General features: G+C 43.5%; 1 long non-coding RNA gene across 2 annotated transcripts; it reads left to right on the top strand.

The window, feature by feature from the left end:
* Positions 1 to 46,078: 46,078 nt before the first annotated feature.
* LOC137518749 (uncharacterized) lies at positions 46,079 to 116,176 on the top strand. 2 transcript variants are annotated; one of them, XR_011020892.1, is made up of 3 exons: positions 46,079 to 46,334; positions 115,224 to 115,311; positions 116,091 to 116,176. It is a non-coding gene; the product is annotated as an uncharacterized lncRNA (long non-coding RNA). The 2 variants fall into 2 exon arrangements; XR_011020893.1 differs by lacking the exon at positions 46,079 to 46,334 and adding an exon at positions 69,678 to 69,775.
* Positions 116,177 to 144,179: the final 28,003 nt, after the last annotated feature.

Genomic DNA, 144,179 nt, shown 5'->3' with positions numbered 1-144,179 from the left:
GCAACATGCAAACCTAAACAATGGTCAAAAAGCTGCCTGCCTGCACAGGCAGCTAAGCGGATTCTCACAGTATGCCTTCAGGAGTGAGATATTGGTCAATTGCAACAAAAACTTTGAGGCATAGGAGGCGCTTCTTATGTTGGGCGGTAGCTATGCTCAATGCACAACCACGCTTCAGCTGCTAGGACTTGAAAGCATTACAGCATACATCTGAAAAAAAGTACTTCTCACTCTATTTATTACCACTTTAACTTATACACTGTCCTTGACTTGTAATATCTGCACTGCGTGTCCTTGTATTGTTTTGTCTGTGTCTGTTAAGCAACTGCCAAGTCAAATTCCTTGAAAGTGTAAACTTATTTGGCCAAATAAAATTGATTCTGAAATTTAATACCAGTACATGGCTGGGTTATAAGGTTCCTCTTAATTATCAATCTAGATCCTTATTCAGGCATGCAGTCCGGTTGGCCAGGAAAGGGATGGCAGAGAACATGCAGCCCCCTCTTCTTCTTAACCTTTCAGTGCCCCAAAAAGTAAATAAGGGTAACAGTAGTCAGGGGAATAACTACAAATCATGGGGTCACACAGCAAAACTTTTGATGCCCTCCAATCTCCACACCCCTTCCTTTGTTGACCCTTAAAGCCAGGGGGGCCTTCTTGCAAGGGTCATATAACAAACAAGACCATCATGAGCTTCATACCCATTTCAAGTTTAGCCCAAAAATACCAGATCAGGAGGATGCATGGCTGTATCAGAGGGAAAAAAGGCCAGTAGTTGGGGGAGCCCCGCAATTTTGGGACCTTTTCTATAGTTACACCCCTGACAATCTTACGGGTAGGACTCATGGTGGAATCTGTTTACTCTGATAAATAGTTGAACAAGTATCTGCTCCCTCCAAGGCAATAGATGCGTGGGTAAGTACGTCTGTATCCCACCTCCATTGCCACAAGAGGCAAATGCAAACAAGTATTTGTGCAGAGGGAAATGGAACGCCAATGAACAGCACTAACTGTATCTGTAGGAAGGTCTGTGTATTTTATTTAAACGTTTTTGTACACTTTAGGTTTCCTTTAACTTATTTTTCCCTGGCAGTTAATGGAAGGTTACACCTCTTTACTGCAAGCTAAACTTTTATTAAAAAATGTTGACACTATTAAAATGCATCACTAGAACGGTCCAGGGACCCGTTAGTGATGTGTAATGTCTCTGCCATGGAGACAGCGGCAATTAGGACTGGTAGTCATTCCCTCCTCAGCTTCCTTTGGGCAACAGAAAATGAATCCACTTTATTTTCTCTTGCAGAGGTTAAAGCCTCTGAATGGTGGTCTTTCATCTTGTTAACAGCAAAACCGCTGACTGGCCAGGAAATATCCCAAAATTGAAAAGTTACAAAAGTGCCAGTGGCAGCTGGAAGAAAGGGACTGCTGTAGTGCGCCAGCTGCCTGAAGCCTTGCAATGATCCCTCCACTTCAGACACATTGCATAACAATCACATGACTTGAGCACAGACAATCATTTCTTCAGTAGTCAGCTATCAGTAAAGAAGGCAGTGAGTTATGTCAGTGTGCAGTGTTCTTACCACCTGCAGATTTTGCACAACAAGGGGGAAGGCAGCTGCACAAAAAGGGAAGAGACCTTGGAAGCAGAACATCATAATGGCATAATGTTTTTCAGGGATGGACAGTCCATGGGATGGCTATATAGTTGATACAGTTCTGCACATCCTTATGGAGGGGTCACCGCTGGTAAATGGAAATCTGCATGTAAAGGTACACAGCACTGTTTTTGGGGTAGCCTTGGAGGAGATGGGAAATGTTCCTCGCAGGGAAAATTCTAAGCACTACTTAACACCTTGGTGCAATTTTGCCATATGCTTGACTGTCCCTTCCCCTGAATCTATATACCTCTCCCTAACCCTGATACCTACCCTAACTACAGGAAAGGAATAGAAGCAATCTCCATTGACAATAATTAGAAGAAAATTCCAAAGCGTGGCACACCAGCTGTTATTTCTATGGAGCCATGGATACAGGGATTTATCCAATACTGATCTATAATATCAGGAAAACTGAATTTGAGATGAATTATCAAGGTCAACACTTGGAATATTGTTATTACAATTACAACTCTACAGACAAGGAAGTTCTGAAGTTACATCAGAAAAAAGCCCCACGTGGAGGTTCAGGGGCTCATTTACTACAGATCTGTAAATACACACACAAAAATGTTAGGGGGGAAATGTATGGTACATAGTTCTTAGAAGCATTTCACAAGCACGTCATAATATATTTATCTGTTGCAAGCTGATTACAAGAAAGTTTGCAGCCATTTTTCCTTATATCGTTCACTGAACAATATCACTATATCTCTTTTTGATCTGCTACTGAGATCTCTTGGCTATCATAGCAGAGCGTCTGCGTTAAGCAGCAGATTGCTCGTACTCCAGCCTTTGCTGTGCTCTTCTTGGAATTCCCTTGTAATGTCACTGGTTACGTCACATGATGCAGAATAATAGGGAGTGAAGAGCAAACACATTACACAGGGCAATCTTAGGATTGGACCACAGTTGCCCTGAGAAATCTAATGAGGTGAAGTCACTGGGAAGGCTTGAGCACCTCTCATACATCATTTATTTGTCCACTTATCTGAAGCTTATTGTTTTATATCTTTTACATAAAATGCAAGTAATGTTATTTAAGGGCAAACCCATAGGCCTATATGTTATCAAGCAGCAGTTGTCATAGAGACAGGTTGTCAGAAGCTTATTCACAGCTCTGCTGTCATGCCTTCGGCAGCAGTGTGACCATCTGAACTATCCAGACAATGTCATGTAAGGTCATACAAATCATGACCAAGAGAAGAGTTATATGAACATGAACTTGTTTCACACCTAATGGTAAGGCTTGGGGCCCACTAAAGGGCGGCTTCGCGATTTTGGAAAGCGCTTGTGATTTGCAAATGGCAAAGTACAGCAATTTTTAATGCAAATTCCTGGAGCGATCATAATTTGGCATTGCAACCATTGAATCCGAATGCTCCAGGATCACTCATAAATGCTGCATGTAGCGTTTTCCAATGGCTCCATGATCACAGCGCTGCAAGCCCCACTGCCATAGGATTGCTCTGTTGCAGCACATTGCTGATCACAGGCGATCAGAAAGCACTACAGGAAGTGCTGTATTGGGCTCAAGCTTTACTCAAGCATTATCTAGCCTACTGTAATATTCCAGTGTTATGTTTTCATGCAACAGGGTCAATTTAATAAAAAACAAAGTAACCCATGTCTATATTTGTACTTCAAACTGTACCTTTCCACCAATTTTTACTTTCAAGTATCTCACGCATTTTGGATTATACTGTATTGTAACGATTAACCAGAGTGAGCTCTAACAGAACAGTAGTCAGTACTTTAATCAGAGTGTGATTACACGTGTTATAGTGCACAGTAATATCAGGAGTACTCCTAAAGTGATAGCCCTTGGTGACTGGGGCTATCACTAGACAGAGAGTGGTCGTACAAGCAAGGTCGGTAACGGGTCGGTCAGCAGCAGTACAGAATCGTAAGGCAATACCGTATTCAAATAACAGGCCAAGGTCGGCAGCAGATCAGATTGGCAAAGTACATAATCAGGAGGCAGAAATCAGGGTCGGTAATCAGGCAGAGAATCGGCAACAGATCAGATAGGTACAGTACAGAATCAGGAGGCAGAGAGCGGAGTCAGAGGTTTAAGCAAAAGGTCATACACAGAAATATCAAATACAGTAATAGTATTAAACACACCAGGATCTGACTAAGGTCTGAGAGCTATCACAATGAAGTATTCACAACAACAGACGAAGAGCAAATGACAGGCAGATCCTCAAATACTGTGGAGCTCTCAAACGGTGCCGCCCAGAAGCCCAGCCAATCAGGAAGCAAGCAGCTGTCAGCTGACCACCAGGTCAGCTGACACGCTTTCTCAGAGAATAAGTGCGGCGGCAGTCCGCACGCACGCGAGCCTGATGCTCGCCCACATTGACAATCAGACTGGACCTCCCTGATGCCGGCGGGAGGCCCGGAGACACCACGGCGGGAGACGCCGTGATGCTAGATGCGGAAGCGGCGGCTGCACCGCTATCCGCATCTTTAGCCGTTATGACATGTATACAGTAGAGTCCTTCTTATCCGGATTTCAACTAACCAGCAGTCTCAAACAACCAGCACAAATCGTCGGCAATACCCACAGTGGTAATGGCCAACTTCTTAGGCTGTTTGTATATGAGGTAAATATAGCACTGCAGCTTTATTACCTGGGGCTTCATCTACCCGCGCATGTACAGAACCATGCGGCCACTACAGAGGGGACAGCAGAACTGCGGCAAGGGACACAAAGACTTCCAGGGGCTGGAGGAAGCCACAGATAAGTAAAGCATCAGTTCTTTAATTCGTCTTATGTATCCTTTAAAGAGAATCTGTAAAAAATAAAAAACAGCCCCTGGGGGTACTTACCTCGGGCCTCTGGATCCTAACGAGGCCTCCCCCATCCTCTTCATGCTCGGGGATCCAGCGCTGGCAGCCCCCAAATAGTGGCAATGTAAATATTTACTTTCCCGGCTCCAGCGCAGGCCTGCCCAGTAGATCGGACCCCATCGGGCTCAGCTATTTCTATTGGAACCCATCAGAAAGCTGCTACTGCTCCTGCGCTGGAGCTGGGAAGGTAATTATTTCAGGTGCCACTGTGCCTGCACCACAGCCAACAGGCTTGCTTGTCGGCTGTGTTTTCGGTGCTGCCAGCACTGGACCTGGAGGGTGAAGAGGGTGGATAAGCCTCACTAAGATCCAGGGGAGGGGGGTTTCTTTTTTGTTACAGAGTCTCTTTAAAGAATGGGTTCCATGGCTCCCCCAAGATTAACATAGTTTCAGTGTATTTTAGCATTTGATACAGAGTTCTTGGTACGTACATAGAGTGGGTAGAGTACTGTATTGCTAGAGAACAGAGGCGCCAGCAGGATAAAAAATATCTAAAAACTTTAAAAATGCTTGGGAGGCAGTGGTGGAGTTACCTCCAAAAAGCAGACACGATAACTGTCAGTTCAAACAAATTTATTGTATATTCCCCAAAGGATGCAACGTGTTTTGCAGGCACAGCCCGCTTCATCAGGCAATAAATAGGGGACAAACAGTAGCTCGTAGGTAACACGAATAGCGCCTCTTCTCTAGTACCTACACTGTATCCAACCCTGGTGGAGGGGTGACCTACCCCTTTCTTACTGATTCACAGAGAGCGACTCCTTAATCCTGAGTGAGGACAGGTCTAATCTCCTCACCTGCATATACAGTGGTTGCCTGAAGGTAACCCTTGTTTGTGAGTATCTTATTCTCACACTTTAAATTTTCAACATATTTCAATACATACTACACTATATTGGGCTCTCGGTGTTCTCGTTTTTATAGAGCACTGTATTAGTTAGGCCTATTTTTAACAGTGAGTTTCAAGCAACCAGAAAAAACACTTCTCAGGCAGCCTCAGCTGCTCCCCATTGGTGCGGGGTAACCACGACTCTACTGTACTAGTAACTATGCCATAGTAAGTGATACTGTACCAGTGATCTGTATAACAATAAATACTGAATTATTTCTTCTTCTTTATCACAGTATTCAAGGTAATACACACATAGTTTCTATTAGCTGACAATATGACTGGAATAAGAGTAGTAAAAACCACTTAACCCCCTTAATCTCTCTGTGCAGGTGGCTACTTTACGTTATATAAACATTATGTCATGCCTAGTGCATTACACAAATGTGGAACAAGTTCAACTGAGATTCCGAGCCAACTACAAACATAAAGTCTCTAATACTAAAGCAGCAGAAATAAATGATATGAAGTGCACCAGGGAAATACTACAGCACTTTCATCATAGGCCGTATAATGACCATGATTTATAGAGCAAACACACATGAATATTTAGTTACTGGCAAAACACTGCTGGTCCAGTTCAAATTCAAACATCAAAGGCAGCCAGTCTACCTTAAGGGCAGCCTCTGGGGAGCAACACACAGAGCCCGTGTTTAAATATGGGTGATGAAATGAGCACACATGAAGAATGTTAATGGGTCATCCTTTTAACATTGATTAAATCCACAGATCTTTCAGCTCAACTGATCTACCAAAGTTTTTTTTTCCATCAGCAGGACAGCTGAAAATCACATTCTATCAACAGACTACACAGAGCTTCTCCCAGGCAGTAAAACACGGCTACCAAAATGCCAAACTGACACTGATTACATCTTCAGCTCAATCCTTCATACATGTGTATTTATCTTCTGCAAGTCCAGTTTCACAACCAGCGCTTACAAAATATTCTATAAATAGCATATAAGAGCCTGTTGCTACATTCACACTTATTAACGTGTAAACACACTTATTGACTCGTGTGTTTACATGTTTTCACATGTGCAGTTTCCAACATACACATTTGTATTCATACATTATACGTCCACATAAATTACACTGGATGCAAAAACACATACAGTCCCTGGAAACCAGCAACATGCTGTCAGTTTTAAGATGCAAACACGGAAATGCTTTCAAAATGAATGGGTCCATTGACTAACATGGACTGTCAGTGCTACTAAGTTTCTACACTGCAGAACAATGCAAGAAAAGCACATAGTATATTATGGAGGCCATAGTTGTCTGCTTTGTCCATAGCTCTAGAACAGGATCATCCACCAGGCAACCTAGCCAGGCACCTAGGGCCTAGTGCGTGTCAAAGGGCCCACTTGCCACCGTCTCTAACCTCTCTCTCCAATCCAGCTTAAAAAATGGACCAAGGGAGCACCAAGCCCACGGCCTTGCCTAGGGCCCCATTACATTTTAATCCATCTCTGCATAGCCCCTTAAAGAAAAGGTGCCCATACACCATACAATTCCATCAATGTAATGGAAGAAGTTTGATTTCAAAATGTTAAATTGCACCAAATCAGTCCTCCGACAACATGATGTTTTACAGATACAAAAAAGTTCAGATCTGCAAACTGCTGATCGCCCAAAATAAAATATACACAATAAAACAATGAATTACTCAGCCTCTGGCTAACTGATCGGAATCTGATTAGACCATGCAAAGTTTCTTTTCTAGGTTTCTAGCTCCTGCACTCTGCACTCAGCAAAAGAAACAAGAGGACAGAGTGGAAGTCCCACAGGGGCGGGAAGTCTTGGTACTTCTGCCTAGGGCCAGCAAAATATTCTACACCACTAGAGGTGGAGATACCAAAGTTTTCTCTGTGCAAAATATTGTAGGCTTCTTCCCTCTAGGTTGGGGGAGGTTGTGGCCAGTGCCCCAGGGTGTTGAGAGGACTTGAGACCATGCCCATGCTGTACCCCTTCCCTTTTTTATGGTTAGCCTGCTCCCAGGTCACATTTGCAAGCATGTTCTGAAATCTTTGGGTCATTTTTAACTTAAGTTTGGGTGGGGACCTGAGAGAAGCCTACACAAGGCTTCCCTGCTAACGTGCATTGCAATGCATGGAACTAATGTCTCTCTTAAACACTAGAAGGTGAGGTCCCCTTTAATAAGCTGTAGTAGTGAGAGGTTCTTTAATTTTTAGCACCTATTTCAGCTGTAATGAGCACAGTTGTGCCTTTAAGAGGCTTTTTAGTCTTTTTCAGCCAGTATCAGTCAGGTGCAGCTTGGTCTAAGAGAGCCTCCTCCCCCCCCCCCCCAATAGCCAGATGTGCCCCCAGAAAAGGCAGCCTCTCCCACATGCAGAGTAAGCAGTGAGCAGAGGGAGCTGGACTACTTACCTGCCTCAGCATTGTCAGAATTCATTTACACCCTGTCACACAGTAGCAATGTCCTCCTCTGACTACTCTAGTGGTGCACATAATGAGAGGGACCACTAGAGAGCATCATAGAGAGGAGACACTGCAGCTGTGTGACAGGGTGAAAAGGGATCCTGGCAGGGCCAAGACCAGTAACTATTTCAGCTCGCGCTACTTGCACTGCATACTCTGCATACGGCCGAACAGGGGGAGGAATTTGAGGGGGACAGGTGCGACCTCAAGGCTGTGCGCCCAGAGGCTACTGCCTCTCAAGCCTCTGCCTCGGTCTGGCCCTGCTTCTGCCTACCCGAGTGCACCATGACATCATCACGCACAGAAGCGATATGATATAATAGAAGGAGGGGGCACAGATGGAAGTTATGGGCTGCAGTAAGGTTGCTGCTATGCTGCCTTCCCATACAGGCAATTATTTTTGTTATACTTCACATTCTTCCCTTCCCTCTGGGCTTCATGAGTCTCCCCAATCACAGAGACAAGTAAGAGTCTCTCAGGAGTCAATAATGGTGTTTTCACAGGTTTGTACACAGCAGAAGGAGACAAAATGGAGTTCCAAGCTAGAGACTTAAATGTTTCCATTCAGTTGCCAAAGATTGCAGAGGCACTTAGGCACACAGGAAAGGGTTAAAAATATAGACAACTTAGTAGCAGTGTCAGTATATCAAGTTTAAAAAAACGACACAGCCTCACATTAAGGTCTCTTAATAGTAAATGTATTTTCTGCTGAGGTGGGCCATAATGCACCCGGATGTCGGTCTGTTCTAGTTAAATTCTGCCATTTATGTGCACTGTCATAAAACAAATTCCCACTGCTTACCATCACTATGTTATGTTGTCCAAGTACTTGGCAGCTGACCGAGAAACAGAAGTTGGAAAGTACCAAAAGGCTTCAGAGGGATAAAGGTACTACTCTACGATTTCCATTCCATACATGTTAACTTTATTTGGTCCACATAAGGCATCCCATCAAGCAGTGGAAAATTCATTGTCACTGTTCAAATGATGCAGTCTATGCCTATATTGTTGAGTATCATGTCTCATGTATCATGTCTCATGGGGTTGCTTAGCAACATCTACTGTCAATGCACAGACACTCCCTAAATTTATAAATTCTGTACAAAACTTATAGAAGAATGAATCAACGATAATGTGTACTTAAAACTCAATGTATTCCTTATAATAAGCCCATCCACACTGCTGGGAAGCTAACAAGTCATATAAGCCCGCTTAACAGATGTTTCTATAAATCTACAAAGTCCATGTATATCCCACTTGAGAACTCATAATGTACACCGTAATGCTTTATTGATTCAAACAACACAACAGAGAACAGTATTAAAAGTTGGTTTACCTTAAACTATTTTTCCAATTTCATTTTTAAATCAATTTGTTTCAAGTTAATACAAAGTAGCGTTTTTGTTTGTTGTTGGTGGAGTGTCTGTCTATAATTAGTGATGAGAGAAGATTCCTGTATCACAACAACCATGAACATTGATTGGTCTGCTAACGCTTCCTCTATAATTCTATTGTTCTTTTATTTTCCTTTAGCAATGTTTACCTTTCCCCCAGCGTTGTCATCACTCATCAGGCATTTGGGATGGAGTCACAAGGGCTAGAAAGCATGAATTTACCTGCTATTTTGATACCTACCTTCTACACTACACAACTGACTGAAATGGAAACCCCAATTAACATTTTACTTCTCATATTGAAAAAGAGTGGGAAAGGCAGCCTTTTGCGATTGAGATGTTTTGCCGATTTTTTGACAACTGCATTTTGCGATTGTCCTTCCAGTGAGAATCGAAATGCAATCTCCAGGATAATGCTACATGCAGCACGTTTGCATTTGTCGGAAGACGCAAACATGCTGCAATGGGGGTAATCACATAGGATTACTTGTATATCAGCGCTTTGCTGATCGCTGACGATCAGCAAAGCACGAATCACGGACAAAAAGTGTGTACTTTTATTTAAAAGTAAGGATTTTATTTAAACGTGCAACTACATTTTTAGTTTATCTCATCTATCACTAGGGGGAGTACGTGAGCTCTTGTTTTACACATTATCCTAGCAACTGCAGCAACCCCCTCTTAATGCTATTTAACCAGCAGCAACATTTCCCACCTATAGTGCAATTATTATTATTGATTTATACACTGTCTTCAATGTTGTCTGCGTTGTACAATGTAAGAATCATATACAGTACGTACATACAGTCATTTTCGACAATAAAGACTTCACAACAGTGGCCATCCTTATGGATGTACGATTCTCATTTAGGGGAACTGCTACTTATCACTAAGGTGTCTCTAATATAACTATACTACTAAGAAAGTATTAGAGAGGTCCAAAAACCCATTAGTGAAGTATAAATATAAACTCATAATTTTTATGCCTGGTTGAAGCAGTCAGAGAGAGACCACTGTAATAGGGGATTTTTTAAGTTCAATCTTGCAGCGAATTGGCCTGTTTTTGCTTATTGAACTTTGTAATGGAATTACAGCATATTTCACAATAAAATTTGCATTTCACATTTTGGCAGATGATCAGTTAATAGCCCCCCGATGCTAGGTGTAAGGGTACCCATTTCCACAGAGGGTTAAAGTTAAAATTAAAATGTAACAACTACAAAAATAAACCCTTTATTGTTCAAATTAACCACTAACCTTTAATTCATGATCACATTCCAATATCCTCTGGATGCTGATTGAAGATCCCTACCACATATCCATGCACACATCGAAACTCACCCCCGCTGGCACTTGCTATGCTAACGTATAGCACGCTTGTGTGCCGCCAGGGCTACAGACCAATGGGAATCCATTGAGAATTACAGACCAATGGGAATCCTCCCTACACTTAAGTATAAATTGGAGGGATCCCATTTGTTAGTCTAATAATTAATCACCGACAAAGCATCTTTAAAAGTGCTACCAGGGCTTCCCATTGGTCCCTTAACACACCAATGGCAATCCACCTCGGGTAGGATTGCCATTAGTCTGTTAAAGTATCAAGGGGTAGACCCGGCAGCACATTCAAAGATGGGCCTGCCTGCTCTATATTAGTAATAACAAGTGCCGGTGGGGCGCAGCATGTGTGTGGATTTGTGAAGGGAGCTTCAATCAACATCCAGAGGATATTGACGTGGCATCATTTACGAGGATATTGGTGTTGGATCAATAATTAAAGGTAATTACTAATGAAATGAAACTATAAAAACATTTGTGCAGCACGGTTATGTTTATAGAAAGTAGAATTTAACTTTATTTTTAGTCACAGTCACCCCATTTCTCTAATCCTTTCCTGTATTATTGTCCCAAGCTTTGCGTAGTGACCACTATTTCAGACATATGGCCCTCACAAATAAAATAACATCCATCTTCATAAACATTTGGGGTATGGGAAATGTACTGCATGTTTAAGCTGGAAAACACTGTCACAAAATGTACATCCTCAACTCCAGTAGCCAAAAATAAACGGGTTTTCTATTAAAAGATCCCATTGTAGTGCTGAAGGACACAAGGCTTTTCCTTAGCGCTGTTGTCCTGGTTTAACTGCTGTTTAATGATAAACTGCTCCTGTTATCCACACATAAATACCTAAGGCTGTGAGTCATCCTCTGTGCTGCAGCTGCCTTGCAGTATCACAGAGAGACTCACGAAAGTCCTGTCTCTGCCCTCTGCTGTTTATTCACAAAAGAGTAGAGTATGTGTGGGCACACTTGCATTTCACAGAGTGGAAGTAGGGAATCATCCCACATCCAGTTAAATCTTAACATATCACTTTAATACCAGTTGGACTGTCATGTATAAAAGATCATCCACCATGGGGATAGCAGCACTCAGAGATGCAACTATCCCAAGCATTCTACAGTAATGAGATTTTTACTAGCTGACTTCCTGTATCATCTGCCTTTTACAACATGAAACACATGCCAAAACTAAGACTATAAACTGCATGATCTATTTCAGAATAAAGGCCTGGACACCCAGATCTTAGGAGGTTTATCGGGGGCTTTCCTACTAAGGTTCACTGTGGAGACTTTACACATTCCACTGTTTACTGTGCTTTGATATAAGCCTCAGTAAAGCTACAAAAGTCTATTGTGCACTAATTTTATATCCCTTTTAAGATGAGACACTTTACAGGCGCAGTGGTAAGAGAGTATGTTATAGCTCGCTTCCAATGGGGGGTGACATCAGTCATGCAAAGTATTCCATTGCAGCATTTGATGTCACAGAGGCTGCTTCAGCAAATGTGGCAGTTATCTAACGTGGCAGATTGTAGCTTAAAACATTTATGTAACAATAGACATCTCACTGATGAGAAGGTCCATTAGAAAGAATCCATACAATGGTATACTGTGTTTAAATGACTACGGGCATGTGGGATGCATAAATACTGGAATAAAGAATGCATCGATGTAATATAGTAATGTATAACTCATTAAGGAACAGCATTTATGGAGTAACTTCTTGCTAGTAATAAATACATAGATAAACCGCTATACACAAATAGGATATCAGTGCTACACAAGGCATTTTGTAACTTACAGCCAATGTAAATCGAAAAATAAACAAACATAAGGAGAGGGAAGGCTCTGGGTCCTATAGAGCCTTCCTGTTCCTCTTGCAGTTCCCCCGTTCCTGCACCATCACTGCCATTCAAATCTGCTGCCGAGTGCACGAGAGAGAGCATGCTCACGCAGGTGCAGTATGGAGCCGCCCGTCTTCGGTAGCTCTTCAGCCTCCAAAAACTTCCGATGCCTCCTGCTGTGGCACAGATCACTAGTATTCGATCGATCAGTCGATACTGCTACCGGAGGTGACAGCACTGGAACAAGGGGACTGTGAGTGGAGCAGGAAGGCTTTATAGAACCCAGAGCCTTCCCTCTCCATAGGTAAGTATCTGGGATTTTTTATATTTAGGTTTACATACACTTTAATGCTTTTAAAATTAATTTCCATTTTAATTTCTTGATATGGCTAAAATTGCCAGAATGTTCAGATGTTACCTTTTAGCAACCATGGCAACAGAATCCATTGTGTTGTCTTCTGTGGGGTACCACAGGCCCCCAAACTCTCTTCTTCCTACACAAGTCATATGCTGCACAGTGCAGAAAACCTTGTTATTTATTTGCACACCTGCCAAGTGATTACAGCACGTTAACACTCCCACTGGGCATTTTCTGTTACGGACACTTTGCAAAGACCAGCCTTTGTACTTTCACTTGAAAAGGTAACAAGCTGAAAAAACATCTGTTAAAATCTGTGCAGTATTTAGAACTGACCGGGAGGATTGCTTTATTCTCAACAAAGGTGGAATTTCACATTAAATTAAAACTCTTTTTATATCTTCCTGTCTGTAGTTGTCAGAAGTGCCAAAGGACATGTGTCTAATTCATGTACTTATTTTTGCGCACATAGGTGTACAAACCTGTTTTCTCTGTGTCTTCTTTCCTGAAGCATGCATGTCTAATACAGTAAATGAGGTGACTCTTACTCCAGGCTTGCTGCTAAAAGTCTTAACTGAAAATATTAACATAGTACAAGAACTTCAAAGCCTTAACTTAGAAACAGATGAGGACTGCAGTGCTCAGACTCTTATCAGTAAGGGCCATGTCACATGAAAGATGTAGCTGCTGCTCGCCACAGTTATTAAGATTCTAAGCAGTTGCAAATGTTATCCAATGCAGCTTCTAACAACTCTGTGTACACTACAGGCGGATCAATTTGTTTCAGCGCGGCTGATCTGGGTGTCGGCGTTCAGCTCCGGCAAAGCTGATGCTGGCACTCTATCGACCACCATGGTTGCTGCAGTTAGGATTGTTCATTTGGACATTGGCATTCTTCTGCTGTGCAATTAAAGAAATAGTAATGTCCCTGAATGTTTGGATTAGGTGCTGGGGGTGTAATCAAGCCATTGGTCATCATCAATTAGGGTTAAGTATCATTACAGAGAGTGAGTTTTAGTAATAGTATAGAAATGCAAACTTTACAGGCAAAAGTTAAGTGTCAAAAAGAAGGTATCACCAGAAAAAGGGTTATCATGGAAGGTAAGTAATCTAGTACTGAACAATCTGCATGCAAACTGTTTTTGGAAGCTGACGTTCTCCATTTGCTGCATCTGTTTTGAATGCAAGTTGTGTAATTTGCCCGTGTATTGGGCTCTGCACATCTATGCAGCTGGTCAATTTGTGTGCAGCCTGTATTTCTACGCGCTGCCATTTCCTCCAGTTTTACAAACATGTAAGTTAACTTGTGGTTAGCTGCATTCATGTGTATCAGTTTGCATTCAATATATCTAGTTTAGGGTTTAGTGCATCGCTTGAATCTGATTTGTATTCAAGGTGTGTATGTAAGTCTCTGGGAGGCGCTGCACAGCTCTGTTGGTTTCATTTCAGTTACAGCCTCAAGCTCACTCCAACCTGAATTATAGCAAATTCTTTCTGTTTTAACAAAGCAAACTCTTGTTTTCCTTAGTATTTTAGTAAGGGGACTTTTAAGACCATTGTAGCCCCTCACACACTCCATTGAGTTCTGGTTCACCATGAGCTTGCTGGTTAGTCTGTACCTCTATGTGAAATCAAAAACACTTGTTTTGCAGTCATTTTTGATGCATCTAATAGTGTATTTTTCCTCTTGCTGAAAGGGGAGACTATTAAAACCACCAAACGCACAAACCATGTAAGAAAAAGCACAAATGCAAAATGCAAACACATTCTAAAACACAACTTAAAAAATGCAGACAGAGAAATGCACGTGGCAGAAAAGTGTGCTTCCAAGTGGGAGGTTAGGGTTAGGCACCAGGAGGTGGTTAACGGTACAGTGTGTGAGTGTGTGTGTGTGTGTGTGGGGGGGGGGGGGGTTAGCCATTAAGAAGTGGTTATTGTTTATAGAAGAGATTAGGGTTAGGTTTCAGAAGTATGCCGCTGGACAGCACAGTGAAGCGTGAGCGAGGAGGAGCTGAACTCTGTGGAGTCAGGACGGGACCAGGACAAGTGGCAGGCGGGCAATGAAGTGGCAGGCAAACCTGATGTGTACCAACTGGCCAACAGAAAAGAACCGCCAGTGGTACGCGTACCACAAGTTGAAAAGCCCTGCTCTGAAGACATCATGGATTGGCATGGAGCAAGCGAGGTGAGAAGAATGCCCTCGGCCTGCACTCTGCTGAGCTGATCCGCTAGGCTAGATGCCTGGCCACTTCCGACAAGAACCATTTATAAGTTTGTGTACAAGACTTCAGTCAGCTGGCCAGCAAACTGTGGAAAGCAGGGGGCTGTAGTCTAGAGTGACTCAAAAATAATTTTCTGGCCAAAATCGTACTTGAAATGCAGGCAGTAGACAAACTGCTAACATCGCTACCGCCACCACCAACGCCGCCACCTCTAATAATGTTCATTAAAGTTCCTGGCTTCACATGCATGTCTATTCCAGAGCTGTAACTCAGCTCCATAGATGTGCATATTTGCATGGAGGCTAATAAATTTCCAAGCGACATCTTATTTAGGAGCAGAAATCAATGTACAAAGGACTGTAAACCAAGCAACTTACAAGAGATCATCTTTCATCGATATGACACGACACCCGTAAATGGAAAAATCTCCTTAGTTGCCAGTAGTAAGTACAATTCAACACACTCTTTATAGCATTACATCTTATGAAGTCATGAGCTGCGTTTGTGTCCTTTTAAGTGTTAACAAAGTAACATTACTGCAGTGGGAAAAAAAAAGCATGAAGAGAGCAGCTTTACCTTACTGCTGTCTATGCACTTCTCAGAAATGCCTGAATCAATACCTTCTATGAGAGGAGTACTTATGACCTGAATGGATCGAGTAACCGCATACAAGAACTCGGAAACCATATCTAAGGAATGAAAACTTGGCAAGGTCTGCTGGTATATTTCAGTATGAAGCGAGTTGTTTCCCTGGCTTATCTACAACACAACTATTTCCTGACAGGCAGCATGGCTGTAATATTTTGGCATGGTCATGAATGCAGGCACCATGACAGTTGTAGTGTGATTGGAGTGGTATCCAGCGCATGCCAATACTCAGCAATGTTCAGCTTTATGGCAGGGATTTCACAGTCTCACAGGCTGCCTTAGTTGTTCAGCTTGATAAATCACGCACTGACAGGATAATTTAATAAGCACAAAATAGTGTCAATTAGTTTTCAAACAACTGCGATGATCTCATGACATGCTCTTGTGTGCTCCGAAATATGACAGCGAAGATAATATCATTTCTAGCATAAAAACAGGAACTGGTCACAAGAAAAAGCAGGCTTTTTGTTAGTTCTAATTCTTCCTTGTGCCCGTAACCAATAAATGGTTAACAAATGGGCCGCTGGCAGAGTTAGGAGAAACAGTGATCTTATCCAGGCACAGCAAGGTGGAAGGTGTGTAAGAAGACTTCATGCCAGGCTCTCTGTGAAATCTGGGCAGGAAACTGAAAGTCAGTCTTTACTAGTGTTAAATGAACAGTTACAAAACTGCCCCACTTGCTTAGTATTCTGTTGTAGGAAAGATGATTTTTCTTTCCATGTAATTTTTTTTAAAATATACCGTATAGATAGATATAGAGGTGAAAATAAACTAATGAAATAAACAATTGTATCTATCCTCCTTCTCCTAAAAATGACTTTTGAAGATAGTCCATACTTTTATTTTATATGTAAATCTACTTTTTAAGTTTTTACTGTTTTATTCTTTTTCCTCAATGACACATTCATTGAAGTATGACAGAGCTAAAATCCATGAACTATTGACCATTTCCATCTCTTGCCAGCTCTCAGAAGCCATTTTCTGCTATGAAAGTGTTTTATAGTTGTAATTTCTTATCAGTGAGGGCCATACTGTAGTCTGATCCAGTCCTGACTCATCCAGTAACAGCCACTTGCATACCTGAGTTTTAACTCTTTCAGTCAGAGAAAGAAAAAAAGGAACACAGCATGGTTATTTGTGTGCTAGGCACTGTACATACCTATGTCTATCTCATCAAGTCACATGTCACCTCGGGTATCTTTTAACCACTTCACAACTGAGGGTTTTTACCCCGAAACACCACAGCAATTTTCACCTTTCAGCGCTCCTTCCATTCGTTCGTCTATAACTTTATCATTATTTATCACAATGAAATGAACTATATCTTGTTTTTTTTGCCACCAATTAGGCTTTCTTTAGGTGGGACATTATGCCAAGAATTATTTTATTCTAAAGGTGTTTTAATGGTAAAATAGGAAAACATGTGGGGAAAAAATTCATTATGTTTCAGTTTTTGGCCATTATAGTTTTTAAATAATGCATGTTACTGTAATTAAAACCCATGCAATTTATTTGCCCATTTGTCCCAGTTATAAAACTGTTTATATTATGTCCCTATCACAATGTTTGGCGCCAATATTTTATTTGGAAATGAAGGTGCATTTTTTCCAATTTTGCGTCCATCCCTAATTACAAGCCCATAGTTTATAAAGTAACAGTGTTATACCCTCTTGACATAAATATTTAAAAAGTTCAATCCCTAAGGTAACTATTTATGTATTGTATTGTAATTTGGGGAGTGTGGGAGGTAATGAGTTAGTTTATAGTGTAAAACTAATGTATTTGTATATGAAAAATGCTGTAGGGTGTAGTTTTACTATTTGGCCACAAGATGGCCACAGTAACTTTTTGCTCATGCGACCTGTAAGCATCGGAAGGACGCTTACAGGAACAGCAATGAGGCTGGGAAACTTTTTTTTTCCACAATGATCGCGCTGCTTCTCATAGAAGCAGCCGATCATTGCGGGGGGCTTAGATCAACGAACGGCAACAGTTTTTCCCATTCATTGACCTCTGGGCGAGCAGCCGGCGGCATGCACCAGCGCGGGTGCGCACGCACGAGCGAGCGGGAGCGCGGACAGCGGCGGTAGCGGCGGGAGGTGCAGATATCTCCATCCCTGGTGTTGACAGGGTGGAAAAAGGGGCGGAGATATCCACACCTGTGGGGGTAAAGTGGTGAAATTGTATAACTAAAATTCCATTATTATTTTTATTTACATACTGTACAGTTGTAAAATATTTTCTATAAGTATAGTTAGACATATAATAAGGAAAATGCAAATAGCTGAACTGAACACCTCGTAATTTTTGTATACAGGCGAAATAACATATATGAGTACAAACTACTGGAATACTATTAGAGACAGCCTGGTCTACATGTGTTTTCAATCTGAGGGCCCTTTCCCACTAGCTAATGTGTGCATGAACTCGACTTCGTGAACACGTTGCAACGTATGGCATGCCTGTCACTTGACACAAGAAGTAACAGGAAGCACTTACTGATCGGAACCTCTGGCGCGATGGAGGTATGTATTCAGCCTGCCACCGCCTGCCCGCTGCCACTAATCATTGCAGGAGGGGGAGCGCTGAGAGGAGAGCCTGAGGTGAGGGAGGGGGGGGGGGTAATGTCTCCCCTCCCCGCTGATATACCACACTCTCTTCTTATGTTGCGACCCCTCCTGCCCCCCAAAAAGGCCCCGGGCCCCCCCACCCACCCCCACGTGGAGGCAGGGGTCGCTTCCCCTATTGTTACACCGCTGGTTATAATTTATAAAATGGCAGATCTCTCAGACTTTCAAAGAGGCCAAATTGTTGGTGCTGCTCATATGGCAGGCGCTACTGTAACAGAAACTGCCCGAATGCTTGGCATTTCAAGAGGTACTGTCTCAAAAGTAATGACTGCCTTTGAAAGAGAAGGAAAAATGTCCTCGGCAAAGCACAGTTATGGCCGAAAGTCGAAGTTGTTTGAGAGAGACCGTCAGACTCTAAATCGAATCGTTAGAAAAGCTTGCAAGACCACGGCTCCTAAAATCACTGCAGAGCTGAATGAACACCTACAGAACCCAGTTTCCACAAAAACTGTTCGTCTGGAGCTGCACAAATCTGGATTCCACGGAAGAACTGCAATTAGAAAACCTCTGCTCTCAAAGACAAATGTTTCAAAGCGTTTAGAGTGGTGTCGAAACCACCAGAATTGGTCCCTCGAGCAGTGGAAAAATGTGATTTGCTCTGACGAATCATCATTTACCTTATTTCCGACCTCTGGACGAGTGTACATTTGGAGACAGCCGAAAGAAGCTCTTCATCCAGACTGCCTTTTCCCAACTGTAAAACATGGCGGGGGTTCTGTGATGATCTGGGGTGCTATTTCTTGGAAATCCGCCAGGCCAATGATTTCCCTTCATGGAAGAATCAAGAGCCAAGACTATTTAGGAATTTTGGGCGACCAAGTTCATCCTATTATTTAAGAACCATTTCTGGAGGGGATTGCCATCTTTCAAGATGATAATGCCTCAATCCATACAGCTAGAATTGTGAAAGAATGGCATGAGGAACATTCTAATGAAGTTGAGCATCTCATCTGGCCACCACAATCCCCAGACCTCAACAGTATTGAGCATTTATGGTAGTTATAAGAGATTCAAGTAAGAAGTCAATTTCCGCCACCATCGTCTCGGGTGGTTTAACTGAAGAATGGGTAACTATGGTAACTATGGACGTAGAAAGCCTCTACACCTCCATTCCTCATGTGTAGAGGCAGTGAGATACATGCTGGAGACAGCATCAGATTTCACTTATGAACAGATCAAGTTTATTTGTGTCCTGTTAGATGTGATTTTGAGAAATAATTACTTCCGCTTTGGAGAACAGTTTTTTGTACAACTGAGGTGGACGGCAATGGGGTCAAATGTGGCCCCGTCCGATGCAAATATATATATGGGCGTATATGAAGAAATGTTCATCTACACTAATTCTTTGTTTAAACAACATGCTCGACAATGGCTAAGATATATAGATGACATATTTTATTTGGGCGGGGCCACATTCGACCCTTGAGACCTTTGTATCTGAGCTTGTGTCTTGTTGTCCATTTATTAGACTCACTATTCATAGTGACAGAGAAAGAATATCATTTTTAGATACTATGGTTAATAGGGTGAATGATATATTGACCACTGATCTATATGTCAAACCCACTGATGTCAATTCATTATTGCATTATGGAAGTTTCCATCCACAGGTCGACAAAAAAGGCAATTCCTATTAGCCAGTTTAAGAGAATACAAATGATCGTGTCGGATGATGCACAGAGGAATGTTAGACCTAATGATATCAAAGATACATTTTTACAGCGAGGCTATCCCAAAGATATAATTGATGAGACAGATATAAGGTTACAAGATGGTCTCATGGGACGACAGAGTAGGAATGTCTGGGGCCTATCCCGTTTGTGTCAAGATTTAATATAGAAAGCACTAATATTGCGAAAATTATAAAAAAAACATTGGCACTTACTATCGGATACTTTCCCTGACATTCAGGAATTTAAAAATATACCATTGTTCTCTTATAAAAAAAGCTCCAACACTGAGAGATGCTGATATTGGTGGAGCTGGATCTGCCAGACGTGGATTGGCCCGCAGGGGCACTTTCCGGTGCCTTAATTGTGTACATTACAGATAGGTGATTAAGGGGGATGAAATATGTCATCCTTACAGAGGAACAAAATTTAAAATTAGAGGATGTCACACATGTGACTCCTCATATGTTGTATATGCATTGAAGTGTCCTTGCGGGCTGATCTACGTCGGGCAGACCACGCATAAGATCAAGCTACGCCTCTCTTCTCACAAACATGCTATTAGAGAAAAATCGGTGGAACAGTCGGTTCCATCTCATTTTGTACAAGCGGGCCACAGTGTGAGCCAACTTAGGGATGGTTCAGACGGATGTTTGTGCAGCGTTTACTGCCAGCATTCGGGGCTTGGCGTTAAACGCTCCCATTCAAGTGAATTGGAGCGTTTGTACCAAGCTTTCACGCATGTTTACACGAACGCGGTGTTCGGGTCCCGATTTTCACTGGCGTTCAAAGAGCCCCTGGAAGCTACATGTTGCTTCCAGGGGCGGGTAACCGCAATGTTCCCCTAGGGGAAGAAAAAACGCGACCGCATCCAAACGCAATGTGAACGCTGCTGAAAGCCCGAACGCATTGCCGCCGTGACGCCAACGAACGCGACGCCTCCAAACGTCCGTCTGAACCAGCCCTAAAGTATCAGGTGTTAGAACAAGTTCTCCCACTTAGGAGAGGAGTGTAACGATTGGTGTCAGCAGCACACAGAGAGAATCTGATTATTGGTGATCTGCAGTATCACCAAGAATACAGATATATACCTGATTATTGATGATCTGCAGAATCACCAATAATACAAGTATGACTAACCTCTGGACACCTAGTAATGTGTAAGTGTTTTGGTGCAACAGTAGGCTATCTCCCGTGGGGCGGGAGACGCAGAAACTATGAGCATGGACCACCTGAGGAGCAGGTGGCCCTTTGCTGTGTGGGAACTATCTCCTAGGAGATGGGATAGAGATAACCTGGGAGCCATTGATTCCCTGCTATACTGGGAATCAGACTATACTGCAGCCAGAGGACTCCTAAGGGGTAGAGCCCTTGGCTGTACTGCAGAGAGGACTCTCTGAGGAGCAGGAGGTCCCTGCAGCTAATTGACACTTGGTAGAATAGTGTCACAGATAGTACAGAGAGACTGGACACTCCAGGGATGAGTGACAGTCAGAAGGGTCGGCCAGGTCAGGTCGGCAACACACGAGCAGATAAGGTACAGAGACAGAAGGCTGATTCGGTAACCAGGTACAGGCAGGGTTTGACAACAGGTAGACAGATATGCAGAGGTACCGAATCAGAAAGCGAGGGAGAGGTCGACAGAGCAAATGGTCATAACAGATATAGAACAAGATTCTAATCTAGGGTGTGAGATCCGTGGTCTCAACACCCAGGAACTGAGATCCGTGGTCTCAACACCCAGGAACTGGTCTAAAGAATAACACAGCAATGACACAGTATCCCTAAACTTGGGTGTGAGGTCCTTGGTCACAACACCCCGGAACTGGTCTAAAGTATAACACAGCAATGACACAGTATTCCTAAGCTTGGGTGTGAGGTCCTTGGTCACAACACCCTGGAACTGGTCTAAAGTATAACACAGCAATGACACAGTATTCCTAAGCTTGGGTGTGAGGTGCTTGGTCACAACACCCCGGAACTGGTCTAAAGTATAACACAGCAATGACACAGTATTCTTAAGCTTGGGTGTGAGGTCCTTGGTCACAACACCCCGGAACTGGTCTAAAGTATAACACAAGCGTAATCTGGCTAGGTGTGAATTCCCAGGTCCACCTGGTTCTAACACACTGTAGGATCTGACTATGGTCTGAGTGCTCACACGTATGTATTTGCAACGGCAGACAACCCGAGACTCACCAGCGAGATCTATATATAGTGCAGTGCTCCTTAGTGCCACCCAGCGCCACTCAGCCAATGACAGTCTGCGCTGGGATCAGCTGACCAACCTGATCAGCTGATCCTTCTCCTCCTGGCATAAAGGTCCTGCCTCCCAGCGCGCGCGCCTAGCTCTCCACCTGTGTGCACTAGAAGGCTCAGACAAACCAGACGCATGCTGCTGTGCGGAAACCGCCGGTCTGAATGCGGAGACAGCCGCCCCGCCACCAGACCGCGCGCCGGCATCTCCGCAATCCCTTACAAGGAGGGAATCGGTTAAAAAAACTTTTATTTCGAGAGGCGTGGTGGATTAAAAAGTTAGATACAATAGAACCTAGGGGATTAAACAGGGAATTAGATCTTGTCCCATTTATATGAATCGCTGTTATGTTCTGAACACATATCCCTATGTGACATCAGATGTGTATGTTTTTGTGATTTTTTTTTTTTTATTTTTTTGTTTTTGTTGTCTTTTTTTATTTAATTTAGATTTATTTTTATTTTTTATTGTCATTTCATTTTTGTTTTGTTATGTTTTTATTATTTTTTATTATCATTATATTATTTTTGTATTTCTATTTTTTAATTTATTGATTGATTTTTTTATTATTTTTATTATTCTGTAATTATTATATTTTGTTGTCTTAGATTTGTATATACAATAATGCATATCATATGTTTGCTCTTGCTTCCCGGGCCTTAGTAGGTTTCCTCGATGGATAGCTAACAAATCATAGATGTAAACAGCGGCATTATGCGGTGGAGACGTTGCTCGTCTCCCTGGTAACGCCATGATGCAGGGAGACGGGACACTTCCGCAAACACCGTCATCATGGGAGGCGGTGAGCGTGGTGTACGTCATCTCCGCATTGGTCGCACAGACGGCGGTGGGTGGATGGCCCCCTCCAGCGTCCGTCACCACAGTTCCCCATCAGGTCCGCCTGAGAGGCGGAGAGGGGTGGAGAGGTGACAGGATGTTTGTGCGTATATGCCAGGGGGACGCGCACAGAACCTACACGCATCCCTCCGCACGTTGAGGGGAGGGGGGACATTTTTTAATTTGGCGACCAATGAACACTGGGCATTGTAGTTCCCCATCAGGTCCGGTAAGTCACGGACCACTAGCATTGGCTGTGAGATTACTCAGCCATGATTGGTTCACTGTTAATTATGTCATTATAAAAGCACACAGTATAACGTGTATTTGGCAGTCTGTATGCTGCTGAGCTTGAGAAAGGGTGTATTTTCCGAAACGTCGCTGTATTTAGCAGCACATGACTTCTGAATAAAAATACAAAGAGTTTATAAATACAGATGGTGCCAGCTTCCTACTTTGTTGCAGAAGATAGCCTGTAGTGCTGACGGGCTGCCCAGGCACATCGTACAGACAAGCAAGAGGGGTGCTTCTCTATATCTCTTTTGAACTGAAGAATGGGCTAAAATATCTTTGGAAACAATTCACAACTTGTATGAATCAATACCTTGGAGAATTGAGGCTGTAATTGCCGCAAAAGGTGGACCTACACCATATTAAAATATATTTTGTTGATTTTCAAGATGTATCCATTATTTTGTCCAACTCCTGTATGTTCCTAATGACATACACAAAACAACAATGACAAGTAAATAATATTAATTACATGCAATAAATGTGAATGAAAGGCAGACAGTGATACGTAGACATTCAGATAGTGATAGGTTCTGATAACAGGCAGGTAGTAGAAGATAGATAGGTGGGCAGCACGGTGACATAGTGGTTAGTGCTCTCGCCTTGCAGCACTGGTTTTGAAGCCCAGCCAGGTCAACATCTGCAAGAAGTTTGTATGTTCTCCCCGTGTCTGCGCGGGTTTCCTCTGGGCACTTCGGTTTCCTCCCTATCCCAAAAACATACAGATGAGTTAATTGGCTCTCTTTTATCACCTTATACTTTGAATCAACCCCAAAGTCACTTTAGAAGCCAATTTTGCGGCAGATTCACAAACCCTAACTTATACCACTCTTCTAAATCATTTGGTGCCTTTTTAAACAGCACCCTCTGAAACACTCTTCACAAGTTTAAGTCCCCACAGCACCTTAACAGGAAAAGCATCAGGGTAATCACAATAGTCTTCAAATAGGCCTCTATGGTCTAGCACCGAACAACACTTTCTTAACCCCATCACTCTATTGAAATGACATTGTTCCCTCTTCTGTAACCTACCTTGTGTTGCACGGGGCTTTTCCAGCCTTCCTATGTGTCTCTCATGTTGCAGTGCTTGTTTCCAGACCATGTGCTTCCCCCCCAGTAATCTTAAGAGTTTCTTCCAACTATGGCTACAGGGAACAGATGCTGCTCAGTAGCCTAGCTATTAGATGGAAAATTCCCTTGACGTATTAATCAGTGGAATAGGTCCTCAGGCCTAGTAATTATTTATAAATGGCACAGGTGCCCAGGAATTGGTCCCTTGATCTAGTAATTAAAGAGAACCCGAGGTGGGTTTGAAAATTATTATCTGCATACAGAGGCTGGATCTGCCTATACAGCCCAGCCTCTGTTGCTATCCCAAACCCCCCTAAGGTCCCCCTGCACTCTGCAATCCCTCATAAATCACAGCCACGCTGCTGACAAACAGCTTGTCAGAGCTGGCTATGTTTATCTCTATAGTGTCAGTCTGCTGCTCTCCCCGCCTCCTGCAGAACTCCAGTCCCCGCCTGCATCCCTTCCCTCCCTGCTGATTGGAGGGAAGGGACGGGGGCAGGGACCGGAGCTATGCAGGAGGCGGAGGAGCAGCTGAGACTGACACTACAGATGTAAACACAGCCTCACAGCACGGCTGTGATTTATGAAGGATTGCAGAGTGCAGGGGGACCTTAGGGGGGTTTGGGATAGCAACAGAGGTTGGGCTGTGTAGGCAGATCCAGCCTCTGTATGCAGATAACATTCTTTAAACACACCTCGGGTTCTCTTTAACAAGAAATAGGGAAGGTACTCAGGCCTAGTACTATAACTAGCAATAAATTAGACAGGTACTCAGGCCAAGTAACTAGCAACAAACTATTTGTTTCTAGTAATCTAGTAATCATCAATAAATGAAACAGCTCAAGGCTGGGCCGAGGCAGAGGCGAGAGAGGCTCCAGCCTCAGGGCGCAGTGTAGGAGGGGTGCAAAACTCACTCAGCTATCATTCCCCTTTTAAGTTTGAAGCAGAGAGAAATAAATGGGGATACATGGCAGTGACTGCAAGCCAGATAACTAGAGATTAAAGTGTGGGAGGGGTTGGGTGCCCTGGGATGCCTCTTAAGGTGGCCACACACCATACAATTTTTTAAATGTCTGTTCAATTTAAGAATTGCAATCAATTTTTCAGATTAATTGTAACATTTCAAAAATATGACCAATGTACCACACAGCTATGCTCAATTTTTCCCCAATTATCATAAAAATGATTGGAAACTCTGAGAAAATTGCTTGGGTGTGTATATTAATAAACTGACAATCTAACATACACCATACAATCTTTAGAGAAATTGAAGAAATATATCTGGCATTCCGAATAGATAAAAATTGAAAAAACAGGAAATCCGATCGGATTTTTCAGTCGAATGAAAAAAAAGCTTTCGATTTTTTTCGGGAGATCCGATCGTTTTTATCGAATTGCCGTAAAATCGGATCATTTTATTGTATCGTGTGTCTTAACCTGTGTGTGTGTGTCTTGTGACCTTAAGTCTAATAGCAATCAGTGTGTGACGGCTGGGGTGGGAGGGATGGAGGGGCGCACTTTGGTGTCTTAGCCTTGGGTGCTGGAGGACCTTGTCCTGGCTCTGAAACAGGTACCCAAGCTTAGTACTCAGAAATATGTAACACAGGTTCTAGGTCTTCGTAATTAAATAACAATTAAGAACTAGAGTTGGGCCAAACGGTTCGCCTGCGAACGGTTCCATGCGAACTTCCGTGGTTCGCGTTCGCGTCCCGCAGGCGAACATTTGCGGAAGTTCGGTTCGCCCCATAATGCACCATGGAGGGTCAACTTTGACCCTCTACATCACAGTCAGCAGGCCCAGTGTAGCCAATTAGGCTACACTAGCCCCTGGAGCCCCACCCCCCTTATATAAGGCAGGCAGCGGCGGCCATTACGGTCACTCGTGTGCCTGCATTAGTGAGAGTAGGGCGAGCTGCTGCAGACTGTGTCTCATAGGGAAAGATTAGTTAGGCTTAGCTTGTTCCTGGCTGCATACCTGTTCTGTGAACCCACCACTGCATACCTGTTCATTGAACCCGCCACTGCATACCTGTTCATTGAACCCGCCACTGCATACCTGTTCTGTGAACCCACCACTGCATACCTGTTCAGTGAACCTGCCAGGCTGCCACTGCATACCAGTTCTGTGAACCCACCACTGCATACCTGTTCAGTGAACCTGCCAGGCTGCCACTGCATACCTGTTCAGTGAACCCACCACTGCATACCTGTTGTGTTCAGTGAACCCGCCACTGCATACCTGTTCTGTTCAGTGGACCCGCCACTGTATACCTGTTCAGTGAACCCGCCACTGCATACTTGTTGTGTTCAGTGAACCTGCCACTGCATACCTGTTCTGTGAACATACCACTGCATACCTGTTGTGTGAACCCACCACTGCATACCTGTTCAGTGAACCACCACTGCATACCTGTTGTGTTCAGTGAACCCGCCACTGCATACCTGTTCTGTTCAGTGGACCCGCCACTGTATACCTGTTCAGTGAACCCGCCACTGCATACCTGTTGTGTTCAGTGAACCTGCCACTGCATACCTGTTCTGTGAACCCGCCACTGCATACCTGTTCTGTGAACCCACCACTGCATACCTGTACTGTGAACCCACCACTGCATACCTGTTCAGTGAACCCACCACTGCATACCTGTTCAGTGAACCCACCACTGCATACTGGTTCAGTGAACCTGCCACTGCATACCTGTTCTGTGAACCCACCACTGCATACCTGTTCTGTGAACCCACCACTGCATACCTGTTCAGTGAACCCACCACTGCATACCTGTTGTGTTCAGTGAACCCGCCACTGCATACCTGTTCTGTTCAGTGGACCCGCCACTGTATACCTGTTCAGTGAACCCGCCACTGCATACCTGTTGTGTTCAGTGAACCTGCCACTGCATACCTGTTCTGTTCAGTGGACCCGCCACTGTATACCTGTTCAGTGAACCCGCCACTGCATACCTGTTGTGTTCAGTGAACCTGCCACTGCATACCTGTTCTGTGAACCCGCCACTGCATATCTGTTGTGTTCAGTGAACCCGCCACTGTATACCTGTTCTGTTCAGTGAACCCGCCACTGCATACCTGTTGTGTTCAGTGAACCCGCCACTGTATACCTGTACTGTTCAGTGAACCCGCCACTGTATACCTGTTCTGTTCAGTGAACCCGCCACTGCATACCTGTTGTGTTCAGTGAACCTGCCACTGCATACCTGTTCTGTGAACCCGCCACTGCATACCTGTTCTGTGAACCCACCACTGCATACCTGTACTGTGAACCCACCACTGCATACCTGTTCAGTGAACCCACCACTGCATACCTGTTCAGTGAACCTGCCACTGCATACCTGTTCTGTGAACCCACCACTGCATACCTGTTCTGTGAACCCACCACTGCATACCTGTTCAGTGAACCCACCACTGCATACCTGTTGTGTTCAGTGAACCCGCCACTGCATACCTGTTCTGTTCAGTGGACCCGCCACTGTATACCTGTTCAGTGAACCTGCCACTGCATACCTGTTGTGTTCAGTGAACCTGCCACTGCATACCTGTTCTGTTCAGTGGACCCGCCACTGTATACCTGTTCAGTGAACCCGCCACTGCATACCTGCTGTGTTCAGTGAACCTGCCACTGCATACCTGTTCTGTGAACCCGCCACTGCATACCTGTTGTGTTCAGTGAACCCGCCACTGTATGCCTGTTCTGTTCAGTGAACCCGACACTGTATACCTGTTCAGTGAACCCGCCACTGCATACCTGTTGTGTTCAGTGAACCCACCACTGTATACCTGTTCTGTTCAGTGAACCCGCCACTGTATACCTGTTCAGTGAACCCGCCACTGCATACCTGTTGTGTTCAGTGAACCTGCCACTGCATACCTGTTCTGTTCAGTGAACCCGCCACTGCATACCTGTTGTGTTCAGTGAACCTGCCACTGCATACCTGTTCTGTGAACCCGCCACTGCATACCTGTTGTGTTCAGTGAACCCGCCACTGTATACCTGTTCTGTTCAGTGAACCCGCCACTGTATACCTGTTCAGTGAACCCGCCACTGCATACCTGTTGTGTTCAGTGAACCTGCCACTGCATACCTGTTCTGTGAACCCGCCACTGCATACCTGTTGTGTTCAGTGAACCCGCCACTGTATACCTGTTCTGTTCAGTGAACCCACCACTGTATACCTGCTCAGTGAACCCGCCACTGCATACCTGTTGTGTTCAGTGAACCCGCCACTGTATACCTGTTCTGTTCAGTGAACCCGCCACTGCATACCTGTTGTGTTCAGTGAACCCACCACTGTATACCTGTACTGTTCAGTGAACCCGCCACTGTATACCTGTTCTGTTCAGTGAACTCGCCACTGCATACCTGTTGTGTTCAGTGAACCTGCCAGTGCACACCTGTTCTGTTCAGTGGACCCGCCACTGTACACCTGTTCAGTGAACCCGCCACTGCACACCTGTTGTGTTCAGTGAACCTGCCACTGCATACCTGTTCTGTGAACCCGCCACTGCATACCTGTTCTGTTCAGTGAACCCGCCACTGTATACCTGTTCTGTTCAGTGAACCCGCCACTGCATACCTGTTGTGTTCAGTGAACCTGCCACTGCATACCTGTTCTGTGAACCCGCCACTGCATACCTGTTCTGTTCAGTGAACCCGCCACTGTATACCTGTTCTGTTCAGTGAACCCGCCACTGCATACCTGTTGTGTTCAGTGAACCCACCACTGTATACCTGTACTGTTCAGTGAACCCGCCACTGTATACCTGTTCTGTTCAGTGAACCCACCGCATCAGTGCGCATACCTGTGCAGTTAAGTGAACCCACCTACCTACGTGAGTGCACGCAGTGTGATATACCACTCCGTGCATACCCGATATGGGCAAAACAGGTAGAGGAAGAGGTAGTGCCAGAGCCAGAGGAAGGCCACCTGGCAGGTCTGCGCGAGGTCGTGTAAATGTAATTTCGTGTGGACCTGGCCCACAGTACAGTGCTCGGAAGAAGGCACGTCCCATCACCTCCCAAGATTGTCAGGACGTGGTTGAGTATTTAGCGACACAGAACACCTCATCTTGCTCAGCCACCAGCGCTACTACTAGCACCACTTCCGCTGCATTTGACACTTCGCAAGAATTATTTAGTGTTGAAATCACTGATGCACAGCCATTGTTACAGCCAGATGAATTTTCACCAGCTCATATGTCTGAGTTACGCGGCAACACTATGGATGTAACGTGTAAGGAGGATGAAGGACCTACTGATGGTGCATGTTTGGATTTTTCTGAGGCAAGCGAAGCTGGGCAGGATGATTACGATGATGACGATGATAGGGATCCTCTGTATGTTCCCAATAGAGGAGATGAAGAGGGGGACAGTTCAAAGGGGGAGTCAGAGAGTAGTAGGAGGAGAGAAGTTGCTGAAAGAAGCTGGGGCAGCTCTTCGTCAGAAACAGCTGGTGGCAGTGTCCGGCACCATGTATCGCCACCTATGTACAGCCAGCCAACTTGCCCTTCAGCATCAGCTGCTGAGGTCCCCATAGTGCCCACATCCCAGGGTGGCTCAGCGGTGTGGAAATTTTTTAATGTGTGTGCCTCAGATCGGACCAAAGCCATCTGTTCGCTCTGCCAACAAAAATTGAGCCGTGGAAAGGCCAACACTCACGTAGGGACAAGTGCCTTACGAAGGCACCTGGAGAAAAGGCACAAACAGCAATGGGATGGCCACCTGAGCAAAAGCAGCAGCAGCACACAAAAGAAAAGTCACCCTCCTTCTCCTCTTCCTCCTTCAGGTGCATCATCTGCTTCTGCCGCTTTCTCCCTTCCACCTTCACAGGCACCCTCCTCTACTCCGCCTCTGCCCTTGAGCGCTTCCTGCTCCTCTGCCCACAGCAGCAGTCAGGTGTCCGTGAAGGAAATGTTTGAGCGGAAGAAGCCAATTTCGGCCAGTCACCCCCTTGCCCGGCGTCTGACAGCTGGCGTGGCGGAACTGTTAGCTCGCCAGCTGTTACCATACCGGCTGGTGGACTCTGAGGCCTTCCGTAAATTTGTGGCCATCGGAACACCGCAGTGGAAAATGCCAGGCCGCACTTATTTTTCGAGAAAGGCCATACCCCAACTGCACCGTGAAGTTGAGAGGCAAGTGGTGTCATCTCTTGCGAAGAGCGTTGGGTCAAGGGTCCACCTGACCACGGATGCCTGGTCTGCCAAGCACGGGCAGGGCCGCTACATTACGTACACAGCCCATTGGGTCAACCTGGTGGTGAACGATGGCAAGCAGGGCGCAGCGGACCAAATTGTGACACCTCCACGGCTTGCAGGCAGGCCTCCTGCCACCTCCTCTCCTCCTGCTACATGCTCTTTGCTGTCCTCCTCCTCCTTGGCTGAGTGACAGTTCTCCTCTCCAGCTACACAGCCCCAGCTCCGCAGGGCCTATGCTACATGCCAGGTACGACGGTGTCACGCCATCTTAGTCATGTCTTGTCTCAAAGCGGAGAGTCACACTGGAGCAGCTCTCCTGGCTGCTCTTAAGAAACAGGTGGATGAGTGGCTGACCCCACACCACCTGGAGATAGGCAACGTGGTGTGCGACAACGGCAGCAATCTGCTTGCCGCTTTGCATATGGGGAAGCTGACACACATACCCTGCATGGCACATGTCATGAATCTAGTTGTTCAAAGATTTGTGGCAAAGTACCCTGGCTTAGCGGATGTCCTGAAGCAGGCCAGGAAGTTCTGTGGGCATTTGAGGTGGTCTTACACAGCCATAGCACGCGTTGCAGAAATTCAGCGGAAAAACAACATGCCGGTGAGACGCCTGATTTGCGATAGCCCGACTCGCTGGAATTCGACCCTGCTCATGTTCTCCCGCCTGCTAGAACAGAAGAAAGCCGTCACCCAGTACCTCTACAACTACAGTAGAATGAAACAGTCTGGGAAGATGGGGATGTTCTGGCCCGACAACTGGACACTGATGAAAAATGCATGCAGGCTCATGCGGCCGTTTGAGGAGGTGACCAACCTGGTGAGCCGCAGTGAGGGCACCATCAGCGACTTAATTCCCTATGCTTACTTCTTGGAGCGTGCTGTGCGTAGAGTGGCGGATGAAGCTGCGAATGAGCGTGACCAGGAACCGTTACGGCAGGAACAGGCATGGGACCAATTTTCATCAGACCCAGCTGTTTCCTCAACACCTGCGGCAGCACAGAGGGGGGAGGAGGAGGAAGAAGAGAAGTCGTGTGCAGAAGACGAGTCAGACTCAGAGGATGATGAGCAAGGTGTTTCTTTGGGGGAGGAGGAGGAGGAGGGGACGGCGGCAGGAGAACAACCGCAGCAGGCGTCGCAGGGGGCTTGTGCTGCTCAACCTTCCTGTGGTATTGTTCGCGGCTGGGGGGAGGAGGTTGACTTACGTGACGTCACTGAGGAAGAGCAAGAGGAGATGGAGGGTACTGGATCCGACTTTGTGCAGATGTCGTCTTTTATGCTGTCCTGCCTGTTGAGGGACCCCCGTATAAAAAACCTCAAGGGGAATGAGCTGTACTGGGTGGCCACACTACTAGACCCTCGGTACAGGCACAAAGTGGCGGACCTGTTACCAACTCACCTGAAGGTGGAAAGGATGCAGCACATGCAGAACAAGCTGTCAACTATGCTTTACAATGCCTTTAAGGGTGATGTGACAGCACAACGCCAGCAAGGTACCACTGCCACTAATCCTCCTCCCGTGTCCACGCAGTCAAAGACAGGACGCTCCAGCGATCTCATGGTGATGTCGGACATGCGGACGTTCTTTAGTCCAACGCCTCGCCGTAGCCCTTCCGGATCCACCCTCCACCAAGGCCTGGAACGGCAGGTAGCCGACTACCTGGCCTTAAGTGTGGATGTAGACACTGCTGTGAACAGCGATGAGGAACCCTTGAACTACTGGGTGCGCAGGCTTGACCTGTGGCCAGAGCTGTCCCAATTTGCCATCCAACTTCTCTCCTGCCCTGCCGCAAGCGTCCTGTCAGAAAGGACCTTCAGCGCAGCTGGAGGCATTGTCACTGAGAAGAGAAGTCGCCTAAGTCACAAAAGTGTTAAGTACCTCACCTTTATCAAAATGAATGAGGCATGGATCCCGGAGGGCTGCTGCCCGCCCCAAGACTAAGTCAGTCCCCGCACACACAGCATCTCTGCCTGCACGCCGTGTGACTGGCTACCTGGCCTGCCCCAAGAAGACTAAGTCGCTCCAAGTCCCTCCACACAGATTGTCTGCCTGCAGGCCGCTTGACTACCTTCTACGCCACCACCAACAGGGTCCTGGACTCCAGGCAGATTGCTGAATTTTTTAGGCCGCTGCTATCAGCGGCCGCTGTAATAATTTTTCTGGTGCGTGTACATGACTGCCTAATTTTTCTGGCTGCACTGTGGGCAGCTGCAACAACAAAAGAAAAGGCATGTACATGCGCCCATTCCCCTTCGTGATCATTACCTTGCCGTGGTGAAGGGGCTTGCGTATCACAATGAAGCAATGACCGGCGCCTAGATGAGTGTCTCGGGGGCACACAAAAGATAATAAGGTCGTTGCTTCATTGTGGTCAGACCAAATTTGATCAGCTGGACAGTCACTGTTCTGTCATTCAGCTACATCAGCCAGGCGACCATATGGGCTGTAAAGCCACCAAAACCTGCACTCTCGCCATGGTGCGCACCAGTCCAGGACGGCTGTCACTACACAAACAGCTGTTTGCGGTGCGTTACACGGTGAGTTTGGTGTGTCAGTGTGAAGCAGTACCTTAATTACACTACCTGATTGATGTATACACATGCAAGATGTTTTAAAGCACTTTAGGCCTGTCATTTAGCATTCAATGTGATTTCTGCCCTTAAAACGCTGCTTTGCGTCAAATCCAGATTTTTCCCGGGGACTTTTGGCGTGTATCCCACTCCGCCATGCCCCCCTCCAGGTGTTAGACCCCTTGAAACATCTTTTCCATCACTTTTGTGGCCAGCATAAATTTTTTTTTTCAAAGTTCGCATCCCCATTGAAGTCTATTGCGGTTCGCGAACTTTAACGCGAACCGAACCTTCCGCGGAAGTTCGCGAACCCGGTTCGCGAACCTAAAATCGGAGGTTCGGCCCAACTCTATTAAGAACTAGAGGCGAAAGTTGAAGAATATTCTATGCGCAGGAGTGATAGAAGGAAACTGGCATGGGTGTTAGCTTAGTGGAGGTTGCGTTTAGGATGGTGTATAGAAAAAGAAGATATGTATAGGGAGCCAGACTACAGACAGCTTGGACTGTAAACAATGGTTGGATTGATAGAGAGAAGAAGCATTTGAGGAAGAGTTAGACCAGAGGGTGATGAATCAAGCAGCAGAGTTCAGGATGAACTAGAGTGGTGCCAAATGGTTCTCAAGTAGGCCTTAGGATGTTACCGTAGTCAAAGCAGGTTTATGTGTATTTCTTATAACTTCAGCCATTGTTTTCCATTGCATTGTATTTAATGGGAAATAAATGACACAACTTCTGCTTGGTTGCCAGCACTGCAGTTACAGCTCGGTCTCATAATGGTAAGATTCTGCTGAGTTGCAGAGCTGGCTGCAAAAAGTTCATCTTTTAAGAGCAGAATGTGAGAGTTGATCCCTAGCCTGGAATGACAGCTTCATGCTTGCTGGAGGATCTCTGGGTCACATGACTAGTCACATGACTATTGCATAAAATTGAAAAATGTGTAGGTGTTAAAACAGTACCCTGTTCAGCTTTGCTAACAATGAAAAATCTAGGATGGTGTACCAGGGCTTCAAAGTCATCATAGTTTTTAAACATTAAAGGTAGCCACACACTGGAAGATTTGCCATCAGATCGACCAACAGATAGATGCCTCTCTGATCGAACCTGATCAGAGAGGGATCGTATGGCTGCCTTTACTGCAAACAGATTGTGAATCGATTTCAGCATGAAACCGATCACAATCTGTGAAGCTACCGCTCCGTCCGGCGCGACTCCCCCGGTCTCCGCTGTCTTCTTCTCCGTGCTCGGCTCCGGGTTCCGGCTGGCTTCACTGAACTTCCTGCCAGGGGAAGTTTAAACAGTAGAGGGCGCTCTACTGTTTACACTTCCTGCTGGGACAGGAAGTTCAGTGAAGCCAAGCCAGCCGGACCCCGAGCCGAGTGCGGAGAAGACGACAGCGGAGACAGGGGAGTCGCGCCGGCCGGAGCAGGTAATGTATTGCCGCTAGCTTCCGTCGTCGGGCATTCGAACACCGCTATCGACGCACTCCCGACCCGCCGGCGATCGAGCAAAATCTTCCGCACGGACGGATCGATGGGAACGATTGATTTAGGATGGAAATCGATCGTTCTGTCAGCGTTTGCATAACGATTTCACAGCAGATTCGATCACAGTGATCGAATCTGCTGTATATCGGCGAGAAAAACGTTAGGTGTATGGGCCCCTTAAGACATAACTTACAGTATGTGACTAGAGGGAGGGGGAGAGAGGGATTAGTGTAATAAAATACAAAGGGGGGCAAGTGGTTTAATAGTTTAAATCTAGTTGAATGCTGCGCCAGTTTTGCTCCAATTTTTTGTACACTTCTCTTAACAAATCAGATCAGCAGATTAATTCAGTCAGCTAAATAAAAGATCTAGTGTGCATAGTGTGCATGTGAATGATCTAGTTTTGTTTTCTTACTCCCTAGTCCCTACTACTTCTTTTCTAGTGTGGTGAACAAGAAGATCACCTGATCAGTGCCGGCGTATTATCTGATCTAGATATAATCCATAAACATGTGCAGAAAGAAGCTTTGGCCTGATAAACCAGCAGATTGTATGGCTTAAGAAGAGATGTGTTTTGTGACTCAAACCGCTTAAGTGTGACTTAAGTAATAAATGATGGAACTTCTCATATGTGAAATGACACGGCTGCATGCCGTGTGCCTGCTGCTGAGTACACGTGGTGTCACTGCAGTACAATAAAGCACAGTATTTCATAACTGTGACAAGAGCTGCTTATAATACCAGTAATGCATGCCTCCATATAATCCTTTTATCATACTTTGTAAATCTCATGTTGCCTAATATAAAAGTTGCTTAATGCAGCAGCAAAAATGTTTTTATTTCAGAGATGGGGCAGAATGGGGAAGTTCTGGAAATTCAGAATTGTGATGCTCTCCAGGTTTGGGTACATTTCATGTAATTTTTAAAGTACTTGTTCTTAAGGGTAACTTCAAAAATGATCAATCAAGAAAAGTTTCTGAGTACAAATTTATGAAAATGTTCAAGACATTAACAGAAGGTTTAAATTGTGGAACAGGATTCATGACACCTTATGTAACATGATTGATTTGGCTTCATGATCTTCAGAAACCTGCTGGATTTCATGTATGGTTGCACTAACTCACTGGCTCCAGCCTGCTGATCACCTGACACCTAACGGATAAACAGTAACCAACACAACTGTCATCTTCGTGTTTACCATTTATCTGCATCAGTGTTTTACTTCAGCTTACATCTGGAAATATGCCTGAAGAAGGGGACTAGATCCCAGAAAGCTTGCATCATTTAACTCTATTAGTTAGCCATTAAAAGGTATTATTTCTTACAAAACGTTGTTTTTTTTCTACCTATATAATATGTAATTTCACAGATAGTGATTTTTTTTTTTTTACCGTTAAAGACTCAAACAGCAATTCAAGTATTTTAATAATATCTTTTTAGTAGTGTGGGAAAAATTAGACCATTTTTTGCTGTCTATGCCCCCAAATAAGATGCACCACACTCCTGGACTTCCTGTGCTGCTAAAAGGTCACAATGAACAGGATGCAAGGAGAGACTTCATCAATGGGGATGCAAACAGAGATAAAAACTGGAAGCAGGAAAATTGGGCTGCATAAGTTTTCATTGGATGGGGGTGGATACGGTTAGGCATTGGCAAGGATGGTGGCTAGGGTTAGATATGCCAATGCCTAACCCTAACCCCCCCCCCCCCTCCAATGTCTAACAACCCCTGATATCTATGCCTAACCAACCCCCCTGTCGATGCATAACCCCAGCCATCTCCCGTTTGATGCCTAACCTTAACCACCCCCCTAATATCTAACCCTAACCACTCCCCTGCTGATGCCTAACATTAACCACCCCCCGATATCTAACCCTAACCAACCGCCTGCCAATGCCTAACCCTAACCACCCCCCAATATCTAACCCTAACCAACTCTCTGCCAATGCCTAACTTAGGCATCAGGGTTAGGCATCAGCTGGGGGGTTGGTTAGGGTTAGATATCAGGGGGATGGACATTGAAGGGGTGGTGGTTAGGGTTAGGCATTGGCAGGGGTGGTGGTTAAGGTAAGATATCAGGGAGTGGTTAGGGTTAGGCATTGGCAGGGGGTTGGTTAGGGTTAGATATTGGGGGGTGGTTAGGGTTAGGCATTGGCAGGCGGTTGGTTAGGGTTAGATATTGGGGGGTGGTTAATGTTAGGCATCAGCAGGGGAGTGGTTAGGGTTAGATATTAGGGGGGTGGTTAAGGTTAGGCATCAAACGGGAGATGGCTGGGGTTATGCATCGACAGGGGGGTTGGTTAGGCATAGATATCAGGGGTTGTTAGACATTGGAGGGGGGGGTTAGGGTTAGGCATTGGCAGTGAGCTTAGTTAGGGTTAGATATCAGCGGAGGGTTAGTTAGGGTTAGGCATCGGAGCTAGGGTTGCTTAGGGTTAGTTATCACTGGATTGGTTAGGGTTAGGTATCGGAGTGGGTGGTTAGGGTTAGGCATCAGCAGGGGGGGTGGTTAGGGTTAGGCATCGGAGCAAGGGTTGGTTAGGGTTAGATATCACTGGGTTGGTTAGGGTTAGGCATCAGCAGGGAGGATGGTTAGGGTTAGGCATCAGAGCGAGGATTGGTTAAGGTTAGATATCATAGGGGTGGTTAGGGTTAGGTACCGGAGTGGGTGGTTAGGGTTAGGTATCAGCAGGGGGGATGGTAAGGGTTAGGCATCGGAGCAAGGCTTGGTTAGGGTTAGATATTATGGGGGTGGTTAGGGTTAGGTATCGAAGGGGGTGGTTAGGGTAAGGCATCAGCGGGGGGGAGGTATGGTTAGGGTTAGGCATAGGTAGAGGGAGGGTCCTGTGTGTGAATAGGGTTAGGTTTAGCTGTGGAAAAATATTGGTATCTTTTACTGATATTTTACTGTTGTAATTTGAACTTCATGATAGTAGAATATGAGTAAATGTACCGATCTTATAGCTAATATTTAGGGCGCTCAAATTTCATGACGTCCTTTTTGCATGCATCCTAAAAAACTGGAAGTTCTCACCCTTCCACAATCTATGCACAATTTAAGGAAAAATGGGCAGTAGCTATACTTCTGCTTTCCTTATAAAATTTAGAAATGTAGCCACAGGAACATTTACTAAAAAGCAATGCAAAGCTGCACCTTGAGCTTTGTAGTTTGCTGGCTTCTCCATTAGTGAGCAGAGTAAAGTGTTTCCTCGCAACACCCCGCCTGTGCTATGCACTAAACATCACTGAATGGTATTCCAGCTATTCCTTTGCTCTGACACTGCAAAAACATTTCTTCTACAATCAATCTTGCATATTAATGACCGACATGAAAAGAATTGCCCGAGCTGACAGAGCAATTAAAATAAAATATTTAGTTTCATTCAGACTGTCCAGGATCAGCCAGGTTCACAGAACAAATGAAACATTTAACTTAACAGGACATCAAAGAACTTTTTTTTTTGCTTATGTCTTATTTCATTAAAATGTCACTATGACCATACAGGTCAGCAAAACAGCCAGAATCAATGTACTGATACAAAACTGTTGGTGTTTGTATAAAGCTGGAGAGTGTGAGTCTTTTTCAGCCTAAACATTGGTCACGACTCTAATGAGTAGAAATTCTGCCTCAATCCAGGCACATAGAAACATATAGGGCCTGATTCACAAAGCGGTGCAAAGTGTTTGCACGCGAGTGAAAACCCCTTTATCACGCCTAAACTCAGTTTAGGCATGATAAGAAGAAACTCGCACGAATTTTCCGCGCGCAAACGTTTGCGCGCACTAGCGCGCAAACTTTTGCGCGCACAAGCGCGCAGGTGCGCGCGCAGCACCCGGCACTTCGCGCAAAGCTCCCATTAAGCCCTATGGGACTTAGCGCGCGTACGCGCGGTAGCTTCGCGCGAGTTAGAGCACAAAGCGGTGATAACTTTGCTAGTGCAAAGGTTATCACGCCTAAAGTCTTTTAGGCGTGATAACTGAGTTATCACCGCTTTGTGAATCGAGCCCATAGAGTGCATACTAAGGCTCAGTTCAGACCAGTAATGTCAGAAAGGGCAGCAAACTCAAAACACAAGGGCCAAAGGACGCAATGATTTTCTATAGGATGGTTAACATGAATCTGGGTTTTTTTTGTGACCGGTGTGGTCCATTGCAGTCCTTGAAAGAGAAAGCCCACAGTAATTTTTCTTTTGACAGTGGGACACAAACACAATGAACATGTGTGGAAGGAGAATTTCCATCATACATTTTGTGTCCATTTTTAAATGAAGTACAGATGAATTTTCTTATCTTTTTCATTTTAATTTCTATTTTTAGTACCCCTTCTCCCTTTTTTTCTAGCCTGTTTAACCCCTTGTCTGCTATGCAGGCTGATATTGCTAGAAAAGCTGTGCCAGATTTACCAGCTGAACAATAGCAGCCCGTGTGGTCCATGACATAAATAATGACCAAAGAGGCACATCACTGGCAAATCATTTATGTTATCCCCTTCTTCAGATGTTACCCACATGGAAGATTGTTACTAGCAGCCAGGTTTTCTTAACCTGTAACAGGGAGTCACAAGAGGACTTACAATAACAAATTGGTCCATGATATGTTGGGGGAGCTCTGCAAGAAGAGGGCAGAAACCTTTCCCGCAATCTTGCAAAGTTACCTTGTTAATGTCAAGTATGTCATCCACACATGCTCATAAATGAGGTGGTAACTACCAGCAAACCTGTGGAGAAAGAATTGGTAAGTGGAGCTACTCACAAGGACAGCTAGGACCCCTTTCCCAGTTCAGGGAGGGTAAAAAAAATGAAAAAAATGATGGGATTTTTGTGGCAGAAGGTGAGATGCTCAGAAAGCAGTGGGCACAGCCTTTGCTGAAGCAGGTAGGGTGTTCAAGGGCAAATTTACAGCAAGTAATGTGGGCCCCCAGAGGCACCCAAGGATGATACCAGTGGTGGAGTTTGGCTACTTCATAACTGAACTCATAGCAGCAATGTCAGTGTTAGATGTAGGTAGGGAAGGTAGGCATAGATGGGGCAGGTTAGTGTTAGGTGTGTGTGTGTGGGGGGGGGGGGGGTTAGTGTTAGGTATAAATGCAAGGAAAGTTAGGGTGTTAATAGAATCCAGGAAATGCTGGTATGAGAATTGGGTTAGATAAGCTGATAGTATAATATTAGTAACTCTACCGATAGTCAATAAAATTAGAGAGATTCTACCATCAGCAATATCTTAAACCCATTTTTCCTGCGGTGCATTTAAATGTACATGCCCGACTGTAGTATTACAAAGAGACTGTAAGTAAAACTCGCATGGCTGGCAGAATCTAATCTCGAGCTTGTGGACAGGAAAAGAAAAGCCACTCCCTAATCTGGGAAACTGCCAGGAAAATGATAGCCAACATGAGACTACAGATGTATCAGTGTTGTTGTTTCCAAACCCACTTAAACAATAAACAAAATTTATGTTTACTAAATATAACTTCGAGTTTAGGGAAAAGAAGACAGAGAAAGAAAAACAGGTGCGTAATATTAAAATATTAAAGCCTAAGGCCCGGTTCACATTAGCGTTCCAGGTCCGGCTTCCCCGGACCCGGAACGCTCCGTACACAGCGGATGGTGAACGGATACATTGTTAATCAATGTATCCATTCACACTCGTGCGCCGTCCGGATCCGATCCGGGAACGCAGCTCCGGGACGGTCCGGCTTTTTTTCCAACATGCGCTATTTTTCAGTCCGTCCCGGTGCGGCTGCGGACCCGGGCCGGATCCTAACCCGAAAATGCGGCCCATGCTGTGCAATGAGAAACGGATGTTTCTCATCACACTGGCAATAGGATCGGATGCTTCCAGCACCGGTCCTATGCCACTTGGGGGGCCCGGACTACACGCCGGTACCCCCCATGCTTGCAGTGCCTTTCCGGCACTGAAAAGTATCTAGTTCCGGCTACTTTATTGTAGCCGGAACTGGTACATGCATCCGGCGCAACTTGTGGCCAGCGCAGAGACCCGTACGATCTCTTTGCGGCCCCCGGACCCGGACCCCCGGACACTTGCGGACTCGAACCGCAAGTGTGAATGGGGCCTAAGTAGAAATTCTAACAACTTAATAGTAGACAGTTATGAATGACTACAATCAGGGTTAGGAGTTCCCTTCGTAAAACAGGCCAGATGGCAAGAAAAAGGAGATACTAACTTCAGATGTCTGGGGGAGGGGGGTACGTATTAGTACGGCGCTGGTGAGTTAGGCACAGAGCGAGCCGAATGAGGGCTCACCCTGCTGCCACTCAAATCCCCATCGCCTTTAAATACTAGTTGTAGCAACTCAGAGGGAGATGTAATTTAGGGTCCGGAAATTACCTGTACGCTCCCCGCGCCTTATAACATTAGTGCTCATTGCTGAGCGCCTTGTGCTGGAGTTAGACTCAAATTGTATGACCTTCAAATACACACTAATCAGCCAAAGCACTGAAAGAACCTGCCAAACATTGTGCAGATCCTTTTAGGCCTAGTTTATACCGACTTTAAAAAAAAAATGTATCGACAAACAGATAAAGCATTTGTGATTTGTATAGGTATTTTTAACGCTTTTAAAAGTCTATTTGGGTAACCAGATGACCAGCATTTCTGCATGTTTTGAGTACTACTCACTGGCTCATATATACAGACATTTTATGGCCTTGAATGTGGCATGCCCCACTTACCTAGAAGCTCTTAAATGTTATACAGTCACTCCTTACCCATGTGTACTTGATGATGGAAATATTTGGAAATTTCAAGCAAAAGGACCTAAAAGCTGCATTTAAACACTTAAAAAAAATGTCCACTGTGGCAAGGTGGGGCCACGCACATCATCTGTAAGGCTGGGTGCACACTAGACACAAAATCGGATGGTTTCCCAAAACACACACCAATGGATAAACGGATATGTTGGCAGATCCTATTTTATGAACAGCATCAGTTCAGACATGCCCATTTTCAACGTATTTGATGTTTTGCTTGTGGTAGCGGAATGCAAAGGCCTGTTCTGCACAATATTTAGAAAATATTTAATGTAAATTTTAAATACAGCCTGCATAGTATACATATAAATGTGTGCTTTTAGCAGCCTTTAGAAGACTCTGAATACTTACACTCCAATTGAGAAAAGCAGAGACAGCTCTGGCTGGCCACAAGTCAATGTTTCCAGATGAATCAATCACTCTGAAGGACTCTGCCAGCAATCCATTGCCCATAACTTCCCAGACTGATCAACTTCTAATCATATTTGGACAGTATCAAAAGCGTGATCAGGCATGCCAAAGAAAGGGACTGAAGCTACGAAAACAGTTCAGATTTTCTTTGGCCAAAATGATCATTCGCGATTGTCTCAGAAGGAAATATGAATTGTGTACAGGTGTCCTCATCTGTGATCAGCCAGGACTGGACAAATTGCCTTGTCTGATGTCCTTTGGTCTGTGAAGCAACTTCAAAGGAAGTTCACTGTGATGAATCCTGCTTTCTCTTCCACTATTTTCCCGTCTACATACAGCAATACAAGTACACACTGCTTGGCCAGAAGCCCAGCAATGTGTTAGTACAGTGATTGTTCCAAAACTGCCTTCCAAAACAATATTTATAAATTGTTTCGACTGACAAAACCAGGCTTAAAGTGAACTGGATGCGATTTAAAAAAAAAAGTTAGACACCTAGGTAGAGGAAAGCCTCTGGATAGTCCAGAGCAGGGGCATAACTAGGCCCCACCGGGCCCCCCTGCAGATTTTCTGAGCGGCCGTTTTGTGGGTGCTGGAGGGGTGGCAGCATGAGGGGAAAGCCTTACCCACAGTCGGCGGGGAGAGGGGTAGTTCCCCCCTCTCCCTCACCTCGGGGCTCTCCCCTCTGCGCTCCCCTCCAGCTCGTAAGTGTCTGTGGGGCTGTGGTGGGCAGCGAGCGGCGGGCAGATACATACCTGCTTCCGTCAGCCGCTAGAGGGAGAAGTCTCCGATGGAACGCACGGAAGCAGGTATGTATCTGCCCGCCGCTCGCTGCCCACCACAGCCCCACAGACACTTACGAGCTGGAGGGGAGCGCAGAGGGGAGAGCCCCGAGGTGAGGGAGAGGGGGGAACTACCCCTCTCCCCGCCGACTGTGGGCATTGCTTTCCCCTCATGCTGCCACCCCTCCAGCACCCACAAAACGGCCCCAAGCGGGCCCCAGGGGGCCTATTCCTACGCCCCTGGTCCAGAGGCTGCCCATCTCTTCTTTGACCCCACCATTCTTGTCATGGACCCTCTATACATATCTGACATGAGCTTGTTGGATATGTTCTCGTGGCCATGCTTCCACCATGTAAGAGCTTGGCCATATTGCGCCTGTGCAAATACAAAGATTCACAAAGTAGGAGTGGGAGCAGGAAGTGAGCAGCTACTGTAAATCTGCAACAGGGACAATGGCAACAACCAATTACTGCACAAGGTATTGTAAAAACATAAACATGTCTAATAAGATTGTATATGCAGTAAAATGTAGTGCTAATAAATGCACAGCCCTGAACTTGACTTTAATGTAAGTCTATTGATAGCAGCATGACTCAAGAGACATATCATAGTGACATGCTGTAGCAGAAGCACTGCTCGTACAATGTGACCTTTCATTGCAGAGCAAAGTGGACAGAAAGCTATTTTTTGGCAGGTATGACAGCTCACATATGATTTCAGCACATTCAGATGGCTGTATAGACTTCACCTACTTTTTCAGACTTTTCATAGAGAACCAAAAGTTAATCTACAATCGGAAGCCTATCCTTAGCTTAGTTACCCATGCCAAGACCTGTCTGCTGCTATTCCTGTTATGTTATCATCCTTTCATGTCAATGAAACTTTGTTGATGGATGTTTCAGTATTCTTTTTCCTTCTCCTCCACCTAATCCCATACACTCTACTTCCTCTTAATCAGAATAATAATACGATGAATAATAAAAACAAAGGCTGCACAGGAAATCAGGCTGCACTTGACCTCACGTCCAGGAAGTCAGTGAAACAATATGCAGTGTAATGTAAACAGACCATACTTTTAGACTGAAAACCTAAAACACAAGCTGGCATATGCACAGAAGAAAAACAGCCATTTCAAAAGCAAACAGCATTTGAAGTAAATTATACTGCTGACAGGTAGATATTACATATATTACATGCAAGTCAGATTGCCTGTATTGCACTGCTACAGCAGACAACAGGAAACACTGTGAAACTATTATTTCAGTATGTACTAGCAAATGGTGTCAACTACTGAGCACACGAAATATGAGGGGTGGAGCGAATAAAATAAGATGACCAGTGACTGACCTGCCGGGCCTCCCATGGTACAATATCTGCATGCCCACCTCCACCTGACCCTTCTCAATTACAAACCGTTGGCTCTTGACCGGCTTCCTTCAACCCCTTTAATTTATGACAGGTGAGTGCTATCGGCGGTGACCAACCTCTGAGGAATAGGAGGAGAAAGAGAAGTATAGCTGGCCATACACGTGTCATTTGTGGTAAAGCAGGTAAACAATTAAAACACAATATTGTTTACCTATGCCTATGCCCTTGCTTGGATCGATCATCAAAAATACCGATTTTCCGGATCAATGCTTGATATTCTGTGCAAATGTCGATTGGGAGAACTCTAGTTTATCATAGATTTCCATTAGACTCTATGTTTTTTTCTTTTACTGATTTTAACATCTAATCTTTTAAAAGTATCTTATACTGTATGCCAACCTTAATACTACAAGTTTCAGTTATTTCCATTTCAGCCATCAAGAATAATGAGAGCCATTTGACTTCCCATAAATACATAATGTGTGTAGTTCAAGTTAGCTCTCATTAAATGAACGTTCACAGCAGAATGTAGCGAGATGTGGACTTTAACACTTTCTTCCCTGATACTTAGAGAACAACGTTGACCAGAATTCTCCTCTTTATGTTGCATTGGGCAGATTAATCCTTTTTTTCCTCACAAATGTCCTGCTAGACATCTTTATGGGCTCCTTCCTTCACCATTACACATCAAAATCAGCCTCCTTAATGTTTCTGCCACCACTGGGTATGACCAGGCACTGCATTACTTCACACATCATGTTAGCAACATCTCACCCTGACGCTAGGAAGAGCTGGCTCAACATTCTGATTGGCTCACCCAATGAAGAAGCTGACAACACCAGACAGCCGTACAATGAATCTGATCACTGCAGCTATGACAGGAGGAGGTGGGAGTGGGCTGAGTAGCAGAGTGTGTCGCAGTGGGGTGAGGGAGCATACAGGAGCAGCCAAATGGGAGACAGTGGAGGAGGAAAGAAAAGGAAAGCTGAAGCCACTACCACTAAAGTAGAAACACTAGAGAGAATTTAATAATTTGAGGAAACAGCAATACTAACAGCATAGAGGTGTAGAGCATTGCAATCTCACCATGCAGAGCTAGAGTCAAAGGTTCAGTTCCTGGCCTGCGTGGAGAAACCCTACTTTTGCATGGGTTTCATTCTACATTGTGAGACAACCCTACTTGTATGTTATTTGTCTTTCCCCTAAGAACTCAACCTGAGGCGGTGGTGGGGTAGTAGAGGGTGACTGGGGTACACACAATGCATTCTAAGTAGCCACTGCTCTCGTTATCTGCCTATATGCTTCAAGACAAAGTCCTATAGGAGAAAAGTTATTTACAAATGCTGATTTCCTTTTACTGCTACCGTGTGAGATCTACAGCTCAGAAAATAGGAACATGAACATAGTGGCCTTCATATCAGGAGTTCTGCTAAGGTTATTGTGGCCCCAAGCGGCTCATAACTTGTGCCATGGCAAAAATGGGCATGGCCTTGATATTATGTGGGCGGAACCAACTGCATAGTACTATCGTGTCAATACGGACCATAAATCTCTGAGGCAAGCCATGAAGAATTAAAGGAAACCTGAAACAAAACAAAAAAAGTATACATACATACCTGGGGCTTCCTCCAGCCCCCTTCAGGTCCTTATCTCCTGTGCAGTCCTCCCTGGCTGCATTGATCCTCCTCTGGCCGCCCAGGTATATTTGTCTGCATACTGCACATGCAATGGGAGCGTGATGGGGGACAGCCCTATATTTTCGGTACACAACTCTGAGATGTGACTGGATTTTTCTCTGGAGCACAGGGGCGCCCAAGGGCACAGGCAGGACAAATCGTGGCCTAGAGCGCAATGGCTGCCAATAGGCGCCGCCCACCGCCATATCGATACACTACACTGCATGCTGCAGCTGCCAGAAGCCTCGTCTCCACTGCCTTCTAATAGAGAAAAGCAAACATGCTATTCCCCGCCTCTAGCCACCCCCTTCTAGTACAACCAGATGCAGTATCTCTATTTACTTCTACTGCACGTGGCTCTAACCCCGCCCATAACTCCGCCCCCCGCCAGACAGACGTTCCAGTCGCTGTGTCAGGCTGGCCTGTAGCCACTGGCTGACCTCTGATCTGCATTGCCCCCTGCGTCCCCCCTCCTGAGTGTGATGCAGCGCTGGGCACCAGAGACCAGGGAGGCAGAGGTGACTGCTGCAGGGGGAGACTGGAGAGAGGAGACAGAGGAGCTGCAAGCTAGTGTGGAGTCCCAGAGTGAGAGGCTGACTGGCACGGATGACTGAATACAGAGACCCCCGAGCAGCAGCTGCAGCATTAGCTCCCATGTGAGTAAAGAAATAACTGTACAGTGGATCCAATCTCGTGCCCCATAGAGAGCAGTCCATCCTGTCTGGGCCCCTCCCCCCCCATCCCTGTAACTACAGCTAGTCTGATGACACCCTGCTCCAGCATGGAGGAACATCAGACATCACTTCTTCCTGCAAAAAACTACACAGATGAATCAGTAATCATGCTTTCTTTATGCTGTACTTGAGTCATAAAATATCCCAAATAAGCAAAAAGTTATTAGCCTCATAATGCAGTACCAGGTTTATTTTTATATTATTATTCACTTGAAAGATGTCATAATGTCCAGTGGTCTGGCTGCTGCCTCCACCAGCAGGTCCCTCCCCCCCCTCTGAGAGTGTCATAGTTTGGAGGCCCCCCTCCACTGCTTTCTATAGCCAGCAGATAGACAGCTGTCTCATCACAAAGCTATGCATCAGAGAAGAAAGCAGAAACTTTCCCATACAGTGCTTAGCTCAATGGTCTGCTCTCCTGTGAGGGGATCTGTGCTGGAAGTGCTGCTCTGTAGGGCTCTCTGCTGATGTGATTGCCTGAGTGCAGTTGGCACTGCACTGATCTTACAGGGAGAGGTTTTCTTATTGAAGGCCACAGAGAGGACAGCATGCAGGCAGCACTTCTGGCATTTCATGTGCGGGATATCTCAAGTCCTGTTTCTGTTCAGACAATGTCCCTGCATGTCTTCATTTAGCACTGAGCAAGCCTGATCTCAGGCTGACCACCTGCTAATATCTGTGTGCAAAGAAGCTCATTCTCCTGCATATCATTTTTGTAAAAGTTGTGCCTGTGGATGGCTGACCAGCTCTGCAAAACCAGCTGAGAGATGCAGCAAACAATTCTGAAATGTTTGTGCCATGATAAAGGCACCTTGTTCCTTTAGCTTGGAATTAACTACAATGGTGAGTCTAGTGTAGAAATGAATGAAGTAAGCACTTGAGTCTCCACAGAGTAGTCATGATGTGTATTTCTGTAGTATGCACTGTGCAGGCAGTTTGCAATGTCTTTTACCCGAGGTGCCTGTGAAATTATCGCAGCTGACACTGATTTGTAAATTAAACTAGTCATTTTCAAAGTGTTTTTTTTTTTCCTATACATGGATGGGTGATGGAAGAGGAGATTTCTGGGGTTATACATTATGGCATTATATGGGTAAGCTGCCTGCCTGCTTATCCATATACTATGGCCCCTGAAATCGGAGCAGTGCTTTTCAGCACTGCTAGATTTGGGCGCAGCCGGCGCCTCCATAGACTTCAATAGGAATCACTCCTATTGAAGCGCTCAGTGAGTAACGTCGGCTCTGTCAGAAGACGGAGCTGAAGTTGCTTAAAAACATAATAATTCGGCCTCCAGCAATCGCTGGAAGCCGAATTATTTCATTCCCCCATTATCCATGGCGGCCTGGAGGGGGAATAGTAATTAAATCGGCCCGGACTTGTGCAGAAGCAGGATCAGCCATATACCGGCTGTGTCCTGCGCCCAAGACTACAGGCTCTGATTTCAAATGTACTCCCTGAAATACTCTCTTGCCCACTAGCACCAACCATGTATATAGGAAACACCCTGAAAAGCTGCCAGTTGCATTTTCAAACCAGCACATGAGAAGTAAGTTGCAATGAACATAAAAAAGTACATGGAAAGTACATCAAATGTGGAACTTTATTGTAGCATATAGTGTGTGTTTGTGTATAAGTATGAAGAGGGGAGGGGGGGGGGGGGCGCTGCAGGTCTTCTTGCCTGGAGTGACAAAAAGGCTAGAGGCGCCCCTGCTGGAGCAGCTACATAAAATATGGAAATTGTTTGAGTAATGGCACAGTTCCCTTTTCACCTTGACCAACAATGAAAAAACTAGGTTGAACTAGGACTTAAATCTAAGTTTACTGCACCTGCTATTCCTTTCACTGCTTAGAAAACTGTTAAGTTGTTGTTTTCACTTTGTTTATTCTGGCCACCATTACGCATTTTAACCCTGAATGTTTCTACAAAGCTGTATTAACAAAAGCAGTCAATGACAGAATCTCAGGGCCAAATCAAGAGGTGACTAAACACCCATTCCTATGTCAAGTTCTGCATCTTCTTAACATTCAGAGCACTGCCGTGAAGTCGTTACCTCGATGCATTTTAGAATGCTCTTTCAAGGCTTTTATGAGTACTGCTGCCCCTTCTATGCTACACTTGACTATTAGACACCCTGAAGATCCAGGGACTAGTCTACATTTAAATTACACCACTGCTAGCAATCTTACATTTTCAATGGTCACCCACGTGGACAGACCTAGCCAGCTGTGCTCTCCTGTACTGTGTCTATGTGTCACAATCATTTCACATTGCTTGTCAGTGTTAGGCCGGTCACCCACTTGCAGTTGCAAATTGCTATCTCTATTGCTCTGCATTTTGCTAGCGTTTTGTACAGAGTTTTCCAGAGCTTCTAGAAACGATTTTCCTTTAGTGCTTATGTTTGGTTTGGTTAGTAAAATTGCTGCAAAATCTCTTTGACACGGTGATCGCAAAGCCATTTTGCATCGTTCGTACCTTTAGTATTGAAGTACAATCGCTCCAAAAATTATGCAGGGATCGGTGATTGCGATTTAGCTAATTGCAAACATTTCTATGGGTTTGCGGTTATTGATATTCATTAGCCTACCACTTTTGGAACAATTCCAAAGTACCATCATCTTCGTTTTTTTGGGTTATTTTCAAAGAAGTATCTGTTATCTAGCCAGACCTCATTTTCAGGCCGTACTATGTTACTTTACCACCACCAGATAGAGTATCTACACCCCTGTATTTACACAAATATAAACACATAATACACACTTGGTTCTGTTTCTATTTTTAGAACACACTAACTCTGTATCTCCATCTTGTGGCCAAAAAGTAAAGCCACATACAAATACCCTATTATACACCTTCCCATAGAAAAATGAAATACATTTTCATTATTTTTAAAAACCCTTGGAGGTCAAGTGGTTAATAATTGTACAGCGATGTAAACATCTGTGGGCTAACAAAAGAACTAATCTAATTATAAGATATGAATAAGTTGTAAAGAACTGTAACTAAACTGCAAATTTTGAATACTGCAAAACAAGTGATTTTTTTGACAGATTCATTATGAGTTCTTCTTTCTAATTTAATAATGACCAAAATACTATTTTTAACATGTAAGCTGCCAGTACCCAGGAAGCGTTACTGACGCCTATTAATCCCTGCTGGTGCCAATAAATTAACTGGTAGCACCATCCTCCAGAGGCTGAAGCTGAATTTAATAGCTCTTTACAATCCCATGCCGGACTGTGTCTGACACTGGCCTTTTTCAGACTTAGTCTGACATAGGAAAAATGATTGCCGCTAGGGGGCGCAGTTGCTGGATGAAATCACTACCTCCCTTCTAGTGAGAAGAGGTAGAGACTCTTCAGATCTCTGCCACTGCAGCACTCCATGACTATATTTGTCCCATTTTCTTTTTTTGGTATACCCTTTTCAGGAATACAAGGCCTTTATGTACATTACAGGACCAATCCTTCTAATGGTGCCCACACATGGTACACATTTTTTTAATTTTTTTTAGATCATTTCGGTCGATTATTCTGTTAGATCGAATATAAAGATTTTTCCAACATGTCTGATCAGATTATTATTGTAAAGACGGGATAATCGTTAATTTTTCTTGATTGAACAAGAAAAAGACTATTTTACATTCTTTCGTTTTGGTTGAACAAGAGGGAAAATCGAATGGTTTTATTGTACCATGTATGGGTACCATTAGTCAGAGGTTTATCATGGTTCCCTCTAACGACAAAATGCTTTCTAACAGGAAATAAGTATTGCAGGCTTCCCTTTCTTGGTTCTGTCAAGGTATGGTTGTCTAAAGGTGGCCATTAACAATACAATTTACCTAACGATCGCCAACAACGATTCTTCATATGAATGATCATCATGATCATTTGGGACCATGAATGGACATAAATCTCCCAACCAATCCGATGGGATCAATCCGAAAATCATATAGATTTCAGTTAAAAGATTTTTTTTTTCCATTAGCAGTCACAAACGATCATTTACGATCATTCATATGAAGAATCGTTTGTAAACAATCGTTCAGCAAATTGCATTGTAAGTGGCCAACTTAAGGCCGGATCCACACTATAAGCGCTTTTCTGAGTGCTTTGTGATTGATTAGGGCTTTTTAAAAATGTTTCCCTTTCACTTTCATTAAAATCGCGGTAAAAATCGATGCGATTTTTCGCTTACACGATCGCAGTGATTTTTACCACGATTTTAATGAACGTGAATGGGAGAAAATTTTAAAAGGAGCTCAGAAAAGCGCTTATAGTGTGGATCCGGCCTAAAGGTATCTACTAATAATCCAATTTTACTTTCCAATCGAACTTCCGATCGATCGGATTGGATCAGAGTGGATACTGTTGATGGTGCCAAACGACTACAAATGATTGGATCAACAATCGGATTATCAATCCAATTTTTGAATCAATTCTATCTAACAAGATTGGATTGGCAATAGGTTTAACCCCATTTATTGGAGCAAACAATGACATACAATCGTTTCCTCCCGATTGCAATTATCACATCAGAAGGCTGAACATTCGGTAAAATGTGAACATTAGTGGACACCTTCAAATACCCAGCAACAGGGATTCTGGTTTCATGTCTAGTGATTTGTTATATAGGGCTTGTTGTTCAGACTGAATGTCCAGAATAAATAGACTTGTTGTCCAGAATAAATGCTTACGTGGGCAATCCCAAATAATGTAAAACAAATCAGCAGCTTTCTGGTTGCATTTATTGCATCTACCCAAGGAGAAGGGAGCAATCCTCTGCAGCTAGGCAGGAGAACTGCAGCTCCGAATAGAAGCTATCAGTTTATCCTAAGCTGCTATACGTACGTTGAGATGAAAATTTAATATTGTTTTTCAACAGTCTAGATCAAGCGAATGTATATCTGTGAGCCATAGAGAATAAAGAACTTCTGGCTGTGTCTTTGCTGGGAATTATGTAAAACAGGGAAACCGAGAGCCCAGAATAGTGTAATATGTATTGGAAAAGGATTGGATAAATGAATAGTATGCAATTTATACTCACAAAACACTCAGGCAACCACTGTAAACGCAGGTGGGGAGATTAGGCCTGTCCCCACTCAGGACTAAAGGTGGCCATACACTGGTCGATTTGCCATCAGATCGACCAACAGATAGATCCCTCTCTGATTGAATCTGATCAGAGAGGGATCGTATGGCTGTCTTTACTGCAAACAGATTGTGAACCGATTTTAGAACGAAACCGATCACAATCTGTGAAGCTGTCCACTTCTCTCCGCTGTCTTCTTCTCCGCTGGGTTCCGGACCGGCTGGCTTCACTTCACGTCCGTGGAAGTTTAAACAGTAGAGGGCGCTCTACTGTTTAAACTTCCTGCCAGGACAGGAAGTTCAGTGAAGCCTGCCGGCCCAGCGGAGAAGAAGACTGTGGAGACCGGGGGGACTTGCGCCGGCCGGAGCAGGTAATGTCACAGAGGCGCTAGGCGTGGACTAGACTTCTTGCTGTGTGATACTCCTACTGTGATTGCCTGAGGAAGCGGGACTATACCTGTGAAACGCTTTGCCTATTGTTTTTGGAGTATGTGAATACATTTCCTGTTGTTGCTGAAAAATTGACAGCTAACGTGTCTGTTTGGGGAGGTTGAGGCCACCACCGCCTCCCAAACTTTTTAACTGTTTTAGCATATTTTATCCTTTTGGCGCCTCTGTTCACCGTCTCCTATATTTACTGGGATTTAGTTTACATATAACCAAGTAACTTAGCCAGCTCATCTTCGATAACATGGCACTGCTGCTGCGGGAATGAATCACCAAATGCTGAGAATTGAGTCGTGAAAGCATGTCTAAGTTGTAAATAACTAAAAAAAAATTGGCAATTTGACAAGTCATAATATTGTTTGAGGTTATTGTAAGACAGGGGCGTAGCAATAGGGGATGAAGAGGTTGTGACCGCATCGGGGCCCAAGGACCAGAGGGGCCCTCCCTCAACAGCAGTATTAGCTCTTTATTGGTTCTGTGCTGATAATGATCACTTCTATAGATGTTTTGAATAGTAGTAATAGTAGTAGTAGTTAAGAGTTGGGGTAGGAGTCGATTATTCCACAACGGGTGGTAGTGTGAAATGGTTCCTGTGGGACAAACCAGCTTGGATAGTGTTTCCTGCACCTTAAAATGTAACAGAGATGTTTAAATAGGCAGCTTTTATGCTTACCTGGGGCTTCCTCCAGCCCCATTCCGGCTGTGGGCTCAATCGCCGGTCTCCTGGACCCCTCCGTTCCTCCTCTGTGTCCTCCAATATATATCTCAGTCACAGGCAGAAATAGTTTACCGCCGCCAAGACTAATCCTGCTGTAATTTTTCGTTGTTGTTTGTGGTATGGTGTGATGCGTAGCTAGCTTAAGGAGGAACTCCAGTGAAAATAATGTAATAAAAAAGTGCTTGATTTTTACAATAATTATGTAAATTAAATTATGTATAAATGATTTAGTCAGTGTTTGCTCATTGTAAAATCTTTCCTCTCCCTGATTTACATTCTGACATTTATCACATGGTGACAATTTTAATGCTGGCAGGTGATGTCACTGGAAGGAGATGCTGCTTGCTCTTTTGGCAGTTGTAAACAGCTCTTATTTCAGACAGTGTGAAGTCAGAACCTCAGAGATGTGAGGTGCTGACATTACGTTGTGGGATGGGCTTCACCACAAAATCAGCCATACAGAGCCCCCTGACGATCATTTTGAAAAAAGGTAACGATTTCTCGTGGCAAAGGGGGTATCAGCTACTGATTGGGATGAAGTAAATTCTTGGTTATGTTTTCTCTTTAACCACTTGCCGACCGCGCACTCATAACGCGCGTCGGCAAAGTGGCAGCTGCAGGACCAGCGACGCACATCTGCGTCGCCGGCTGCAGGCTAATTAATCAGGAAACAGCCGCTCGCGAGAGCGGCTGCTTCCTGTCAATTCACGGCGGGGGGCTCCATGAATAGCCTGCGGGCCGCCGATCGCGGCTTGCAGGCTAAATGTAAACACAAGCGGAAATAATCCGCTTTGTTTACATTTGTACAACGCTGCTAACAGTAGCAGCGTTGTACTAGATCAGCGATCCCCGGCCAATTAGCGGCCGGGGATCACTGTCACATGACAGGCAGGAGCCTGTTAGAGGCTGCACAGGACAGATCCGTTCCTGTGCAGCCTCCGATCTCCGGGTAAGGGAGGGAGGAGAGGGAGAGGGGGAATCCTGCGGTGGAGGGGGCTTTGAGGTGCCCCCCCCCCCCGCCAGCCACACGCAGGCAGGAGCGATCAGACCCCCCAGCACATCATCCCCCTATTGGGGGAAAAAGGGGGGCGATCTGGTCGCTCTGCCTGGTGTTTGATCTGTGCTGGGGGCTGTAGAGCCCACCCAGCACAGATCAGCGAAATCAGCGCTGGTCCTTAAGGGGGGGGGGGGGGGGGTAAAGGCTGGGTCATCAAGTGATTAAAGTACACCACCACTGTAGTACAGTATATTGTGTGGCTGCATCACTGTTACAGCCTGTGACTGTGCTACAACAGTGATTGAGTGACTATACTTTACTTTAAAAAATGTACTATCACCTGACATTATCACACAAAGCATTTACCATCACTGACTTTGTAAGTCAGTGTTAGGCCCAGCCCCACACTGCACAAACAACATTTTGTGACCACATTGTACTTAAAAAAAAATTATGTCACAGCGCCAGACATTGTCACACAAAGTGTTTGGCTCACACTGTGCAAGTAGTGATTTTTCACATTCACACATTAAAAAAGACTCTATGTAAAATATGTATTTTGGGGGAAAAACTTTTCCATTGATCCTCTGCATTGATCCTCTTTTTTGAAAAAAGGTGCAAAAACTGTCCAAAAATCTGCGCAGTGGCATGCACTGCAAAGATTTTTGGACAGTTTTGGCACCTTTTTTCAAAAAATTGTGGCTGCAAATATGCCATGAAAGTTTTCAGAGTTTGACTGTCATTAAAGTCAATGGGGTCTACCAGGAAGGTTCTGTTCCCAAACTTTAGTGGAAATGTTCGCAAAAGGAATCACAAACTGGAAACAACAGAACATCAGTAATCATATTACCAAAACTCTGATTATTGGATTCACAGAACAAATACAACAGTGCCAGGATTAAGTGTGCCCCTGCTAAGGAGGGACCCTCACATGACAAGGAGAGTGTAGGCCTGGCAGATCTCTCGCCTTCCTTCAGCCTCTATACCTTAATGTAATACCACGCTCTTCACCTATACGCCAAGCCCCCACGTGAATGGGAGACCAGTGCGCCTGCCCGACTACAGTTACCCCCAGGACTTCAGTGTGCAAGGTATAGAGACTAAGACCGGGAAGACAAGAGTAACACCAGAGCCCACAAAGCTAAACTATGCAGCTGGGTAATATCAGGCAATAGTGCGTATTGCACTTGTGGAGAAGACTACACAGATCACAGCAGGAGCAGTAGATTAACCACTTAAGGACCGCCCCCAGCCGATGGGCTGCGGCAAAGTCCGGGCCCAAACGACCGCAATACGCCCATCGGCGGGGGCAGCTGCAGGAGTGGCTATGCGGCGATCGTGTCATTCGTGACGCGATCAGCCGCCGGGGACTGGCTCCGCCCACCATTCCCTGTAACCCACTGGCCGTTCGGAAGCGCCGGCGGGTTACTAGCACCCGGATCGCCGCTGAAACAATGTATAATAGGCTTTGTAATGTATACAAAGCCTATTATACTGGCTGCCTCCTGCCCTGGTGGTCCCAGTGTCCGAGGGACCACCAGGGCAGGCTGCAGCCACCCTAGTCTGCCCCCTAAGCACACTGATTTTCCCCCCCCCTGCCCCCTGATCGCCCACAGCACCCCTCAGACCCCCCCTGCCCACCCCCCAGACCACTGTTTGCACCCAGTCACCCCCCTAATCACCCATCAAACACTCCCTGTCACTATCTGTCAACGCTATTTTTTTTTTATTCCCTAATCTGCCCCCTACTCCCTCCTGATCACCCCCCCACCACTCAGATTCTCCCTAGACCCCCCCCCCCAGGCCCCCCCCCCGTGTACTGTATGCATCTATCCCCCCTGATCACCTGTCAATCACCTGTCAATCACCCGTCAATCACCCCCTGTCACTGCCACCCATCAATCAGCCCCTAACCTGCCCCTTGCGGGCAATCTGATCACCCACCCACACCAATAGATCGCCCGCAGATCCGACATCAGATCACCTCCCAAGTGCAGTGTTTACATCTCTTCTCTCCTCTAAACACCCACTAATTACCCATCAATCACCCATCAATCACCCCCTATCACCACCTGTCACTGTTACCCATCAGATTAGACCCTAATCTGCCCCTTGCGGGCACCCAATCACCCGCCCACACGCTCAGATTGCCCTCAGACCCCCCCTTATCAATTCGCCAGTGCAATATTTACATCTGTTATTCCCTGTAATAACCCACTGATCACCTGTCAATCACCCATCAATCACCCCCTGTCACTGCCACCCATCAATCAGCCCCTAACCTGCCCCTTGCGGGCAATCTGATCACTCACCCACACCAATAGATCGCCCGCAGGTCCGACATCAGATCACCTCCCAAGTGCAGTGTTTACATCTCTTCTCTCCTCTAAACACCCACTAATTACCCATCAATCACCCATCAATCACCCCCTATCACCACCTGTCACTGTTACCCATCAGATTAGACCCCAATCTGCCCCTTGCAGGCACCCAATCACCCGCCCACACGCTCAGATTGCCCTCAGACCCCCCCCTTATCAATTCACCAGTGCAATATTTGCATCTGTTATTCCCTGTAATAACCCACTGATCACCTGTCAATCACCCATCAATCACCCCCTGTCACTGCCACCCATCAATCAGCCCCTAACCTGCCCCTTGCGGGCAATCTGATCACCCACCCACACCAATAGATCGCCCGCAGGTCCGACATCAGATCACCTCCCAAGTGCAGTGTTTACATCTCTTCTCTCCTCTAAACACCCACTAATTACCCATCAATCACCCCCTATCACCACCTGTCACTGTTACCCATCAGATTAGACCCTAATCTGCCCCTAGGGCACCCAATCACCCGCCCACACCTCAGAACGCCCTCAGACCCCAGCCCTGATCACCTCACCAGTGCATTGCTTGCATCTATTTCCCCCCTCTAATCACACCTTGAGACACCCATCAATCACCTCCTGTCACCCCCTAGCACACCTACCCATCATATGAGGCCCTAATTTGCCCCGTGTGGGCTCCTGATCACTCGGCCAAACCCTCAGATCCCCCTCAGACCCCCTTCCGATCACCTCCCCAGTGCATTGATTGCATCTATTTTCCCCTCTAACCGCCCCCTGAGACACCCATCAATCACCTCCTGTCACCCCCCTAGCACTCCTATCCATCAGATCAGGCCCAATACATCCTGTCATCTAAGAGGCCACCCTGCTTATGACCAGTTCCACAAAATTTGCCCCCTCATAGACCACCTGCCATCAAAATTTGCAGATGCTTATACCCCTGAACAGTCATTTTGAGAAATTTGGTTTCCAGACTACTCACAGTTTTGGGCCCGTAAAATGCCAGGGCATTATAGGAACCCCACAAGTGATGCCATTTTAGAAAGAAGACACCCAAGGTATTCTGTTAGGTGTATGATGAGTTCATAGAAGATTTTATTTTTTGTCAAAAGTTAGTGGAAATTGGATTTTTATTGTTTTTTTCACAAAGTTTCATTTTTCACTAACTTGTGACAAAAAATAAAATCTTCTATGAACTCACCATACCCCTAACGGAATACCTTGGGGTGTCTTTTTTCTAAAATGGGGTCACTTGTGGGGTTCCTATACTGCCCTGGCATTTTAGGGGCCCTAAACCGTGAGGAGTAGTCTAGAAAACAAATGCCTCAAAATGACCTGTGAATAGGACGTTGGGCCCCTTAGCGCACCTAGGCTGCAAAAAAGTGTCACACATGTGGTATCGCCGTACTCAGAAGAAGTAGTATAATGTGTTTTGGGGTGTATTTTTATACATACCCATCCTGGGTGGGAGAAATCTCTCTGTAAATGGACAATTGTGTGTAAAACAAATCAAATAATTGTCATTTACAGAGATATTTCTCCCACCCAGCATCTGTATGTGTAAAAATACACCCCAAAACACATTATACTACTTCTTCTGAGTACGGCGATACCACATGTGTGGCACTTTTTTGCACCCTATCTGCGCTAAGGGGCCCAAAGTCCAATGAGTACCTTTAGGATTTCACAGGTCATTTTGCGACATTTGGTTTCAAGACTACTCCTCACGGTTTAGGGCCCCTAAAATGCCAGGGCAGTATAGGAACCCCACAAATGACCCCATTTTAGAAAGAAGACACCCCAAGGTATTCCGTTAGGAGTACGGTGAGTTCATAGAAGATTTTATTTTTTGTCACAAGTTAGCGGAAAATGACACTTTGTGAAAAAAACTATTAAAATCAATTTCCGCTAACTTGTGACAAAAAAAAAAATCTTCTATGAACTCACCATACTCCTAACGGAATACCTTGGGGTGTCTTCTTTCTAAAATGGGGTAATTTGTGGGGTTCCTATACTGTCCTGGCATTTTAGGGGCCCTAAACCGTGAGGAGTAGTCTTGAAACCAAATTTCTCAAAATGACCTGTGAAATCCTAAAGGTACTCATTGGACTTTGGGCCCCTTAGCGCAGTTAGGGTGCAAAAACGTGCCACACATGTGGTATCGCCGTACTCAGGAGAAGTAGTATGATGTGTTTTGTGGTGTATTTTTCCACATACCCATGCTGAGTGGGAGAAATATCTCTATAAATAGACAATTGTGTGTAAAAAAAATTAAAAAATTGTCATTTACGGAGATATTTCTCCCACCCAGCAAGGGTATGTGTAAAAATACACCCCAAAACACATTATACTACTTCTCCTGAGTACGGCAATACCACATGTGTGGCACTTTTTTGCAGCCTAACTGCGCTAAGGGGCCCAAAGTCCAATGAGCATCTTTAGGCTTTACAGGGGTGCTTACAATTAGGCACCCCTCAAAATGCCAGGACAGTAAACACACCCCACAAATTACCCCATTTTGGAAAGTAGACACTTCAAGGTATTCAGAGAGGAACATAGTGAGTCCGTGGCAGATTTCATTTTTTTTTTGTCGCAAGTTAGAAGAAATGGAAACTTTTTTTTTTTTTGGTCACAAAGTGTCATTTTCCGCTAACTTGTGACAAAAAAAAAAAATCTTCTATGTACTCACCATGCCTCTCACTGAATAATTTGGGATGTCTTCTTTCCAAAATGGGGTCATTTGGGGGGTATTTGTACTATCCTGGAATTTTAGCCCCTCATGAAACCTGACAGGTGCGCAGAAAAGTCAGAGATGCTTGAAAATGGGAAAATTCACTTTTGGCACCATAGTTTGTAAACGCTATAACTTTTACCAAATCCAATAAATATACACTGAATGTTTTTTTTTTTAACAAAGACATGTAGCAGAATAACTTTCGCGCTCAAATGTATAGGAAATTTTACTTTATTTGAAAAATGTCAGCACAGAAAGTTAAAAAAGTCATTTTTTTGACAAAATTCATGTCTTTTTTGATGAATATAATAAAAAGTAAAACTCGCAGCAGCAATCAAATAGCACCAAAAGAAAGCTGTATTAGTGACAAGAAAAGGAGGTAAGATTCATTTTGGTGGTAGGTTGTATGAGCGAGCAATAAACCGTGAAAGCTGCAATGGTCTGAATGGAGAAAAAGGCTCTGGTCCTTAAGGGGCGAAAAGACTGTGGTCCTCAAGTGGTTAAGTACAGCGAGTAAGATTGATCAGAGCAACCACAGCTCTGAGCTTCCTATAACTGCCACAATAAACAAGACACAGTGGTTGCCCAGAGCAGCCGCAGCTCTCAGCTTCTGTTGTCCACCACACTGAATTAGACAAGGACAAATAAGAAGACAGACAGGAAGGAACGTTTGCCAATCTAATCGCTAATTGTAATGGATTGCGGAGACACCGCCGTGCGGTCTGACAGCGAGGCGGCTGGTTCTGCGTTCAGACCGGCGGTTTCTCCGCAGCAGCCTGCGTCTGGTTTGTCTGAGCCTAGTAGTGTACACAGATGGAGAGCTACGCGCGCGCGCGCTAACAGGCAGACCCTTTATGCCAATAGGAGAGGGATCAGCTGATCAGGACAATCAGCTGATCCCAGCGCAGTAGGTGATTGGCTGAATGGGACTGGGCGGCGCTGAAGAGCGCTCTGCTATATATACTTCTTGCTTGTCAGTTGCTGGTGGTCTGCCGATGCGAATGCTTATGTGTTAGCACTCAGACCATAGTCAGATCCCACAGTGTGTTAGAACCAGGTGGACCTGGGAATTCACACTTAGCCAGATTACTGTGTTATTTCTGTGTTATTACTGTGTTATACTTTAGACCAGTTCCAGGGTGTAGAGACCACGGACCTCACACCCAAGATTAGGGATACTGTGTCATTGCTGTGTTATTCTTTAGACCAGTTCCAGGGTGTAGAGACCACGGACCTCACACCCCAGATTAGGGATACTGTGTCATTGCTGTGTTATACTTTAGACCAATTCCAGGGTGTAGAGACCACGGACCTCACACCCAAGATTAGGGATACTGTGTCATTGCTGTGTTATTCTTTAGACCAGTTCCAGGGTGTAGAGACCACGGACCTCACACCCCAGATTAGGGATACTGTGTCATTGCTGTGTTATTCTTTAGATCAGTTCCTGAGTGTTGAGACAACGGACCTCACACTCTAGACTAGACCTCTGCTTGATATCTGTTATGACCTATTGCTCTCTCGACCCTTCTCCTGCTCTCTGATTCGGTACCTTCGCATATCTGATTACCTGTTGCCAACCCTGCCTGTCCCTGGTTACCGAATCAGCTTTCTGTCTCTGTACCTTATCTGCTCGTGTGTTGCCGACCCGGCCTGGCCGACCCTTCTACCTGTGACGCCCCCCGGTGGGGTGTCCAGTAGTTGCAGGGACTCCCTGTCTCTCAGAGGGACCTCTCTGCAATCCAGTTAGGGACTCTATCCCATAGGAGTCCTTTGACTGCAGTAGAGTTTGACTCCCAGCAGTTCAGGGAATCACTGGCTCTCTGGTTATCTCCAACCCTAACTAGGAGATACTCGTTATACGGTCTAGGGTCACCTGCTCCTCAGGTGATCTAGGCTCATATACTGTTGCACCAAACACTTACATTTCATCAGGTGTCCAGAGGTTAGTTATACTTGTATTATTGGTGATTCTGCAGATCATCAATAATCAGGTATATATCTGTATTGTTGGTGATACTGCAGATCACCAATAATCATATTCTCACTATGTGTGCTGACACCGATCGTTACGCTAATGCAGCGATAGTGAGCATTCACACAAGCACAAACAAGACAGAACAAGAAGGAGATTAACTAATAGCAACTTCTGCTATAGTCATGTCCACAGGATCAGAACTAGCAGGAGCACCAGCCAATCACTACCTCAGTGAAGGCTGTGTCCAAGCTAGCAGGACTGGAAGAACATTGGTGTCCACAGGATCAGAACCAACAAGAGCGCCAGTCAATCACTACCATTGCGGCAAATCACAGTTAAGACACGAGACCAAGCAAACAGCTATGGCAAAGCTGAACGCTATGACGGGCAAGATGGCAAGGGAGGAAGAGGCTTTTATATGAACATAACCCAATGAGAGCAGGCATGCACATTTCAACACAGCTGAATGGTAATCACTCAATCCTGTGTTACTCTGATTGGAGGCTGCTGGCTGATTGCAGATGAATAGGACTCTTATTACAAATGCATACAACATTTCGCAGCAATATGCATGCAGGGAATTCAGTGCTATCTGGCTGCAGTTCAGCTGTAGCAAGCCATGGATGGATTCATGACAGCATCCTGAGCTACTCTGAACTGCAGAGTGATTGCAGATGGCAATGACACTCATTGCGAATGCAATCAAAATCATGCAACTGAATGCATGCAGAGAAATCAGAACTGACTTGCTGCAGTTCCACTGCAGCCAACAGGACATGCTACAGGAGAGATCCTGACAGAGAGATTATTTGTCAATGCAACAGTTATATTTCCCAGCACTTTCATGGATAATATTTCAAAAGCTGTGCAAATGTTTTAATGAGGTCATTACAGTGAGTTTGCATCATCCTGAACCATTTCCTCTAACTGACATTGGTCCTATTTAATGGATTGTAATATGGAATATATACAGTAGGTACTTACTACAGAAAAAAAAATCAGGATAGCAAAATATTTACAATAATCTCAAGTATAATTTTAGTATTTCCACTGTAAGAATGACATCTTTTACCCACTAATTCTTTCACTATACATAAGGAAAACTCGCCTTTAATTTCACACACAGAAAAAAAGAAAAGAAAAAACTATCAAGTGCCAAATCTATAAGTAAAACCCCCATTATCGGGCACCAACGGGGATTGGCTGATGCAAGATAAGTGTATCTTTTGTTGCTTGAGAGAGTCAATGTTAAAAACAGACCTCATTGTATACTTTCCATAAACTCTCTATTAATTATACTGTATAAAGAGGCGTAAAAGTAGATTTATGCATCCTAGAAGGCCACAATTTTTTTTCTGGTTTCTTGAGCATTCTAGTTAACTGATTTCTGGGTAACAGGGGTTTTACTGTACGCTTTTTCAAACTTTTGCTACTAAAACTGTCATTTCAATTGTATTCTGCAGCCAGTGATAATTTCCTAAATCTGCAAACTGGTATTGATTACGACAGTACACCATCCATTGGCTAACAGGATCTCACAGAATTCTCGTCGCCTTGCTTCTATAATTGGCTCTTTGCTTTTCTGTTGATGTCTGCATAGAGCTTTGGGTTACTTTACAGCAATCCAAAAACTTCTCAGTAGTGTTTTCATCTTTAGTAATATGTTTACTTTGTAGTGATACTGTACACCTGGGGCTAAACACCCTTCTCAGAAGCCTCCTGTGGAAGAGAGCTCAGTATTACAAACCCAGTACATGAGTTACAGAGTGACAGCTTCCAGCAGAAGTTTCTAGAACGGGTGTTTAGCCTTGTGGAGGATTTCCTTAACATACTTAAAATGATCACTTCAGATGATATTACTGCACTTGCTCTCCAATTTCAAACCAGATTGTTCTATAAAATCTAATAGGTACTCTTAAAACCCATTTACTCACTCACACCTTCCATCTATAAATGTGATGGGAATGAACACTCTCATAAAGCTGCTATTGTCCTTCAACTTAACATATTCATTATTTACAACAACAGAGTGTTATACATTACAATTGTTATTTACAACAAACTAAGCCAACTTTGTTGCCAAGACAACCTATCAAAGAGAGCCTTTGCGTTCATGCATTATACATGGCAAATTTTTTATCACAATTTCAAGGGACTCTCTTTTTTTTTTATAGTGCTAGTACATCTATCAAATGCAACATACTCTAGGTAAACATGAACACACGAACAAAGCAACTACACAGCACTGGAATACAACATTCGCAATAAATAATAAATATAACCTGTTATGAGTTCACAGTAACACAAATGGAACATAGCCATAGCAAATATTATTATTTAAGAAACACATTTTTGTCTCTCCAGGAAATTCTGCAACAGAGAAATTATGTAACTTCCTTTGCCTCTGCCAAAGGACAGCACATGTCCGCTGTAAAAAGTCATCAACTCACACATGTAGTTCATTTTGTGCTTCATAACTCATTACACCCAAATCTTCTCTGTACCACATTCTTCATCATGCTGTACTGTGCCCTGTGCCTTATTATGCATCAGTAGAGATTGGTCGAACGGTTCGCCGGCGAACGGTTCCCGGCGAACTTCCGGGGTTCGCGATCGCGAAGAACCGCAAACTTTTCCAGAAGTTCAGTTCGCCTCCATAGTACATCATTAGGGTTGACCCTCAACATCACAGTCAGCAGGCACATTGTAGCCAATCAGGCTACACTCCCTCCTGGAGGCCCTCCTCCCCTTATAAAATGCAGGCAGCATCAGGCATTGGACTCACTCGTGTGCCTGAAGTAATTAGAGAAGGGAGAGCTGCTGCAGACTCTCATAGGGAAAGCTTAGTTAGGCTTTTGTACGCTTGTTAGCTTGCGCCTTGCTGATTTTTATTGCTAAAAAAGCACCCCTCAACAGCTCTTTTGAGAGATAATCTTGTTCTTGTGATCTATTTTTTTTTTGTGTGTGTGTGACCCACAGACACTTGTGTTGCATAGACAGCCTTGGTAATTCCTACTGTGCCACTGCCAGGCCCAGCACATTCAGTGACTATCTGTGTGTGTGACAGGCATCTGCACATTTGTAATCCTAATCACTGCACCTGTTCACTGTTTAGTCCACCTACCTACCTACGATGGCGCACGCATTGTTAATATCACCAGTCATTGCACCTGTTCATGGTACGTGTGTGTGTGACAGGTGCACATTTGTAATACCCACCAGCACTGCGTATACCTACCTACCTGTTGTTCAGTGCACCCACCTACCCACGTGAGCACATGCAGTGTGATACTTAATACCCCCAGTCACTGTACCTGTTCACGGTACGACAGTGTGACAGGTGCACATTTGTAATACCCATCACTGCATATACCTACCTGTTGTGTTCAGTGCACCCACCTACCTACAAGAGCACACGCAGTGTGATATTTAATACCACCAGTCACTGCATACCTGTTCACTGCACCTGTGTGACCGTACATTGTATTAGCCAAGTCAGTGCATATCTTTCACTTCATCCCCCCAATATGGACAAAACAAGAGGCAGAGCTAGTGGTAGGCCACCTGGCAGGTCTGTTCGAGGTTGCGCTGTCGTGGTTTCATGCGGCCCCCGACCAAAGTACAGTGTTCAGAAGAAGGCACGTGCCATCAACCCCCAATATTGTCAGGACGTAGTTGACTATTTAACACAGATCACCTCATCTTCCTCAGCTTCCGCACGGAAGCGTGACATATCTTCCTCCTCCTGCTCTGATTCTGGCACCCCACTTAACACTCCGTCGGCAGCCATCACCAAAGTGCCATCATCACAGGGCTCAGCGGTGTGGACATTTTTTGTGTTTCTGCCTCAGATGAGAGCAATGCCATCTGTACTCTCTGCTACCGAAAATTGAGCCTTGGAAAGACCAAGACCCGTGTAGGGCCAACTACCTTACGAAGGCACATGATTACAAAGAACAAACTGCAATGGGATGACCGCCTGAGGAAAAGCAGCACACAAAAGCAAAGCCACACACCGCAGTGGCAGATACCAGGCCACAATTCTTTCTCAAAAAAGGCGATACCTAAACTGTACTGTGATGTTGAAAGGCAAGTGGTGACATCTCTGGCACACAGCGTTGGGTCAAGGGTCCATCTGACCACGGATGCCTGGTCTGCCACGCACGCTCAGGCCTGCCCGAAGACTAAGTCAGTCCCCACAAACAGCATCTCTGCCTGCACGCCGTGTGACTGCCTGCCCCAAGACTAAGTTGCTCCCCACACAGCATCTCTGCCTGCAGGCCGCTTGACTGCCTTCTCCGCCACCACCAACAGGGTCCAGGACTCCAGGCGGATTCCTGAATTTTTGCTGCTAGCTTCGGCCGCTATAATAATTTTTCTGGTGTGTGTACATGCCTGCCTAATTTTTCTGGCTGCACTGCAGCTGCAACAACAAAACAAAAGGCATGTACATGTGCCAATTCCACTTCGTGATCATTACCTTGCCATGGTGAAGGGGCTTGCGCATCACAATAAAGCAATGACCGCCGGCTATATGAGTGTCTCGGGGGGGGGGGGCACACCCAAGATAATAAGGTCGTTGCGTCATTGTGGACAGACCAAATTCGATCAGCTGGACAGTCACTGTTGTTCTATCATTGAGCTACCACAGCCCGGCGACCATATGGGCTTGGAAACCGCCATGGCCTGCACTCTCGCCATGGTGCGCACCAGTCTAGCACGGCCGTCACAACACAAACAGCTGTTTGCGGTGCGTTACACAGTGAGTTTGGTGTGTCAGTGTGAAGCAGTACTCTAATTACACTCCCCGATTGATGTATACACATGCAAGATGTTTTAAAGCACTTTAGGCCTCCAATTTAGCATTCAATGTGATTTCTGCCCTTAAAATGCTGCTTTGCGTCAAATCCAGATTCTTCCCCCGGGACTTTTGGCGTCTATCCCAATCATCCATGCAAAAACTCAGATGTTAGACCCCTTGAAACATCTTTTTCATCACTTTTGTGGCCAGCATAAATGTTTCTAGTTTTCAAAGTTCGCCTCCCCATTGAAGTCTATTGCGGTTCACGGAAGTTCGCAAACGTTTGCAGAGGTTCGCAAACTCGGTTTGTGAACCTAAAATCGGAGGTTCGGGCCATTTCTATGCATCGGGCTTTCTGAACTTCAAACCTCATCATTCCTCATCAACCCAAACTTCATCGTATCTTATATGTAAAAGAAAGGAAAAACACAATCGAGAGCCCCAATAGTGTATTATTGATGATAAAGGAATGCCAATAGTTATATAAAATATAATGTCAAACTTTTGTGGGAAAAACAGCCAGGTAATGTTGGTATTGTCCTACCATATCATCATGGGGAACTAAATAAAAAATAATGGTGACATTGTAAGGGAAAGCACTGTAATAAAGGGGACTATAACAGGAAACACTATAAAAGGGAGAACTACAATGTGAGTACTATGGGCTTGATTCACAAAAGCGTGCTAACTGTCAGCACGCCAGTGAAAAGCCACTTATCACGTGCAAACGTTTGTAGTAGCAGTAGGGTATTGTACCATGTTAGCCATTAGTAAAAGCAAGAAGTTTTAGATCAGGATGATACCATTTATTGGCTAACTAAAAATAAATAAACAAGCTTTCGGCCTTGCAGCCTTCGTCGGGCTTACATCCTGTTAGTTTGCAGGCTGGTGGTACAGACAGCTATATACATGCAACATCAAAAGGGAAAACAGATTTTTTTCAAGCATAAATACATGTCATTAAGATGCCTTAAGTGAAACAGAACGAACATCACCTTATCGACAAAAAAGATGTGGGACCTGCAGACACATTTACTCCACTGACAGGTTAACGATACCAGGTTCACAACAGGAGTACAGAGTACAAGGCACATTTTCCTGTGGTTCCACCAATCTGGTATATCTGATCATCTGTGCTAAATGCAAACGTATGAATGGACACAGGCACACTATTAACGATATCGAAGCTGAACTCTCAGTTGCTACACACTTTTGGTCCAATGGACACAGCATGTATAATCTTCGTGTCACTGCCCTGAAGGGTGGCTTTAAAACGTCAAATGATCGATTAATAGCAGAAACAAAATTTATAAATTGGTTCAAAGCTGTGGAGAAGGGCTTGAATAAGGACAAAAACTTTTTATATTGGTATGAGGCTGACGATATTTAAACTCTTTCTAAGCCTATATAGCTGAACTTGTGAACTCAGAATTTACGATACCTTTGTGTCAGTCCAACTCCCAGGTCTGTGAGCATGGAGTAAACAAGGATCCTTATCTCAGCTAACAACTTCTCACCCCATTTGGATGTTCTGTTTCACTTAAGGCATCTTAATGACAAGTATTTATGCTTGAAAAAAATCTGTTTTCCCTTTTGATGTTGCATGTATATAGCTTTCTGTACTACCAGCCTGCAAACTAACAGAATGTATCCTGACGAAGGCTGCAAGGCCGGAAGCTAGTTTATTTTTATTCATTTTTAGTTAGCCAATAAATGGTTACATCCTGATTTAAAACTTCTTGCGTAAGCGTTTGCGCGCATAAAGTTTAGTGCGCATAAAAGTTTGCGCACATAAAGTTTTACGTGCACTACTTCGCGTGCAAAATCAGCCGCTTTGCGTGCTAAGTAGAGTGATAAGCATACTTTGCATGTGAAGCAGCTGAATTTGCATGCGAAGTAGTGCACATAAAACGTTACGTGCGCAAACTTTTACGTGCACTAAAATAGCACGCGTACAGTACCAGCTCTGCCGTGCAAACTACTTAGCACCCTAGTTTGCACGTGCAAAGCTTTTAGGCGTGCTAACTTTGTTAGCACCTTTTAGTGAATCAAGCCCTATAACTCAGGGCACTATAAGGGGGCACTATAACAGAAGTCAGTACAATTGGCATCACTATAATGAAGGATACGTTGCGTGCTAGCGACAGTGGAAACAGGCCCTAAGTGTTTGGTAGAATCAACTATCCTCCCAACACACAAAACTGTACAAACAGCCAAATTTGACACAATAAACTAGGCAGTGTATGTGCTGTCTCCCTCTAACACGTCTACAAATCCAAGGGCTCGTTTCCATGTAGCGGGGCTCTGCTATGCGCGTCACTCCCGGCGGTGGGACAGGGCTTGCAATCCCATTTATTATAGTAGATAGTATCACAGACTGAAGTGCCCTGAAATGCAGCAAACCATGCGCTGCGATTCAGCGGTGAATCGCCACAACTGAATGTAGACAGCAAACAGTGCAGTCTATGCACTGTCTGCTGTCCCTGCGATCACGTTTCCAAAAGCACACATAAAAACGCACTACATGGAAACTAGCCCTAAGATCATAATAAGCAATCTGTGTTAAAAATGACATACATAGTTAAATAGAGTAACCAAGCAGCTCAGGGTGACCCAAACTACTAGGAATGTATAGGGGGATAAAAGGAACCAAAAAGCACTCCTACTAAAAAAGCAAAGCTTGGTGTAATTGCCTTCTAAAAAAAAACAGAAGGAAATTTGCAATAATTCAGTTATAAGTGAACATTTGTGGTTACCCACAATGCACTACTACTAAATATGCAAATTAATCAACGGCGAAAAGGGATAATTTGCATATTTAGTAGTAGTGCATTGTGGGTAACCACAAATGTTCACTTATAACTGAATTATTGCAAATTTCCTTCTGTTTTAAGAAGGCAATTACACCATAGTTAAATAGGTATGTGCCCCCATTTGTCCAAGACTAAAATGCACTATATATTTTTTCCTATGCCCCTTGTCACTTACAGTAGTTATTAAACTTCTGACAGATCTGACAGGTTTTGGACTAGTCCATCTACTCATAGAGGATTCTTTTGGGTTTTTTTCATTTGTCAACAGCATTCACTAAACGTTGCTCAGTCCAACTGCCAAAGTGTGCAAACGAGTAGGGAGGCGGGCTGGCATCTTTATATGGGTCCTTTTGTAAAGAATGAATGAAATACTGAGAATCCTCCTTGAGTAGATAGACTAATTCGAAACCAAGTCTTTCAGATTTCTACTGCCTACTGTAAGTGACAGAAAAATAGAAATAAATCCTACCTACCATATATATATGTACTATGTTTCAGTAATGGTGCCTGTACATGGTACAATAAAAATGTTAGATTTTACCATTTATTCCACCAAAACAATCAAATTGAATGAAAGTCAAAAAGAAACCTTCTTTTTCGATCAAGAAAAAGAAACAATTTTTTTTCAATAAAAACCCAATCAGAAATGTTGGAAAAATCTTTATATTTGAACGGAATAATCGAACAAAATTATCTAATCGGAAAAAAGAATGAAAAAATTGTACCTTGTATGGGCACCATTAGGGGTATAGTCTGTGGCAATTCTGACAAGCACTGCTGTATATGGAGGATTTATGATGACATCTTAAAGCAAACCTGAACTAAACTTCCCTTCATTTGATCTTATCTCTGCAATGTTCTTTATACCTAAATAACTGTCTTACTAATGCACAGTGTCATGTCACCTTGCTGGACAGCGCTGTAGAATGTGCCGCCTCTCTTTCCTGAGGCTACCATCTAACTTTCTGCAATTTCTGAAAATGCTACATCCTGCACAGCTTAATATCCTTTAATAACATTTGACACTTGCTTTCAGAGTCAGACATGAAGGGGCTATCTCCTGCCTCTAAGCTCCTCTAGGAGGGCAGGGTTTGAGCCACAGAGTCATAGCAAGTTTAAGTTTTCAAACTGCATTGTTGATATTCACAGCTTAAATGGCCAGTATCTCCAGAAATCATATAGAGATGTGCAAATAAAATGTGTGTGTGGAATTATCTTTGAGAACTAACCCATAGCTGTTGATTACAAATGTGTTCCTGAGCAGGGCTGTCCTGCCCATGACACGGGGTGAAACAGCTTCCTTAGGTGGCGGAAGTGTGTGGGCGACGCCCAGCAGAAACAAGAACAGAAGAGTGTGCCTGGCCTGTTGCTGTCAGACTTGCTGCCGCCTGTCTGTCTAGAAGAGCGGCCACCCGGACATGGGACCTCCAAAGCAGCCCAGGGTATGTGTCACTGCTTGTTAAATTTCGTCCTCTGCTCCGTCTATTACAGCACGGCTACAAGAAATTGGCCATCGGCGTTCGCATTTGCGGCATCCTCACAAGTTTGCCTCAAGCAGCAAAAAGTATAGAGCCGGCCCTGCTCCTGAGTAAAGCCTTGTATACATGATGGAGGGTTCTTGCCCAAAACAGGCAGTTAGACCGTCTCTGCCAGGAATCTAGTGGGTGTGCAGCTGCAGTAATGAGGTACCGAAAGATCCATTTTCCTCCTCACCCCTCCAGTTTGCAGCCACTCCATCGTGCACAAGGCTGTCATCCCTCTACTCCCCTCCATAGCATGTCACCCAAAGGACTGACACTGATCCTTGCAGGTGATAGTAATTTGGATATTTATACACTTATTTAGGTACACTATAAAGCTTATTTCTACACAAAGCAATTTCATTTGATTTGGACAGAGTGGGGAAGAGAAGGTCCCATACACTGGTCGTTTTCTATGGAATCGATCAGTCTTTCGAATCAGCGGACCGATCGATTTGCGGCTGATTTTGATCAATTTGCTCAATCGGTCAGGATGGAAGATCTGAGTCGATTGCCTACTGGCAGCCGATTGATGGTTCATAAGGTTGCATTGGATTGCATTTCATTCTGAAGTCTACTGGAATTCTGTTTCTACTGTGTGGCACACGTCACATACATTCCTGTCAGATTCGACTTAATAGGCATCTGACAGAAATCTATCTGATGGTTGAATCTGCTGCAATTCTATAAGAGTATGGCCACCTGCAAGATTGTTTCTGTTGTATCTGTCCATGTTGCAGAGATTTTTCCCTTTACGTTTACCTATATGTGCACTGATTAGTTACAATGGATGCATAGGTCCACAGCAAAGGCTCTAATGTCAAGTAGGGAAGTCAAGGTTTATAAAAAAATAAAAATGCACTTATCTGCTATGAATCTTCTTTTTTTCTAGTCCAGGTTTTCCACGTATGTCAAACTGTTGCAGATTGTCCTCACTGTAGCAGCACAATAGAAGGCGTCTATTCCAGCTCTCCTGTGTGATATGAAAATTCTCTCATACAACTGCTCTATAAATCCACCTATGTGGATGTTCCTAGGTGGGTCAGAGAAGGTGACACCAAACTCATGTTTTTTACTTGCTACAGCACTGTGCAATTGCCAGTCAATCAAGATCAGATCTATTGCCTTAAGTTCTCTCATTTCCATTAATTAGAGCATTTTTAGGCTGCACAAGTATTTACAACTATCCCGAAGTGCACAAACATCACAGCTTTCCTGTGCACTGTGTGTAGTGACACAGTATCGGGAATGATAGTGAAAGGTACGTTCCTAAGAAGGGGCTTAGAAGAGGGGAACTGCCACTTCCTCCCAACCAATAATCGACGTTCACCTTGAACTTTATTTGGCTGCAGGGCCGAATCTTTCCCTGCCACTGGAAAAAGGTGACTTCCCCAGCCTGACAGGTTATGCAGGGGATGCTGAGTGGGCAGAAGGTACCTTGTATAGTTACCTGTCCAGGCGGCTGGATTGGCTCCTTATTCCTCCACCACAGTGGCATGTATACCAGACAAGTCTTCTCGGTTCTGATCACATGATATGACATGATCAGGATCCAGGAGACCATGTCTGCATTACAGCGCCGCCCAGAGGTGAAAGAGGGGTGATAGAAGAGTCTCTTTCATATGATCGGATGTGATCGGGCCCAAGAGACCAGTCGGAAGTTCAGAGCTGTTGGAGGAGCAAGAGAAGAAGCCGTCCAGAATAGGTAACTATAACTGCTCCCTGCCACTTGCTCTTTCATATGACATTGTAAAAAATGTTGAGAAACACTGACCTGGATCACAGTGGACCTCTGTGGGGGATGCTGGAGGCATAGCTCTTTTTCAGAGGGACAGTCCTTCTTTGGAATCCAAATCCCTCTGTCCCTCCTTCTCCTTTATTTTTCCCTCTTTCAGGACTGATGTATAAATTTATGTAAATATATGTATTGTTCTACTGAAAAAGGTGTTTAACTTTATTTCTGTCCTTTAAATTGATATATTTCTTAGTTTAAAATGTTAATATGAAGAAAAACTAGTGACGATAGAAAGGATCAGTGTGGTTTGAATTCTACAATTACATTTTTTGCATATGAATTTTAGGGGTATACATGGCTAGTGCATGATGGGGGTGTGGTGATGAAAAATAATATCTAGAGCAGTCAAACATCACTCATACAGCATACATCCACTAACTTATTATTCTTTTAGTAATACTTGCTATGGCCCAATATGGCCAAACTGAAGCTTGTATGTTCCTGCCATTTAAAATCTGATTATTTTTAATAAATTCTAGCCAGTTCTACAATATCACTTCTTATCTCCAGCTCAGAGATGGGAAGTAAACCAGACCCTATACCACTTGTTCCCAACCCGTGTGCCGCGACACATTCATGTGTCACGGCAGCATCGGGTATGTGTCGCCGCTCGCTGTCCCGCTCTGTCTCTCCCTGCATTTCCAAGCCTCTGCTCCGTTTGTAATTAGAGCAGACACAAATGCGGACATCGGCGGCCATTTTCTTGTAGCTATCTAACTATGGACAGAGAGGAGGCGAGGATAAGCAGGGAGGGAAGAGCCTGTGACAGAGAAGAGGGGGCTGCCAGATACCCGCATAGAGGAAGCGGCCGCCAGCTCAGAAGGAAAAACAATCGGCGGCCGCAGGAACAGAGGGAGAAGCAGGCTTGCCACTTAACTGCCTTAACTAGACTGGGGCAGCTATACGACCCATACTGGGGAAGCTATACTACCATTACTGGGGCATCTAAACTACCCATACTGGGGCAGCTATTCTACCATTACTGGGGCAGCTATACTACCATTACTGCGGCAGCTATACTACCCATACTGGGGCAGCTATACTACCCATTCTGGGGCAGCTATACTACCTATACTGGGGCAGCAATACTACCTATACTGGGGAACTATACTACCCATACTAGGGCATCTATACTACCCATACTGGAGCAGCTATACTACCCATACTGGGGCAGCTATACTACCCATACTGGGGCAACTATGTTACCTATACTGGAGCAGCTATACTACATACTGGGGCTACTATACTACCTATACTGGGGCAGCTATACTACATACTGGGGCAAATATACTACCTATACTGGGGCAGCTATACTACCCATACTGGGGCAACTATATTACCTATACTGAGGCAGCTATACTACTTATACTGGGGAACTATACTACCTATGCTGGGGCATCTATACTACCTATACTGGGGCAGCTATACTACTTATACTGGGGAAACTATACTGGGGCAGTTATACTACCTATACTGGGGCATCTATACTACCTATGCTGGGGCAGTTATACCACCTATACTGGGGCAGCTATATTACCTATACTGGGGCAGCTATACCACCTATACTGGGGAACTATACTACCTATACTGGGGCAGCTATACTACCTATATATATGTGATGTGTCACGGAGATCTGAGCGTTCGGTGTGATGTGTCACAACTTCAAAAAGGTTGGGAACCACTGCCTCATACTGAGGTCTTCAGCTGTCTTTCTTAGGCTATGGAAAATGTTAGCAGTTGTTTAAAAGTAGTGAATATAACATTTCCCATTCTCTTATAGTAATTGGTCTCTTTCTACTGCCTGTAGAAAGACAATCCATTTGAAAAGCATCTTTCTCACCAGAACATCAACATGGACTGAATTTCAGTGTGAAGAATGTGATACAAAATATATTATGCCTACAGCATATAATAAGCACTTGTTCAGATCACAAGCATAAAATACTGAGCAAGGAAAAAAAAACAGATACATAAACAATGCGTCTGTAACCTGTTAACTCTGTACAGTTAGGAGGATAAAATGAATGACTAGTCTTTACATCAAAACTGCATGTCTGTAACTCAGATAAATGAATAATCAGTTATTCTTCCTTATTTTCTTTTAAAGTGACATACAATAAAAAAAAAAAACCTGTTCTTCTATTCTTACATTGATTGATGTTGACGTGTCATTGTGACGCCTATAATACAGTTAGTTAGAAGCAAAGATTTCTGTTAGAAATCTTTGCTGCACAACAAGCACCTACCCTGTACAACTGTTGTATGGTGTTATTATGCACAGTATAGTTACATAGTTACATAGTTATTTTGGTTGAAAAAAGACATACGTCCATCGAGTTCAACCAGTATAAAGTACAACACCAGCCTGCTCCCTCACATATCCCTGTTGATCCAGAGGAAGGCGAAAAAACCCTTACAAGGCATGGTCCAATTAGCCCCTAAAGGGAAAAATTCCTTCCCGACTCCAGATGGCAATCAGATAAAATCCCTGGATCAACATCATTAGGCATTACCTAGTAATTGTAGCCATGGATGTCTTTCAACGCAAGGAAAGCATCTAAGCCCCCTTTAAATGCAGGTATAGAGTTTGCCATAACGACTTCCTGTGGCAATGCATTCCACATCTTAATCACTCTTACTGTAAAGAACCCTTTCCTAAATAAATGGCTAAAACGTTTTTCCTCCATGCGCAGATCATGTCCTCTAGTCCTTTGAGAAGGCCTAGGGACAAAAAGCTCATCCGCCAAGGTATTATATTGCCCTCTGATGTATTTATACATGTTAATTAGATCCCCTCTAAGGCGTCTTTTCTCTAGACTAAATAAACCCAGTTTATCTAACCTTTCTCGATAAGCAGTAACCTGTTTTAAAGCAAACTGGAGCTGAAGATTAAAAGACAAAATAAACATACACAGGTCATACTTACCTCCCACGTAGTCTGCTCATCAATCTCTGTCTCCTCTCCCGCATCCTGTTTGTCCACTGTGATAATTAAAAATGACCATTTCCCCATAACAGTTTCCTGGTCAGAACACTGTTTAACTGTAAAATTGCCCACTTGTGCCATAGGGGCACATGGACATTACCTTGCACATCAGTTGTCCTTTTTTTTTTTTTTTTGCACAGTGTTGCACAGGTTGCACAGTGTTTGTAGAGCACACAGTAGGGAGTGTGCTGTGGCGTGTCAGCAGAAGCTCATAATAACATACCAACATCATAGGTGGCAGGAAGGTCACTAGCACAGCTTCTTTGACCCTAGATGACACTACTATAGCACCATTCTCACCATGTTCTGGAAAAAGTGTGTGTGTGTGCGCGCATGCGTGCGTGCGTGGGTGTGTGTGTGCGTGTGTGCGTGCATGCGTGTGTGTGTGTGCGCGTGCGGGTGTGTGTGTTTGTGTGCGTGCGTGTGTGTGCGCACACGCGCGGGTGTGTGTGTGTGTTTGTGTGCGTGCGTATGTGTGCGCGCGCTCGTGTGTATGTGTGTGTGTGTGTGTGTGTGTGTGTGTGTGCGCGCGCGGGTGTGTGTGTGTGTGCGTGTGTGTGTGTGCGCGCGTGTGTTTTGGGGGTTAATGCTTTTGCCCACACCTTGGGACAACACTCAAGGCTGCCTTAAGCTTCAAGTGGAACTAAACTCAGAACTTCCTCTCTGTTCTAATAGAATAGCCACAGCATGGTAACCTTTATGGGAAAAAAAGAGTCTTCCTTACAATTTATGGAAGACTTAAAAGTAAACTGAAGTTTTACTTGGTTTCACTTATGCAAAAGGCACTGAAAGGGTTAAGCCTCACTGTTTACTATATGGAGAACTACCTCAGCAGTGCTCTCCAGCAGTCTATTCACAGTCACTAATAAGAACTAATTAGACATGTTAATCTGCCTAAGCAAACACAGGGAAGTGAATTTCTTCAGCAACTATACGTAGAATAAAGACGTTTAATTGTGTGCTGTGCAAGAGTTCAGGTCTGCTTTCATGGCGCATAACTATAGCCCTGCTTGCAATACAGCAAGTAAAGCACTTAGCAGCTGGAATATTTCTGCCCACTAGCATATAAATGTTTATGCCAGCTGGGATTTTTGTACATGCAATGTGCTGAGCTAACATAGCAACTATATTTAGGGAAAAGAGAAACTGAGTAAATCATGGCAAGCCAAGAAAAAGCTTTTTCTAATCATTTGTGCTGATTTTTTTGACTAAAGAGCTCGCATTTGGCTCTCCGCATGCCAACCCTTCGTGTCTGACAGATTTTCCATTTTACCAAAGCTGGATCGTGCAGCACAAAACACAACACCGGTTCTGTATAGGATCTCTTGTGAAGCAGTGGCTTTTGGAACCTCTGTTATTTAGACAGGCATACTTGTCTCTGATATGGGGGTTAACTGACTGGTTACTAAGGCTAGAACACACTTGGGAGAAATGTTGCCTGAAATTACCTTTTCTGATTATTTCAGGAGATATTTTCCCACCAACTGATGTAGCTTATCCCATACTGTTCTATGGCAACCAGGAAGCATGACAATCAGCAGGAGGAGACCTGCTACAGCTTACTGTAGGAATTATAGTGGCCGTCATACAAACTTTTTCAGGAAAACCAATTGCCACAACCAGGCCACCTGTACAGACATTGGTCACTCGAAATGATAAAATGATCTCAAACTATTGTTTCCAGCAACAATCATCAAGCCTTGATAACTGTAAGAAAAGGCGTGCATGTAGCATGCTGACTAATGCAGGATTCACACTCTGGGTAGATAGACAATGCAGGTGGCACAGTAGATCCCATGCACAATCCGTTGTGTTCGTACATGTAATCATGGTGTCCATTCTAACAGAACATGTCAAATCATGACACGTCAATTAACCATGCTGTGTCCAGATAAATCACGCAGTGTTAGGACTTTGCATTTTGCCAATGCAGCGGAAATGTTCTTAACTTATGTTGGTGTTCGAATTCAGCACCACGTGGTTTCAAAGCCTGAACACCCGCATTCAGCACCATTCCAGCACAGAACAGCAGGACAAGGTGTGTTTCATTCAACTTCGATACTTCCGCCTTTAAGCTTAGAAGGAGGAAGTATTGGAGTTGAATGAAATGCACCTGTTCTGCTGTTCCGTGCTGATATGGAGTTAAATGCGGGTGTTCAGGCTTCGAAACCACGTGGCGCAGAGTTTGAACATCAACACTATTCACAAATGGGACAAGAGTGAAAAGATCCTATAGATGACACAGGGTCCATTCAACATGTCCATTTGTACATTGGTGTCCCATGAGGAAAATCTTGTTTTGCCCCTCGTGTGAATTTGGTGTAATCCCTTATACTGGCACACTGTAAGAAGCATGCTGCTGTATACATTGTAAATACATGTCAGACTGATATGGGTGTTCCCTGCCCCTCCTTTCACATTACACAGAGGGAAGTCAGACAGCTAGGCTAAGCTTCGAGCTTATAGTTTAAGTATCCGCTGCAGGTGGTGATTTGCGCACTGCCAGGGAGCAGGTTCTGGAGATGCTCCTCCGTCTGCTTCTCGCTTTGTCTAATGTTTCATCTGTCACTATCATTTTACCAACTAGACTTGTCTAATCCAGTGAAAAGCAGCAGTGCTAAGCAGAACATGCATGTAAATTCAACTATCATATTCAGATGGGAACTACTATTGAAAACTAATAAAATCCAATGACAGTAAGGTGGATATTGATCAAAGTTTTCTATTTTCTAAGGGCTGTGTCACACACAAAGATATCCCCTGCAACTCTACAGCTGCAGTAACTGCTAATGTTATCCCATGGCATTGCTATGAACTATGTTACACCAGCATTGACTTGTTTCTGCATATAGGTATAAATTATTATGCCACAAACTTCTCCTACAGCCGTGAGGAACACAGTTCATCTTTTTTTCCCTTTTCTCTGAAAAAATATGATGATGTGATTCATCCCCTCTAACTTTCTCTAGGGTCAGTAAAAGCCCCCCGAGCCAAATAAGAAATACCTTAGGAGGTTCCAGAAGATCAAATAAGAGTCCTCTGAGAAGACAAAAATACACAGAAACGCAAGGAGGCCGAATATAGTTTACTATAGCTATTTAGCTATATACCATAGCAGCAGTATAAAATAAGGGTACTCACAAACCAGGACTGCCATAATTGCAACCACCGGGAATGTGAGGAAACCTTTGTGGTTCTCCAGTCAGTTGCACTCTAGAAAAATAGTGATAGATTATGGGGGTCATAAAATATCTACCGCCCAACAGAGGATTAACACTGGTAAGAGGGGGAGGAGTTGCACCAAAAAAAAAAACATTAAAAAAAGTGAAAAGAAAAGGTCTGTAGGAAAACAGTTGATTGCAGAAGAAAAATGATGCATTTCAGGGGTGTCACCCGCTTCTTCAGGTAAGTAACTTGCTTCTAGTAGTCTCAGAATCCTGCAACCTCTGAGGCTAAAAGCAAATTATTGACCTGAGGAAGCAGGGTAAAGCTCACAAAATGCATCATTGTTGATCAATAAACTGTTTTCCTACAGGCCAATGTCTTTCATTAAAGGTAAGCCATAATTTACATTTACATTTGAAGAAATAAGCATTCTAGTTATCTAATGCTGTGTACAGGGCCGGCCCGGCTCTCTCATGAAGCAAGGTGAAACATTTGCATCAGTAGCAGAGATTACATGGACAGAATGTTTGTACTGTGTTTACACTTCCAGCAGTCAAAGTAGGAGGAGAAGTGAGAGGAGAGTGAGGTGAAGAGGTCATCATTGGGGGAAAGCAGCTTGTTGTGCTGTGTAAGGAGTCTGACAGTGAGTGAGGAGGGGGGAAGCCGGAGAGCAGCAGTGTTTCATTTGACTTGCACAGCAGAAGGGAGGAGGTGGCACTACTGTCCTGAGGAAGAATGGAGTGGCTGAGGGTGAGCAGTGTACTTGTCACAGACTCACAGCAAGCCAGTGTGCTATAGTGTTGCGCTGCAGCATGTCATGTGAGAACATTAAATGAAGCAGATTAAAATTAAATTGTTGGGTGCTGTGTGATCATTCCAAATCGGAGGGGGGAGGGTTAATCCAAGTTTGCCTCAGGTAGCAAAGAGTCTAGAACCGGCCCTGGCTGTGTACGTATGCTAGATGGAACTCAGCCAAGGTAGCTAATAATGGCTGACTCTGCCGACACTACAGTGCCCCCCCTGCCAGCATTCAATAACCATGCAGCTTCAGTCCCATGTCATGTGTCAGGGCCAGAGGCCAGATGGTGAATGGCTGGTTGCAAGGCACTTAAACCAAACAGGAAGTGAAAAGGACCTGTATCGCTACCGAGACCAGGTAATATATAACGCTCCACTGCGCCGTTGCTCTGCTGGACTGTTTCTCCCACCTCTCGCTCCTGGGTTCCCCTGCAATGGCAAGGGTTGGGGGGGGGGGGTCATTTTTATACTCCCGTTGGTAAGTCTGTACAGCACTCTTCCCTGATTTATCGCCTAAGGAGTTGAGTCACTGCGGGAGACAATATTTGGTGTACACTCCTTTAGAATCACTGCTCCTAAACAGAAGTTAGATAAAAATATTTATGCAGAGACAGCTGTTTCTAGCAGACTGTGGAGAATTGATTTGGAATGCTTATTATTGCTGTACGTATTCTTATCTTGTCCATGTTTAAAATGTCTTAAAATTGGTGCTAATAAACTGCGTGTCCATTCATTTGAGTGCTGATTATTGGGAGAGCAGGTTTCTACTGAAGTCTGTTTCTATTGTTCCCCCGAGACCCTCAACCCTGCCCTAATTGGGGGCATTCTGTACGCCAACCAGTGACCTGTCACCATAGTTTCAAAGAAGTGACAGAAAATCATAGCTTGCTGAAAAATGGAAAGATAATCTTTAATAGCAATAATTCACTCACAGCTGGTGTAGCAATGATACATTTTACAATAATGATAAAAGAGGCATTAGAGTTTAAAGTATCCTGCTTTTTCATTAGCGCAGGAAAATTTTAAGTGTACCTCTAGTAACTGAAATGGGAGAGCATGGCTTTGTGGCCACACTGAACTATTATTATTATTTAGTATTTATAAAGCGCGACATAGTACGCAGCGCTGCATAGAGTATATTGTCTAGTCACTTAAAGGGGCACTACAGCGAAAAACTGTAAAATTTTAAATATGTGCAAACATATACAAATAAGAAGTCCTTTTTTTCCAGCGTAAAATGAGCCATAAATTACTTTTCTCCTATAATGCTGTCACTTACAGTAGGCAGTAGAAATCTGACAGAAGTGACAGGTTTTGAGCTAGTCCATCTCTTCATAGGGGATTCTCAGCAAGGCTTTTATTCTTTATAAAGATATTCCCGAAAAAGGATTTAAACAATGATGCTGGCCAGCTTCCCTGCTCCCTACACAGTTTTTTGGGCAGTTGGACAGAGAAACTGCCATTCACTAAGTGCTTTTGAAAATAAATATATCCCTGAGAATGCCCTATAAAGCGATGGGCTAGTTCAAAACCTGTCACTTCTGTCAGATTTCTACTGCCTACTGTAAGTGACAGCATTATAGGAGAAAAGTAATTTATGGCTCATTTTACTCTGGAAAAAAATGTACTTCTTATTTGTATATGTTTGCACATATTTTAAATTTTACAGTTTTTTGCTGTAGTGCCCCTTTAACTGTCCCTCAGGGGGGCTCAGAGTCTAATCCCTACCATAGTCCTATGTCTCTGTATGTATTGTAGTTTAGGGCCAATTTAGAGGGAAGCCCATTAACTTATCTGTGTTTTTGGGATGTGTGAGGAAACTGGTGTGTTTGGAAGAAACCCACGCAGACAAAGGGAGAAACTACAAACTCCTTACAGATAGTGCCCTGGCTGGGATTCAAACCGGGGACCCAGTGCTGCAAGGTGAGAGCGCTAACCACTACGCCGCCATGCTGCCTGCAATAGCATTATTAATAGACATTTTTTCTATTCTGAAATTGTACATTGCTACAAGAGTGTCCTCAGTACCCCACAGTGAGAAATCTCTTTTAAATTAAGGTACTTTTAATTGAAATAATGTGCATTGCTGACTACAGGGTAGAAAGTGAAGTAACTGAAAAGAAAAGAAAAACAAAGGCTTAAAGAGAACCTGTAACTTTAAAAAGGGAAAAAGTCAGATACTTACTTCGATAGATGTAAGCTTATGGATCTTTCAGGGGCTTCCCACATCTTCCTTCAGACCACTGTTTTTTGCCAGGGCCCTCAGACAGTTTGCAGCCATTCTGCAGTCCATGAATGAGCGCAGCCGCACTGTGCAGAGGCATGACTGCTTGTGTCTGCACTAAGTGCATGACCGTTCACACCTGCGCAGTAGCCCAGAGCTGCTTGTGGTCCACAGAGAAAACCGAGCCCAAGTGGCTTTGTGCTGCTGCACTGGCGCAAGCCGTCCTGCGCAGTGCAACTGTGAACCACCGACAAGTCCTAGTCAGTAGGTTCAGGGGGTCCCAGCACTTGAACCATGAGATGGAGGGATACTTACTGAGGTAAGTACCTATTGAAGCACTTTTCCCCCTACAGATACACTTTAAAGTTGTTATGAGAATGCTGTTTTAACATATTCTCTTTTATATACGTGAGAGAAACTCGAAAAAATTAAAGAATATTGTGCAAAAGTACATTTATTTCAATGTATTTTCTCACCAATTATGTATTTTGTAAATTGGTGTATTCCATTTGTCTGTATTATTATGTAACCCATGTTCGTTTCTTACTTTGTACAGCGCCATATGTTGGTGCTTTATAAATTAATAATAATAATAATTTCAGTAATTTAATTTAAAAGGTGAAACTAATATATGAAATAGACTCATTACATGCAAAGCAAGATATTTCAAGTCTTTATTTTTTATAGTTTTGATATTTATGGCTTACAGCTTATGAAAACCCTAAAATCAAAATCTCAGACCATTAGAATATTGTGAAAATATTCAATATTCTAGGCTTTAAGTGTCAGGCTTTAATGAGCTAATTAATCCAAAACACCTGCAAAAGGTTCCTATTTCATATATTAGTTTTACCCTTTAAGTTAAATTACTGAAATAAATGGACTTTTGCACGATATTCTAATGTTTCGAGTTTTACCTGTAGACAAGAATTTTTATGGGCGTAGTCATCAAAAGAGGCAAACCAAGCGACATTATGAGGATGCATCCGCCTCATGCCTGTATTAGTACCATACGTAGTAATCTGCACTCAAAATAGAAAAGTAGTTTAATCTTTTCAGTTATCTAATCTAATAGTAATAATCATATGAAGAAAACTGGTAGGAGGGACAAGCAAAAGATGTTATAGGATCTCCTCTACTATTATTTATACGGCACAAATTTCCTCTATCAACATACATAATCCTGCGTTAGTATATCATCTGGGGAAAGTGACAAGTGAATTCAGCAGACCAAAGTTGCACCGAAATTCTCCACCTGTATCCCTCAATGCATAAAATCAGTTTTAACGTTTGTAATCATTTGTTTTAGGTTCACTACAATCTAGTAATTATTTGTATGCAGTGATTACAGGGTCTTCTGTCATGGTGCCAATGCACTATGTACAACATCTGTTTGGCAACGGATTTACATCATGACTGAACACTAGAGGTCGCCCTGTTCAGGAAACTCCTCGGAGTGGTGGCCTGATAACAATGCACTCCTGTGTATTCCCGGGCACTGAGTCTCTTTGTTTAATATGCACTCCTATTAATTCTTGGCACTTCATTCAAGTAGCACAGTTCGGGCAGTTTTTTTCCCCATATGACTTACAATCTTACAACAGTAGAGCTAGGAACATGACCAAAAAAGGATTTACATGGGTTTAAATGTTAATAGTTAACTGCACACTTAGTAACTATTTGATTCTGGAGCCATGACTGACACTAAACAGCACACACAGGTTCATAACTTAAGTGCTTATTCACAAGCTTCACAAAACCTATGTCCCCTTTGCCACTCAATTAAATAAAGGGAATGTAAAGAAAGTCTCTTTGATTGAGTGATTGAATGGAATGCAGGTTCTCTGGCCTGGTAAACTTGGAGTGAGTTAGGCCCAGATGCATTAAACTATCCTCAGAACTTTTTTCACATTTTGTTCTAACTTGAAATTATATAACGTCTTTCCAGTACCGAGCAGTTCAAGCAACACGGAGAAAATGCCTCAACCAAAAAAAAAAGTTTACCTTTAGTCAGGAACAACTTACTGGTAATTTGAGTTTGTTTTTAATTAACAGGTGCTGAAAAGCAATATCTGTGTATTTAGAAACAATTGCCTGGACAATCTTCAGAATTAATCTTTCTACAATTCTATGCACAGTCAATACCCAGCTGAACCCCTCACACTTTTCAAACTCCCGATGTCACCGTATTGTCCTCTCTGAACTAGGCCATACTGTTACCCTTCCCCGCAATCAATTATCAATTTAGGTTCATGTGATATACCGGTATACACACTCTAAAACTATTTTATTTTTAATGTCCTAAACAAAAACAATATTTCAAATTTTTAGATACAACTGAAATGTTTTCAACCCCTGTTGAACATTTTTTTCCATTCTAAGAAGTAGAACGAAATTGATCTATTGGATAAAACAAACAGCTAATTTCACCAACTGATCATTTTATTAAATTAAAAAATATATCAAATAAAAAATGGGTTTATGGCCAACTTAACCCTCAATGTAAATTATTGCTTCTAATACCTAACCATAACAGATGAAACCAACTCCTTCCTCTATGCCTCAATCTAAGTTCATGACTTTAACTGATTCCTAACTTTAATTAACCTATTTCTCAACTGCAGATAGCAATGCCTTAGCTTAGTTCTGCAGCAATTGCCTAATTAGCAGACAAGTAGCAGCAGCAGTACACAACTGTGTACAACTCCATTGAAAAAGCATAGCTGCCTCCAATCGAAGCAGTGCATGGCTCTCAACGCTGAACACTGAAGCTGTGCGCCGTCATAGTAGCAATGCTATGATGCGCTCCACGCACAAGAGTAATTTGGGCATCTGACAATCGCCAGAATCCAAATTACACCTTCCTCCGAGTTGCTACAACTCAGAAGGGGAATAGTAACACCGCCAGGGAGTTTAACGACAGCAGGGAGAGCGGTCATTCGGTTTGCCTTGCGCCCAACTCATTTGTATGCCCCTCCAATGTGCACTCCTTCCTGATTCCTAACCATACCATCCTAAGCTTAACTGATACATTAACCACTTAACATCTCAGTCGTTTTCAGCTTATGCATCCGAGCAATGTTCACCTCCCATTCATTAGCCTATAACTTTATCACTACTTATCACAATGAACTGATCTATATCTTGTTTTTTCCGCCACCAATTAGGCTTTCTTTGGGGGGTACATTTTGCTAAGAGCCACTTTACTGTAAATGCATTTTAACAGGAAGAATAAGAAAAAAAATGAAAAAAATCATTATTTGTCATTTTTCGGCCATTATAGTTTTAAAATAATACATGCCTCCATAATTAAAACCCACGTATTGTTATTGCCCATTTGTCACGGTTATTTCACCATTTAAATTATGTCCCTATCACAATGTATCGCGACAATATTTTATTTGGAAATAAAAGAGCATTTTTTCCGTTTTGCATACATCACTATTTACAAGCTTATAAAAAAAAAAATAGAGAGAAATATTTCATCTTTACATAGATATTTAAAAAGTTTAGACCCTTAGGTAAACATTTATGTTTTTTTTTTTTTATAGTAATGTTTTTTTTGTTTTTTTTTATTAAACATTTTATGTAGGCATTTTTGGGAGGGTGGGATATAAAAGTGTCTTATTTGGGGAAATATTGTTGTATTGTAATGTTTTGGGGAATTTACTTGTAGTTTTACTTTTTGGCCACAAGATGGCAATCTTGATTTTTTTTACATGACGTCACTCTAAGCGTACAATGTACGCTTAGAGAGACACAGCTTCAGAAAGAGCGAAGCTTCCGAGAGAAGCTGTCGCTTTTTCAGCGGGGGAGAGGAATCAATGATCGGGCTCCATAGCCCGATAAATTGATTCCGTAGCTACCGACTCCGCGGCCGGGAGTGCGCGTGCACGCGCGCGATCGGCCGCGGAAGCGCGCGGGAGCGCGCCTGTCCTCCTTGACGTTTTTATACGTCAAGGAGGACAAAGTGGTTAAAGTTCCCATTAACCAATGCCCTAACACTAACCCTCCTAAACTAGTGCCTAATCCTGACTTCTAACGTTAATTTAAACTCGCCTTTCATCATCTTCATTTGCAGGTGTATAATTTGGGCACCAGCTATTGGCTGTAGGGCATATCTGGGCACCATCATTCAGCTTTAAATAAGCCACATTTGCAGTTATGGAATAGCTAAGGCCTTGTGCCTGAATTGATGTACTATGGTCATGGTCAATACCCCCAGCACTAGCAAGTGGCACATAGCCAGAAGTCTTCATTAAAACGGAATATAACCCTGCATTTCAACTTTGCTCTAAAATATTATTTACAGCATATTATATGCAAAAAGAATTTTTTTTTACTAGACCAGCATTGGAAGGGTTAAACACAGAGGTTTAAAGTTCCGTGGAGAGATATGCAGAAGTTCAGATAGATACATTCTATTTAGTTACATGTATCTATTGATAAATGTTACACACTATTTGGCTGTCCTCCAAGCTCCTTCTCAGTCAGAGAGATGAGTCACATTCAACACTTAGATATATTTATGTAAACAAAATGTATCTATTTCAGCTTCGGATGCGTCTGCAGAAATCTCCAGGAACTTTAACCACTTTACCCCCGCCCGTACGAATTTCTCCGTCCCTTTTTCCATCCTTTAACCCCCAGGGACGGAGAAATCCGTACTTTCCGCGCTCCCGCCACTGCCCGCGCTCCCGCTCGTAAACCCGCCGCCCGCCGCTAGTAAACACGCCGCCGCCCGCTCGCCCGGAGATCAATGAACGGGAAAATCCATTCCCGTTCGTTGATCTAAGCCCCACAATGATCCGCTGCTCTCCGATGGGCAGCGCGATCATTGTGAGAAAAAACAAACACTCACAGCCTCCTACTACTTCCTGCGAGCGTCCGGAAGGACGCTCGCAGGACGCAATACACAAAAAGTTACTGTTGCCATCTTGTGGCCAAATAGTAAAACTACACCCTAAGCATTTTTTACATAGAAATAAATTAGTGTTACACAAAAAATTAACTCATTACCTCCCACACTCCCCATTTTTTTTTTTTGTAATTAAAAAAAAAATTCAAAAATTCACAATTAAAAAAAATACATAAATAGTTACCTTAGGGACTGAACTTTTTAAATATTTATGTCAAGAGGGTATAACACTGTTACTTTATAAACTATGGGCTTGTAATTAGGGATGGACGCAAAACTGAAAAAAATGCACCTTTATTTCCAAATAAAATATTGGCGCCAAACATTGTGATAGGGACATAATTTAAACGGTTTTATAACCGGGACAAAAGGGCAAATAAATTTCATGGGTTTTAAGTACAGTAGCATGCATTATTTAAAAACTATAATGGGCGAAAACTGAAAAATAATTTTTTTCCCACATTTTTCCTATTTTCCCATTAAAACACATTTAGAATAAAATAATTATTGGCATAATGTCCCACCTAAAGAAAGCCTAATTGGTGGCGGAAAAAACAAGATATAGTTCATTTCATTGCGATAAGTAATGATAAAGTTATAGACGAATGAATGGAAGGAGCGCTGAAAGGTGAAAATTGCTCTGGTGCTCAGGGGGTAAAACCCCTCAATGGTGAAGTGGTTAAAGCCCTGTGTAACCCTTCCAATGCTGGTCTAGTAAAAAAAAAATGCTGTTTGCATATAATATGCTGTAAATAATGTTTTAGAGCAAAGTTGAAATGCAGGGTTATATTCCGCTTTAAGCAAGTCATACATGCATTGATTTTCCTTTGTTGATTGAACACTCTGATTGAATCTGTCAGAAATCTATAGCAAAACATGCCGCATTGATCATAATTTCGATCGTTTATTTTCAGCAAAAATATCAAACAAAATTGCAATTGAACTGGACAGAAAATTTTGGTCAATGGGACGTGGTGAAGGAGTGGCATCAGATTTATGGCCTATAGCAGTGATCTGCAAAACTTGGCTCTCCAGCTGTTTAGGAACTACAAGTCCCACAATGCATTTGCCTTTATGAATCATGACTGCGGCTGTCAGACTCCTGCAATGCATTGTGGGACTTGTAGTTCCTTAACAGCTGGAGAGCCAAGTTTGCAGATCACTGGCCTATAACGTTGAACTTTCTCAAACTGTGGTTTGATTGATTTTCAATAGATTTCATGGAGAAATTTATAGAAAATCTGTGTGCAGTATATGGAAGGATTCGATCCCTCCCTGATCAGATTCAGATCAGATCATCCCTCGATTCATATGTTTGCCACATTGGGTGGCAATCTATGCATGTATGTAGGTCTATAGTGGTGCCCAAATTAACAACCACTCTATTCAATAGGTAATTATCACAAGCAGATAATAACTAAAATACACACATTGTAATTAAAATAAAAGTAATACAAATATGTATTAAAATGTAACGATTGTGGAATCGTCTCTGTGGCCAGCGCACCAGACGTGCGCTGACGCGGCAGATTTCCTCCACAAGCGTATTATTGCGGACACCCAGGCTAGGTGCTATGCACCCGCAGAGGGCAATTCCCACCGGCAGATGGCGCTGTGGAGTGCAGGTGAACACAGCCGCTGCACAGCCACAGATGCCAAATGGGAATTGTACAGATCCGGGACAAGGTACAATCAGGCAGGGCTGGATAGCCCACAGGGAACAGAGCAAAGGGACAGAACCAATATGTGCCCACCAAATTAGTCGCCACCCAGCGACGGCGAACACACAATGGCAGAAACGAAGTAGGAAACGCAATCGCAAGAACACCGCACTCATTCGCAACAGTGCACGCGGTTATGCGTGGTCTCCACGTGATAAGCACAATAGAGACAAGCACGCCTAACTAACCATTAACAGACAAACATGAAACAGAGGACGCAAGCGCTTGCTTAACGGTTACCTCACCGAGCCTCCAGCAAGCGTAGCAGACAAGACAGACACACGAAAACAGGGACAAGCGAGAGATAGGATCCACAGCACTAGCGAAAAGTGGCTAGCGCGATCCAGGTACAGAGTAGCAGAACAGAAGGATCCCCAGCTCTAGCGAAAAGTGGCTAGCGTGATCCCAGAAGACAGAACAGAAGGATCCCCAGCGCTAGCGAAAAGTAGCTAGCGCGATCCCAGAAGACAGAACAGAAGGATCCCCAGCGCTAGCGAAAAGTGGCTAGCGCGATCCCAGGAGACAGAACAGAAGGATCCACAGCACTAGCGCAAAGAGACTAGTGCGATCCAGAGAAGATAATAACAGAACAGAAGGGCCTACCAGTAGCAACCGCTGCTCTGGTTAGCACCCCACAGACAGACAGAACAGGCAATACAAATAATACAATCCTAACTAGACTAGGGAATCTGCCTAGCGCAGTCCCACGAATAACTCTAAACTAATCTTCAACGAGAAGTAGCATGGCTGACACTCACTAGGAGTGTATACTACAAACCCTGAAGGAATGACCAGCAAAGGACTGTGGGTAATCCCAACCTTTATACTGCCAGTCATCACAGGAGGCAGGTAGGGGATTTGCATAACGAATGTATGCAAATTCCTCAGCAGCAAGCTGCAGAACTGACGAAAGGTCTCTCTTAAAGAGACCTGCAGAATGCAAACGTGAACAGTGGTCAAAACGCTGCCTGTCTGCACAGGCAGCTGAGCAGATTCTCTCATAAAATAAACATTATTTAAGTCACCAGCAAGCAAGAAAATACTCAGAATAATTTTGATGGTACTTTTTTCACCTACTTTTTGATACTTTTTCAATTGCAGTTATTTTAAACAGAAGATGAAAAATGATCTACTGGGAGAATACTTAGGAGAAAAAGTGTACAGGATCGGGCGCCCATGGACTGGAATGCAAAAACACGTAAAACTCCACAAGAGTACATTTTTTTCTGGGGTTAGAAAAACATATTGATGTGAACAGCCCATTGACTAAGTAGTATTTAAGTTGTTTTTGAATTCCCACTCATCTCATACAATTTCTAATAATCTTGGGTCACATTACTCTACAGTAGTAGCAGGCTGCTATGCTCCCTCTCAAATGTCTGGGAGCCTGGCTGTACAGGTTCTACACTTTTAGCTACTAATACTTTATTGGCCCAATACAGGAGTGAGAGTAAGTGACCAGATCTGACCCTACCTAAAAAGTATTGTAAGGGGAAGGGCAAGTGGCAGCCTGTACTTTTCCCTTTTCCATTTAAAGATGTTGAGATGGAGATAAACAATAGCACCGTCCACGCCCTCTCTCAGAATGCAGTGTGTGAGGTTATGGAGAATAGCATCAACATGGTGCCAGGCCAGTATTTACATCACAGGAGCCTATAGGTACTGATGTCCTGGCACCTTAGACTTCACCATCCATGTACCTACGAAACCACACCACAAGTGTGCTGGCTGTCCCAGTTGTCACTTCTCCCTTACTTCTCTTGCCCTTCATAAGCAGCAACAGGTGCCTCTTAGTATTAGGTAGCCAGAGCTATCCTTAGTATTAAGTAGCTAGAAGTTTCCCCCAAGTATTAGGTAGCTATAGGTGCTTCCAGCTGAAGGGAAATCTGGTCAGTGGAATGCCGAGAACCGGTTGAGTAACTTCCCATTTACACTCTGCTTGGGACTCTGCAAAGGGAAGGAGGAAGGGTGGCACTTGGGGAAGGGAGTGAGCCGCCTTTCCATCATCTGGAGCCTGTAGGCACGTGCCTTCAGTGCCTTATGGTAAATACAGCCCTGCATGGTGCTCAGATTACTTAAAGGAAACCAGAGACTGGAAAAGTAAAAAAATATATGTACATACCTGGGGCTTCCTGCAGCCCCATCCGCCTGGATCGCTCCCACGCCGCCGTCCTCCGATGTCTGCAGCTACGAGAACTGGACCCGTCATTGACATCATCGGAGCCAGCCTACGTGATACGTGAACAGTGCACTTCTCTTTCGCTAGACTGGCTCTGACTGACGGCAGTGCAGGGACCTGGTTCTCGTAGCTGCAGACATCGGGGCCCAGGTATGTATAATTTGTTTATACTTTTCGTCCCTAGTTCACTTTAAAGTACACCTGACCTGAGGCAAAGTTACCTAAGATAAGCACAGAGGTGTGTTCATTAGCGATGTGCGGTAAATTCCGCGGAATTGTTAATTCTGTGATTCCGGCCGGAATTTGGTCAATTCCGATTCCGTTAGTCGAAACGGAATTGCTGAACCTTTTAAACTGAATTCCGCGAAAATTTTATTATTTCCGCGGAATTCCGTAGAAACTAAAATATCTCTCTCTCTCTCTCTCTCTCTCTCTCTCTCTCTCTCTCTCTCTCTCGAGAGAGAGAGAGAGAGAGAGAGAGAGAGAGAGAGAGAGAGAGAGAGAGAGAGAGAGAGTTTTTAAAAATGTTAGACGGAATTCTGCGGAACAGTTCCGGAATACCGCCGGAATGAAACGGTAACGGAATTTCGGATCAGCAGTATGCGGAATTTCGCGGAACGGGAAATTGGAATTCCGAGCATGCCTAGTGTTCATGCTGGATCCACAAACCATTAATGGCCTCAATTCACTAAGCTTAACTCCTGTCTTTAATAACTCTTCTGAGCTGTTTTACAGTTATCACAATTATATCACCATAGTGATAGCTGTAAAACAGCTCAGAAGAGTTATTAAAGACAGGAGTTAAGCTTAGTGAATTGAGGCCAATTGTTGTCCATTCCTCTCCTCATTATCCCTGGTCTGTAAAATCACTCCTTGAAAAAACTGACTTACGTGCTACGGCTAAAGTCAGATTTTCAGAAAGGAAGAGGAAAGGATGTTTGGTATTCCCCCCTATCACCCTCCAATTCCCTCCACTTCCCTGCTCCAGCTCCATTCACTCCCCTTAAAGTGATCCTTAAGTCAGAAAAAAAAATGACTTTTACTCACCTGGGGCTTCCAATAGCCCCCTGCAGCTGTCCGGTGCCCTCGCCATGTCCCTCCAATCCTCGTGTCCCCGGCAGCAGCCACTTCAGGTTTCGCCGTCAGGAGCCGACAGGCTGGGAACGTGAGTGATTCTTCGCGTTCCCAGCCACAATTGCGCCCTCTATGCTGCTATATGCTTCAGGCTATGTGCTATAGCAGCATAGAGGGCGCAATTGTGGCTGGGAACGCGAAGAATCACTCGCGTTCCCAGCCTGTCGGCTCCTGATGGCGATACCGGAAGTGGCTGCTGACGGGGACACGAGGATCGGAGGGACATGGCGAGGGCACCGGACAGCTGCAGGGGGCTATTGGAAGCCCCAGGTGAGTAAAAGTCATTTTTTTCTGACTTAAGGTTCGCTTTAAGGGGCGAGGAAGAGAAGGGATTGGAAGAGTGATAGGAGGGAGAATCGTAGCAAGCCTCTGTCCTGTATACATATTTGACTTAAAGAAAACCTGTACTGAAAATAAAAGTCAAAATAAGCATACACAAGTCATACTTACCTTCCATGTAGTCTACTCCTCAGTGTCTTTCTCCTGTCCCGCATCCTATTTGTTCACTATGATCAAGGGAATTTTCCGTCCTCCATTTTGAAAATAGCCATTACCCATAACAGCTTTCTGGTCAGCACACAGTTAAACTGTAACATCGCCCACTTGAGCCATAGGGAAACATGGACATTACCTGGTACATCCGTTTTCCTCTCAGCTTTAACTGACAGCAACTGATATTTTACTGACAGCAACTGATATATTTCAGATCTGACAAAATATTGTCAGAACTGGATGGGATTATTGTCAGAAGAAAATGGTGAGCTTCTGAGAGGAACTGATGGCAAGGTAACTATGTAATGTCCATTTGAAGTTACCTCATGTGTTTATTTTAAATATTTTTACTCAGTACAGGTTCTCTTTAAGTCAAAATCCAACATTTTAAATAAGTGATTAAATAGACTGCAAATAATGAGGTGGACAACATAGAGCTATGCGGATACAGAATGAATATACCTTTTTCTTAGGTAGCTTTGCTTTGGATCACGTTCATTTTAGAAAGCACAGGTCAAGCCACGGCCATATGTGGCTACAAAAGAGAGGTGCAAGCACGTTGTTTAAAACATTCAACATATATTACATATTTTATGACTAGTGGGAAGTAGAGGAATTAGATACCAATATATAAAATCCTAAACAGTAGCATGGAAGTTATGTGCACATTATACTAATTCAATAAACAGATTCCAGATGGATTATTTCTTCTATCTCCAATTTACAGAGTAAAATGTTATACCCTTGTTACTGCTGCATACTGCTCACATGAACTTTCTACTCCCTATCAAAAGCAAGTCTGAAAAACCCTCTTGACTTTCTGATGACCTATAATTATCCTTTCACTTACTGACCTGGTCAGTAGCTTCTTTAACTTGTTGCTAGGCATCCAGTGAGCATTTCTAGACTGGGTCCTAACCCAGCAGAATTCAAAGGCTAAAACCAAAAAGTTTGTATAACAGCATAAGAAACGTACAATTTTATTTAAAAAAAAATCTACCTGACAAAACAGGTCATTAGTGGCTGTACCAGTTCAAAGCCATTCCAGAAAAACAAAAAGCATGATAGGTGCCTCTCTGACTTGCATAACATGGCAAAGTGCAATAAGGGTTGCTTCACACTGCAAGAGCTTTTTAAACACTAGTGATATGAAATGCAATGCAATGCTATGGGAGGTTTTTATAAAATCACATTGCTCAAGTGGGATCACACCCGTAGAATTACATAAGCAAGAGCTTTTAAAATCACAAGTGCTTAGAAAAAGCTCTTGTAGTGTGAACCAGCCCTAACTCATAGCAACCAGGATTCAAAGTATTTACTGTGTTTTAAACCAAACTCTAAACTGCACAAAGCGGCGCAGGAAATTTGGGTGGATCATGTGTCACCATAGGCCGTAAAGTAAATTACGGCTGTAGCGGGCTCAGACAGTAATAGCATAGTATAGCTTCCCACTGAATTACGTCTTACCCCGAGTCCATGCCGGCCTTGGGGGAGGGAATAGTATTTAACGCCGCTGAGAATTCTGCAGGAGCAGGGTGAGACTTTTTTGGCTTCACCCTGCACCCAAACTTCCTGGGGCTGTTTTTGCATGTATGCAATCTGACTAGCTGCTATGGATTTGTAACCTTATTATTTATATTCCAATCTTTTAGTAGCACTGCACTCAACAACTGCAAAATATATGTTTTTTATATAGGCTTAATTTCTATAATACTTTTTAACATCTGATATTACAAGGAACCTATACAATTTAAAATACTTGTGTACCCATACATTCAAGAGGTGCATTTGTACTAGAGGAAAATGCATATTAAATGACCTTTTTCCTATGTATTTACAGTAGGTAATATTAATTTGACAAATCTGAACTTTTTACTGACAGGTTTACAAACATTCCATCTCTTCATGGGGCATTCTCAGGTTTTCCTTTATTTTACAAATGCATTTCCTGGAGGACAGTAGTACAAGGAGCAGTTGAAAAAGTTGAGGCCAAAAATGGGCACAATTGTTATTCATCAATATACGTGGGCACAATTGTTATTTATCGTAATATAGAAAGCCGTTACGCTATTTATCGGACGGCTGCAATTAAATTTAAATTTATCATGTTATTGTTAGCGGGGGCTTCCAATAGCCCCCTGCAGCTGTCCGGTGCCCTCACTGTCTCCCTCCGATCCTCCTGGCCCCGCCAGCAGCCACTTCCTGTTTCGGTGACAGGAGCTGACCGGGTGGGGACGCAAGTGATTCTTCGCATTCCCAGACACATTAGCACCCTCTATGCTGCTATATGGTATATGATATATGCTATAGCAGCATAGATGGCGCTATTGTGGCCAGGAACGCGAAGAATCACTCGCGTCCCCAGCCTGTCAGCTCCTGTCACCGAAACAGGAAGTGGTTGCCGGCGGGGCCAAGAGGATCGGAGGGAGATGGCGAGGGCACCGGACAGCTGCAGCGGGCTATTGGAAGCCCCAGGTGAGTAAAACTCATTTTTTTTGTTTGACTTAAGTGTCCCTTTAAGATTAGGCAACACTATGGGGGTCTTAAGGTTAGGCACCACCAGGAGGGTCTTAGGGTTAGGCACCACCAAGGGAGGGTTCTGTGTGAGAGTAGGGAGAGGTTAGGTTACAGTTAGGTTCAGCATTATCGGTAAATTTACCGATAATTTAACCACTTGACCACTGAGGGGTTTTGCACCAGAGCAATTTTCACCTTTCAGCGTTCCTTCCATTCATTCGTCTATAACTTTATTATTACTTTTCGCAATGAAATGAACTATATCTTGTTTTTTTCGCCACCAATTATGCTTTCTTTAGGTGGGACATTATGCCAAGAATTATTTTATTCTAAATGTGTTTTAATGGGAAAATAGGAAAAAATAATTTTTCTGTTTTCGGCCATTATAGTTTTTAAATTATGCATGTTACTGTAATTAAAAAACATGAAATTTATTTGCCCATTTGTCCCGGTTATTACACCATTTAAATTAAGTCCTTATCACAATGTTTGGCGCCAATATTTTATTTGGAAATAAAGGTGCATTTTTTTCAGTTTTGCGTTCATTCCTAATTACAAGCCCATAGTTTATAAAGTAACAGTGTTATACCCTCTTGACATAAATATTTAAAGAGTTCAGTCCCTAAGGTAACTATTTATGTATTTTTTTATTGTAATTTTTTTTTTTATTACAAAAAAAAAAAATTGGGGAGTGTGGGAGGTAATGAGTTAATTTATAATGTAAAACTATGTATATGTATATGAAAAATGCTTTTGGGTGTAGTTTTACTATTTGGCCACAAGATGGCCACAGTAACTTTTTGTGAATGCGTCCTGCAAGCATAGGAAGTACGCTTGCAGGAAGTTCAGGGAGGCTGGGAAACTTTTTTTTTTTTCACAATTATCGCGCTGCTTCTCATAGAAGCAGCCGATCATTGCTGGGGGGCTTAGATCAACGAACGGGAATAGTTATTCACGTTCATTGACCTCCGGGCGAGCGGGCGGCGTGCACGAGCGCGGGAGCGCACGCACGAGCGAGTGGGAGCGCGCGTAGCGGAGGGAGGTGTGTATATCTCCGTCCCTGGTAGTTAAAGGTTGTGCAAAGGGACAGAGATATACGCACCTGCGGTGGTAAAGTGGTTAATACTGCAACTAAATTGTTATTTACCATTTTTGTTATTTAACATTTTGCTTAATTTGTTATTTACCAATATTGCTAGTAATATTGTTATTTAGCTCCGCACCTAAATTAGCTCACGACTTTTTCAAATGTATGAGTAGTACAGTAGAACTGCCAGAATAGTGGCACACAATTAGGAACTTTGTAAAGGTCCTTTCCAGGGAGTACTTTTGAAAAAATAAAGGAAATAAATTTCAAGAAAACACCATTAAGAGATGGACTAGTCCAATGCATGTAAGGCCTTGTTCACAGTGGTCAGTTGCGTAGCAGAAAATTCTGCTTGTCAACTCACTGCACAGTTCACAGTGCTGCGTTGTAACTGATCACGTTATTCTAACTCGCTGTATGCATGGGTCTACATGAAAAGGGCGCCGGTAAAAAAGGGCGCCTGGTGGAGCCCATATATAGCAACTTCGGCTACAAAAAAGGCACCTGGTGTAGCCCATATAAACTTCGGCTACATAAAAAAAGGCGCCTGGTGTAGCCCATATAAAAACTTCGGCTGCAAAAAAACTCCGGGATGTGTAAATTACTATTCCCCCTCCAGGCCGCCATGGATAGTGGGGGAATGAAATAATTCGGCTTCCAGCACTTGTAGCCCATATAAAAACATAGGCTACAAAAAAACTCCGGGATGTGTTAATTACTATTCCCCCTCCAGGCCGCCATGGATAGTGGGGGAATGAAATAATTCGGCTTCCAGCACTTGTAGCCCATATAAAAACATAGGCTACAAAAAAAAGGCAATAATATGGGCTACAAAGGGGCACCTTGCTGTAGCCGAAAACCTTGTAGCCGAAAAAAAATATGGGCTACAAAGGGGCGCCCTACTGTAGCCGAAAACCTTGTAGCCGAAAAAATATGGGCTACAAAGGGGAGCCCGCTTGTAGCCTATATCAAAACTCGGGCGCCCTTTTCTACACCTTGTAGCCCATATTTCCAGAAATAACATTGATGTCTATGGCGGCGCCCTTTTCAACCGATCCCGTATGCATGCTTTGTATTAAAGTCTATGTCTAGTCTCCATTGCAGATCACAGTCATTATAACGCGTGCGTTTTGCAACTGACCACTGTGAACCTAGCCTAAGAGGTTGAGAGCAATTAGATTAAGTCAGGGAAGGCACTTGCAGGGGAGATTTTCCCTGCGATTCACAGGTCCCCGTGGCAGTGCTGTTGCTTTTGTTCCACAATTTTTCTGTTGTGGTGGGATACACTACAACTGCAAACGAGTGCGTCTTGCGGGGAGAAGTGGGAAGCTGAACAATTGAATGCAAACGAATGGTAATGTCGTGCATTTCCCGAGCGAGGGTATTGACTTCAATAGCCTGTGCAGCCATGTGCATTTTACGTCCACAGCAAAACATGCACAATTGCAGCAAATGTGTTCCCTGCCTAATAATACCTAATGTAATGGGCAGTGACAATGGAAAAAGTAAGGCATAGTACATTTCACTCTGAATCAAATGTATATCTTATATGCATGTGTACACATGTACTGTAGACTCTACGGAGTTTCATGTTTCAAGGTGACAATGGGTGTCTGTTAAAACTGAAAAAGTGCAAGAGCCGGGAAAGATGGTATGAATGGTAAATTCAAATCTACATCTATGCAATATTGTTAATGTCATGTACAGCATAAACGTGATTTCCTTATTTGTTTGGGATCCCTCAAACCTCCCCAGTAAAAAGGTTTCACCTCTGGAGCCACCAAAGCCTTGTAATGTAGCAGTACCATAAATACGATGCTGTATATGGGAATTTGAGTAATCAGTCCACAAGCACATAAAATACTATAACAAGGGTCCTGAATTTGTGTACACTAGCAGACTGTAAAAGGTGCATGAGTAGGAGAACTTTAGTTTTTTAAATCCAAACCTACTTTAAATCTGAACTCTAAGGCTCTTGTTCCAGATGGGTTTCTGGAGCTGAGTGTAGCATGATGATGTCACTACATGAGCTCCTCTCTACCTGCTTGCAGGGCTGGATTTTCCATAAGGCACAGTAGGCTCATGCCTACAGGTGTGATGATAGAAGGGTGGCTCACTCCCTTCCCCTAGTGCCTCCCTCCTTCCCTATACAGAGTGCCGAGCACAGCGTAAATGGGAGGTTACTCACCCGGGTCTCTGCATTCCACTGACGGGATCTCCCTTTAGCTTCAGCTGGCGACATCTCTAACTACCTAATACTTGGTGGCACCTCTAGCTACTCAATATTGAGGGTACTTCTTGTTACCTAATACTAAGAGGTTCCTGTGGCTACCTGCGCTGGGCAGGAGAAGTAGGGGTCGTGAAAGCTGGGCCAGTCAGCACACTTGCAGTGTGGTTAGGTGGGGGTTTATGGAGGGTGGAGTCTAGAGTGCCAGAACATCTGTGCCTATAGGCTCTTGTGATATAAATCCAGGCCTGCCTGCTTGTAAAGATAAACTGCATGATGGGAGGTTCTTGTTGGTCCTAACGAAGGTTAGACATTCTGTACATGTAGTAGATTTGGTAAACAATCAATACCTAGTTGGTATTGATCATTTACCACTTTGTACATTGCCCCACATGACAGAGAGATTCCAGTCCAATATCACTTTCCCAGCCAGCAACCTGATAGCAGGCCTAGTGATTAAGACTCTGCCTTAAACTGTCTTATCTCCTAAAACAGAGATTTTACGTAGTGTAGTGGATGTGTAGCCTGCCCCCCTCCCCATCACCTGGCCACAGTTCTTCTCAAACAGCCAGCTGATACAATCTCTCCACAGACTAGTTGCCTTACATTTGTTCATGTGCCATATAATGTTGGTTACTGAAAGTTTGGAGCAGCCAGCAGGATCACAGCTGCAGTCTGAGGTCCATACGAGGGGAGCAGGCCGCACATCCACTACACTAAGGAAAATCACTTATGTAAAGTGATACAGCAGGGACAGTGTTATGATCATTGCGCTAACACTTCTCCAAGCATTTACATACTGACTGTGGGCTTTAAAGTGGATCCGAGTTAAACTTTTACTCATTGCATAATTGTGTTCCTTTCCTATAGTTTATAGGGCATTCCTCAAGTCAAATACTTTTTTTTATTTTGTTTTAATACTCCAATTCCCTATAAACTACTCTAGCCTCGCCCACAGCTTTTCCAGAGTGCCAAGGCACTCAGTCCCAGGTAGCAAGGGCTTATGGAAGCTCAGTCTGAGCAGGAGGAGGAGGAGGTTACTAGCCAGAGATTTCAGAGGCAGAGGGGAGGAGAGAGGAGGAGGGGGGATTGAATTTGTCACAGGCTGAAGGCTGGACATGCTATCAGGTTGCCTGTGTGTAATGTGACAAACAGAACCTGGCTGTCCTCATTATATCGCAGGAATAAATAATCATAAACTGTTGAAGCTGTTTGCAGCTAGATTTGCTGTGTAAACTATCTAAACTTTAGATACAATATATAGACAAGTTGTAGTTAGTTTTTTATCTCGTATCCGCTTTAAGCTGTCCATAGATATGGAACTACACATGGCTATGATGGTTGATATTGGGTGTTCTGATCATATGCCGCAAGAAATATTTTCTGTTTGCTGAACTAAAGAGCTTTCTTAAACAAAAATCTGATTTTTCTCAGACTCCACTCACGGATGCACTGCCACACCTTGCTAATGTTTCTCATCTGAGCCAGGAACTGCAGGCCCTGTACAAGCAGACATTTCCCTGTAATGGCTATGGGTTAGTCTGCATATCAAAGACTGCCAATATGTATTTCAATTTTTATTTAGTCTATAAATGCCAAATTGGCAAGTTGGACTATAATCTGCAAACTAGCTTGGAGACACAGCAGAGCTTACTGGGCCAGTTTTAGCTGACAAACTTTGCCCAGTGGTGTGCTGATATAGCAGTGGACAGAGTTTTTCCTTTCACCGCCTAGCAGATTGCCATCGTTAAGCAATGCCCGGTCCATGCTCTGCTGAAAACAATCCATCTCAGAGGATGGGATTTTCAGCCAAGAGAGATCTTTCACTATGATAATGAAAGATCTGTCTTCCAGCAGATGGTCAGCCACAACGGCTGATATCGATACCAAAGATCATGTCTATGGACACCTTAACTAGCTAAACCAGCAATAATTTAACAGATTTTAACACTGCACTTTAGAAAATGAATTTACAAATTACATATCCCACATTTCTGTCCTCACAGGTTCACTTTAAATTGCGAGTGCAGTTCTATCTAAAGCCTCTTACACACTTCAGACTAATGTCGCCCAGCAGGGATCGGGTCACATTCCCTCCGGTGACATCTTATGGACAAGGCTGTACAGGCACATAGCCTGAAGGCTAGCGACATGTTCTGTCACTATGGTGGGAGACTGATGTGCTGCGCATGATGTAGGTGGTGGAGCGCGGGAGAAAACAACAAAGTCAGGCAGCATTTGTGCGATACGACTCAGCATTCCGGATCTCTCACCAATATGTTTGGGCAGTGTCGGACTGGAAGCTGGAAAAAATGAGGAAATCCACTTGCTGGCCAAGCAGCAGTAATCATGTGTTACTGCTCACAGTGAAGACTTTCTATAGGTTTCTATTGGTAGTGATAATACATGGTTTCTGCTGTTTGGCCAGCAGGTGGATTTCTCAGCTTTTCCACCACCCAGTCCGAATCTGTGTTTAGGCCACCGTACACACACTAGATTCTCAACAGACGAAGCCTTTAGCAGTTGCCTTGGTGGAATTTAGTCTAATGTGTGTACGGACCTTTAGTGTGCTTAAAATCAGGACTGCAGCCTATCACGGAGTCAGAGTTGGAGTACATTTTTGGAGTCAGAGGTCCATAGACAAAAGAGTGTTCTCCTAGGTGATATGTTCACACCTTGTTAATAAATTTTCTTTCTAAATCACCAACAAACAAAAAAAATACTGAAAACAATTTTGACAGTACTTTTCACATGCTTTTTGGTACTGGTCAATTGCAAAGTTCTGAAGAGTTTTTTGAGGCCCCTTTCACACTTTCTTTGCATTGCGTTGCGTTACCAGTTACCCGCAGTGTAAATCAACAGCAAAGAAAGTGTACGGGGCCCAGTAGACCAAACGCGTTGCGTTGCGCCAGAAGCATCTGAATTGCTGCTGACCTACCTCAAAGTCAACAGCATGTTACTGTGAAACTCCCGTGGCGAGGTAGCCGTGGCGTAATGCGATGAAGTCAATGCGTGATGCAGAACTTTTACATTTGTTGACAGCAGCGGTGCAGCACACATGCACGTAACGATGCAAATTCGACGAGGAAGCCAGTAATCCCAGGGACGTACTTCCTGTCCAGCAGGTAGTACGTCACTGGTCGAGGGGTGGTGAGGGGCGTGCAGGGGCGTGTGAGTGGTGTGCGGGGGGGGGGGGGGGGGGGCAATGCATATGACTGTGCCACAGAGTCATATGAATTAATTTTTTTGTGTTTTACGGTGTGATACGAGGGAGGCGAAGCATCGCACCGCAACGCTCTGGTCCTGTATAAATCCGGCCTAAAGAGAAAATAAAAAACTATCTCCAAGGAGAAAATTCAGGAAAAGAGTTAATTGCATGTGGGCCAGCATCTGCAAAAATGTACTCCAACTCCTAATCAATTTAAATTGTACATGCCAAATATACTAGAACTTAATTCAAAGCCCTTTTCAGACATCAAATGGTTGACAGTCCCAAATCATTTGCCACTACCAGCAAGTATAATTTATAAAAAATAATTACTCTGACAGATGACAGTATAATACGTTTTATTCACTGTACACACACAAGTATACTATATCTGAAAACACACAAACTGTATACACCACATGCTATATTCATACAAACACCCATACTGTACACGCACACACACACAAGACCCTATACAACACACACAAAGCATACACAACAGACACATACACCAAACACACACATTTCATTTATTTGATGCTGTATATAGTACCGCTTGGCCAGGTTGGAAATTCTACTAATCCATTTGGATTGTTCTAGAAATCAAACAGAACTGCAAATCTGCAGCCCCTACACAGCCCCTTGGGAAGACATGCCGTCAATTACTAGTCTGCTTCCTGTACCACAGAATGACTTAATGAAGCAGAAGGATGACTGGCAGGTCACATAGAGGATGCAGCTTTTGTTACCTTTGCAATTTACAAACAAATCTTGGCATTAAAACTGATTTTTTTTTTTTTTAATGGAGAAGATAAAATAGGTGTCACCATATTGCAATCACAAATCGTCCTTTCACTTTTGGTAATTATATAAGGAAAGCTGTGCTGTCGATTGAACACTGTTTCTCTTTTTTTTATGCTGTGGGTTGAACAAAAGTCAGGACACGTGACAAACTGCTATTTAATAGAGGTCAAACCATGAAAGTGTGCTTGCGCTGGTTAGCTTGGTAAAGAATACATAATCTGGCTTTTAGAAGGACCGTGAGGGACACACAAAGCGTACATCAAAAAAGGGAGCACGGAAATTTGTACACAGTAATCCCAATAGAAGAAAACCAGTAAATTTTTACCATTATTTTACTATTCAAGAGTAAAATGAGAGTAAAATATCATTATTAAATACTGATATTTTATTATAGCTAAACCTAAGCCTATTCTCACACTGAACCCTCCCACTATCGATGCCTAATCCTAACCAATCCCCCCACGCCTAACCTTAACCAAACCCCCTCCATGCCTAAGAATAACCGTCCCCGCAACAAAAAAATATTCCATGCCTAATCTTAAAGAGAACCTGTACTGAGTAAAAATATTTAAAATAAACACATGAGGTAACCTCAAATGAACATTACATAGTTACCTTGCCATCAGTTCCTCTCAGAAGTTCACCATTTTCTTCTGACAACAATTCCTTCCAGTTCTGACAATATTTTGTCAGATCTGAAATATATCAGTTGCTGTCAGTAAAATATCAGTTGCTGTCAGTTATAGCTGAGGGGAAAACTGATGTACCAGGTAATGTCCATGTTTCGCTATGGCTCAAGTGGGCGATGTTACAGTTTAACTGTGTGCTGACCAGAAAGCTGTTATGGGTAATGGCCATTTTCAAAATGGAGGACGGAAAATTCCCTTGATCACAGTGAACAAACTGGACGCGGGACAGGAGAAAGACATTGAGGAGTAGACTACATGGAAGGTAAGTATGACTTGTGTATGCTTATTTTGACTATTAATTTTCAGTTCAGGTTTTCTTTAACCCTTCTTACTCCATGCCTAACCTTAAAGAGGAACTCCAGTGAAAATAATGTAATAAAAAAGTGCTTCATATTTACAATAATTATGTATAAATGATTTAGTCAGTGTTTGCCCATTGTAAAATATTTTAAATCCCTGATTTATATTCTGACATTTATCAGATGGTGACATTTTTACTGCTGGCAAGTGATGTAGCTGCTGCTTGCTGTTTTGGCAGTTAGAAACAGCTGTAAACAGCTATTACCCACAATGCAACAGGGTTTACAGACAGGAAACTGCCAAGAGTACGTACTCAGAATTTCTTTGTGGGAAGGGTTTCACCACAATATCAGCCATACAGCGTCCCCTGATGGTCTGTTTGTGAAAAGGAATAGATTTCTCATGTAAAAGGGGGTATTAGCTACTGATTGGGATAAAGTTCAATTCTTGGTCGGAGTTTCTCTTTAACCATCCCTGCCGCTGCACCCCCCCATGCCTAACCTTAACCCTTCCTCCCCCACACCTAATATTAATGATCCACAACTCCGTAACCCCCCATGCCTAACCGTAACCCTTCCTCCACCACACCTAACCTTAACCATCTATACACACCGCCATAACCCCCCTCCCATGCCTAACCTTAACCCTTCCTCCCCCACACCTAACCTTAACCATCCATACACACCGCCATAACCCCCCCTCCCATGCCTAACCATAACCCTTCCTCTCCCACACCTAACCTTAACCATCCACGCCGCCATAATGCCCCCCATGCATAACCGTAACCCTTCCTCCCCCACACCTATCCTTAACCATCCATGCCGCCGTAACGCCCCCCCCCCATGCATAACCGTAACCCTTCCTTCCCCACACCTAACCTTAACCATCCATGCCGCCGTAACCCTCCTCCTATGCATAACCGTAACCCTTCCTCCCCCACACCTAATTTTAACCATCCATGCTGCCGTAACGCCCCCCATGCACAACCGTAACCCTTCCTCCACCACACCTAACCTTAACCATCCATACACACCGCCATAACCCCCCCTCCCATGCATAACCATAACCCTTCCTCCCCCACACCTATCCTTAACCATCCACGCCGCCATAATGCCCCCCATGCATAACCGTAACCCTTCCTCCCCCACACCTAATTTTAACCATCCATGCTGCCGTAACGCCCCCCATGCATAACCATAACCCTTCCTCCCCCACACCTATCCTTAACCATCCATACACACCGCCATAACCCCCCCTCCCATGCATAACCGTAACCCTTCCTCTCCCACACCTAACCTTAACCATCCACGCCGCCATAATGCCCCCAATGCATAACCGTAACCCTTCCTCCCCCACACCTATCCTTAACCATCCATGCCGCCGTAACGCCCCCCCCCCCCATGCATAACCGTAACCCTTCCTTCCCCACACCTAACCTTAACCATCCATGCCGCCGTAACCCTCCTCCTATGCATAACCGTAACCCTTCCTCCCCCACACCTAATTTTAACCATCCATGCTGCCGTAACGCCCCCCATGCACAACCGTAACCCTTCCTCCACCACACCTAACCTTAACCATCCATACACACCGCCATAACCCCCCCTCCCATGCATAACCATAACCCTTCCTCCCCCACACCTATCCTTAACCATCCACGTCGCCATAATGCCCCCCATGCATAACCGTAACCCTTCCTCCCCCACACCTAATTTTAACCATCCATGCTGCCGTAACGCCCCCCATGCATAACCATAACCCTTCCTCCCCCACACCTATCCTTAACCATCCATACACACCGCCATAACCCCCCCTCCCATGCATAACCGTAACCCTTCCTCTCCCACACCTAACCTTAACCATCCACGCCGCCATAATGCCCCCAATGCATAACCGTAACCCTTCCTCCCCCACACCTATCCTTAACCATCCATGCCGCCGTAACGCCCCCCCATGCATAACCGTAACCCTTCCTCCCCCACACCTAACCTTAACCACCCATGCTGCCGTAACCCTCCTCCTATGCATAACCGTAACCCTTCCTCCCCCACACCTAACCTTAACCATCCATGCTGCCGTAACGCCCCCCATGCATAAGCGTGAACCCTTCCTCCCCCACACCTAACATTAACCATCCACGCCGCCATAACCCGCCTCCTATGCCTAACCTTAACCCTTCCTTCCCCACACCTAACCTTAACCATCCACACCAATGCAAAGCCCCTCCCCACATCCAACCTTAACTGTTCCACTGCTGGTGAAAAAACTTTTTGGACGCTGACATAGGGTCCATTGTACAGTAATTATAAGCAAAGAGGAGGAGCAGCCCCAATTTCCTGTTTCCCAAATGCGGTCCTTCAGCCAAGGATAAATGGGATATTCTTGTTTAATTACAAGCTCATTTCTGGTTGGTTGTTGTTCATTTCTGTAGTTTGCATGTACAACATGTAATATTGCTAAAGCTATGGAATTAATTATGTGAGACGCAACAGCAATTCTTTTTTTTTGTTATTTTTCCTTCTTGTGGACTTCTACTTCTTCTCGTAGATTCCACATTTAAAAGTAATTTAATCATTCCTAACCATGCCCATACACCTTGCAATAAAGCAATGTGCAATTTTTGCTAGTAATGTCAGAAAAATAAAGGTTTTCATCCTTCCTTTCTGTTCCTTTTCGCATCAGCTTCAACATCAGAGTAATAATGAAGGGGTAGACGGGGACATCAATTTGTTTGATGGAAAATGACGGAGTTGCCTTGTTTTTGATTACTGAAAAGGCCAGAAATGATCACATCTAATACAAAACTAAACATATTAAAAATATAAAGGAGTAAATAAAACTGTGCCATAATACTCCCTTTATGAATACATTGTGTCCAGTTCAATAGAAAAGCCATGTAATGAAATGTGCACATCTTGAAAAGTGATTGTATACATTTAAATGGTCACAAATGCATTAGATATATTACATTGTTAAAGGCCCATATCATCCAGAGAATTGAAACAAGTGCAAACAAAACTGAAAGTTACATAGATGGTAACATGCCCATCAACTAGCGTGGACAGTATGTTTCTGTCCACTTCTGCACTGCGGAATTATTGACATAGATGCAGGCAAGACACAGCAAGAGATAAAGCTATGTTAGTTATTAGTTGACAGGTTTGCAATCCTCAGCTGTGTCATATCAGATCATAGTAGAGTTAGGGCCTGTTTCTTCCGCGCTGAATCCGCAGAATTTCCCCGCAGGCAAATCGTGCGGGGAAACTCTGCCATAGGGATGAATAGCGCCGCCGGCCAAATCGCTTGCGCTAGCGATTCGGCCCGCATCTCCATCCGAAATTGTGTTGGAGGCTGCGAATCCCTTAGCCATGCATGGCACGGCTGATGGGATTCTTCTGCGTACCTGCAGACCCAGAAATGCCGCCGCCTGTCTCGATGACGCATGCAGCACAAGTGGAAACGGGCCCTAAGTGAAAAAGCAGATATATAATTGCAGTCATGCCACAGCATCTGCATTGCAGATTGTTTTTGCAATACAGTCAGGAAGTCTTTGATTTATCAAAAAGAATTCTCACCATGGGTACATGTGTGCTACAGCAGTTGCACAATTGCTTTTCCACTCACCTTTCAGCAATACTTACCATGATTTGATATGACCCAAATGAGGGATGCAATATGTTTGCCATCTAATAAAATACAGTTTCAAAAAAATACAGTCTTCTCAGGCTATCCCTCCAGCTTTAGTAAATCGGGGCTGGGATCTTAAAGTAGACCTGAGATTAATCAAAAGGAAGATTTCATCCATAACGTGGGCTTTCTCCATCTCCCTCCGACCTGATCGCTCCCTTGCCACTATCCTCAGCTTCCTGGATCCTCCGCTATGACTCCCAGTGACTTCGGGAGTCGGAGCTTACTGTGCATGCATGGCCCAGACACGTGCATGCCATCACTAATGTGCAGGCACAGAATGCTCCCGCCTGTGGAAGCACAACACGGGAGCATGCACAGCCGCACTGCACCTGCGCTGACTGGCCGATGTTACCGGGAGGATTGCAGACGATCCAGGAAGCGGAGAACAGCGTTGAGAAAGCAATCAGATCGAAGGAGGCTGGAGGAAACCCCAGGTATGTATGAGTTTTTCCTTTCAATTCATCTCAGGTACACTTTAAATGTCACTGCTAGAACAGGAAGTCACAGTTCAGACAGCATAAAAGGATAAGCTGCTTTGTGACTTGCTTTATGCCAATTAGAGTTCCGTTCTCAAGTAGATATGTCACTAGGGATAGCCCGAACGGTTCCTGGTGAACTTCCGGGGTTCGCGTTTGCGGAGAACCGCAAACGTCTGCGGAAGTTCGGTTTGCCCCCATAGTGACCCTCTACATCACAGTCAGCAGGCACATTGTAGCCAACCAGGCTACACTCCCTCCTGGAGCCCCACCCCCCCTTATAAAAGGCAGGCAGCGTCAGCCTTTTCACTCACTCGTGTGCCTGCAGTAATTAGAGAAGGGAGAGCTGCTGTGCAGAGACCTATAGGGAAAGCTTAGTTAGGCTCTTGTAGGCTTGTTAGCTTGCTCCTTGCTGATTCTTATTGCTAAAAAAAAGCACCCCGCAACAGCTCTTGTGGAAGCTAATCTTGTTCTTGTGATCTTTTTTTTTGTGTGTGTGTGTGTGTGTGTGTCCCACAGACACTTGTGTTGCATAGACAGCCTTGGTAATTCCTACTGTGTGTGCCACTGCCAGGCACAGCACATTCAGTGACTACCTGTGTGTGTGACAGGTGCACATTGTAATACCCATCACTGCATATACCTACCTGTTGTTCACTTCAGTGCACCCACCTACCTACGTGAGCGCTCGCAGTGTCACTGTGCCTGTCCGGTACCTGTCTGTGTGTGACAGGTGCACATTGTAATACCTATCACTGCATATACCTACCTGTTGTTCATTTCAGTGAACCTACCTACCTACGTGAGCGCACACAGTGTGATATTCAATACCACCAGTCACTGTATCTGTTCATGGTACGTGTGTGTGACAGGTGCACATTTGTAATACCCATCACTGCATATACCTACCTGTTGTGTTCAGTGCACCCACCTATCCACGTGAGTGCACGCAGTGTGATATACCACTCCGTGCATACCTGTTAACTGCACCTGTGTGACTGCACATTGTATTAGTCAAGTCAGTGCATACCTTTCACTGCATCCCCCCCAATATGGACAAAACAAAAGGCAGAGGCAGGCCACCTTGCAGGTCTGTTCGAGGTCGCGCTGTTGTGATTTTGTGCGGCCCTCGATCCAAAGTACAGTGTTCAGAAGAACGCACGTGCCATCAACCCCCAATATTGTTAGGACATAGTTGGCTATTTAACACAGAACACCTCATCTTTCTCAGCTTCTGCATGGTAGCGTGACATATCTTTCTCCTCCTGCTCTGATTCTGGCACCCCACTTAACACTCAGTCGGCCGCCACCACCAAAGTGCCATCACCCCAGGGCTCAGCGGTGTGGAAATTTTTTTGTGTGTCTGCCTCAGATGAGAGCAATGCCATCTGTACTCTCTGTCACCGAAAATTGAGCTGTGGAAAGACCAAGACCCGCATAGAGACAACTACCATACGAAGGCACATGATTACAAAGCACAAACTGCAATGGGATGACCACCTGAGGAAAAGCAGCACACAAAAGCAAAGCCACACACCGCAGTGGAAGATACCAGGCCACAATATTTTCTCAAAAAAGGCGATACCTAAACAGTACCGTGATGTTGAAAGGCAAGTGGTGACATCTCTGGCACACAGCGTTGGTTCAAGGGTCCATCTGACCACGGATGCCTGGTCTGTAAAGCATGCTCAGGCCTGCCCGAAGACTAAGTCAGTCCCCACACACAGCATCTCTGCCTGCACGCCGTGTGACTGCCTGCCCCAAGACTAAGTTGCTCCCCACACAGCATCTCTGTCCGCCACCACCAACAGGGTCCAGGACTCCAGGTGGATTCCTGAATATTTAAGGCCAGCCGCTATAATAATTTTTCTGGTGTGTGTACATGCCTGCCTAATTTTTCTGGCTGCACTGCAGCTGCAACAACAAAACAAAAGGCATGTACATGTGCAAACTTCCCTTCGTGATCATTACTTTGCCATGGTGAAGGGGCTTGTGTATCACAATGAAGCAATGACCGCCGGCTATATGAGTGTGTTGGGGGGGCACACCCAAGATAATAAGGTCGTTGCTCAATTGTGGACAGACCAAATTCGATCAGCTGGACAGTCACTGTTGTTCTATAATTGAACTACCTCAGCCCGGCGACCATATGGGCTTGAAAACCGATATTGCCTGCACTCTCACCATGGCGCACACCAGTCCAGCTGTTTGTGGTGCGTTACACAGTGAGTTTGGTCTGTCAGTGTGAAGCAGTACACTAATTACACTACCTGATTGATGTATACACATGGGGCTTGCGTATCACAATGAAGCAATGACCGCCGGCTATATGAGTGTCTGGGGGGGGGAAGGCACACCCAAGATAATAAGGTCGTTGCTTCATTGTGGACAGACCAAATTTGATCAGCTGGACAGTCACTGTTGTTCTATTATTGAGCTACCACAACCTGGCGACCATATGGGCTTGAAAACCGCCACGGCCTGCACTCTCGCCATGGTGCGCACCAGTCCAGCACGATCGTCACTACGCAAACAACTGTTTGCGGTGCGTTACACAGTGTGTTTGGTCTGTCAGTGTGAAGCAGTACTCTAATTACACTCCCTGATTGATGTATACACATGCAAGATGTTTTAAAGCACTTTAGGCCTGCAATTTAGCATTCAATGTGATTTCTGCCCTTAAAACGCTACTTTGCGTCAAATCCAGGTTTTTCCCCGGGACTTTTGGCGTCTATCCCACTCATCCATGCAAAAACTCAGATGTTAGACCCCTTGAAACATCTTTTCCATCACTTTTCTGACCAGCATAAGTGTTTCAAAGTTCGCCTCCCCATTGAAGTCTATTGCGGTTCGCGGAAGTTCGCGCAAACCGAACTTTTGTTGTACACAGGGCTGGATTTACCATGAGGCACTGTAGGCATGTGCCTACAGGCGCCTGCTGAATGAAAGGCGGCCCCACTCCCCTCACCGATTGCCTCCCTCCTTCCCTATGCAAAGTCCTGATGAGACTCTCGGCATTCAACTGACGAGACTGTCACAGCAAATTAATTCTTTAAGATCCACGACGACTCCCATGCAAAGTACCACACTCATTTGACCTCTTGTTCACCTGTCGTGTGTCATCGCGTATACCCACCAGCAGATAGATGGATCGGAGAGTGCTTGTCACCACCGTACGTTGCTGGGATCCATCTTCCTGGGTCGCAAAGTGAGTATTCAGCTTTAGTGATTATCAGCTGGAAATATTTTTGTGATCATTTCTGGGAACATTCTGGGAACAATCGCTGTAGCGACACACTGCCCAGCAGCCTTTTCTGTTGATTTCAAAACCACTGACAATTTGGCTATGAAAATATAGTGTGCCTAGCTGCCTATGTATCTTTAGTTGTAATGAAGCAAGCCGTAATGCAAAGTGTGCAATAATCATTACCAGAATTCAACACTAACACCTGGCTTTATTATGGTAGTATCTGATTGGCTGCTGTGAGTAATTTTGCTTTCCAGTTAAGCTTTGCTCTTTATGCTGCCTTGGTGTATGGCTCTGTAGGTGTGCTGCATTTTCTATAATGTAAAATGAATGAAGGGTCTTGAAGAAAGTGAGACCGCATTTAAAAGGTCATCACAGGTCAGTGGACCAGAGAACTCTATTGCAAAGATCTTGATGCTGGCATTGTAGAAAGGTTAAATGAAGCTGTTAGGTGATTCAGCTAACTAACTTGCCCAAAACTCAACTCTAACCAGACTGTTCATCTAAACAGGTTAGTGGCAGTTACTGTAAATTGTTACAACTAGGATTATAGTGCAAATGGTAATATAAGCTTCTTGAAGATTATGCTACAAAGAGAATACCTATGCATAGAGTCATATTAGTTAACTAGAAACCAATTTGTTTGAAGTAGTTGCTCCAAGTTCGGTCTAAGGTGCCCCATACCTGCGTACAATTCTGTAAAATAATTTCTTCTTTAAATTATACAAATTAAAAACAGAATTATAAATTAAAATGCCACATTTTCACGTTGTTCTTTTTTAATAAATGCCGTGCAAAAGGATTGATTTGAGTTAATTCAGTTGAAAATGTCTTCTATACAAAATCACTTCTATTTCAGATTTATCCCTGGAAATGTATGTAAAGTTAACACTCGACTTTGATGGAGGTGTTTGATATTTATGAGATTCAGTTTCAATGCTCATTTCTGGCAAATATTGATGAAAAAGTGGTCACTTTGAAGGTATGTTAACAAGCATGTGGCACATTGCAACAGATTTCTAGTCTTTTTCTAGTTATGCACATTGCAATGCACGGTACCCATTCATTTTGAATGTGGGTGTAACGTGTGTGGTGTCCGCTAGCGCACAGTTCAGCTCACATTCTCACAATACAACCTGACACCGCAGGAACATGCATATGTGAATCTGCTCACTGTGGGGACTTTGCATCACGTTCGTGTGCAATTATAAGTAGTTTCACAATGCACCTTAACACTAGTGTGAACCTATCCTAACAGACCACAACATGCCCAGAGTCATACTATATAGAGACTTCAGATGCCAATCTGTTGTGGAGGTGCTGCTTCTTGTAAAACATATTTTTATACACAGCTAGATTGCTCAATCATGAATATTTATGCAATGGAGAAGGGGAGGAGCTTCCTTTGCACATCTTTGGGGAAACAACACGCCCACGGGGTCCAGGGACTGGCAGATACAGAATGATAGAGATAGACAGATCACCTGTCCCATGTTAGCTTCTGCCATTGTTAGAAAAAAAAGAGGAGCATCTATGATAGAAAAGTAAATTAAGAGATTCAGCAGTCTACTATTTTCTATGATACAATATAGTAATGGGTGTCGCCTATCTTTTCTTACATTTATAGCAGTATTCCACCAATCTGGGTGCTACACAAAGTCCACATGAAACCACTTTCAAAAAGTGCTATTCTCTATGCTCTTTGTTCAGTATTTCTCCATTACCCCCCATATGCCTTTTATAAAACATCTATTTACAGAAAACACACCCGACTTTATAATTAAGATGTATCAGATGGGTGGATAACTAAGTCCCAAAATCTAGGAAGTAAATACGATAAGTGGGGCAGTTTACCAGAGAGAGGTCACCGAATGGCGCGTAACAAAGTCAACTAACCTTCCTTGTCTCGGCACCCATGGAAGACGTCTACTGAGCCTTGTACAAGCTTTTCAACTGAAATTATGAATAGATAATCTCTCTGGGAGGTCAATTCACAAAAAAGTTAGCCGGTTTAAATTATTTCAGCTTTTCTTTTTGTGCACTTGTTTAAGAATTGCTTTACATTCAAGCAGAAGACATTTAAGGGGCTTCAAATTCTGGTCCTTCGCTGGCTGGAGATAAAATAGACAGCCATTTGTAAGTGTTGGAGCTGAAGCACAAGGAAAACACTTATGATTTCAAAATAGTACACATTCTTTGCAAATACAGCCCTTTATCTCTTGCGCATGCATAAAAAATATACAGCAGGGAATGATCTCGTAAGTAAAGAGGGTAAATGAGTGAAAGTTTGGAAGTAAAGTATAGTGTGTGTAGCACTGTACATGAAAGCTTGCAGCTATGTGTGGAAGAATTATTGACATCAGCTCTTTGTATCTCAGTCTTTCAATTTAATGTATCACATAGTCTTCTGGCCTGAGGCCTTCTAAGTGTAACACCGAAAATCCCAGTCTGTTTTACACTATTTGTTGAAAGCTTTTAAACTAATAACCTAAACACTGCAAACATGGGTGGTGGCACCTTTTCTGTGTCTTCTACCAGCAGTTAATAGCATGAGGGGCAACACTAGACGACAGCTTACCGTAAAGAGTGGAAAAGAAAGAAATACAACACAACCTATGAAGGACATGGAAAGCTACAACATCTATGGATCGCTGGATTATAAAATGCTGGGAGATGCATACGATGTTCTTGATTATACTTTTCTTTCTCCACAGATAAACAGTTCCATTTAATGTCACTTCTATTGTAAGTAGCTGGGTGCTGTGGCTAATGAATACTCCCAGAGTATGGAAAATGCACCACCAGAATACATTAGAAAAATGTGCCTGGTGCTGCATACAGATGTGCCACATAGTGATTCAGGCCTTGTGTCTTACACAATGCCCCTAAAATCCCTCACTATTTCCAAGAAGTCCATTGACATCTCTTATACTCATATTAATGCACCGAGACTCAAAAGACTGTCAGAAAGACAACAAAAGAAGGCGACTTCTAGAAAGGGATAATGGACATTTCGGAACACAAAAGAATAATCATGAAGCCCATATTTGTTGGATTAGCAGTGGTAGTTGTTAATCAAGGTTACAAAGTTGCATGGCGTAGGTTTATTTGCTGAAGTGTTCCTGAGGTATTTTCTGTGGCTAAAAAATGGGGTGTGGGCAAGCTAGCTGAGATGCTAGGCTCTCGAGGCTTGCTGGTCATTTCTCAACCCTGTCAAAAGCACAAGATCTACGTGAGAGGCCTCTCAATAGGTTTCCAAAATGGCTGAATGACTCTGCAACAAAATGAAGACAATGAAGTGGTATGCACATGAACGAGAACGCTACGTACTGGGGGCGCGTGTGTGTGCATTCACATGTATGTGCGTGCATGGAGCACATGTGCATGGAGGCACATGTGTGCTTTTACCTTCTATACCGTCTGTGATTACACCCTTTAGCAATTATAACTGCTGGTATAAAACATTTTGCCAAGATATTATGCTGCTATTACAGTAGAATTGTGTTACAGTAAACTCTAATATAGTAAACCTCTGGCTATAGTAAACTCAGCCCCCAGGTCCCGACCATGCGCCTGTATGAATATACAATGTATGACCAATTCTGATATAGTAATCTTCTGATATAGTATATGACTTGGCAAAGTCCCTTAAAACTGACTATACAGGAATTCTATTGTATTAATATTTCTAGGATTTATATAGCACTAATGAATTTACACAATTCACTATCCCACAAAAGAGCTTACATGCTTTCTAGGGTCATTTGTAAGGGAAGACAGTTATCCACTGTATGGATGCAGGAGGGAACCCTCACAAATAAGGGAGAACATACAAACTCCATGCTAGTAGTGTCCTGAGTAGGGATCAAACCCAGGACCCCAGAGCATGGTGCAGCTGGGGGATATTTTATTCGGACAAGTATCACCTCTCTTTCAGTCTATCTGAGGGACTTTAATTGAACATATTTTATAGGTAAATGAAAAATATATCTTGCTAGGCTATATACTGTGCAACAATTGTGAATGAATTAATGCAGAATGAATCATCTTGGTGAAAACAGATTTTTTTTTTTACTTTCCCCAAAATTGACAGAAAAAAACATCTTTAACCAGTAGCTGTGGGTGGAAAATCTTGACGACTGACCAGTACTAACCCAAATCCAGAAAGTTTGGTAAAATCTGGTCACAGTTAAGATTGATAGAAGTTTTTGAATCAGGATGATGGCATTTAATAACTAACTTAGAAGAAAAAGAGAAAGCTAATCATTTTTGTCGTTTATTAGCTCTAAGTTTACTCTTTTTCTTCTAAGTTAGCCAATATATGGTATCATCTTAATTAAAAACTCCTTGCTTTTACAGATGGCTAGCACAGTACATTACTCAATACTAACACTACTAAGTTGAGATTGTAGTGTGATACATCCATTACTTTGTCCCAAAAAGTACTTAAATTAGATCAGTTAAAAAAAACCCAGAAATAACGATTGTTCCACTATCTGTCTGTGTGTGGCCAGTTGAAGGGTCCATGGCATGTTGCTTGCACTAACTAAAGCTACAATGAAACAACCATTACTTTGCTGTGCACTGAATAGTTTTCTTGCACTGCCTATTCGACTGTTGGGGATTTCCTGCAATTTTTATGGCCAGCAGTGACGTGACCAGTCAGTCCAGTGTCCACTTAGTTCAGCTTATGCTTGACCTGATGATCTGCATGCTGTGGACACAAAGCTGTTTGACTGAAAATGTTTAGCAAATATCTGAACTGATTATATATATGAATATATATATATATATATATATATATATATATATATATATATTCAGGGTTACACATAACCCAGGAAGCAGGTAGCCAGTAGCAAGGGCTCCCTGAAAATTACAGCTGGCACCTGACTTTCATTTTTTTTTCTAATTGCTTAATTGCTGGCTTCCAAGAGATTTCCCACTGGTTCTTGGATGGGTAAGACGGACTTCTGAGTTCCATGTTAATTTGTCAGTTTCCACCCCTGGCATATACATATTATCTCTCTTTCTCTCTCCCCCCCCCCACGTGTGTGTGTGTATGTGTGTGTGTGTGTGTGTGTGTGTGTGTGTGTGTACAGTGTGTGTGTGTGTGTATTATTATTATTATTTCTTTATTTTTATTACTTCGCCCCCACCTTGGCAGAGTTAACCCTTGCTTTGTCAGTAAACTGGTTGTCATTGCGCCATTATATAACGCTATATTTGTTTAATTTAATTAAACTGACCAACCTCCGGAGCCTGGAGATTAATTTAGACTGCTGCTACTTGTCCTGGGTTAATTCACCTCCACACCAGGTAACTGATGACAAGGTGTAGGTGTACCTTATTAATACATTTTAATAGGCACCTTCATTGCTTATAAACCTACAGAATGCTTTATTTATTACCATAAGAAAAAATACACCTTTTTAGCATGTATTCTATACCTAAAGGAAGGGAAGTAGTACAATGCATAGTATATAAGAACCTTTCCTTGAATAGAAAGTGGGGATTATAGTGCTCTATTATATAGCTTATATCTGTGTATGACAGAATTTTGTATGTCATGAGTCATGATGACCCATCCATAGTGCTATAATAGCAGTGGTGTGTTGTCAGGACTGGGGGTGATACAATAATGGAACAATATAGAACCTTCTACCTATAGTATAATTTTTAAACTCTGCCTTTATTTCTTAATGTATTTCAGGAGACCCTCTAGATGAATGTATGCAATGTTCACAGAAATTGTATATCACCCAGGGTTGGCAAGAAATGTGTTCTTAACCTCCACAGAGGTATATTAGATACATTTTGTTGAAAATATTTATTCTTGGTAAAATGCAACACTTGACTTGTTTTTATTTTGCTTACATAAATGACTATTTCATTAATAGAGTTGACTAGATGGTGATATGTTTCAGGTGGCAGAACACTCGCCCTCTTTTAAGCTTGCCCAGTACTGTATAATTTTCTGAGTCACACATATCCGATTTCATCATATAGAAATATATTGGCATATATACTTATTGGACTTATCTGAATGAAAGAAGCAAAGCATGAAGCACATCTGTCCTGTATATAAAATGGCTCCTTCACCCCTGGCAGGGTGGGGCATGACACACTGTGACACTCTGGTACCCAATATCACAAATGCACTGCCATGACAATATACTGAAGCATCCCATAATGCTAGCACACATTAAACTAGAATTAAGATTTAAAATCAAGATGCAGGGGTAACATCTTAACTAATTTATACATTTTTTTAATGAAAATTATCTGAAAAAGGTGGGAAAAATCCCAACTTGTGTGACAATGCCAACGGAGGCTAGCCTTGATCAGAGTGGGTAGGTTTGTACCATGTAGAAATATAAAAGAATTGTACTCAGTGAATCTACTGCCCCACTGAGCTTACAGCTGGCCAGGAAGCTTTCACTGCAGTTTATGTGGGAACGTTCTGATTATTACATGACTATCATAAAAGTCATCATTAATACAGGCACTAATTAGAAAAGTCTACAGTATTGTTTTATGTGGCTGTTAAAACATAATGTAGGTTTCTAATATTTTACAGCAGCCAAGGAATCGCCCAGCGGAAGGCCTATCGCCAACCCGTCCTGATTTATCTCGGTTTGTCTCTGGAAGGACTTTAGTAGAAGCTTAACTAAACTCATTACAATTAAATGCCAGGCATATTAAACATAACACAGAACTGCGATTTTGTTTCCTGAAGTCTATATGCCTGTCATAGTAAGAAACAGAGGAATGAAAAGCCAATGGGTTTTCTATAGCACCATTATGTTCTGTAGAGCTGCACAGTGGGTAACAAAGAGCCCAGGAGATGTGACACAGCATAAATATATACACAGTGCTATAAAGAAGTTATGGTTCCTCCTTGTGAGATCCTTCAGTGAAAAACGCAAAACTTTCCGCAAGCAGACTTACTGAAACCCTATTTTCTTATCACTTCAACGCATTTTGAAGGAACTTGAGTTGGTGAATTCTTGGCCATTTCTTTCATTAGTTTGAGTGAGTTGGAAGCAGGGAGGCTGAATGACAAATACTGTGCTAGCTATTCAGATACAGTACAAAAGCCGATTGCATTTTACATAACGGTGGAAACACAAAAGCTATGAGGCATTCAAGACTTTTGGAGACTGCTTTCCCAACTTGCCTGCTGTATTCCAGCACAAGGAGATCACTCTGAATGACATTTATTTCAAATGTAGCCAAGGAGCATTCCTGAAAGGAATTTAGGCGGAAGGTGTTGAATATATCATGCTCCAAATAACAAACATAATGCATGGACTACATAAATATGCAGTTATATGAAAATAGGTTGATCCTTTCTATCAACATAGGCAATAGGCATTAGGCTCTTCTAAGGGAGATACGTATCTCCAACCAGCAAGATCCTAAAACGCATTTGTTCCGTTTTTTGTAAGGCTTATTTCTTCATTAAAAACAATCTGCAACACAAGGCGGCTAGGCAGCATATAATGTATATACGACTTTAATAGAGCACCAAACCTGTAATGCAAGGAGATCTTTCCTTAACCTCCGCAGATTAATAAAAAGCTATTTATTTCAGAGCCCTTTCTCAACATCAGCAGAACATGACAAAAATGCTTTGCTCAGCTCTGAAGTTCCCTCACAAGAGAAGAGAAAACACACGCACAGTTTGTTGTTTTTCTGGTAACAACATACAGGCGATTACCCAACTTTACATAATCTTCAGTGCTCACGCCAGCTATTATGCAGCCATGCAGTTTATCACCTACTCAGCTTTATTGGGCTTAGCTGAGTCATTTTTTTTTTTTTCGAGAATCTAAGATGGCTGCTCCTGAATAGGCAAAGAAGATCATTTTAACTTGCCAAATTGTTCCTCCTGACTAATAAACAAGAATTTTCACAAGTTTTCAGTCTTGCATTACAGTTATCCATATTCTACCATCAAAACAAAGATATGGGAGTCCTTCTATGTTCTCTCGTAGCTTGACTGCTTTTACTGCATACACATTCCTTATTCAAAGATGGCTTAGACAGAATATATCTTAAGCCACACAACAGAGATACAATTCACGCACATACTCTTTGGTGGTGGGTGTCAGGGTTCTTGGGTGTTACGGGTGTCATAATTTTTATCTTAATTGTATATGTTAACTTAACTACATTTAATGTACATGATAATGAAATATGAGACTGTGATATAAAATCTGATTTGTAAAAATTAGTGTTTACAGTATTAAAATTGTAGTGTATGCATAGATTCATATATGTGTATGTTTCAGCACCCCTAGATACTCATAAATGATGTGTATGGATAGCTAGCTATCTAAGGCAATACCAAAGATCCAACTCCAGCTAAATATATATGTGTGTGCGTGTGTGTGTGTGTGTGTATTTTATACATGTATATATATATATATCTATATATATATATATATATATATATATATATATATATATATATATATATATATATATATATAGTACATATGGTAGATACAGACATACAGTTGCAGGCACATGATATTGTGGGTGTGGGTGTCTATAATGTATGATTAATACCATGATTCACAATTGAGGTACTGATATTATTATATATTATATATATATATTATAATATATACGTCAGTATGTCTACTTGTCAGTCTCGGTTACCATGCCATATACTACTAATACATTTGTACAATTAATTAAACACCAGACTGGTGTATTTGGAAGCGTATGCCACTCTTCTCCACTATGAGGAGCTGAATCGTATTCCCCAACACCTCCACACCCTGAGAAGCTCATACTGCATGCAGTGCCCAACCACATCCAGAGGGGAGAGCGCACTGTTAGGAGAGAATAGGCAGCCAATGAAGGATGCAGGCTGTTACCAGAGCCATTTGGACATCTTCCATACACTTATTCTGCATTCATTAAGAATGTGAAGCACAGAGCCAGGAAACAATGCACAACCCGCTTCGAAAGCACAAGCATCCTCCACTAGAGGAAGCCATCTTAGAATGTACAACCATTTCAGACACTGCAAATTAAGACTAGATAAGAAGACTGGCTTCAATGAAAAGCAAAAAAAGGCATGACAAGCACACATCCTATTTCTATATGACTTCACCCACAGTGACATAGTCAACATCAATTCCTTCCAATGCAATGCCGTTATTATATCATATTAATTGCCACATGGTTCTCCAACATTAACAGGAAAACCTGCATATTCTCTCATTCTTATGAAAGTTAATTGGTGCTTTCATTATCTTCTGGCTAAAGTGATCAGCAACACAGCCCTGCCTACTTATCCCAGTTAAACAAACCCATCCAAGAAAAGTGTTATGTACAGACAAGAACCATAGCCACACACTTGAGGTGTAAAATGATTTAACACCATAAGGTACCATTCACATTAGCTCCAGATCCATATTGTGGAACTATTTCAAGCCATACTGCCAACAACAAGCTACTTAAAGTGAAACTTAAGTGAAAATAGACTGATGAGATAAACAATTGCATCTGTCCTCCTACTCTTAAAAATGAATTTAAATATTCCACAGTTTTATGTTATGCTTAAAAACTTAAAAAATAGATGTATTGTTTTATCTCACCTCAATGAAATAGTCTGTCCTCTGTCTGAGAGTGCTAAAATATATGACCTATTGGCCGTTCCTATCTATTCCCTACTCTCAGAAGCCCAGTTCTCTGCCAGGAAAGTATTTATTGCTGTAATTCCTTATCAGTGAAGGACGCTATAGTCTGACTGGGTCCCAACTTGAAAAAAACTGTCAGTTGCATAGCTGAATATTAACTGTTTTAGTCAGAGAAAGCAGAAAAGCAACACAGCATATATATGTATGTGCAAGGCACTGTACATACACAGGTCTATCTCATCATGTCACATGTCACTTAAAGTTCCCTTTAACAACAAACACACAATAAAACTATTAAATAGTTAATTGTGGCGAGATAGTACCTTTTCCTTACATTGCATATCCAGTCATAACGGTCATAGGATAATCCACACTAAAGTTATTCTCTTCTGTATATCCCAAAATAGCAAATGATTTGTAATCCAATTTTTGTGCAGAAACCAATGTATAATCCATTTGATGCCGGACATAACCAGGGAACCCAATGCAAGGTCACTTTTGCTAATGACTGATTTGAACTTCAGGAAGATTTATTTGAATCCAGATTCAACCACAGCTTCTTGGAAATGTTAATACATCCTTCGTAAGCATGACTGAAATAAGAAAAATAATGCTTTTATTAAATGTTATATTTAACAAACAGACAAACTGTAAGATAATGACAGAATTATTATAATGAGAAATAACATCTTATTCTCCAGTTAATGTATGTCATATTTCCACAGATGTGATAAGTAGGGTCTATATTCAACCAAGTATCACATTGTGGAATACATTGATGTTATGGTGCCATTAAACTACTTCCAACCACAACACACACTCTACGTATTAAATATATATATATATTCTATTTAATTAAAATGTCCTTGGACACTTTCAATGGTGAGATTTTTGATTGACCTGCACTGTTGGAAGAAACACTATAGCAACGCAGTGATGTGATGCGGTCCAGTAATTTTTAACTTGGTACTGTAGCAAGAGGACCCTATGCTAATGGACTGTGATTCACTGATACAAAAGAAATAGCAAGGTCCTTCTCCTGCTGTGCTTATTATTCCGCATAGATAAGTAAAAAAATAGAGATAAATAATAACAATAATAATGTGGGAGGAGTTTACAGAGTTATTGCTCTCTGCAGAAAATGCCAGTAACCCGATAATGTGATAGAGTTCCTAATTATATGCCACTAACACACAACAATATTATATTCAAATAGCCAAAACCACCTTTCAACAAAGAAAGATGGGGGCTACATGACACTTGTCCACTCTCGTACATCAGAGGGCCTGATGTCACAAAACTCTTCAAAAACAGGAATTTCATTTTTCACTGTTAACAGTCATATTCATGTTTTGTTAACATTTATTTTTGGATTTATTTGTTGTTGTTTTTTATATACATGGGCATGATGAACCCAGAATATACTCTCGTTCAACATCTGGATTAATTTCTTTATGTCGTCAAAAAGAAAACATCCATTCACACTAAATAGAGCAGCACATTGTAACCAGAATCAGGATTTAACTGTTTCCTTCTCTCATTTCTGAACAATAGAATAGGAATCGCATAAGGGGACTGCCCTAACATTGAGATCTATCTCTGCCACTCCCATAGCACATTGGTAAATTTGAATTCATTTCATAGAGTAAAGGAAGCGTTTTCTGAATAATATTTATTATCTATACAAACTTTCTCTGAAAATTGAGATCAAGCATCAATTTAAAAATATAAATATAGTTAAAAAGTTGGTTAAAAAAATAATACAATTAAGAAAAGAACAAAAAAATGCTAATCAAACCTTTTTTGACACCAATGGATAGTATATAATGAATTATTGTCGATAGGAAGAAAATATGACCTATGCAAAAACGATACATATGTAAAAAAATATATATATTCTCCTAATTTCTCCATCATGCCCATATGTGAGTAAAAAAAACTTATGCCAAGATTAAAGTTGTATAAAGTTTGGCAACTTTATCATTCTACCTCACTTTTTATTCTGCAGAAATATCTGTGCTGTAAAGATTACCTAACAATAACAAACACATATTAAACGTTTTCAGCAAACCTGTATTTTGCACAATAAGTTGCTTTATTTATTAAAGAAGTTACAAAGAATCTCTAAGTAAATAATAAGCACTGGAAAGTGTTAACTGCCAGGAGTAAAAGTTGTCAACACACAGGTTACAGTGTCACTGCCTAATAAAAAGTTCTGGAAGTTTAAAAAAAGAACTTGAACTCGCTGGAGAGGAGGAAAAGGCAAGAGTGTGCCGAGCTGAACTTGTGTTGTGTAGCAGTCATGCAGCCGCAGTACGCTGAGTACACCTGATGTCTGCCCACCCACATCCCACCCGTACAACTCATACAGAAACTCACCTCCGAACAAGAAACTTCACAAGCGTCTCGCAGGTAACAATGAGCTGAAGTTGCAGGAGCTGCGAGGACTTTCTGAAAGAGACAACCATGGCAAGGCATGTAAGTAAAAGAAGCACTGGCATCAAGATAGGGATGCAGATAAAGAGTTCTTGAGACTTTTCCTTTTGTTCAAGTTCCCCGAGCAAACAAAGAACTGGAGCACTGCAGCAGGTTTCTCACTCCCACTCTCACCCTCCTCCCTTGTGTTACTCAGGAGCCCACAGCCACCCCAAATGCTCTGCTCATAATTCTCCTACTTTATCAGGAAACAAAATAGCAAGTAAGTGAAATTTAAAGAGTGAGGGGAGAACGTGATGCTGATAAAGATATTAGGTGTGATGCATGCAGTCCCCTCTTCACTGTCCCGTCCTGTCCACTCCCCTCCCACAGCTCATTGTCCTTGGACTTAGGTTCAGCAACAAAGAGATGAGCTAGGCGTTACACCATCCTACCTGTTGCACAGACAGCAGCAGCAGCAACCTCCTCTTCTCTGGGAAACAAGTCTGCCTCAGTCCTCCCAAAGTTTCACTTGTTTCACAAAACAATTTGGGACCAGAATGAGTTTGATAGCACCTCCCACTAAACACACACACACACAAAAAAACTTTGGGTGCTGGACAAGGATGGGTCTCCACAGCAACTGTGCAGCTCTGTCCTATAGAGTCTGCAGCTCTGCCTTCATCACGCAAGTTAGTGATAAATGAATAGCAGAGAGCACGTTAGAAAAGTTTGCCTTTTCTCCTTCCAGAGTATATAGTTAGTAAGACAGCTTCTCATCCCTTTTTCTGCTTACTAACTGCACGTTCCAGCAGTACAGAGGGGAGGAGGAGGGAGTTCAAAACAAACACACAGCCTAGGCACAGCCCTAAACTACAGCTGTCTGGTCCCGTTTTGGTTTTGTTTCATCAAAAAAAGTGTGATGGTCAGGGTGGCAGGGAGAGCCAGAAACAGCCTGTTGTGGCTTTGTTCCTGGAGTTTATGTAAGTTTCAGCACTGAGGCATAACAAGAAACTTACACAGTGGAGGGGAAAAAAAGTTTGTAGAAGTTTACTAGCAGTAAATAGGATGGGGCAAAGCAATTTAATCTCTGCTTCTCCAGTTGTGTTTTTGATTCACAAACATTGTTCATAATTCTATTCATTCATAAATATTTTATGCCTAATAGATTCACTTTTAACATTCACAGTTTTATAAGTAATATTCTGCTGCATCAAAAATATCAAGACAAAGAAAACAGAATAGGTATGACACTTACCTGGAGCAAGGGGCAAACTCTTCTTTGTATAGAGGACAAAGGGCTTTCTTTTTTTTTCTTTTAGGATAAAAATGAACTTCTACCAAGCTGCATGCAACTAATTGCGCTGTGAGTATTTCTGATGTTGCTGTCATTGTTCACAGACCTAAGTTCTTAAGAGTGTAAAAAGCTGCAGGTAAGAGAAATAAAGGGGTCTGTGATTCTCTCCCCCAGAAGTGAAGGAGTTCATTGTTACTGGATGTCCTCTCCCTCCCTTTCTCTTCAGCTCTTCCCAGCAGAACAAAGAAACTCTGCTCACAGCTTGGTGTGCAAGTTTTAAACAGGCTGACGTACTTGCAAGAGCTACTTCACAACTTTGCAAACTCCGGCTTTTCGGGCACAAGTGATGGATGGCAAGTGAGGAAGAGGATGGCAAAATACTAAAATCATCCGACTCACTCACAAGCAAGCACCCTCCATTCTTCTCACCTCTCTCACTGAGTCTGTGGTCAGCAGCAGCACCCTGGTCAGTTCTGGAGGGGATAGTAGACAGACACTACAGATTATGGTGATATATATATTATATATGTATATATATACAGTGTACATATATATATATATACAATATATATTGAATTTCAGTGCTTTGCCCATCATGCATCCCAAACTCAAAACAATACTGATATTTAAATCCAACATATTTTATGCTTTTCACTAGAGATAGTTGAAACATAACTTGTAATATACTTTACTCTTAATTTTCTATTTTACTTAAATATTTTAAATGATACTGTTTGTGCTCTATATATATATATATATAACAAAAGACTTAAATTGGGGGATAGAGGGTTTCCACTTAGTATAGCCCCTGTAGTGACCAATAGGTCTATTATGTATCATGTATCACAGGGCTATTTCCTCCGTAAACCCCACCGTATGAATGATTGTCTACTAAACACATAATCACCCATCACCTAATCCAGCATGTTTCACCACCATAAATTTAGGGGGCTTCGTCAGGGCACATACAAAGTGCAACAATGCCAATAGTGCATAAGCAATATATAAAAATAATTTATGTCATTTGTAATTAAAGCTAGGTACCCATCATGTATTCCACACAGAACTAGAATCATGAATTATTATTATTATTATTATTATTATTATTTAGTATTTAAATAGTGCCAACATCTTCTGCAGCACTGTACAGAGTATATTGTCTTGTTGCTTAAAGGTAATCTGAAGTGAAAATAAACTTATGATATAATGAATTGTATGTGTAGTAAAGCTAAAAAATAGAACATTGGTATGTTTTCAGTAAAGGAAGAGTTAAAGGAGTTATCGGGCAAAACTTACAAAATGAGGTTTACTCACCTGGGCATTCTCCAGCCCCTTGCAGCCGACTGTCCCACGTCGACCGCTCCGCTCTCCACCGTCCAGGGCTCCCCGCATGGTGCAGAGGACGACCGTGGGGTCGGCCTTACTGCGCCTGCGCAAAGTGCCGCTGTCAATCATCTCCACGTGGTCGTGGTGCACTGCGCAGGCGCAGTAGTTGGCCTCTGCATCGTGCGGGGAACCTGGGACAGCGGCGGAGATCAGAGCGGTCGGCGTGGGACAGGTGGCTGCAAGGGGCTGGATAAAGCGCCAGGTGAGTAAACCTCATTTTGTAAGTTTTGCCTCATAACTCCTTTAAGAAACTTCAGTTGTTAGCTATGCAAAAGAGCTTCTCTAAGCTATCCGACAAGACTTGATCAGATACACTATTATCTGAGGCATGTATACATCCAAGCAACAGCAAAAGACAACTTCAGATAAGATTTTACTGCAGGGAAGTTCAAAGGATCATTAGCTCTGCTCTGTTTCATAGTTTAAAATGCAGAGTGTAGTTTGTAAACTGCAAATATTAGAGAATGATGCAATGTTATAAGAAAAAAAGGTATACTAACTGAAAATAAAAATATGAGACTTTTCTTTGCAACTAATGTTCTATTAATTATCTGTACTACACATACAATTCATTATATCATAATTTTTTTTTCACTTCAGTGTCACTTTAACTGTTCCTCAGTGGGACCCTAGTCCTATGTGTATGTATGGAACCGTATATGCAAGTTACTGTTACTAAGTGCACTGGATCAAGAAAACTTGGTTGAAAATTGACGGTGAATTATTTTAATGGTTTTAAAAATAATCTACCGTGCTAATTTAGTAATATAAAAAAAACTTTAACTAGGAAAAAAAATGTTTTACGACCCCTAATTCCACTTACCGATGGTTCATTTGCAGAAGTTTATGGTCACTAATCCCTCACACTGATTATCTTACATTCTGAGGATGTCTTTTCTCAAACAATCGAAAGAGCAGAGGTAATTGTGGCTGCTCTCATTTCGATTCCGCCATTCGCATTGTCTCCCACTAGAATCTGAAAGGATTGTTGATTCTATTAGGCTGATTTGTGTTGATTGCATGTTAATACAATTGCAATGTGATAATTGCATAACTGAATATGTGCCATGATTGGTTAAATTGACAGATAATTGAAATTGGAATTAATTCTATATTCAAAAAATGCCTCTTGTTCATAGACCACACTATGACAACTAATAGCAAGTGTAAAGTAACATATGTTTGTTCTTGAACTGAGTCAGCAGGTCTAATTAGATCCTGAACATCCTGGGAGACATCAGGCTTTATTTAGAAGGATGTCTTATTTAAAGGGCACCTCTTATGAGAGAGAGATATGGAAAAAGCTATTGGTGCCACCTTCTCCAAATACCAGCTTTTCTGGCTATAGTACTTATTAGACCAAGAATACAGATGCAGTGGTCCAACTCTCTTGTGACTCTGTGCATCTGAGTTCCAGCTGACCCAAAACACTGTGGCAAGCGCAGCATTATAACCCAAGACTAGCATTTCAAGAAGTGCTTTGCAGTGGCAGACTCTATATATTTCTTGTGACAGGTACACTTCAAAAAATCCATTGTTTCTGTGCAGATACCCTGTTCTTCAAGAGGAACTGTAACAACACATAGGAAAATGCAGTATATTATTATGGTTACCAACTTTTACTTTAAAGTGAACCATTACCGATGCACCCTCATGTATTTTACCATACATATCAGTGGGAACATTAGATAAAATGCTTACCCTGCTCTCTGTTTTATCCTTCACTGTTCAGCCGTCTTCTTATCAGCCTTTATAAAATCCCTGACTTAGCATTCAGTCTGGCTTCGCTCAGGAATCATTATAGCTGAGTCTGTCTTCTCTGATGTCTTTTCAAGCCCAAGCCTGCCCCCTTCTGGCTCTGCTATAATGACTCAGTTGTAATGATTCCTAAGGAAAGCAAGACTGAATGCTCAATCGGTAATTTTATTAGGGCTGGTAACAAGCAGGCTGAGCAGTGAAGAATGAAACAGAGAGCAGGGTAGGTGTTTTCTCTAATGTTCCCACTGATATATATGGTAAAATACATGAGGGTGCTTCGTCTCTGATTCACTTTAAATCCTGGTTTCAGCATCAGAAACACTTCCTATAGCTACATATTGCTGTATATTGGTACGTAGCCCCGTCCTCCAACGGAGGCTTATCCTAGGCTGTTTATGGCTTTTCAACGGATCTCTCCTAGGATGCGGTAAGCAGGGTAACATGAAAGTCTATTAACTGTATATGACAATGACAGAGGTTGGCGCTCACAGTGCAATCTGGATCCTCTACCCTTACTCAAAATATCAATCGAAGAAACAAATACATTCCACCTCGTGCTATGCACGTGATGATTCCCACACTCATTTAGACACAATGACTATTAGTTTACCATCCCACATAGATGATTCATATATTCATAGGGTCCACTGTGATCAAACTCCAAAATATGAATGAGCATCAGACTGTCATACACAGTGTGCACAGTTTCACAATCTAACATCAAAAACTTGAGTGCAGTTCACAGAACACGGGCTGCTGGTAGGAATCCTGTCAGCAGTTTGCATACAGTTCACAGTCCTTGAAGTGCTGGTATGAGTTCCTATCTTATGATCAGAGGAAAGCCGTCACCACACCCCAGTGAGATACACTCACCAGATATTAAGACCTGCTGATAGGTCTAATTAAGCCTTGGGACAGTCACCGGGTCGTCCCTCACCACTCTGGCAAGATTCAGCAAAATTCAAGTAGCTCCACCTTACTGTACAGTGGTGTGAAAAACTTTTTGCCCCCTTCCTGATTTCTTATTCTTTTGCATGTTTGTCACACTTAAAGGTTTCTGCTCATCAAAAACCGTTAACTATTAGTCAAAGATAACACAATTGAACACAAAATGCAGTTTTAAATGATGGTTTTTATTATTTAGTGAGAAAAATAAATCCAAATCTACATCGCCCTGTGTGAAAAAGTGATTGCCCCCCTTGTTAAAAAATAACTTAACTGTGGTTTATCACACCTGAGTTCAATTTCTGTAGTCACCCCCAGGCCTGATTACTGCCACACCTGTTTCAATCAAGAAATCACTTAAATAGGAGCTATCTGACACAGAGAAGTAGACCAAAAGCACCACAAAAGCTAGACATCATGCCAAGATCCAAAGAAATTAAGGAACAAATGAGAACAAAAGTACTGTAATTGAGATCTATCAGTCTGGTAAAGGTTATAAAGCCATTTCTAAAGCTGTGGGACTCCAGCGAGCCACAGTGAGAGCCATTATCCACAAATGGCAAAAACATGGAACAGTGATGAACCTTTCCAGGAGTGGCCAGCCGACCAAAATTACCCCAAGAGTGCAGAGAAAACTCATCCGAGAGGCCACAAAAGACCCCAGGACAACATCTAAAGAACTGCAGGCCTCACTTGCTTCAATTAAGGTCAGTGTTCACGACTCCACCATAAGAAAGAGACTGGGCAAAAACGGCCTGCATGGCCGATATCCAAGGCGCAAACCACTTTTAAGCAAAAAGAACATTAAGGCTCATCTCAATTTTGCTAAAAAAACATCTCAATGATTGTCAAGACATTTGGGAAAATATCTTGTGGACCAACAAGACAATAGTTGAACTTTTTGGAAGGTGCGTGTCCCGTTACATCTGGCGTAGAAGTAACACAGCATTTCAGCAAAAGAACATCATACCAACAGTAAAATATGGTGGTGGTAGTGTGATGGTCTGGGGTTGTTTTGCTGCTTCAGGACCTGGAAGGCTTGCTGTGATAGATGAAACCATGCATTCTACTGTTTACCAAAAAATCCTGAAGGAGAATGTCCGGCCATCTGTTGGTCAACTCAAGCTGAAGTGATCTTGGGTACTGCAGCAGGACAATGACCCAAAACACACCAGCAAATCCACCTCTGAATGGCTGAAGAAAAACAAAATGAAGACTTTGGAGTGGCCTAGTCAAAGTCCTGACCTGAATCCTATTGAGATGTTGTGGCATGACCTTAAAAAGGCAGTTCATGCTAGAAAACCCTCAAATAAAGCTGAATTACAACAATTCTGCAAAGATGAGTGGGCCAAAATTACTCCAGAGCACTGTAAAAGACTAGTTGCAAGTTATCGCAAATGATTGATTGCAGTTATTGCTGCTAAGGGTGGCCCAAGCAGTTATTAGGTTCAGGGGGCAATTTCTTTTTCACACAGGGCCATGTAGGTTTTGAGTTTTTTTTCTCAGTAAATATTAAAAACCATCATTTAAAACTGCATTTTGTGTTCAATTATGTTATCTCTGACTAATAGTTAATGGTTTTTGATGAGCAGAAACATTTAAGGGTGATAAACATGCAAAAGAATAAGAAATCAGGAAGGGGGCAAATAGGTTTTCACACCACTGTATATCTTGCTCAGCATCAATACCTCAAGGCTCCACATAGCGTAATACTGTCACTTTAACCGCTTGAGGACCACAGTGGTAAGCCGCCCTAAAGACCATGCACATTTTAACTAAAATGGCCACTGCAGCTTTAAGGCCAAGCTGCAGGGCCGCACAACACAGCACACGAGTGATCCCCCCTCCTTTTCCCCCCACCAACAGAGCTCTCTGTTGGTGGGGTCTGATCGCCCACCAAGTTGTTGGTTTTTTTTTATCTGTGTGTTTTTTAAACAAAATATGCTTTTTTTTGTTTTGTTATTCCCCTCCCTCCCTCCCTCCCTGCATCCAGCCAATCAGGCGATCGGCTGTCATAGGCTTCTGCCTATGAGAGCCGATCGCTCTCTTGTCCCCCCCCCCCCCCCCCAGTACATATCCCATTTAAAACACAGAGGGGCGACCCAGTGCAGGATCACATGCAGTCAGCGCGAAGTATGTATCTTCTATATCTATTAACTGTATGTTACCTTTCACATTAGACAAAGCATTCCATGGCGTTACGTTTAACGCATCTCGGAGCTTTTAATCGTTTGATGCAAGCATTTTCCTGTCGGGTGAATTAGAACTAATGTCGCTGATCAGTGTCACACCGCAACACTTCCCACCGTAGGTCATAACGCATGCACGAAATTGGGTTTGTGCACTCATTGTCTAATATGAAAGAGCCATTATTGTGTGGAACCCCCCCCCCCCCCCTTCCCCCAAGCATTCTGGGAGACCAGCTATGTTTTTGTAATGGCTTTAGAACTTTCAGAAAATGAACATTCTGCAGAGATTACTTACCTACACAGTACTAAAGAGGGTGCTGCCTGTGATACATTTCAGAAAGTAAATCAGGGAGAGGAAAGATTTTGCAATGGGCAAACATTGACTAAAAATGTATAGATGAATATGGTAAAAAAGTAAGCAATTTTATTAATGTTATTTCGGTTACAGTTCCTTTTTAAAGCTTCTGTCTACCTAATGGCTTCATTACTTGATGACACCCCCCCCCCCCCCCCTTTCCCCGTCCCCTCTGAATCCCCCCGAATCCCTTGACTTTTACTGGCACTAAGATTCGGAGATTTAAAAGTCCAGTTTTTCCTTCCTGTCCTTCGTCCTTGGGTGTGATGCCTGGTCAATTTGCTGCTCACCACCCCTACCAGCCAAGACATGAGGGGTTGTGCCCAGCCTTCCACTAAACAACTGCTCCTATGGGGTCTATGGAGTGGGGTAGCTAGGCCAGTGGGGACTAGGGTGGAGTTTGGATTGGGTCATTCTTAGGGCCCTTTTCCACTAGCGGCGTTTGCGATGCTGAATCGCAAAAACGCAAACCGCTAGCGATTTTACAATCGCTACGGTTTGCTTTTTAACATGGGAATCGCGGTAGGTCATTTCCACTACCGCGATTCGTTTTTGCGGGGAACGCGAACGCGCGGCGGAGCGATAATTGCCGCGATTTTGCTCTGCAGTGCATAGCATAGCAAAATCGCGGCCGCAAACGTCGGGGGAATCGCCGGTTTTGCGATTCAGCAATCGCTAGCGTTCAGCGTGAACGCTAGCGATTGCAGGTGGAAAAGGGCCCTTAGAGTCTATCTAGGAGAGCTAGTCCCATCACAAGTAAGGTATGGGAATTAAGGTTTAGGAGTATTTTTACAATAATAGAGTATGATTTGTAGGTTACAGGGAAAGAGAGGTGGGACTTAAGTTTTTAATAAGATTGGCCTGACAGAGGATTTAATAGCTTTGGAATTATTGACATTCACTCAGAAAGAGTTTTTAGTTCAGGTGTCCTGACCACATGCTGGAAATGACTGAAGCCAACTGACCATGACAGCCAGACAATTGCCATTTTTACCAAGGGAAAGCAATGGCATCTCCTGTAGTCTCACTTTCTTTTCATGTGTTAGTGCAGTAATGTCCAAACCGCTGTTTTAGGTATATCTCTACTCTGCTATTTGGGAAAAAAACCTAAAGAAAAGATAATAACTGAAAGCAATAGATTAAGACATTCCTTGCTGCATTCATTATTTCTGGAGCTTCCATGGTTCCTTGAGATCCATAAACTGTGTTATAGAGCAGTGTTTCTCAACATTTTATTGGTATGTACCCCTGTTAAAACCCTGTACTCACCAAGTACCCCCTACCCCCTAGCATAGTAAACATTATCACAAGTACCCCTTGGCATATATATATATATATATATATATATATATATATATATATATATATATATATATATATATATATATTTGTAGTACATGATAATTGGTTCTAAACAATTTCCAAGACTTTACTATTGCTTTTAATTAGCTAAAGCACTAATTTGGTGCTGTTGAAATAAGATTTATCATTTTCTAAAACTCTAAAATTTCTTGGTGAAGTATATCAAGCACAAGTACCCCCTGGAACAATCAGAAGTACCCCTGGGGTACGCATACCGCACATTGAGAACCTGGGTTATAGAGCAAACATATAGTAATATTAGTATATAGCATATCGTTATGGTTTAAATTGAGCCTCATGCACCTTCCTTTCAGTAGGATTCAGAGCTTAGATTAGCTCTACACACCACATTGGCTGTATTCAGGTTAGAATTAATTTACATTGAGATTTATGGCAAGCTGGGACAGTATCTATAGTTTGGTTGTTAGGGCAGAGTATTTAGTGCTGACTTCTTGAAACCATTTCTTTTCAGGGCAGGCACAATTTGCAGCAACATAGAAGGTTAGAGTCAGGGCAGACTTCAAGAAAGCTTTTTTTTTTTTTTTTACTTTAAATAAAGCTAGTTTAAGTGGCTGTACCAAAGCCTATGTTAGCTTCATGTATTCCCATAAACACTTTGCACTCACAATGGGTGCAGTACATCAACAACAAATAACATTTGTAAAATGCTTTTCTCCCATAGGTCTCAGACCAGCAATTGGCTGATTGGCAAATTGTGGTACAGAGAAGATATTCTATAATGCTTGAAATACATGATGAGCTTTTTCAGCAGATTTACTGTCCGATCGATTTTCCGTTTTTCAGATCAATTCTATTCACTTCTATGAGAAATCGATCAGAAAAACGATCGAAAATCAGATTGGACATGATGGAAATTATCTATTGAACCATCTATCGGCCAAAAAATCTCATGGTGTATTCCCAGCATAAGTTCGCAAATGCCAGGCAAAAGAGGTGGCTTTTCATTCTGGATCTGGCTTTACTGGGCATGGTGGGGAATTCCAAAGGGTAGGGGCAGCATGACAGTAAGCACTGGCTCCAAAGGTTTTTTGTGCTCTCTGGGAGTGACCAAGTTTATGGATCCTGCTGATCTGCAGTTGTAAGAAGTGTAGTGCAATTTCAGCAAGTCCTTCATGTATCCAGGGCCCAAATTGTATAGGGATTTGAATGTCAACATTCCAGTCTTGAAGAGTATCCTCCATTTTACAGGTAGCCAGTGGAGTGAGAGGAGAATTGGTGTAAAGTGACAGTAGCGAGGCTGGTTTGTAGCAATCTGGCAGCAGCATTCTATACTAATTGCATTAGGGTGCCTCTTTGAGCCAGTCATGTTCTACTGCTTTGTGGAATACTGACAGTCTAAAGCTATGTGCCCACATTAGATTTTTGTCACCTGAAATAATCTATAGTGATCATTGTGGGTGAAAACAGAGATAGACAAATAGCTTAAATGCAGCTCATGTGACACTACTGATTGAGGTTAAGTTGTTGCCAGGAGTGAATGATAAAGATCGATTCAGGTGACATTTAACCTAAAGCCTCATACACATGCTAGAATTAAGATGGCAGAGACAGCCAGTCTGGGCAGGCTCTGCTGAGTATCTAGCATGGTACAGCCACCTTTCCCTTCCACCAAAAGACCCAATGTACTGGACCATATCAGGTGAGTGCATTGTTTCCTTCTTTAGTCTGCCAGAAGCTGAACCATTGTGCAATGTATTGTGCACACCATCTCTCCTCTGCCCCCATCACAACAGAACTTGTCACTTGGCTTTAGCCTAGCAGCATGTCTGTACAACATTCGATCTCAAACTGTCACCTGTTGGTTCAAGTCCCAATCCATACAGCAGGCAGTCACTGTGCCTCTGTGTATGTAGCTTACCAATTTGTGTTTCTTGACTACAGACGAGCATAGGAAACTTCTCATTGTGTTATTTGTCCACACTATTCAATGAAGGGACTTTATCTAGATTGGCATCAATTCACCTGCTCGGTAGAAAATGATAGGACAGTAAAATAGTGCATTCAGAATTTTAAACTTTTTTTTCAAAATTCACAAGATTTTCACATATGCGATAATAGTTTGGTAATTTACCGAAGAACATTGAAAATATTTACTGCAAAAGTCAATAATTTACCTCAATTGTCGGTAATTTTCCTTTTTCATGTGGTAACAGCCTCAGTGAACTGGCATTTGACAGGTCAGCTGATTTCTGCTTTACAGGATGTGATAAGCCTTCCTGGATTAAAGCCAATGTGTTGCTCAACTGGGGAAAATGCTCCATCTAGACCTATTCATGCTAGCCATGCTGTTTGTTCGGTTCACAGAACTAGCTGGATGGACATACACATATATATTGGCATAGTTAACCCCTTCACTATCAGTGCTGCTTCAAGTTTACACACGCACAGTTTTCTTCATCGGTGGACGTCTCTACTGATTTACCAGTATCATTTACTCTCAGGTCTACCTCATGTAAATGAATGAACAGCACAAGGCTGCAGAACCGAACGACCACCAATCACAACCTATACATACAATCAAATAAGAACATCCATCTGGTCAGCTGTATTACAGTTGTAAGTTCACCAATTGCATAATGTAACAAATATAACGCTTAAATCAAGAAAAGCATCTACACAACACTGCTTTGCCAAGGCCAAAAGAAGCAAATCCAGTTGTGTATTGTAACTACCTTATATACTCGCGTATAAGCCTAATTTTTCAGCACAATGTGCCAGAAAGTCACCCCCTTGGCTTATATGCGAGTCAGTGGAGCTGAATGGATGCTGGAGTAGGTTGTATTACTAGCAGAGGAGCGTAAGGATCTTGCACTAGAAATCCTGCTCTCGCCAGCTGGCTTCCTGCTGGGTCCGTGCCCCCATCCCTTGCAACATGGTGTGCAGAGTGTTCTGCTGAAGACTACTGAGTCCCCTGGCTTGTGGAGTAGAGCAAGCAACGTGTAAGAAGTGCAATGACTGGGGATTCTTCCTGTGTGGCAATCGCTGTGTCTCATATCTATGATGCCATCTAGTGGCATCTTGAGACACAGCTGTATCATCCTTGGTGCACATCTGGCTATGAGGAGAGGGAATGACTTGTACTGGGGGCACATCTGCCTACTGTGGTGGGGGCTATACTGGAGAGGGGGCTTATACGCAAGTCAATCACTTTTCCCTGGTTTCTAAAGGAAAAGTGGGTACCTCGGCTTAAACGCGGGTCGGCTTATATGCAAGTATATACAGTACCTAAAGTACCCCTATAGTGAAGAAAAAGAAAATAAAGTTAAGCCCATAGTGGGCTAGATTATCTTTTGGTAACCCTCTTCATGCTGCCTAGTGTCTTTGTAGTCCCTCCCGTTCTCCATCCTTTCCATGGTTGACTGCCTAGCTTAGTTGAATATTCTGGAGGAAGTGCCAGTGCACAAGCAATTCAGAGCTGCACATGTACGGGTTCTGACCTGTGCATACACAGCAAAATGAAGCACTCATGCCTGAAAGACAGAAGTACACATTTTCTTTCTCTGCATATGCACAGCTCAGAATCGCTCATTCACTGCCCAAGAGAACATCTAGGGGCTGTGAGGAGAAGCTGTCTGGTAATGGGGGGGAACCCCAAAGACAATGAGCAGCATGAGGATGGTCAGGGTTATTGTATTTGCATCCCAAGATTCTCTTTTTAAACTTAAAGAGGAACTCCAGTCAAAATAATGTAATTAAAAAATGTGCTTCATTTTTACAATAATTATGTACAGTATAAATGATTTAGTCAGGGTTTGCCCGTTGTAAAAGCTTTCCTCTCCCTGATTTATATTCTGACATTTATCACCTGGTGACATTTTTACTGTTGGCAGGTGATGTCAGTGAAAGGAGATGTTGTTTGCTTTTTTTGTCAGTTGAAAACAGCTGTGAACAGCTATTTCCCACAATACAACAAGGTTTACAGACAGGAAACTGCCAGGACCATGGTCCTCACAGTTTCCTGTGGGAGGAGTTTCACCATAATATCAGCCATACAGAGCCCCCTGATGATACGTTTGAGAAAAGTAATAGATTTCTCATGTAAAAGGGCATATCAGCTACTGATTGGGATGAAGTTCAATTCTTGGTCACGGTTTCTCTTTAAGGCACACTTCAGGTATGCTATTATCATTGTTCAAGGAAGTTTTGTTAAGTTTTGTTCTCCTTCTTGTATGTTGTGAATAATCTTATGTGGTTTTGGTGGAGCATTTTACAAATGTAAAAAATATCAGACATGACATAAATCGTCTTAGGTGATTCCTGGAAAATCAGCTTTCAAACTGTAACGATCGGTGTAACACAGAGAGGGTCTGACTACCGGTGATCTGCAGTATCACCAAGAATGCAGATATATACCCGATTATTGATGATCTGCAATATCACCGATAATCAGATATATCTCTAACCTCTGGACACCTGAGTGATGAGAGTGTTACATGTGCAACAGTAATACTTTGAGAACCGCACCTGAAGATCAGGTGCTAGAGCAATAAGGAGTACTGCTCCGCAGCAAGCTCCTTCCGTCAGTCTGAACTCTCCACAGGGAGGAGTCAGGCTGAGAGTGGGAAGGACAGAACGTGAGTGACACCAATGAGGGAGTGTCACTGACAGATCTGTGAACTATCTCTTAACAGGGGAGATAGTTCTCGAGGTCGGGCAGGCCAGGTCGTTAACACACCGACAGATAAGTACAGAGACAGGAGACAGATGCAGAATCCAAAGGCTAGCAGAGTTTGGCAACAGAGTATCAGAATGACAAAGGTACAAAATCAGAGATCAGAAGAATGGTCAGGAAAGCAGAGGGTCATAACAAATAATCAACAATTCCTAGACTAAGGTGTGAGTTCCTTGGTCATCAACACCTTGGAAACTGTCTAGATAATAACACAGATAATAACAGAATTCCTAGACTAAGGTGTGAGTTCCTTGATCATCAACACCTTGGAAACTGGTCTAGATATTAACACAGATAATAACAGAATTCCTAGACTAAGGTGTGAGTTCCTTGATCATCAACACCTAGGAAACTGGTCTAATATAACACAGATACTGACAAGGTCTGAGTGCTACCACGTAGTGATCGCAACGCCAGACACCAGAGGAATGACCAGCACCCAGTATATATACACCAGCACTCCCTTGCGCCTCCCCTAAGTGCTGGGCCAATGAAAACTGAAATAATTGTCAGCTGACCGGCCTGGTCAGCTGACACCCTTCTGGCTGTCATAAATGCTCTGCCCCTCCGCGCGCGCGTCCTTCTGAACCTGTGTGGACTATCAGTCCCAGCCACACCAGACATGTGTTGTAATGCCTCCGCTGTTTTGGATGCGGAATCCGCCGCACCGCTGTCCGAGCGTGCAGCGTTTTCTTTGCGTTCAGCAGTACTAGCAGAAGTAAGCCTATGCGTGCAAACCGCCGCGTCGGACGCGGAATCCGCCACCCTGTTCTCTGGGCATGCGGCGGTTTCTCCGCGCTCCGTCAGGCTAGTGAATGCAGGTCTCTGCGTGCAAGCTGCCGCGGAATCAGCCGCCTTACTCTGAGTACTTGCGGCGGCTTTTCCGCGTTTTCTCACAGTACCCCCCCTCCCTGAGGAGTGGACTCCGGACAGCTCCTACCCGGTTTCTCAGGATATAACGCGTGGAATTACCTTCTTAATTTGTCCGCATGCATGCGATACTCAGGTACCCATGTTCTCTCCTCAATACCATACCCCTTCCAGTGCACCAGATACTGTACTGAGTTCTGCACTATACGTGAGTCTAAAATCTTTTCTATTTCGTACTCAGGTTGGTTGTCTACCATCACAGGAGGAGGAGGAGTGGTACCCACATGGACTGCTGGCTTAAGCAGGGACACATGAAAAGTTCTTACACCACGCATGCTGGCAGGAAGATCAATGGCATAAGTAACATTGTTGATCTTCCTGGTTACCGAAAATGGGCCCACAAACCTGGGACCTAATTTGGGCGAGGGTTGTTTCAGGGTCAAATGACGTGTGGACACCCAGACCAGGTCTCCTGGTCGGAACTTCCACTCCAAGGATCGTTTCTTGTCAGCTTGACCTTTCTGACTTTGAAGAGCCTTCTCCAAATTATTTTTTACGCTTCCCCAAATGGCTTTAAATGATTTTTGCCAAGCCTCCAGAGCTGGAAACGGAGTGGAAGCTACTGGTAATGGGGAGAACTTGGGCAACTTTCCGGTTACCACCTGAAACGGAGAAAATCCAGAGGAAGAGCTTTTCAAATTATTGTGCGCAAATTCTGCATATGGCAAGAATTTGACCCAATCATTTTGCGCATCCGCAACATAACACCTTAAAAACTGTTCCAAAGACTGATTAACCCTCTCCGTCTGACCATTGGTCTGTGTGTGGTAGCCCGACGAAAATGACAGTTCCATGCCCATTTGATGACAAAATGCCCTCCAAAATCTAGAAACAAATTGGACTCCCCGATCTGAGACTATGTTTTCCGGGATGCCATGTAACCGGAAAACGTGGATGATGAAAAGATCGGCCAACTCCTGGGCCGAGTGGAGTCCTTTCAAGGGCACAAAATGGGCCATTTTACTGAAACGGTCGACTACCACCCAAATGACCAACATGCCTTCAGACCTTGGAAGCTCACCCACAAAATCCATGGACAAATGGGTCCACGGTTCACTCGGGGTGGGCAAAGGCTGCAACGTTCCCACCGGTGCCAGATGGTAGGGTTTGCTTTTAGCACACACTGCACACTTTCTAACATACTCCTTACAGTCTGTTGCCAGAGAAGGTCACCAAGCACACCTAGCAACCAAGTCTTGTGTTCTGGAGGCCCCCGGATGCCCAGAATTCTTGTGCGAGTGGAACATCTGCAAAATCTGGAGGCGAAATGGCAGTGGTACAAACATAACCCCTTCAGGCTTTCCCTCAGGGACATTCTGCTGGAAGGGACTTAAAGTCTCCGTCCAGTCTTTCCAAGTCTCTGTGGCTCCCAGCACTACTTTCTGTGGGACAATGGTCTCTGGGTCTGAGGGCTGTGCTGTCTCCGGCTCAAAACATCTGGACAAGGCATCTGCCTTAATGTTTTTGCTACCCGGAGTGTACGTAATTACAAATCTAAATCTCGAGAAAAACAGTGACCACCGAGCCTGACGGGGGCTTAATCTCTTAGCCCCCTCAATGTATTCCAAATTTTTGTGATCAGTGTAGACTGTAATGGTATGTTCTGCTCCTTCTAGCCAATGACGCCATTCTTCAAAGGCCAACTTAATGGCTAGGAGCTCCCTGTTGCCTATATCGTAGTTTTTCTCTGCTGGTGAAAACCTCCAAGAAAAATAAGCACACGGGTGTAATCTTCCCTGCAGCCCAGAGCGTTGAGACAGCACAGCCCCTACCCCGACTTCAGAGGCGTCAACCTCTACAATGAATGGATAAGAGGTGTCTACGTGTCTCAAAATGGGTGCCGAGCAAAACAGTTCTTTCAAGGTGGAGAGAGCAGCCAGAGCTTCGGGGGACCAATGGTTGGTATCTGCCCCTTTCTTAGTGAGACTGGTGAGGGGGGCTACAAATGTGGAGTACCCCTTTATGAACCTTCTATAGTAATTAGCAAACCCTAAATATCTCTGGAGAGGTTTGAGTCCTACTGGCTGAGGCCATTCCAGGACAGCAGAGACTTTGGCAGGATCCATAGAAAGGCCCGAGGTGGAAATTATGTATCCCAGAAAAGCGACAGATGTCACCTCAAAAATGCATTTCTCCAATTTGGCATAAAGCCTGTTTTGTCTAAGCTTGTGCAGCACGAATTTGACATGAGCCCTGTGCTCAGAGAGGTTGTCTGAGAAGATTAGTATATCGTGCCAGGTATATTAGGACAAATTTACCCAACACCTCCCTGAAGACCTCATTAATGAGTTCCTGAAAGACGGCCGGGGCGTTACACAACCCGAAGGGCATCACCAGGTACTCGTAATGCCCGTCGGGTGTGTTAAAGGCTGTCTTCCATTCATCGCCCTCTCTGATCCGCACCAGGTTGTATGCACCCCGCAAATCTAATTTTGAAAAAATCTTAGCATTGGTTACTTGAGTGAATAAATCGTCTGTCAAAGGTAATGGACAGCGATTTTTTAACTGTCATCTTATTCAGTCCCCGGTAATCAATGCATGGCCGAAGGCCTCCGGCTTTCTTTTTTACAAAAAAGAAACCTGCTTCGGCAGGTGACCGGGAGGGGCGAATGAATCCTTTAGCTAAGTTTTCACGGATGTACTCTTATATGGCCACCTTTTCTGGCCCAGACAAATTGTAGAGATGACCTCTAGGGGGCATACAACCTGAACGGAGATCAATGGGGCAATCGAAAGGGCGATGTGGAGGTAGTTTATTGGCAGCTTTGGGACAAAACACGTCCGAAAACTCAGTATATTGTTCCGGAACTCCCTCCACATGAATCCTGGTCTGACCTAAGGTCACCTTCACTAAACAATGACGAAAACAATGGGCTGACCAGCTCGTTAGCTGACCAGTAGCGCAATTTATCTGAGGGGAGTGAAGATGTAACCACGGCATACCAAGGATGACTGTGAAGGTTGTCATGCGTAACACAAAAAACTGCAATTTTTCCCTATGCAGCACCCCTATAGTAACTTCAACCTCTGGTGTCTGGGACAGAGGATGGTTACGCTGCAGAGGTGAATCATCCACTGCCGTAACCTGGAGGGGTGGTTTTACCGGGGTGAGCGTAATACCCAGTTTCTTAGCAAATTCGAAATCCATAAAATTAGCCGCTGAGCCTGAATCAATGAAGGCCTCAGAGACTTCAGATTTATCATCCCATGTAATCATACAAGGAAGAAGTAACCGCTTATCCTCTAGGGGTAAGAGCTGTACGCCTAGGGTATTACCCCCAACTACTCCTAGGCAGTAGCGTTTCCCGACTTCTTAGGGCAATTTTGTACTCTATGACCCCCCTCCGCACAATAAAGACACAACTGTTCAGAAATCCTGCGCCTCCGCTCCACTTGAGACAGTCTTGACTGACCAATCTGCATTGGCTCAGGTGGAGGTGAAACGGTAGGAGATGGAGTCACAGGAGGCGCAGCGTAGGACACCATTTTAACATTGTTCCTACCCCGGGTCTGCCTTTGATAGCGTAATCTGCGATCAATCCTGATGGCCGATGAAATAGCCTCATCGACGGTTTTTGGTTCAGGCTGACTTAACATAAGGTCAGAGACCTCATCTGATAATCCTGATAAGAAACAGTCTAAAAGGGCATAGGTTTCCCACCTGGCTGAAACTGACCACCTCCTAAATTCGGCAGCATACTCCTCGACCGGACTCTTGCCTTGACGCAACAACTTAAGCTTCCGCTCAGAAGTCGAGGCAATGTCTGGATCGTCGTAAATTACTGCCATAGCCTTAAAAAAATCATCTACGGAGGTTAAGGCTAAATCTCCGGTATGCCCAGGTCTGGGAATCGCCTGATAACAACGTCTTAATAAATGTGACCCTTTGGGCCATGGTTCCTGAAGATCTAGGTCTCAACTCAAAGTATGACAACACTCTACTCCTAAAATTTCGAAAGTCAGATCTGTGACCAGAAAATTTTTCAGGTACAGGCATACGTATGTCTGTATTAGGAGGGGATCGCACTTTATCCACAGCCGTCTGGAGGGTTTGTAAAGACCCGGACAAAGCGTCAATTAATGCCCGGTGATTACCCAGCACTTTGTTGATGGTATCCACTGAAGTGGTAAGTGTGCCCAGACGGTCGGTGTGTGCGTCCATTTGCATTTTGGGTCTGGTGTTCTGTAACGATCGGTGTAACACAGAGAGGGTCTGATTACCGGTGATCTGCAGTATCACCGAGAATGCAGATATATACCCGATTATTAATGTTCTGCAGTATCACCGATAATCAGATATATCGCTAACCTCTGGACACCTGAGTGATGAGAGTGTTATATGTGCAACAGTAATACTTTGAGAACCGCACCTGAAGATCAGGTGCTAGAGCAATAAGGAGTACTGCTCCGCAGCAAGCTCCCTCCGTCAGTCTGAACTCTCCACAGGGAGGAGTCAGGCTGAGAGTGGGAAGGACAGAACGTGAGTGACACCAATGAGGGAGTGTCACTGACAGATCTGTGAACTATCTCTTAACAAGGGGGATAGTTCTCGAGGTCGGGCAGGCCAGATCGTTAACACACGGACAGATAAATACAGAGACAGGAGACAGATGCAGAATCCAAAGGCTAGCAGAGTTTGGCAACAGAGTATCAGAATTACAAAGGTACAAAATCAGAGAACAGAAGAATGGTCAGGAAAGCAGAGGGTCATAACAAATAATCAACAATTCCTAGACTAAGGTGTGAGTTCCTTGGTCATCAACACCTTGGAAACTGTCTAGATAATAACACAGATAATAACAGAATTCCTAGACTAAGGTGTGAGTTCCTTGATCATCAACACCTTGGAAACTGGTCTAGATATTAACACAGATAATAACAGAATTCCTAGACTAAGGTGTGAGTTCCTTGATCATCAACACCTAGGAAACTGGTCTAATATAACACAGATACTGACAAGGTCTGAGTGCTACCACGTAGTGATCGCAACCCCAGACACCAGAGGAATGACCAGCACCCAGTATATATACACCAGCACTCCCTTGCGCCTCCCCTAAGTGCTGGGCCAATGAAAACTGAAATAATTGTCAGCTGACCGGCCTGGTCAGCTGACACCCTTCTGGCTGTCATAAATGCTCTGCCTCTCCGCGCGCGCGTCCTTCTGAACCTGTGTGGACTATCAGTCCCAGCCACACCAGACATGTGTTGTAATGCCTCCGCTGTTTTGGATGCGGAATCCGCGCACCGCTGTCCGAGTTTGCGGTGTTCTCAGCAGTACTAGCAGAAGTAAGCCTATGCGTGCAAACCGCCGCGTCGGACGCGGAATCCGCCGCCCTGTTCTCTGGGCATGCGGCGGTTTCTAGGCGCTCCGTCAGGCTAGTGAATGCAGGTCTCTGCGCGCAAGCTGCCGCGGAATCAGCCGCCTTACTCTGAGTACTTGCGGCGGCTTTTCCGCGTTTTCTCACACAAACAATGCTTCCTTTTTGCCTTGACAGGGCAGACTAGATCCTCACTCTTTGCAACCAACCTAGATCATTTTCTTCTCCGAGGCCCCGTTCACACTGCAAGCGTTTCCAGACGCATTTTGGAAACGCGTGCAGGTGGCCGACACGCACGACATCAGACATTGCATAGAGTGCAATGTCTGATGTTCACACTGCATGCGTTCTGGACCTGTGCGGTCCGGGAACGCATGCTGCACGCATTTTTTGTAAAAACGCGTGGCTGTCCCATTCACTTTTCAGTGATGGGATCAGCCACGCAACGCACACAAACGCGTATGCCATGCGTTCGTACGTGTTGCGTTCCGCACGCATGGCTATCCGCGTATGTGATGTGAACGGGGCCTTATAATCTACCTGCACTAACTTTTTAAGTGTACTTTCATGTTGGTAACTCTTCTTTTACATGTTACAACCTACAAAATGTATCAAAACCCTTATAAATTGCATACCACCAGTGGCGTAGCTAAGGAGCTGTGGGCCCCCATGCAAGCTTTACATTGGGGCCCCCACAAATACTCTATACATAACAATTGATATGACGCACCAAAACCTGCCAATGGCAACCATAGTGTCAGAGGTGCAAGAAGGGGATGGGGAGCAGCTTGTTAATGAATACCACTACTCAAAGCATCTATAGAAGTCATTATTATGAGCACAGGACCAATAGAGAGCTAATACTGAAGTTGAGGGAAGGCCCTTTGGGGCCCATCTTGCCCAAGGGCCCCGATGCGGTCACAACCTCTGCAACCCCTATTGCTACGCCCCTGCATACCACAGTCTAATCTTTCCTTTGACAGCATATGACGCCTATGCCTCTACCACAACCAGTTTATCCACTAGACTACTCACTTTTAAAAAAAAAATCTGCCTGCTCTTCGGAAACATTGTAGACCTGTTTCAGTAAATCTGATGTCTATACTTAGAGTTATAGTTATACTTTTAATGTCTATTACTGTTATATGTACTGTAAGCTTTATGACTCTTAAATTGTTCGTTTGGTTTTTATCATTTATGAGTTCACCATTCTTGGTAATTACTCACCTACAAGGCCTAGGACTCATTTTTTTATTTTAGTCTCTTTTATGGTGTTGCAATGGTGTGTTATTGCTCCTCCTTTGTGTTATAGCCTATTGCTGTAATATGCTCTTTAGGCTGGGGACACACTTGAGGTGTCTCAAATTGCAAACATTTTGACAAAATGGCACTGCACTGTGACCGTCTTTTCATGTACATTTGTCGAAGTGTGATTTAAAATTTTGAATTCTGTTCATGTGCATTTTAATGCATAACGTTAAAATACAATTGTTTTTTATAAGGTGTCCTGTGCATGACGTTACGTGGCAAAATGGCTGCGATTTGCCCAAGTATGTAACCAGCCTTAATGGCTGGAACTACTCCACATCTGTACAGTCCATGTATATGACAGTGTTTTTAAAATGTCGTAGGAGAAAAGTAAAAAAATAACGCTGCAACCCACAGTGAACGGGCAGTGCTGAGCCAAGGTTAGCCAATCCCAGTGATAATAGTCTTGAAACAGAGAAGGTCTGCACGATGCCACAATTCAACGCTTTATTATTGGATGTATCCAATCATAGCATCACATCTCACAATGCTGACATGTTTCGGACCTGCTGGTCCTTAATCATAGCCAAAATTTGTTTTTTAAATATATTAAAGAGACTCCGTAACAAAAATTGCATCCTGTTTTTTTTCATCCTACAAGTTCCAAAAGCTATTCTAATGTGTTCTAGCTTACTGCAGCACTTTCTACTATCACCATCTCTGTAATAAATCAACTTATCTCTCTCTTGTCAGACTTGTCAGCCTGTCTCTGGAAGGCTGCCAAGTTCTTCAGTGTTGTGGTTCTGTGATGCATCTCCCCCCTCCAGGCCCCTCTCTGCACACTGCCTGTGTGTTATTTAGATTAGGGCAGCTTCTCTCTTCTCTCTTATCTTTTACAAGCTGGATAAATCCTCCTCTGAGCTGGCTGGGCTTTCACATACTGATGAATTACATACAGGCACAGCTGTCTGCACTCTGCAGGAAGAAACAGCCTGACACTTCAGTGGAAGATAGCTGCAGTGGGAAAGAAACACACAAATGATCTCTTGAGCTTCAAAAGGAAGGCTGTATACAGCCTGCTTGTGTATGGATGTATTTTCTATGTGTGGACATA

The sequence above is a fragment of the Hyperolius riggenbachi genome, chromosome 5 (genome assembly GCF_040937935.1).
Source record: "Hyperolius riggenbachi isolate aHypRig1 chromosome 5, aHypRig1.pri, whole genome shotgun sequence".
NCBI lineage: Eukaryota > Metazoa > Chordata > Amphibia > Anura > Hyperoliidae > Hyperolius > Hyperolius riggenbachi.
The sequence above is the reverse complement of the archived record's forward strand: the minus strand, read 5'-3'. Positions and strand labels throughout refer to the sequence as shown.